Here is a 144,179-nt window from a genome sequence, read left to right on the forward strand (position 1 = left end):
TACTAGATTCATAATTGTGCCATTCTGAAATGTCACATAGTGATGAGCACGTATAATTGTTCACGTCAACTTCTTTTACTTGGTAATACACCAAAGATTCCTCTGTGTGTTTTCATGATTTGTTAGCTCATTTCCTTTTAGCAATAAACTATTTTCTGAATGATACAACACAGTTCACTCATACATTCACCTATATGAGAATATCTTAATTATTTCAAAATTTGGTTGGATTTTTACATTATTGCTCATGAGGAAATTTGATTTTTTTCAATCACTGTGTTTGTTTTTCAGGATAATATTCATTATAGGAGTAGTTCAGATGTATTCCTCCTCATCTTTTGAAAAGCATGCAGAATTACATAATTTCTTTCTAAAATATTGGAAGAATGTATCAGTGTAGATATCTGGGCCAGGTGATGCTTTCTAGGAAGATTTGTAACTCTGTATTTTACTTTAGAGATATTTGTTAATACAGGTGGTGAATTTCTTCTTGACTGAGTTTATCTTTCAAGGAACTTTTCTATTTTATTTATGTTAGCATGGTTCTTCATGAAAATCTGTATTAATATCTCAAGAATTTGTACTAATATCACATTCTTTTCTTCATTCATAATTTGTGCATTTTCACTTTTTCTTGATCAACCTGAGTGGATAGATGTTTATCACCTTCACTATTTCCACACATGGTTTTGTTACAGTGGCTTTTCCCTTTTTTTCCCAGTTTTACTGACATTTTTCTTCTGTCATAATGAAGTTGGTCATGAAAGCAGGCTGGTGTGCAGGCGTTGAGAGGGACAAGCACATTTAGGTTGCTTGGCTCAGGGTCAGTGGTGCGGCTTTTTGACCTTCATGACCTTGAGGCCATGCTCACTGCCATGTCCTGCACTGTGCAGTGCTGTGGGTCATGCTTGGTGCTGAGATTAATTCTAGGCAGCCAAGGGGTGAGCTGAGTTATGTGTGGGGCTGAGGCCTCAAGCCAGCAAGGTTCAGGAGATCACACGTGGGTAATCTTCTGATAGCAACAAGAAGTACACCAGAGGTGCACTCGCTGGCCTTGGTGGACATGGTCCTTCAGGGAGCCACTTGGCCCTCACAGCCACGGGTCCCTGTATCCAGCAGTGACTACAGCCCTAGGCTCCACCTCTTTCCCTGTGGGGCTGGCCTTGTTCCCCTCAGTGGTACTGGTGACCCTGCTCCTGGAACAGAGATTGGGGAGCTGTGCCAGGGTTGAGGTGGCTAAGGCCAGAGGTGCCTTGGGGTCCCTGAGGGAGGCGCTGCAGCTCCTGGGGCTAAATTTTACTGATTGTATCTTGGTTGCTGTAGTTGATTGGGGTGGCTGTAGGAAGTTATCATAGCCTTTGCAGCTTATAAACCAAAGAAATCACCATGGATCTTAAAGTAAGAGTCTCAGGACGCAGCCCTGACAGGGTTGAGGGTCTCTTGAGTGTCTGCTTCCTGGTTCCTAGATGGCTTTTCCCAGAATCCTCAGGTGGATAAAGGGTAAAGATACTCACTGTGTCTGTTTTATAAGCCTCTGATCCCACCTGGGCACCTTACAGCTTTATCAGGCAGTAACACCATCCATGATTATGTTTCAGCATTTAAATGGTACATTCAGATCACAGCAGATACTTATTTTCACTCTCTATGTGGTGCTGTGACTTTAAGTTGCTCCTCTTTTTCTAGTGTCTTTAGTTGTTGGAAATCAAGTTCATTGATTTCAGACTAATATCAGGGGCTTCAAAATTTTTCATTGTGTTTTTTCTTTAAAAAAGCTTCTGAACCCCTTTCTACAGGCATTTATCACTAAAATTTTTCATTAATGTGCCCTGATAGCTACATTAAACAAGTTCTCTTATGTTGTATTCAGTTCAGTTAAATACTTTCTCTCTGCTTGCTCTTGGACTCAGTTTATTGCCATGTGTGCTACTTACTTTCCAAATATTTGAATATTTTCCTGATTCCTGCTTGTGTTATTTCTTTCTGATTTAATTGATTTGTATTCATAGAGCATAACATATCATTTGATTTTATCCTTTTATTAGTGTATGTTTTATACTCTATGACATCTACTTTGGTAAGTGTTCTATGGTTACTTGAGAGTAGTGTTTTGAATTGGATATTCTTACTGAATTTCTTGTTTCTTGTTCTGTCATTTGCTGAATGACAAGTACTGGAATCTCAAATGATGTTTCTAAATTTTTAAACTATCTTATTGTATAGCATGCATTTGACTTTATTAGATGCATAAATCTTTAGAATCATATCTTCTTGGGTAATTGAACTCATAATTTTGAAATGAATTTTTAATTGCTTATGGGAGTATGGCTATGAAATTAACCTTGGTAAGGCTTGTGTTCCTCACTTTTCAGTTTTTAAGTGTTATTGTACTTACATATTATTGTAGTTCACCTTATCTGTCATCAAACTGATTTAATTTCACAGTTTATTATTCGATTCTGCTTTATTTTAGATTAATAAATTATTTTATGATTTAGTTGTATATATATTTCAGGAGGAATTATTAACTGCAACTCTTTGTTTTGCTATGATACAGCTGCTTTACCAATGATAGTATATGATTTTAATTCATTAGAGTCCATCTGGAAGTAACTATACTACATTATATGTGATACAATAAAAATACAATATACTTTAAGTCTAGGAAAAATTGCCATTTTTCCTTCATAACTTTCCTATGTCTCCATTTGGCGGGCTATCTGTTATTCACTTGAAGTGTTATCAAAGATCGACACAGTCACAAACTTATGCATTTTTTGTGATATATAATTTACACTAATGCCTATCCAGTACAATTTCTGACACTGTAATTTATATCTTTATGAGTGTTAAGATAGTTTTAAAAATATCTTCCACACTTCTACTTATCATTTTTGAGATTTACTTTTTGATCAGTTAAGCACCTTAAATACAGCTTGATCTTTTCTAGTCTTGCTTTCATGATTTGTTGTGTGGATCAGAACCATGCTCAGCCTATGTCTAAATTCCTAGTCCTAAGGCAAAAACTTTTCTCATGACTCTAATCATTGTCCCATGACTTGGGAGTTTTTCAATCTGGATGCTGAGAATGGATGTTTAATCTCAGCTCTCTATGGGCACAAGGAAGAATTTCCTCTAATCTTTATAGATGTCACACCCACAGTCTTAATTTTTTTTTGGTGGGCATGCACTGTTTATTACTTCACCAAACATCCAAACAAGGCCCTCCAAATGTCTCCAGTGTTCTTTCTCATTACTCTGTTCCTCTCCAGATTTCCCTATGACAGCTCACTGACATGATGTTCCAGAATACCCAGCTTCATCACATCAATGCAGGGAGTCTGTACACTCTACCTCAGTTCCCTCTCCCTGTGACAGGCCATGGGATCTCTCTGCTAGGAGCTGCAGAATTTGAGAGTTTACTTTATTTTTCTTTTATCTTTCATATATTGTGTTCTTTGCCGCAGGCCTTTTAGTATGAAAATCGGTGATAAATGCTGGTTTTCTCTTTAGTGTCTGATTGTCTCATGTAAGGAGTTAAAGAACAATTTTTACTTCATCTTGGCTACAAGTAAATTTAAGCTGAGCTTCAGCATGTGGTATACACTGGTTGGAATACTCTTCATTCTTTTCTTAACTGCTATGTTTTAATCCTTTATGTCTCAGTGTACTCATGTTATTGTCAAGAAAATGTTCCCTAGACCCAGTGTGGATTGAATTTTATTATGTGATCATTAAATTGTTATCTTACTAAATCCATCTAAATTCAGAGTTTAATTTTATTTTAATTTCCTCTCCACTAGACTCTAATCCAAATAAGAACAGAAAATTTGTTTTATTTGCAGAGCCTAGTACAATAATGTCTTACACAGTGTGGGTTTTCAATATGTATTTGTACACTGCATGAATTAGTGGGAAAAAGAACATGTTTATATAAAATATTCATATATATTTCTCTCACTTTATCTTCATATTATTTCAGAATATTGAAAATCCAGGCTGCATTTTTTCATATGCAATATTATTATAACTTTCTTAAAAATTGCTATAGAGTGCTGACTGAGAAACTTAAATTTATGAAAAATTAGAGAAATACAAAAATCTCTACAATAAGATAAATGAAATTACTTAGGCCATCAATAGTTAGGTGGGATCAAGAATGCTATATTTTGAGGTATTATCTCTTTACATTTCCTAAAATATCCTGGAACAGAGTGACAGAAATGTAGACACACACACACACACACAGAGAGACAGAGAGAAAGAGAGAGAGGGAGAGAGAGAGCACTTATCCACTGATAAACTCCCCTAAATACCTGATGCCTACAAAATGTTGGGGAAAAGCAGTAGGAGATGGCCTAAGGGTATGGACCCCTGCCGCCAATGTGGGAGATCCAGGTGAAACTCCTGGCTTCATCCCAGCCCAGTCCTGGCCACTGCTGCCATTTGCAAAGTAAATCAGCAGATAGAAGATCTCTCTCTCTCTTTTTCTGTATCTCCCTCTCTCTCTCTGTAACTGCCTTTCAAATTCATAAGAAAATCTTTTAAAAAATACAGTGTAACTAGATTTTCCTCCTTCAGTGTAATTCTGAAACAAAATGGACTTATAAATTACATTTAAGCAAAGTGAGAAATATGGCCCTTTTGATGGCACCAAAACAAAGAAGCTCCTGCCCCTCCCTAAGTGGATGTTAAGACAAGTGTTTAGAAGAACAAGAAAACAGCACTGAAAGGTATCCACAGCCACCCGTGATGGAGAGACAAGGACAGAGGGAGAGAAAGGAAGAGAGAGAAGGGGAGAGAGAGGGGGAGAGAGAGAGAGGGAGGGAGGAAGGGAGAAGGAGAAATAGTAGTAGTGGTGGTGGTGGTGGTAGAAGTAGAAGAGGACAAAGAGGAAGTGGAGGAAAAGGGAGAGGAGGAAAAGAAAAAAAGTAGGGAGAGAAGAAGGAAGGAAGGGATGAAGAAAAACAAACAAAACAGTGTAACTCCAGAGGAAGCTCAAAGATCCCTGAAAGTGCACCTCCAGGAGAAACAAGTTTGATCAGCATGCCTACATTCCCCCTGACAACAGAGCCTGCCATGAGGAAGACAGAAGGCCACACACAGTTATGTTTGTCGAGATGTCAAGGCCAGCTATCACCAGATCAGACAAGCTGTGAAGCAACTCTGACTTAGAGGTGGCCAAGGTGAATATCCTGATCAGGCTGATGGAGAGAAGAAAGCCTGTAATCAAACGGCTCTGGATTATGATTCTCGGATGTTGACAGCAAAATTGGGATCATCTAAACTTGGTCCAGAGGACTAATTGGAAATACCCAATTTCATCATTAACCAAAAGCAATAAAAATACAGCAGAGAGTAAGTTTGAGAATGTCTTCTAGATCATGGTAAAGGATTTAAATTTAGTTCTGAGATAATGACAATCAGAAGATTCTTTTTTTTTTTTTTTTTTTTTTTTGGACAGGCAGAGTAGATAGTGAGAGAGAGAGACAGAGAGAAAGGTCTTCCTTTTTTCTGTTGGTTCACGCTCCAATGGCCACTGCAGCTGGTGCATCTCGCTGATCCGAAGCTGGGAGCCAGGTGCTTCTCCTGGTCTCCCATGTGGGTGCAGGGCCCAAGCACTTGGGCCATCCTCCACTGCCTTCCCGGGCCATAGCAGAGAGCTGGCCTGGAAGAGGGGCAACTGGGATAGAATCTGGCACCCCGACCGGGACTAGAACCTGGTGTGCTGGCACTGCAAGGCGGAGGATTAGCCTGTTAAGCCACGGCACCGGCCCAATCAGAAGATTCTGTAAGTAGAATGATGGGTTTTAATTTCATCTGAAAGTAAACTATTCTATTTTCTATAATGATAATAAAACCAGATAGAGATAATTGAAAGACAGAAAACTATGCAATTGAAGTAAAGACAATAACCAATAATAAAAATGGTGATTACACAGACCAGAGTGTTAGGAAAGGAGAGGGTCAAAAATTGTCATATATGGGAAGTATTTCAAAGACAGCAACAAGGAGGCATTATGTATTAATTAGTTTATGTGAAAAGAAGAGAGAGAAGGTGGTTGATGAGTTGATGAGGATTGCTATGATTGTTTTGAAATGAACAATTGAAAATTGAAATTCTCAGCTATTGAGATGAATGTCAGATTAGAGAATGTTCTTATTAAACATTTAAATGTGTTATTGTACAGCAGATTAATAGAGGTGAGTAAAAAGAAGAGGTCCAGATAAATATATAAATTTAGGATTTATTGGTACATAGCTAATTTTTGTTTAATTTTATTATTTTAAGTATTTATTTATATATTTACTTATTTGAAATGTAGAGTGACAGAGAAAGAGACAGAAAATGAGTGAGTGAGAGCTCTTTTTTTTTAAAAGAAAAGATTTATTTATTTATTTGAAAGTCAGAGTTACCCAGAGAGAGAGGAGATAGAGACAGAGAGATAAAGAGGTTTTCCAATGCTGGTTCACTCCCCAATTGGCTGCAATGGCCAGAGCAGTGCTGATCTGAAGCCAGGAGCCAGGAGATTCTTCCGGTCTCCCAAATGGGTGCAGGGGTCCAAGGACTTGGGCCATCTTCTACTGCTTTCCCTGGTCATAGCAGAGAGCTGGATCAGAAGTGGAGCAGCTGGGACTTGAACCAGTGCCCATATGGCAAGCCAGCACTGCAGGCAGCAGCTTTACCTGCTACACCATAGTGCTGGCCCTGAGAAAGGTCTTTAATCTGCTGATTTACTCCCCAAATAGCCATAAGAGTTAGGTCTGGGCTAGGCTGAAGCCAGGAGCCAGGAATTCCATTGTCTCACATGCTTAGTGGGGGCCCAAGCATTTGGGCCATTTTCCATTGTCTACACAGGTGCATTAGAAGGGAGATGTATTCGAAGCAGAGCAGCAGGGATTCAGATCAGCACACCAACATAGGCTGATGGCATTGCCAGTAGCAGCTTACCATATTGTGTCACAACACAACACTGGCCCCTATTTTCATTATTGAAAAAAAAATAAGCTTAAATAAAAACTGTAAGTATGTATCAGATATCACATTTATTTCAACATATGCATATATTATTTACTGTCCAATCAGGGTAAATGTATCTGTCTTTTTAAGCATTGTCATTTACTTATGATAGAAACATTTAAAATAATTTCTTATAGTGTTTTTATAGAAAAACGTACAGTATATAATCATTACCTATGGTGACCTTGCTGTGCAATAGAATACCAGAACTTATTCATCCTATCTCTGTCATTGCATCCATTAAATAACCTTTCCTCACCCATAGATATTATTTTAAAAATGTGTTTATTTGAAAGAGACATAAAGAGAGCACATGAGAGAGTGTGTCTATCTCTTGGTTCACTCACAAATGCCCACAATAGCATTGTTAGGCCAGGAAAAAGTCAGAAATCAAGAGCTTCTGCCTGGGCTGGACGTGCAGTGGGAGGGGGCTCAGGGCACGAGTGCCCGACTTTCCACAGAGGCTGGTCCTGCAGGGAAACAGGATGGAGCCTGGGGCACAGGTGCCAGCACTGAGCCCCTTCCCATAGAGGAGCCCGCCTGTGAGATGGCCGGTCACACACAGCACCCCCACGGGGCCGGCCATGGGCTGCAGCCCTTGGCCTCAGGAGGGGCGTCCTGCCTCACTGCATCCCCTGAGGCCACACTCTCCTATCAAGAGCTCCTGTTCCACCCAGCAGGGGTCAGCCTTGCCACCACCGCCAGCAGGAGGAGGCTGTCCACCATCAGGGCATCTGGGCAGTCTTCAGCTCTCTCGTGCCCCGGGGAGGAACCGCACACATTGGCCCCAGAGCCTCATCAGCAACAAAGAGTGGGCTGGGGACCACTGGACTGCCTGGGATTCCTGACCCAGCCCCAAGGAAGAGACGAGACCCCCAGGCCCGGGCTGCTGCGATGGAGCCAGTGAGGCAGTGGGAGATCCACCTGCTGCTGGACAGTGAGGAGGCCATGCAGCACGAGCTGGCTGTCCAGGAGGAGTGAGTGCCTGGCCCCAGGCCGGGGGTGGGGCCCCACTCGGCTGTGCCCTCCTTGGCCTGGCCCCAGGCCCACGCCCCCTCACCAGTGAGGTGTGGGAGGTGAGGCAGGGCCCTGTGTGTCGTCCTGTGCTCCAGGACGAGGCTGCAGGCCTGGATGGGGCCTGGTGCTCACCTCGGGGATGTCTCTGCCGTCACAGCCCGGGTTTCCTTCCCTGAAGACAGATGCGACCCCTGCAGGAGGGTGGCCAGCTGTCTGGCTCCCGGGGTCCTCTGAGAGGGCGGGGAGCTGGAGCTGTGGGCTGCTCCGGGCTCCGTTCCTTCAAACCCTCAGATCCTCGGGACCAGAGGGGAGGCTGTTGCAGTGAAGAAACACAAACCCCAGGGCACCGGAGCTGACCGGGCCTGGGACAGACGTGGCACCCTGGGCTTTGTGCTGAGGGAGGGGCGTGCAGGGCCCAGCTGCTGTGCCCAGCGTGGACTTGGAGCCGGGGCCTGGCTCCGTGACGGATGTGAGGAAGAGGAGACGGCCCCCTGGAGCCCCAGAGTCGCCTCCCACTTGTTCTTGTGAGGATCCACGACTCCCCTGCTCACTGAAAGGGCTGCCATTTGCTTTCTGCAGATGAGAGAGAGAGGTTCCAGGCCGGGCTGCCTGCTTCCTGCAACCCTGCTCCGTGTGTCTGCACGTGGGCTGGCTCCTCTGGGGCACAGGGTCAAGGCCGACGGCATAGTGGAGTCATAGGGCAACCCCACGGGAAACCTCAGCCTGGACTGAGAAACAGGCACCAAATCCCTCTGCGCAGGTCCCAGCCCAAGAGCCCCTCTCTGGGGAAATTCCCACCCCCTCCACACTGCCAGCTAGGGGCAGTGGCGAGCGAGGCCGCACCCCTAGGGCTGAGTCCCTCTCTGGTTGGCGGCTCCAGAGGCCATGGATGTCCCTCCAGTGCCTGGGCTGTCTGCTGTGTCGTGGGAACCCTCACAGCTCCAAGTTCTCCCTGCACAACTGTTCACTTTCTTCTCTTTTGTAACAGTTATGAATTGTCAAGTTACAAAACTGATGTATTAAAATGGTAAATTTGCTTTTCAAGTGAGATTTAAAGTATAAAGTAGCAGAAAAACTGTAAGTGCATAACAGAGGTGCAGACGTCAAAGTAATTCTTCCCAATCCTTGTTAAAAATAAAACTTCTCATGAGAACTGTTTCCAAAAAAAAAAAAAAAAGTCAGAAATCAAGAATTCCATCAAGGTTCCCACATGTGTAGCAGGAGCCCAAATACTGGGTTGTTACCTGCAACTTCACAGGCACAAAGCCAGAAAGCTGAGTCAAACGTGTGAAATAGCCTGAATTTAAACCAGGCACTTCAATATTGGGTGCAGGCATCCCAAGTGATGGCATAATCCACTTTACCACAATGTCTACCCTTATAGATGACATATAAAACCATGAGAATTGAAGATAGTATTCATGCACTGAATTAAGTACAAAGAAAAAAAATGAAAATAAACGCAGGAATATTTCAAGGGAAACAGAAATTAGAAGATGAGATTGGAGATAACTAAAGATAGAGAAAAATTAAGTAAATATGGATATTCCAGATGTTAGGTTTAGAGTATATTTGGGGGAGGCTATAATTACTAGCTCATTTCACTGCTAGTAACAGGCTGAAAAAGGAGAGCTGATAATTGCCAATTTGACTCTGCAATGGTTATGTAGATCATTGGTGACCTGGAATAGAACAATTTTGGTAGGATGACTGAGAAGCACATGATGTGAGTACATGCAAAGAAAGTGGTGAGAGGGAAAATCAAATCCAGCAAGTTAAAACATTTCCAGCTACTCTGTTGTTAAGGAATTAGAGAAATGAGATTAGTAAAAGAAGGTGTTAATGAATGTTGTGGACAAATTTTTAAAGAGACCCTCATGACACACAGTTCCTGGTATTTATGCCACTATATAAACCTCTCCTAATGCTTGTGAATTGCTTCAAACTTATAGTTATGATAAAAGTGAAGGGTTGTCGCTCACCTTATTACCTAATATTATAAAAGATTCTATTGCTTACAGATTCTTTTTAAAGTTACCTAAATACCCGAGTAGGCTTTTAAACAGGCTGATCCAAGGTGAGCACTTAGATGAGAACCCTGCCATGGCTAGCTTCTTGATTGCTGCTTTGCAAATGGCCAGCTCCCTCATACCCTGATCTGCTGACACAAAGAGTTTGTGAAATAGCAAATTTATAAAACGTAAGCTTCTGAGTTTGTGATAATTTGTGTATTTCATAGAAAAATGAAAAAATAAGGTTGAGAGTTTTTTCATTTTCCCTTTTAGCATGAGATGAATTACTAGAAAATCACATCTATCAAAATAACAATATTATTATGAAAGAAAGGAAATCCAGGAGTATAGTGGAAAGTCAGAACAACTGCAAAAATCTACTGTTAATCTATAGAAACTAGGAGAGGAAATCAGAGTATATATTTTGATATTTTATTAGATGTGATGACAGGAGTCTGAATTTTTCTTTTCTTTTTTCTTTCTTTTTTTTTTTTTTTTTTTTTGGTCAGTGTCTCCATGAAGTCTCATGTTTTCTCAAAGCATCATATAGGTGCAATGGATGCCTCATCTATTCTGTCCCCATATGTTGCGCCTCCAAAATTCACATGGCCCTTTATTCTATGCCCTTTATACTTTCTATCCCAAGTCATCCAACTGCCTGGATCCTCCTGCTAAACAGCATTAAAAAAACAGTAAAAATGCTCTGAAATAGCAGACATGATAGAGAAAAATATTGAACTTCTTCAAGTAGAACACCAGAGGACAGGAAAAGGAGTCTAGGACTTTTCAGGTATGATGAGATGCTATTGAAGAGTTTTGAATATCTTTTTTTGAATATCAGGATATGTTTATATTAAATAATGTCAGGCTGCTTGCTATTATTGAACAGGATAGATGTGCTGGACAACAATTCTACTGTTTATGGTCTTTATGGCCTCTGTATTTGCTTGGAATAACAGAGAAATTATGCACCCATAATGTAGAAAAGAGTAGATAATGTCCAAAAATATAGGAACATGGGAGAACTGAGTGTATTGAGGACAAATAGACAAAAACCTGAAACTTTGAGGCAAGACAAATAATAAAAAAATCTGGGTTTGCATCTGACTTTATTTATTTTGAAGAAGGAAAAGGAGGAGAAAGTTATGAAAATTTCTGATAAAGCAGTAAAAAATATATTAAGTATGAGTGGTTGTAACTGATCATAATATAATGAAGAAAAATTAATGAAATATCTGCACATTCTAAAGTATAAATTATATAGAATAAAGAACAGCATTGACAAGAATAGATAGAATTAGTATCAAAATGGCATGTATTGGCTGTTTTTTATTATATTCTGTAAGACTAAAAGGTGACATTATTGCTGTACATTTCATGACTTTTAAAGGCATTAATTACTGTGCTGGCTAGTTTTTCATAAGGAGATGCACCTTACTAATTAATGTTTTTCAGCAAATATAGTATCGAAATTTAAGCTTTTAAAAAAATGTGACAGCATAGGAAAGAAGATAGAATCCTTGTTTTGGCTATGACATGTATGAGCTTAAAAATTGACATTCCATGGGGCCAGTGCTGTGGTGCAGTGGGTTAATGCCCTGGCCTGAAGCACTAGCACCCCATATGGGTGCAGGTTCTAGTCCCAGCTGCTCCTTTTCCAATCCAGCTTTCTGCTATGGCCTGGTAAAGCAGTAGAAGATGGTCCAGGTCCTTGGCCCCTTCACCCATGTGGGAGACCCAGAGGAAACTCCTGGCTCCTGGCTTCGGATTGGCACAGCTCCAGCCATTGCAGCCAATTGGAGTATGAACCAGTGGATGAAAGACCTCTCTCTTTCTCTCTGTCTCTCTCTCTGCCTCTCCTTGCTCTGTAACTCCTTCAAATAAATAAATTATCTTTTTAAAAAATTGACATTCTTGATTCTCTGAGAAGAGAGATTTGGAATAAATTGAAAACCAACAACTTTTCTCATAACCATCAGAGAACAGAGATCACAGGACAAATGTGCTTCTCGAAATCTAAAGAGACAGAGCATACTGAAAACAACCACTGAGATCAGTTTATCTGAGGAAGAAGATACTGGAGGTTTACACTGATAAGGACACGTTATGACAGTTTTGGTGAATTGATGGAAACTAAGTGCAGATTGGCTTGAGACTGAAAACTCCTTTGAGCCACAGTCTTGGGGTACTCCACATTTTTGTGAATTTCAGTTCCAGGAACCACATCAGTTTCTCACAGTAAAGAGATGGGAAAGGTCTTATTCAAGCAGCAGGAAGGGGGAAACAACCATTTTGAAATATGCTACAAAGTTTCTTCATGACAAGCTCCTCCTTCCCAAGAGAAAATAAGTTTATCAGGACCTCACGAACCTGGAGGATGGCAATGAATTAATTCCAAATCGCTTTAGTCTTATTGTGTCACCCATAAAAATAAACAAAAAAATCCAACAATTGCAAAGATCAAATCCCCAGAATTCAATAACATCATGGAAAACTTTGCTCAGCCATATTTTATGTCACATCAACAGGACTCCTCTGGTAGAGCAATAATGAGTAAAAATGAAAAGAACTATGAAACAGATACAGTATTTAAGAAAAAATTCTTGGGATGAAAAAAAAGGATTAATCAGAAAAAAGGCTAATGAAACCAATGAATAATATAAAGTAGAACAAACAAATTTACACATTAGTTCCACATATTAAAAAAAATACTATAAGTCATATTAAAAGCCAAGAGAAATCTTAGTTTAAAAAGATAAAGTAAGAAATAGGACCAGATCTAGACAGGATATGTTTTTGGATATTATTAGATAAGAAATACGTAATAAATAAAACTACATGTTAAGGACTGAAATGAAAACATGTTTGCAAATGCAAAGACAGTGGGTAACGTAAGCAGAGACATGATGATGTTAACAAAGAATCAGCAGAAAATACTGGACATCTAAATCACTGTACACAAATTTTTTAAAAATGCCTTGTTTTAGGCTTATAAGTAAACTGCATTCAGTCAAGTGGTGAAAAATATCAGTGAGTTTGAGACATGCCAACAGAAATATCCAAAAGACTGAAAATGGGTGAAGTTTTCCCAGATTAAAGACAGATTCTGAACTATGGATCCAGGAAGCTTACAGAACACCAATCAGGATAAAAGGTCTGCAAATTGACACAAGGTGAAATCATATTACACTGTAGAAAACCTTAAATAAAGTGAAAATCTTTAAATAAATTGGAAGAAATGATTACATTAACCTTAAAGGAGGCCGGGGGGAACGGAATGTATTGGATTTCTCTTCAGAAGCCATGTAAGCAAGGAGTGAAATATTTAAACTATTGAAAGAAAAAGACTTAGAAATTTATGGATAATGAAATTATTCTTCAGAAAGTAGAAAAAAAGACATTATATGGCAAGAAAGTAGAGGAGGTTTATCATTAAATAAGTTATCCATAGAAAAGAAAACTAGTATAGGCATAAAACAAAGATTTACATAAATGAACAGTCAAGGAGGAAATGAATGAAAGTAAAAACAAATTTTTATTTCTTCTATCCTTAATTGACCTAAATGATAACACTTCAAATTATAATAGAAGAAACAGGTGATTTTAGTATATACAGAAATGAAATGAATGACATTAATATTCTCAGAGATATGAGAGATGATAATATTGATAATATCTTGATATGTGGCATTTAGACTATCCAGGATATAGCATAGTGTTATTTAAAAGTGCACTTAGACTAGGCATTTTTGCATATCAAAAATTCTAGGGCAATCCCTAACAATAATTTTTAAAGAAGTGTATTTGTTAAAATAGAAGAAAGAAAATATACTCACAAAATAAACAAAACCTGAGAAAGCAGAAATGAGATAAAGACAGAAAAGGGAAACAGCGAACAATAATAATGAATAGAAAAGAATCACAAACAGACAGGAATTAAACAATGCCAATAATCACTATAAATGTGACTATTCTATCAGCTTAAAGACATGGACAACCACAGGATAAGGAGACAGAAAAACAAGGTCCTCCTACATGTTGTCTCTAACAAAAGCCCTTTAAATATAAGGACACAGATGAAAAGAGAAAGAGCACAATAACACTAACCTAAAAACCACAACACTGGAATATCTATGCTAATTTCAAACAAAGGATATTTCAAGGCCAGGTAAATTATCAGACATGTTAAATAATGATAAAGGGGTTATGTCCTATAAGACAAAAGTCTCTTTAGTATGTTGGTAGCTTATGTCAGAGCATTAAAATACATGAGGCCAAAACTGAGAGAACTGCAAGGAAGAATAGACATCATATTATATTTGGAGACTTCCAAACATGTATTTTAGTAATTTATAGATCCCGCAGGTTCAAACTCAGAAAGTATATTTGAAATGAACAGGATAATTCATCAAAAAGATTGAATTGACATTCATATAATATTTCATCCACCGACAGCAGAACATTCATTCTCAACTTCACATGAATAATGGAAAAAGATAAACCAAATTTTGTTGAATAAAATATACCTTAATAAATTAATGAAACAGAAATTATTTAGTTTACAGTTGATGGTGATTTAAACTTGTAATCAACATTTGAAATACAGTCTGAAAAATCTCAGTATATGTGGAGATTAACAACACATTTCTAAATAATACTTCTACATGGGTTAAAAAGTATCAGGGACAGGCCAGCACTGTGGCATAATGGATAAAAACCACCGCCTGCAACACTGGCATCCCATTTATGTGCCAGATTAACTCCTGGCTACTTCACTTCTGATCCAGATTCCTGCTAATGTGCCTTGGAAATGAGCAAAAAATAGCCCAGTCCTTGGGCCCCTCCACCCACATGGGAATCCCAAATGAAGCCCCCAGCTCCTGGCCCAGTTCTGGCCATTGCAGCCATTAACGGATTGAACCAGAGGATGGATGGTCTCTCTCTCTCTCTTTCTCTCCCTGTCTCCCTCTCTCTCTGCCTCTCCCTCTCTATAACTCTTTTTTTATTTTTGACAGGCAGAGTGGACAGTGAGAGAGAGAGAGACAGAGAGAAAGGTCTTCCTTTGCTGTTGGTTCACCCTCCAATGGCCACCGTGGCTGGCGCACTGCACTGATCCAAAGGCAGGAGCCAGGTACTTATCCAAGCACTTGGGCCATCCTCCACTGCACTCCCGGGCCATAGCAGAGAGCTGGCCTGGAAGAGGAACAACCGGGACTCTATAACTTTCAAATAAAAATTAAAAAAAAATAATTAAGGAAACAAAAAAGCAGTCACAAAAGTAACAAATATAATAAAATACTCAGTAATATTATTAACCAAATAGGTGAAACATTTTTATACTGACAATTTCAAAATATTAATGATAAAATTAGATACACAAATAGGAGATAATCCTCTGATCATGATTTGGAAGAATTATTATTATTAAAAGCAAAATGCCATATAAACTGATCTATGCAATCCCTACAAGATTCATATCCTTTATATAAATACAGAAAACAATTCTAAAATTCGTATGGAACCACAATATGATATAATAAGCACACAAACTTGAGTAAACACTGGAGGGAGATATAATTCTTCTTGATTTAAAAATGAATTACAAGGGTGGGCACTGTGATGCAGTGGGGTAAGCCTGTGGTGCCAACACCTGATCTCATCCCTGCTGATCCTCTTCAAATCCAGCTCTGTGCTGTTGCCTCAGAAAGCAGTGGAAGATGGCCCAAGTGCTTGGGGCCCTGCACCCACATGGGAGACTCGAAAAAATGGAATGTCTCCTGGCTGTGGATCAACACATGTATGGCCATTATGGCCACAGTGCCAGCCCCAGGACTAAGGTTTAAACAGCAGTTTTCCACCCACCCCTCCCCTACTCCTGTTCATTCTGCAAGTGCCAGAGGGAACTTCAGATTCAACATTGTGCACACAAGCCAGATCTGGCAGTAGGAGGTCATGTGATCCAGGCAGACTCCAGAGGTAAGCAGAGCAGCTGGGGGCTGAGCAGGGATGCTATCTGCTTCTGTCTGTCCCCTGGGGGGCTGTGACTGCACAGAGCTGGGAGCACAGGGATGGGGGTACCAGCCAGAGGAAGCTATAGGGACAGGATGTGTCTGGGACACTGGCTGAGAGGCTACAGGCAACTTTCACCAAAACAGGGTTGGGTGGGGGCTGGGTGCCATTCTGTATTTCCACATGGATCTGGGTGTGAGCTTCTCCCATCTACACCACAGCCTCTGGCCCAGAGCTGGCTTGGGGACCCAGGCTTTTGGGAGGGGCATTCAGCTTTGTGAGGCAGCGTCCTTCCCTGACCCCTCTGGTGAGACCCTGGCTGCAGTGAGGTCGGAAAATCAAGGCAGGCCTCTCTCAATGATCTGATTTTCCAGCTGTCTGAATGACAGGTCCTGGCCCCGGATAACTGCACAGCCCTCATTGCTCCCACTTCTCAGGAGCTTCCTTGGATGTTCTGACACACCCTGTTAAGGCAGCTCGTGTGGATTCTGGCTAAGCCTGACCTTCCTCTGAACCAGCTTGCCCGAAAAAGCCCCACCCAGCCTCGGTTGGGCCCAAGTGGCTTTCTCTGAAGAGCCCTGCTCTCACAACAGGAATTGCTGGCTGTCCTGGCAGTAAACAGGAAACATCATTCTGTTGGGGAAAAATAACCCTCTCAGCACATAGTAATAAATAAGTGGCTAGCTTATATCCCGTGCTAAACTGACCCGAGGCTGACTCTGCGGTGTCTGAGCAGAGCCTCAGGGGTGGGACTGGCCAGGACCCTCCAGTGAGTGTTCCTGGTGTTTGGGAGGCAGGAGCAGCCCAGTGGGGAAGGGGAAGAGGGCAGAGGACACCTGTGTGGTCACATGGCAGGGGAAGGAGGAGATGCAGTGAAGTTTCTGGTCACAGCCAGAGTGGTGTCAGACACTGGGCCACCTCACTAAATGTGATGAAATGCAGCTTTCCACTCACATCAGGACCTGGGTCTCTGTGTCCAGCAGGTACAGTCCCATGAGTCCCCCTCAGATGGTTGCAGTGGAGGCCTGCAGGATGGGGAAGCCTTGGTGATGCCCTCTAGGAGCTGGAGACCAGGTTCCCTGGCACAGCTGCCCCCTGGCAGAGTGTGTTCAGGGAGACGAAGCCTGTTGCCCTGCAAGGAAAGAGACACAGACAAGGTTGAGAGGACACGATCAGCAGGGTCAGTCATGGTCACTGTCACTGACCCTCGCATAGGTCTTGTTGCACACACGGTTTTTCATAACACATTTCCATGGATGGTTTGAAGTCCTCTAAGCTTGGATTTCAAACATTTTCTGCACCCAGGTAAACCCATCTTTTGATTCCATTTTCTATAGACTTGCTGCCATCTCCTCGGGTGTCGCTGCAGCAAACAGAAATGGCTGTCAGAAAAGATGGCAGGGAAGCCAGGCTGCCAGAACCGCTCCCTCATCCTCTGCTGTTTTTCTCACTACCTCTGCCAGTTCATGTTCTGCCCAAAGCTTCAGATCTATCATGACTGGAGAAGAAAGGGAATTTTAGGAGTAAAAAGTCTTGGGGCTAGTGTTGTAGACAGCGGGTTGAGCCACCACCTGAAACACTGGTATCCCATATGGGAGTGCCAGTTGGAGTCCAGGCTGCTGTACTGCTGAGCCAGTTTCCAGCTTGTGCACATGGGAAGGAAGTAGAAGATGGCCCAAGTATTTAGGCCCCTGGAACTGACATAGGAGACCCAGATGGAGTTCCAGGTTCCTGGCTTCCTTTGGCCTGGCCATTTGGAGAGTGAATCGTGGATGGAAGAGCTCTTTCTCTCTGTTACTCTGCCTTTCAAACAAATAAAACAGAATCTTAAAGAAAAAATAAGAATCCTTTGGCACACTGATGTTGGAAGAAAGGGATCTTTCTTGAAGTTGGCGAACCCTAAAGGCTTCCATAGCCTTGGCAACTCATGACTATGAGCCTAGGGAGATTCCATAATCAAGAGTGTCAAACTGTTAAATCAACAATAAGAGTCACTGTGTACTTATGTCTCATGTGGGATCTGTCCTTAATGTGTTGTCCAATGTGAAGTAATGCTATAACTAGTACTGAAACAGTATTTTTACATTTTGTGTTTCTGTGTGGGTGCAAACTGATGAAATCTTTATTTTGTATATACTGAATCGATCTTCTGTATATAAAGATAATTGAAAATGAAAAAAAAACTTGGTTTTAAATTGGAAATTTTTAAAAAAATATCATGTAGGATCTCTGTCCTTAATGTATAGTACATTGTGATTTAATGCTATAACTTGTACACCTACAGTATTTTTCACTTTGTGTTGCTATGTGGGGGCAAACTGTTGAAATCTTTATTTAATATATACTAAACTGATCTTCTGTTATAAAGAGAATTGAAAATGAATCTTGATGTGAATGGAAGGGGAGAGGGAGCAGGAGAGGGGAGGGTTGTGGGTGGGAGGGAAGTTATGGGGTGGGGGGAAGCCATCGTAATCCATAAGCTGTACTTTGGGAATTTATATTCATTAAATAAAAGTTTAAAAAAAAGAAATGGATCTTTCAATTAAAACTAATTGTAACTGACCCAGAATCTCCTCTCAGGACAGAGGCAGGCATGGAGCAGGGCTCAGGCTGGAGAGGCTGGTCAGTCCCTGCTCAGATGCAGGTGTTGGGCCACCTCCCTCTGACTGAGACAATTAGGACACCTCCCTCTGACCTAGGCCAGGGAGGGGGGAATGTGGAGTAGCTTCCTATCCTGGTCTCCTTACACGAGTGACCTGTGATTTTCCATTGTCAGTTTCCACAATTTCAGAAACATCTATGCATAAAAGGAGACTTAACTTTCACCCACAGTTAAAAAAAAAAGATGTACAATGGTGACAATAATGTTAAAGCTTCTCTTGCTTTATTCCTCTTATTAGAGGAATTGATGTGCTAGGCTTCAAGTAATTAGGGCCCATGAAATTTTTTGAGAAACTGGCAGGCATGGAGTCTCAGCTCTCATCTCCAGGGGGCCCTGCCTTCCTCAAATGTTTTCAGCAGCAGGGACTGAGCACTGGGCAGAGATTCCCCACTGAGTTCTGGTGCTGTTACCAGAGAAATTGCAAGGTTCTTCGCGCAAGAAAGAATTCAGGCGTGAGACAGAGAGTAGTGGGAGGTAAAACAGCAAGGTTTATTAGGAAGGAACATCTGTAAGGACGGATGGGCACCTCTCCAGACAGAGCCTGAGAGAGAGAGTGCCCAGTCGCTCAGACTGGGGGAGAGGGGGGGGGCTGCATGGGTGAGTGGAGAGTACACCTGGCCAGGCCAGGCCAGGCCAGGCGGGAGGCTCAGCAAAGATGCAGAGAGCTGAGCGCGCAGTCCAGTTGAGGCTGGGGGTTTTAAGGAGATGGGTCTTGCTTCCCCACCTCTGCTCCTCTTGGAACAAAGGGCTTTTTGGATGTAAATAGAAAAACTTCTCTTGAAGGTCTGAAACAAAGGACTTTATGGATGCAAATGTTATCAGACCTGAGGAAGGGAGCAGGGTGTTTGAGATGCAGATACTGGGCTGTACCTGGGAGATTGTGGAAGATTTATCAGGCAGGAAGCAGGAGGGGTGAGGGCCGCCACCTGGCAGGTTATCAGGTAGAAGGGGGCAGGGCAGGCAGGATGCAAAATCTGGGCTTCCCCTGAAACATTGTTAGGATGACTTTGAGATGCAGATGCATATAGATGTCTTCTCTTTAGGCCTGTCACACACACATAAGCTCATAACTGACTTCCTACCTAACAGTGCCAGGTCTCAGCCTCCCCCCCCCTCCAGAGCTCCCTGTCATGGTGAGGGGCATGGAGCCCAAGAACACCTTACAGGGAGACCAGACTGGGGCCTCTGTGCTGGAATGACAGTGAGACAGCCTTCGCTTACGGCAAAGGAAAGGGAAGGAAAGCTCATCCAGTCTTCAGCGGATGTGGATTGCGTGATTTTATCGATGATTTTGAGTCAGTAAAGTAAGCTTTGTGTGTGAGAGCACACAGACCACCACACCCATGGAGTGTGAGATCCCCTAACTCAATGCCAGTCACAGGGTGTCCATGTGTTAAAGGCACAATGAGCACAGGTAACCTGTGGACACCTAAATCCCAAGCAGAAAGTGTCTTGCATGCTGCACCAGGGAGTATTTGGTTCTCATCTGTCTTTGATCTGTAAATGCACTGGTGTCCTGAGACCTGCTCCACACTGCCTATGCTGTCCCCAGCTGCCTTGCCCACAGGAGTCATCCCCGTATTCAGTGATGTCCGCTGTCTGCTGCGGTCATCACTCAGCCTCCCCACCACCACACACACACACACACACACACACACAACACAGGGAAGGACACAGTCTCCTCTAATGACATGATCTTGTTCAAGTGTGGCTGCTGGCCTAGACCACACCCAAAGCAGGACAGTGAGCCATGCTGTCCTCTGACTGAGACACCTGCAGAGAACAGGGAGTCTATGGAGTGGTGAGGCTGCCACAATTGGGCATGGTGCAGAGGGAAATGGACGCTCTGAATGGAGGAAATTTGAGCTCCATGGGGTGAGCTGGCCACATGGAGAGCCCTGGAACAGCAGCCCCTCTGGCTGCTTCCATAGGAACTGCTGGAGGCTATGTTTCACTCCTGAAGGAGCTCATGTAGAATGGCAGCATCACCAGCAATGTGCACCTGACACCCTGGGCTCAACAGACTCAATAGGCTTCATTATGTTGTTCTTTGAAATTAACAAACTTCCCCAGCAACTTCCAGAGGCTTAAAAATTGAGTAAAAAGGGGTGTTTGCACCTGCCCAGTTTCCCAGTTGTCTTGATTAAGAGTGTACACTTGCTGCTGCTGCTGCTGCTAAGCCAGCACCCAGACCTGATAATGGCCATCTCCATGGTCCATCTGCACATCCTGCTTGGTGCTGCATGCCCTATCAGCTTTGAAAAGCAAACAGCAACAGGTGTACTCATACAGGACCACAGAGGAGGATGGCATCACTGATCTGGGCACCCCCTGGGCTCTGCCAGTGCAACCCTGGAAACTTCTGGTCTTTTCCAGTCTCCATGACTTCACCTGTTCCACATGTGCTATGGTGGACATTATGTAGAGGGTACCCTTACACACCAGCTTCTCTCACCTTTTAAAAATTAGACTCTAGGGTTTGGCACTAGGCCTGAGGTGCCAGCATCCTGTATGGGTACAAGTTCGAGTCCCAGCTGCTCCAATTCCAATCCAGCTCCCTGCTGATGGCCTGGTAAAGCAGTAGAAGATGGCCCAAGTGCTTGGGCTCCTGCACCCACATAGGAGTCCTGGAAGAAGCTCCTGGTTCCTGGCTTTGAATCAGCTCAACCCAGCCATTGCGGTCATTTGGGGAGTAAACCTGTGGATGGAAGACCTTTATCTCTGTCACTCCCTCTCATGGTCTGCAACTCTACCTCTCAAATAAATAAATAAAATCTTTCAAAAAAAGAAAATTTACAGAATTTTCATCCAGTTGATGAAGACACAATGAAAAAGTTAACCATATTGGGCTTTTGTTCTCTGTACTAAGATTGGCTTACACTACAACATCATTGATGTATATATGACATAGAAATAAAAGATAAACAATGGAGGGCTGGTGCTGTGGCATAGCAGGTAAAGCTGCATTCTGCAATGGCTGTGGTTGGGCCAGGCAAGCTTCTTGCAGGTCTGCTACTTGGGTGGCAGTGGCCCAAGGACTTGGGCCATCAGCTGCCTTCTCAGGCACATTATCAAGGAGCTGGATCAGAAGTGAAGCAGCCAGGTCATGAATCAGCACTCATTAGGGATGCTCACACTTCAAGTGGCAGTGAAACCTTTTATGCCACAGTACTGGTCCTGGTTTTCTTTATTTAGAATTGTTTAATTTTATAATTATTTTATCAATCGTTTCTTTTTTCAATTTTTGATATATATATTGTTCTCATTTTCAATTCATTTTTATCTAGTATGTATTCCCATTTAGTTTCATAAAATTTAACATGAGAATGATTTAGCAGTGTGCATTGTTTCTGTAACTTTTAAATTTTCATGAAACTTTAAGAAATTATAAGAATAGTATCAAGTGTTCTTGGTTACCCATTACCTAGATTTACAACTTAATCCCTGAAATTGCTTGTTCTCTCTACAGGCGCATCACACACAAACACACACTATACTTGTTTTATCTCTATTGTTTGGAAGTGAATTGCAAAGTTTTTGCCACTTTCCCCTTCAACTGTTCACTATATAATATTTTCTAAGAATGAGAGTATTCTCAATTCATAATACAGTAATTAAGAAACTATAACAGTTTGATAATAGTGTTACTTATCCCCAAACTCTATATCTGAGTTTTCCACTCATTCCAGTAATGTCCTTTACAGCAGTTTACTCTCTTCTATGTACCACTCCTGTTCCCATTTAGCATCACACATTGAATTTAGTTACCAAGAATTGTTGTCTTTCTTTTTCTTTCATTAACTGGATAAGCCAGTTAACTTGGATTTGCCTTATGATTCTCCACACCACATTCAGGTTGTGATTTTGTGTCAGAACTACCCCATAAGTGATAGTGTCCTTCTCAGCACATTGGATCAGGAGATACATGATGTTGACTTGCTATTTCTTTGGAGATGTTAATTTCATAATTTCTTAAGGTGATATCTATCATGTTTCTCTACTGTGGAATTGGTAGTTGTCTATTTGTAATAAATAGTGGTGAAATACTTTGAAACTGTAATTAAATTATTAGGAAAATTTCAGCCATCCATTTTAGTATTTATTGATAATTATTGTCTGGCTCTGTTATTACTAGCATGTTTTCTAACTGGCTGTTTTTACAGTTCCCATTATTGTTAGTATTAATTGGTTGTTATTATAATTTATTTTTTTAAAGATTGATTTACCTTATCTAAAAGTAAGTGGAGTCTTCCAACTGCTGCTTCACTCTTCAAATGGCCACAAAAGCCAGGGCTGAGTGAGGCCATAACCAGAAGCCAGGAGCTTCATCTGGGTCTGTCACATGAGTGCAGAGGCCCATGTAGATGGCCATTCCACTGCATTCCCAGGCACACCATTAGGGAGCTTGATTAGAAGTGGAGCAGCCAAGATTTCCATCTGTATTCATATGGGATGCTGCATTGCAGGCAGCAGTTTAACCTGATAACAGTGGTAGTCTTACTTTAATAAAAGTGTTCCCTTCTCCTCCAACTATTTATTCACTTTTATAACAATAGAAGCTAATAGCATTTTATTTTACTCAACAAATTAAAATGTGCTACTATTTAAATACTTGACTCCTGTATTTGACCATTGGTAGCCATTCAAGCTGGTTTCTGTATCCTTTTGAATTCTCTCCATTAATCTAATCATTTCCTTATTTATGGCATGATTAAATGTTCCAATGTCATTTCTAAATACTAGTCTCTTTCTTCAGTCTGGAAGAAATCATTGCACTATAAACCTGTTTCCTTGCAATGAAGAATCCAGAAAATAAGATGTAGGTGAAAGGATCACAGCATTTATTTTAGTCTAAATCATATTTAATCTTAATCCTATAATTCCTTCAATTCTAGAATATATAAGCATGTAGATTTAGGATGCAACATAAAACAGTGACGAGAGGTCACAGTTATATGAAGAGTGACACTGGAGCAAACACATGGGGTTTCCGGCACAGGAAAGAAGATATATGAAGCCTGGTATGGTTGCAGGCTCATGGGGATGGAGACACTGGGGCAGACAGGGTCTAAACTTACAGGGTTTGCAAATATATGAGAAAATTAAGGGGGTATGGATACAGTGCTTAGAGAAAATTCAAATCCTTAAGTGAATATGTTAGGACACTGAAATCTCAGCTACCTTCTCAAGAATTAAAGAGGAAAAATGCTGAAAGAATATTTAAATAAAGGCAGGACACAGATGCAACAGACATCAATGAAATGTTTCTAGTCACAAAAGTACTACAGAAACATGTAAGGAAAACCATATTTTAAAAGTTAAGAAAATTATTAAGCCAATAACCAATTTCAGGAAATTAACACAGGGCCATTCTTTATAGAACATACAGAACTTAGCAAGACACTAAGAGGATATTGTTAAATTCTTAGAAGTAAAAATTTTACTCCAGAGTTCAAAATCTGCTACATTTTGAAAATCAGTCTCCCAAATCACAAATATAGCATGAAACAGAAAAACTTCTACATACTTAAATAAGATGATCAAATTTTTGAAAAGCCAACCAACCAAAAGTCCCACAAGTAAAATTTTGGGCCCAAACATACAGAATATTCTAAACCTTTAAGAAAGAAAAAAAATTAAATTTCCCAAATTCTTTCCAAATAGAAAAAAACAGAGAATATATTTGAATTACTTTTGGGAAGTCAGTGTTTTATATATATATAATGCCAACAACATCAGGTTATGAAATTAATGAGCTTCTGTTTCATAAACAGGTGATATCTTGAGCAAAAAATTATATGAATTCAACCATATAGAACAATATTGTAGGTCAATAACAAGTGAAACACATTAAAAAGTAAAGGGCATTCAACACTGTCAAACAAACCTTGTAAATCATCCAGGTAGGTTGAAAATGTGAGACAATTACATGATCATTTAGATTAAGTGTTAAAGCATTTAACAAAATTCAGTATCCAGATTGGAAAAAAAAAATCAACTTCTGGCAAAACTTCAAAAAAGAGAGACTTCCTGTATGAGATCAAGATAGTTTAAAATGGACCTACAGCAAACTACTTAACACAAGATCAGTGAAAGCTTTTCCCCTGGGAACAGACCTAGCCATGCCTGCCTTCTCCCCCATCTCTCTTAACAGGGAAATCCAACAACAAAAAAGAGCAAGCACCAACCCTAAATAAACCAGGAACTCTGTCAATGTACCCAGATGACACCATTACATACAACAATACAATGTCATCCCAAACTACATACAACTGACAAGTGAGGGTATCGAGATGACTGGGTAAAATGTCATGACCGGGGCATCCCATATGGGCGCCGGCTCCAGTCCCAGCTGCTCCACTCTGACCCAGCTCTCTGCTGTGGCCTGGGAAAGCAGTGGAGGATGGCCCAAGTCCTTGGGCCCCTGCTCCTGCGTGGGAGACCTGGAAGAAGCTCCTGGCTTCTGGCTTCAGATTGATGCAGCACTGACCTTTGCAGCCATCTGGAGTGTGAACCAGCGGACAGAAGACCGTTCTCTTTTTCCCTATCTCTCTCTCTCTGTAACTCTGCCTTTCAAATAATAAGCCTTTTTTAAATATTATTAACAGCAAGAAACACATAGGAAATATTAAAAAGACAAAAGACAGACTAGAAAACACGTTATCTACAAGAGAAATGGACCAAGAGGATTAACCACGCAATATCTTTAAACACTGTTCAAAGAAACATCACAGAAACTTCCCAAAGGAGAAATCGTTCGGGATATGAAGAAACACAGGATCAGAAGTCTATGATCCGCGGTTAGCAGTGACTCACCTTGAGCAGCTTCTGCAGCTCAGGAACTCTGCAAGTCCTGAGAGCCCTGAGGCCACAGTGACCCCGCCTGGAAATCAGGCACCCAAACCAGTCCAGCACTCCGGTTGCTTGGCAACAATCTCCCCACGCCCACTGAGCCAGCGAGCGTGCTGATTGGCTATGGTCTTTGTGATGCCCCTCATGCCCGTTGGCTTTGCAGCTGTCCAATCAGGGGCCCCCCGGTGAGGGCGGTGGAGCACTTCATCATCTCGCGAGATCCCTGTGTCCTAGTGGTGTCCAGACTACAGCGGGAAGAGCGTCCCCGCGGTGGCTCGGCCTTCTCTGCTCTGAGAAGAGGAAGCCGGAGGCTTCGTGAGCGGGAAGTGGTGAGTGTGTGGGGCCAGGTTTCCCAGAAGGGGCGGTGGGCGGATGGATCCTGTCAGAACCAGCTACAGAGGGACCTGGACTTCCCCCACCTGAGCTCTTCCATCCGCGGACCCCACCGCTGAGGGCTGGGCCGGCTCCGGACACGGGCGACAGGCCCGGTCCCTGCACCAGCGACCTCGGCTCCCTCCAGAGCCTCCTCTCCGTCTGTGTGCGCGCAGTCCGCCTCTCCCCAGGTCGTGTGGAGAGGACGGAGGGAGATCGGGGAGCGTGGACTGCGCTGTGGCCTTTTGTTGAAGTGAGGCCGGCTCCGGCCTTCAGGCCCTGTTTGCCTGTCTTACCAGTTAGCTAAATGTGGGCTGGAACACGTGCAATGTACTGCACACTGCTTTCCATTAGGTACTCCAGTTAAAGTAAATTCTCATTCTTCTTAGAAATTATGTAACATTTCACTAAAAAATCACCTACATATTCAAGTAAGGCCAAACATTTGAGTAAATAAATTGTCAGAATGCAAATCCAGGAAAAAAAAAAAAGAAAAAAATGAAAAGAAACACGATCATTATTCCAGTCAAATCTTTCTGATTTAGAAAATATTTTGGGGCTGGTGCTGTGGTGCAGCAGGTCAAAGCCCTGGCCTGAAGCGCTGGCATCCCATATGGGTGCCGGTTCTAGTCCTGGCTTCTCCTCTTCCAATCCAGCTCTCTGCTATGGCCTGAGATAGCAGTAGAAGATGATCCAAGTCCTTGGGCCCCTGCACCTATGTGGGAGACCTGGAGGAAGCTCTTTGCTCCTGGCTTCGGATCAGTGCAGCTCTGGCTGTTGCAGTCATCTGGGGGAGTGAACCAGTGGATGGAAGACCTCGCTCTCTGTCTGTACCTTCTCTGTAACTCTGTCTTTCAAATAAATAAAATAAACCTTAAAAAAAAGATAGTATGTTGTTGATGCTAATTTGGCAACATTTCCCATACACCAGAACTGTAAACTCAATTTGCATGGAATTGAGCAAAAATAACCCAGGCGCTGAGGGCTCTAGGTATAGACTTATAAAACAAAATCTTGAACTCTGGGGCCTCTTTTTTTGACAAAAGAATAGGAAACAAATGCTGTCAGTTGTGTCTGGGGAAGACAAGTACTTTGAGGGGAAGTAAATGATGGCTTCTGTGCTCATAAGGAAGGTGGGGGTGTCAGAAATATGGCATTGATCACATATTTCCCTTTCTAAAACATCTTCCCTATAGGTCCAGAAACTGCTCAGGTGTGGATGTAGGTGGTTGAGCAACAGACAGTCCTTCCTTCTTGATTCTACACAAAGATACAGGTACAGTTCATCTTCCTGTTTGCATTGGTTAAGAGTTTCAGGGTATACAGTGCAAGATCTTGATTTTGAATGTGTTTTCTGTGTTTCTGTATGCATGCAAAAAGTTTTCGAAGTTCTCTTTTTTTCTGGTGTTAACATTTCAGCCATTTGAAATAAGTTTGCTGTTATTTCTACACAAAAGCTTCATTGCCAACTGTAATGAATTCAGAACACTTTCCCCAGGCCTTTCGTTTACTGCTAACATCTTGGGTCTTGTAAAACCTTTTGGGTTCTAGACTCTGGATGTATAAATTCTGTTCTCCCTGAGCTGTTCTTTGTGAAATTCCAATCTTATATTGCTAATGCTTGCATGTTACTGTAAGACTCCATTTACCTGGGCCACAATAACAAATGAGGAACAGAATGTTAGAGCTGTGACAAGGGAATGAGATATGCTCTTTTGATCAGGGGGCCCTTGCATAGGATTGTGTACTTAGACGTCTGAGTAACTTTACAAGCTTGGATTTACTGGACACTTTTTTGTGAGTACTTTGTTGTTATTCCTACTTAGGTTTTGATTAATGCTTAGATAACTTGCTGGCAATGCATGTTGTAGGGAAAATTGCATCTCCCAAAGGAGAGCACCTACTCACCACATTGCTAATTAGTCTTCACCTGATGAGCCATTAATCATGGAAAGGGGCAAGGAGCAACTTCGATAACTTCAGAGCAAACTCTAGGAGACAATCAGATATGTTCTAATTGCACTCAGCTTCCTCTCCCATGGGTTGAATGGAGGACATGGGAGAGGGAAATGCACCTTCCTCTACGACACCAAGACTGGACTCTCACTCCTTCACTGGAGCTGTGATTCCCAAGCTTCCTACAAATACAGACACTATTTCTTTCTCCTTCCCCTCTCTCCCTTCCATTCTCATTCTAACAAAAGCAGACGTGATTTTATGGAAACATTGATCTATCCTTAAACTTTTCATTATAAAAAATGAATTGACTGAACCCATTCAATCATATCTTATTCATACTTAGATTGGATTACCATATAACTATGCATACAATAACAAACCTAAATTATCTGTCTACCATCTTCTCTATTTCATGTTACATGGATTTGGCCTTTTATGAAAAAGTTATTTTTATGTTTCCAAGCCATATGATCATAAAAGTTAGCTGCCTTACCTCTCCAAGGAAGATGAGCACATTTAGATTAAGCTGTTTTGCATATTTTTTAGGCTGTTTGTTATTTTGTCTGAGCATCCCTCTGGTTTATTGGAGCCTCAACTACTTGCTGAGACATGTTCTTTGTATCAGAACACAAAAGAATAAGGTTGAGAAACATTTTCTCAGGTAGTGACAAGAACATCACAGTGCTGTGACCTACAATGCTTGTTACAGAAAAGTCAAGTTTATAAACAAATGTTGAGTTTAGAAAGGAATGCCTGAAGCAACTAGCTAAAAGCAGCTCTCAAACACATAAGCAGGGCTGCTACATAGGTTTAAGGACTTGTCAAGGGTCACACAGCTGATAACTGGTACAGGAGGAATTCAAGCTCCATTCCTCCTGATCCTGATAAACTAGTTCATTTTTTTTTTTTTTAAGATTTATTTCATTTGTTTCAAAGGCAGAGGCAGAGAGAGAGGTATTACATTTAATGGTTCATTCCTCACATGGCCACAATGTCCAGAGCTTCATCTAGGTCTCCCACATTGGTGCAGGGACCCAAGGACTTGGGCTGTCTTCTACTGCTTTCTCAGGCCATAGCAGAGAGCTGGATTGGAAGTGGAGCAGACAGGACTCAAACTGGTGCTCTTATGGGATGCCGGCACTGCAGGCGGTGGTTTTACCCACTATGCCACAGTGCTAGCCTGAAACTAGTTCTTTAACTACAAGGATAGTAATTTCAAAGATTCGCTGAGTGCTTCCTGTGAACCAGGTGCAGCTTCATAGGCAGTGACTTGGCAACCATGGCTTCATAGTGAAAGTACCCAGATTTTGTGTGTCTATACAGTATGTTAGCTCAGTTACGGCATAAATGGATGCTTGATGAGCCTAAAGGACATGATGAGATTTTGACAGAGGACTGGGGACTGAGCGTTGGGCTGAGTGGAGATTTTTAAAGAGAACACCTGCCCTGTATGGATACTACCTCCATTCCACATCACTGGGCTCATCCTCTGCAGGGGCAGCAGAAGCTAGATACTTCCTCCCCATCTCCCATAACAGATTCCTTGATTTTTTTCTGTTGGGCACATCTGCTGCCATGATGTGTGACTCCCAGGAAATGTATTTTAAAAATTTTATTTATTTGAGAGGCAAAGAGAAGGAGACAGGTAGACATGGAGAAAGCTCCCATCTGCTGGTTCACTTTTCAAGTGTCTACAAGGGCTGGGATGGGACTAGTCCTAAATCAGGAGCAAATAACCCAATCCATTTCTCCCATGGGGATGAAAAGGACCCAATTACTTGAATCATCACTGCCAACTCCCTTGGGTGAACATTACCAGGAAGGTGGAATTGGCAGCTGCAGCCAGGAGTCAAAGCTAGCCACTCTGATATGGGAAAGGGGCATCTTATCTGCGAGGTGAAATGCCTGACCCAAGGAAATATTCTATTGTCCTTCTGGATGGGATGGAGAGCAGGTGACTGGAGCTGCAGGAACCATTTGGTCCCATGAGGGAACCTTATGGATGAGGCAACAAGGCAAAGGAGCCCCTCCTGGAATGAATATCTTTGAATCCTTATATGTGAGAGAAGTGTTAAGCTACAGGTGGTTTTATTTTTTAGACATTATTTATTTAAAAGGCAGAGTTACAGAGAAAGAAAAGTCAGAGAGAGGTATCCTCCATCTGCTGGTTCACTCCTCAAATAGCTGCAGCCACTAGGACTTAGGCTGAAACTGTGAGCTAGCAGCTTCATCCAGGCCTCCCACCTGGGTGCAGGGACCTGAGTACTTGGATTCTGCACTGCTTTCCCAGGTGTATTAGCAGGGAGCTCCAGCAGAAGTGGAGCAGCCAAGACTAGAACTGTCACCCTATGGGATGCCTATCATAGGCTGTGATTTAACCCACTATACCACAATGCTGGCCCCTAAGCTACACTTTTAAATATTTACTTTGTGTGCTACTCATAGCTGGAATAAACTCTAAAACACATGAGTCATTTTATTCCTTTGATACCGACAATAACCCTCTAAACAAGCACTGTGATACTCTCCATGGGCAGGTGAGAAAGTGGAGCCCATAGAATCTAAATACCTTTCTCAGGGCCACACAGCTGAGTGGGAAAACTGAGGTTCCTGCACCCCTTTTTAGGCACTGTAATAAATTCCTCAAATGTAAGACGAATCAAACAGAGGAAATCCTGGTGGCTTTGTCCTCAGTTAGGACACCTTGTACTAAGACAAAATTGTGAGTCCAACTCTTTAGTGGCCTATTAGGTGACCGTGGATAGTTTAGTTCAAAATCCTTCTCACAAACATCTTGTAGAGAGTACATGGTGTTTTCACTGGGATGTTTTTGAGTTCAGGTCACTAAAAGCCCATCTCCAGCCAGCTTGAACAATGAGGAGGGAGAGTCAGACACAGTGGTCCTGGGCTCGACAAATTCCATGGCTGGAGATGTCAGTGAGAACATGGGCTCTTTTCACCTCCACTCTGTGACTCACAGCACTATCATTATCTGAAGTTGATTCTCTTTGTGGCAAAAGGAATTAGGCTTGGAGCAAGCAATTGAGATTATCCATACTCTTATTTATGGGTAATAGAAAGAGAATGGAATCCCTTGTCTTTCTTTAAAAACTGAGGTGGGGGGTGAGTGCTTGGCCCAGTGGTTAAGACGGCTCTTGAGAAACTTTCATCCCAAATTAAAGTGCCTGGTACAAGTCTTGCAATTCCAACTTCCTGCTAATGTGCAACCTGGGAGGCAGCAGATGTGGGGAGACCAGATTGAGTTCTCTGATCCCAGCCTCAGTGTGGCCCAGCCCTAAATATTTCAGGCCTTTGGAGAGTGAAATGGCAGATAGAAGGTCTCTTTCTGTGTCTCAAATAAATAAGCATATAAATATGTAAATAAATAAATAATATCAAAGTAGAAGGTGTTATGGTACAGTGGGTTAAGCTGCCACTTGGGATGCCCATGGCCCATATTGGAGGACCTGAAATCAGGTCCCACCTCTGCTTCCAGTTGAGCTTCTTGCTAACGCACCTGGGAAGCAATGGTGATAACCTAAGTATGTGAGCTCCTGACACCCGTGTCAGGGAACAGGATGGAATTCCTAGCTTCAGCCTAGCCCAGCCCTGGCTTTGCAGACATTTGGGGAATGAGCCAGTGATTGGAAGTCCTCTCTAATACATAAATCTTTTAAAACTGTAGGTTGAATTTTCTTGCCAATCACCTCCTGTCCAATAGCAAAGGTTGGAGGTATCATCTGAAGTGGGACATTAATAGACAAATGGCCATCAAGGCCAGGGGAGTGGGTGCAGACAGGACTGTAATGTTTTAAGAGGAATGCTCCCTCTGGACCAACTACTCAGAGATCTTCCCTGCAACCTTCCCTCCCTGCCCCAAAACACTGCTTTCAGAGCTGTCTGTGGCCACAGAGAAGAGGTGTTCTGGAGAGTGGTCACTGAGGAGAGAGGAAGGGCGGGGAACCCCAGGGTCCCCTTTCTCCTGGTCTGGAGCCCCTTCCCTACATCACAGCTCTGCAGCAGAGCATGCCTGTCACCTCCCTCAGCCTGTGACACAATCTATTAGCATTTCCCATGGTTATGTTAGACTTGGGGACCACAGTGTGCTGTCCACTATGTCAACTTGAACTTCTAGGTTGGGGCTGGCACTGTGGGGTCATGGATAAAGCCACTGCCTGCAGTGCCAGCATCACATATGGGTGGCAGTTCTAGTCCTGGCTGTTCCACTTCTGATCCAGCTCTCTGCTGTGGCCTGGGAAAGCAGTAGAAGATGGCCCAAGTCCTTGGGCCCCTGCACCTGTGTGGGAAGACCCAGAGGAAGCTTCTGGCTCCTGGCTTTGGATTGGCACAGCTCCAGCCATTGCAACCAACTGGGGAGTGAAACAGCAGATGGAAGGCCTCTCCCTCTCTCCCTCTCCCTCTCCCTGCCTTTCCTTCTCTCTCTGTGTAACTCTTTAAAAGAAATAAATAAATCTTAAAAAAAATAACTCCTAGGTTTTCCATGAAAGTGACATCTGAGTGTATCTCTCCCAGGCAGCAAGGTTGGGAAGAGCTTGTCAGCTACAAAGACTAGGGAGGTGAGACCAGAGAGCTGCTAGCTGGTGAGAGCCTTATGACCTAACCTGTGTTTGGTGGGGGGGTGTAGCCTGTCCCCATTCCCTCCATCTGAGTGGGAACTGTTCCCCCAGCACAGTTCTAGAGGAAGTTGCTGTGTTTAGCTCCTGGCCCAATCACTGTTGTCTGGAAGGATTCACCAATTAAGCCTCTGCAGTGTATGTGTGTTGGGGGGGATGGTAAGGGTTTTGCTGTCCCCATTAAAATGCAGTAGTGGGGAAACTGTCCCCACGCACTGCCAGGTAAGCTCTGTACCTGCTCTGCCCTCTCTTCCAGAGATTCAGCCTCCCAAGATGCACCACAACCATAGACCCCTCCAACTCTTCCTTTCTGTGGGGAGAGGGTGGGTGGCAGAAGGCTGTAGGCTCTGCCTGTTGCTAAGGGAAAGTAATGGCAGAGGACCAAAAGGACCATTCCCAGGAACACCAGGTTTCTGTGCCTGTTCCTATTACTATGCTACTCAGGCAGTTTTCTTCTGGTTCCATTTGTGAACCATGTGTCTATCATCTAAAGACTGGGAGTCTGTATCAGCTTCATAACACTTTGCCCAGGGCTCACTGGTTCAGGTGTTCTGCATTCCCCCGCAGCCTCCATGCTGCCCCAGGGAGTCCTACACATGTTATTTTGATAAATATATCTCTAAAGCCATTTAAAATAATTTCTGTGTTTAGAAATGAAACAAGGTCATCATTACTGGCTGACTAGATGCCTGTCTAAATGACTAACTGTACCTTGACTTAATTACTGATCTCCCAGTTAGAAGTTAATACATAATTAGTTTAAGTTGTTTTTTTTTTTTTTTTTTTTTTTACGGATTTATTTTATTTGAAAGGCAGAGTTACAGAGAAGCAGAGAGAAAAAGACAGAGGTCTTCTGTCCACTAGCTCATTTCCTAAATGGTCACAATGGTCAGAGCTGGGCTGATCCAAAGCTAGGAGCCAGGAGATTTTTCCAGGTCTCCCATTTGGGTGCAGGTGCCCAAAGACTTGGGCCATCTTCTACTGCCTTCCTAGGCCTCAGTAGAGAGCTGGATTGGAAGCAGAGCAGCCAGGCCTCAAACCAGTGCTTATATGGGATGCTGGCACTGCTGGCCTTACTTACCCTCTAGGCCACAGCACCAGCCCCAATATGTAATTTTTAAACCAAAACTATCTATTAAACTCTAACACACCACTGCCTGCATTCTACATAAAAGCCTCTTAAGTGACCTTTCCAAACCACTACTTCTTTACCAAGGCATCCCTGATACCAGCACTTCTTGCACCTGAATCAGCATTTGCTGAACAAGTAACCATGCACTTGGATTGCAAGAGGTCTTTTAAGTGCACAAGGATGTTTTTTAAAGATTTATTTATTTGAAAGTCACAGTTACAGAGAGATTTCCATTTGCTGATTCAGTCCCCAAATGGCCATGCTGAAGCCAGGAGCTTCTTCTGAGTTTCCCACATGGTATAGGGGCCCAAGCGCTTGGACTGTCTTCCACTGCTTTCCCAGGCACATTAACAGGGAGCTGGATCAGAAGTGGAGCCAGGACTCAAACTGCTACCCATATAGGATGCTGGCACTGCAAAAGGTGGCTTAACCCTCAAGAATTTATTTTGAATGACCATCTTTGTGACACAGCAGGGTAAGCTGCCACATGTGAGGCCAGCATCCCATATTTGAGTGCCAGTTGCAGTCCTGGCTATTTTGCTTCCTACTAATGCTCTTGGCAGAAGAAGAGCCCCTACCACCCCTGTGGGAGACTCAGATGGACTTCTGGTTCCCATCTTCAGCCTGGGCCAGTCCTGGCTCTTGTGGTCATTTTGGGAGAGAACCAGAAAATGAAAGATCTGTATCTCCCCTTTTCACCCCCTGTAACTGTCTTTTGTAAAAATAAACAAATAGTTAATTCTTCACCTGCAGCGTTGGCATCCCATATGGGTGCCAGTTCTAGTCCCAGCTGCCCCTCTTCCAATCCAGCTCTCTTCTATGGCCTGGGAAAGCAGTAGAAAATGGTCCAAGTACTTGGGCGCCAGCACCCACATGGAAAACTAGGAAGAAGCACCTGGCTCCTGGCTTCAATTTGGCACAGCTACAGCCATTGCGGCCATCTGGGAAGTGAAACAGCAGAAGGAAGACCTTTCTCTCTGTCTCTCCCTCTCACTCTGTAACTCTACCTCTCAAATAAATAAAAAATTAAATATATTTTCTTTAAAAATTATTTTGAAATCATGTACCATTTTTTATAATAGACATTTTCCATGAACTTTTTGAAGACCATTCACATGCATAGATTTCAAAATTTGTTGAATAAGCTAATCTTTTAATTTCATTTTCCACAAACTTTTTGAAACTCTCTCATATTTGCTTTTATTTCTATTTTTCTATAAACAGTACATATATTTGATTTGAGGTCTTGCAAAACATGGATTACAATTCCTTCCTCATGCTATCATTCCAGTTTTTGTTTCCTCTTTTCTGTACTTGTAATCTGTCTTGCAGTTTCTCCTAATCTCTGTATATCCTATGTGAGGTGATCAGATCAGACTCCTTGGAGAACAGTTTTCATCTTGGTACTCTCTTGTACAAAAGTGGTTAAAAAAAAAAACACATCCTCACACTTAAGAATGATATATGCCTCCTAATAGTGGTTTAACCTGCTGACCACGATGCTCATCCCTGACATTTTATTTGATGTTTCCCTGGCATTTTGAATTTTTTTACCTAATTTTTTTACCTAATTTCATTTGTTGGAGCCAGTGTTGTGATGCATTAGGATAATCCATTGCCCGTGATGCTACTTCCCATCCAGCTCTCTGCAGTGCATCTGAGAAGCAGCAGACAACCCAAATTCTTGAGTCCCTGCCACCATGAGGGAGACTTGGATGGAGTTCCAGATCCGAGCTTTGATCTGACCCAGTCCCAGCCATTGTGACCATATGGTGAGTGAATCTGCAGATGGGAGATCTCTCCCTCTCCCTCCCTGTCTTTTTTTATAACTCTGTCTTCCAAATAAATAAACAAATCTTTTTAACATATTTGTTTTTCAACCTTTTTTCTCCCTACATTCTAGCATACTCCTTGGTGCTGCTGCTCTCTGTGGACTCGTCCTCCTCAGCCTCTGACTAGAGCACAGCCACCTCTCCAGTGCTGACATCCTCTGACACACGTTTCACTCTTCTGTTCTCTCTAAACTGCAGACTCTGCTTGGGCAACCTAACTAACTCTCATGCATAGACATACACACCTGAGGACTCCAGAGCCTTAGATTTCAGTTCCGAACTAACTTTCATTTTCAGATGACTGGTGAAAAAACAAGTCTGGAAGCCAGGGTGTAGCCTTGTGGTTTAGATACCTGTGTCCCACATTGGAGTTTCTGGGTTTGATTCCCAGTTCCAGCCCCTGACTCCAACTCCCTGGAAATGCAAACCCTGAGAGCTAGCAAGTGATGGCTCAGATGATGGGGTTCCCTGCTCCTGGGCCAGCCCGGGCCACTGGCATTTGAGCAGTGAACTAGAGGGTGAATACCACTTCTCTGTCTACTTGTTTGTCTCTTTGCATCTCCAATTAAAAAAACAAAACAAAAATGTATGTCTATATCTTTCATTAAAATAAATTCCTCAATGGCTAAAAATAGTTTCATTGTTAAAGTTAGCAAAAAATAATGCTTCTTGGTTGTAAATGATATTAGAATAATTTACAACTGTAAATCAGACTTCCATAGTGGATAAGGAAGAGAAAGATGAGAGCAATAATTTTTACTTCTGGCTTTGGTGCTTCTTTGTCATGTAACCTTGGAAAATTCATTTAAACTCAAGGAGCCCAAGTTGAGTGTCTTTAAAATTGCAGGCTCATCTAGTTGAGGCAAGTGGCATAAAGCTGAGACCCTTCCTTGTTTCTGTACCAAAAGAGCTAAGTGACATTAGCAACTTATTTTACCCCTCTGGTTCTTCCTCCGCTGTGAAGTAAGATTGTCTTTATATTTACAGGATTTATTCTACACAGTACTAGGTTGTGGTAAGGTTTGCATGACTGTCAGGTCTTCTACAACTCTACTGTATTATTAGCAGTTGGCACTGAAGACGAAATGCTAAACAACATAGAACTGCTAGGACTGGGGCCCACACTGTGGCACAGTAGTTAACACCCTGGCCTGAAGTGCCAGCATCCATATGAGTGCCGGTTCGAGACCTGGCTGCTCCACTTCCAATCCAGCTCTCAGCTACGGCCTGGGAAAGCAGTAGAAGATGGTCCAAGTCCTTGGGCCCTGCACCTGCATAGGAGACCAGGAGGAAACACCCAGCTCCTGGCTTTGGATTGGTATAGTGCTGGCCATAGCGGCCATTTGGGGGTGAACCAATGGAAGGAAGATCTTTCTCTTTGTCTCTCTCACTGTCTACCTCTCCCTGTCAAAAAAAAAAAAAAGAATCAATATAGTTATTAAAATTTTTAATTATAATCACTGAGTATTGGTAATTACTTTTAAAAAAGATTTTATTTATTTATTTGGCAGGTAGAGTTAGAGAAAGGTCTTCCTTCCATTGGTTCACTCCCCAAATGGCCACAATGGCTGGAGCTGCACTGATCCAAAGCCAGAAGCCAGGTGCTTCTTCCCGGTCTCCCATGCGGATGCAGGGGCCCAAGCACTTGGGCCATCCTCCACTGCCCTCCTAGGCCACAGCAGAGAGCTGGACCAGAAGAGGAGCAACCAGGACTAGAACCTGGCACCCATTAGGGATGCCAGCACTGCAGGTAGAGGATTAACCTGTGCACTGCAGCCCCCACCTCAGTAGTGTAATTACTGATAGTATACTCCTAGTATTGTATATTTTAGTTTACACAATACTTAGATTAGATAAAAATATAGGTAGTGATAGTTATTGCTTCTCTTACTTTTACTGGATTGGATCATAGCACATGTCAATAAACTTTATTTTTTTAAAGGCTTATTTTTGAAGGAGTTACAGAGAGACACACATCAAGAGATATTCCATCTGCTGGTTTACTCCCAAGTGCCTGCAAAAAGCTAGAGCTGGGCTGATCCAAAGCCAGGAGCTTCTTTCAGGTCTCCCACATGGATTCAGGAGCCAAGTATTTGGGCCATCTTCTGCTGCTTTCCAAGGCACATTAGCAGGGAGCTAGATTAGAAGCGGAGCAGCTAGGACATGCACCAGTACCCATATGGGATGCCAGCACTGCAGGTGGTGACTTTACCCAATATGCCATGGCACCAGCTTCAGCCTTTTCAATTTAATAACTAGAGATTATGCACTATTCAACATCCTGGCTTTGGCTGGGCCCAGCCTCCACTGTTGTGGACATTTGGGGAGTGAACCAGAGGTTGAAAGATCTCTCTTCTTCTGCCTCTCCCTCTCTAACTCTGCCTTTCAAATAAATGAGTCTTTGAAATATATACATATATGGGTCCCACACTGTAGCACAGTGGGTAAAGCCACTGCCATATAGGCACTGATTCAAGTCCTGGCTGATCCACTTCAATCCAGCTCCCTGCTAATGTGCCTGGGAAAGCATCAGAGGACTGCCCAAGTGCTTGAGCCCCTGCATTCCTGTGGGAGACCTGAAAGAAGCTCCTGGCTCCTGGCTTTGGATCGGCTCAGCTCAGGCCATTGTGATCATTTGGGGAGTGAACCAGTATATGGAAGGTCTGTCTCTACACCCTCTCTGTTACTCTGCCTTTCAAATAAATGTTATAAATATGAGGGAGAAAAGTGCACTTCTGTTGCCTTCCTCATTACCTAAAGTAACATAATCAAAATCTGTTAGGCAAGTGAAGGCAAATGAATAAGGGAAATTCTGAGATGTATGTTGACCACAAAGAGAACAGTTTCCATGTATGTCTTCTGGAAGCCCATGTGAGTTGGAACCAAAGAAAAGAGGACAAAAAAGGGGGAGGCCCATATTCCCCATTTGTCTTCTTCCTTCATTGGTGCAGTGGAGAGTTGAGTAATGTAACATTGGTGTTTGTCTCCATACAGTTCACTTCTATTTAGTTGTTTCTTAATCCTCAAAAAGGGATTTAGGTCAATGTTCTATTCTCATCAAAGACCCTGATGTTTAATAAAAGATTCTGTTAGTAATTTTTACCCTGGGTAAAATTTTTACCCTGGGTGGGTCTAAGGATGTGCTGTGACTTAGGTTTAGAAAAGAGCATCTTCCTTGCCACCCTCATCTCAACTCTGGGGCTGTCAGTTCTCCCTGCACAGACACAGTAATGCACACTTCTTCTCTACTACAAAGATCTTCCCCTTATGTTGGTCATAATTCTAGTTATCAACATCAAATCAGCTCACACCTGGACTGTAAGTATTCAATGACAGTATTTATCAAAATAAATGTATTCAAATATTCAAAGACCACTTCAAAGCTTAACTGCCTTCAAGAGTTTTTGGCACTTGTAATAGACACTGTGGTCTTCTACACACAAGCACTCACTATTTTATATACCATTTAACAATTCAAACATCATTTCAGGTTCAGCAATACACAAGAATAGCATGCATGAAATGGAGTCACAAGAACTTTAGTACTCTTCTACATAGTCAACATGTTACATTAGTTGGGACTCAAAACCACTATGTGGTAACATGAACTGATTTAGTGAAAGATATACAGCTAGGTAGTTAAGGCCACAGAATCCCAGACCTATTGATTTTAAATGAGTTTAGATCAACAGCATTCCATTGCATTATCTTCTATCTCACAGTCCTGCTTTTCCAACAAGACCCACCCCCTCAGACCACATATTTCCTGCCTGTGTCTGTACAGTGGTGGAAGCTGTTCTGATACAAGCATCTCCTGGACAGTCACCAGCTTCCTGACTCACTACCTAGCTTGGAATCAATAGTTCTGAGAGAACTCAATTGAATGGCAGTCTCTTTGGCAGTCACAGACTTCTGCCTTAGGAAACAGAACATGTCCTCTACTCTGGGGCTCCCTTTTTCTCATCAACCATGGTGTCTGTGGTGATCTGTGGTTTTTCACTCAAGCCCTAGTAGAACTCTGATTCCAAAAAACAGGGATAAGTGTTCTACCTGGGGCTGGTGCTGTGGCATAGCAAGTTACACTGATGCCTGCAGCACTAGCATCCCATATGGATGCCAGTTTGAGTCCCAGCTACTCCAGTTCTTACCCACTCCCTGCTGGGAAAAGCAGCATAAGATGGCCCAAGTGCTTGGTCCTCTGCCCCTACATGGGAGACCTGGAGGAAGCTCCTGGCTTCAGCCTGACCCAGCCCTGACCACTGTGGCCATTTGGGGAGTGAACTAGCAGATGGAAGACCTCTCTCTGCAACTCTACTTTTCAAATAAGTAAAACATCATGTTGTACACCCTTTTCCAGGCAGTTGTACAGCTGGGAGTTGTAGCTTCTTGTATATTTTGGATAATAAGAGTTTTGGTTTGAAAGCAAGCTCATCTGAAACAAAGATCACTCATTATCCTTCGTTAGAGAAGGGAGCTCTGCTCTTTGAAAGTGAAAATCAGAAGCTGTAACGTGTGATGAGCTCCACCTGCCAGGTCTGGGGATACTTAGTTGAAAGCCAGGACACCAGGAAAGGAAGCTTTTCAGATTCCCTGGCCCTTGCTTTAGTCTTATATCTTTACTTCCTTTGTTGCTTCTTGGTGCCAAGGGTGTACATTTTATACTGAAATGAGGAATTTGGTCTTACCTCTTTTGGGGTTTTTTTCTATGAAGACTGTATATATTTACCTTGGTTTTAAGGATAGCTTCTGGGGTGGGTGGATTTTTCAGAAGTTTTCACAAGCCAGCCAAAAGCCTATATTTTCTTCACAGAATTCAGTTTTTAAAAAAGCCTTCAATACAGCCAGAATATCTGTAGGAAGGGAAAAGTAGAAAAAAAAAAGTATGTGAAATATGAAGAACCGAATGATCAAATAATCCCTTGTGCTTTTCTAGTACTAGGATTAGCTATTTTCTAGTTTTTACTCAATCCTGTAGTCCTGAGGATTTAGCTCTTTAAAGACAAAGATGCCAGTAGGCAAAATACTTAAGTTGGTGCCATACTACTAAAACATAAATACTTCAGTTTGTTTTTAATGCCAAAATGTATTTGTAGGAGAGGCACAAATCGTCAGGGAACTAAGTCTCTTGCAAACACTGCCTGCAATGAAAAGCATCCTCAGCCTCTACCAAGAGCAGTGCCATTGCAGAGCTGAAGGGTGATTTATCTCCCCCACCTGGGGTGAATATGCTGAGATAAAGGGAGATAAACAGACCTTCTAGATTAGATCTCATTCCCCTTGGGGAGCTGCTCATGTGTGTTTGAGGACACAGCCTTTCTGCACTCTTGTGATACTTGCAATGGATTAAATTGAAGACTAATTCACATTTGCAGGCCAGCAGCTCCTGGAATGCTTCTGACCACAGCAGTGCTTCCTTCAGGGAAGGTCTGCAAGAGCAGTTCTGTAGTGAGTTGTGCTCAGAGCAGTTCCCCTCCCGGCTCAGCAGTGAGCTGTTCAGATTGCAAACACAGGAATCTCAACTTACTTGATGAAAGTTTGCTACGGGCTTTTCTTGCCAACTGTGGCCTTCCCAGGAGTGGTGGAGTTTTGAGGTAGCTCAATTGTGTCTTCCAATCTTTTACTCGTAAAAAAAAGTACATTTCCCTAAATGACCATCCTTGAGTACACTACTGACCTGAATGCATTTTTACCAAATAAAGTCATCCAATAGCTACAAACAAACCAAAAGCCAATAGCAGGCTTACCAACCTAATATTAAACTCAGCACCGAATTACTGAGCAGTTTCATGTGTCCCTCATAAAGTAAGTGCTGCTGTGAGGACTAAAGATAGGACTGCCCAAATTTTAATTTTCAATATACTGCACAGCTAATAAAGCAGATGCTGTCTCTGGCCCACAAAAGGGGACAGTTTCCCTGCAAGGTTAACACCAATCGGGAGACATTTCACACCTGATGGAACCCGCAGCGGGACTACCTTGAGCCAGCTCTTCTGCTTCCTTTTCCACCTTCGGTCCTGGACGGGCCAGAGACCACGCACAGGAGGTGCCACCGGCTCACCCGTGCCCCCCTGTAACCCGCAACGCTCCTGGGAGGCAGATGCCGCAGAACAGTGATTTGTTCCATGGTTGTCACTGCGTGAGATCAGCCCATCATGAGAAAACGACCATGGACTCGAACGAGACATCCAACCGCAGAGCACTGCCCCAGCGGCAGCGCAGGAGGGTGGATGACGGAAGGCACAGCACAGCCAGGATCTCTAGGGACCCCACAGGACTCTACTGCCCTGGATGCCTACAGCAGGCTGGCGGGAGAGGCTGAGGGTCGCACTCACCGGGTCTGCCTCCCTTCCTGGCTCTCCTAGCTCTCGACGCTGCCGCCTGTGTTCTTGTCCCAACGTCCGAAATTGAGCTCAATGGCCAAGAACGTAACACCACCCACGTCACCTGCACACACCGCAACTACCAGCTGCCCGCCAATGACCTTTATAGCCGGCCAGGCGTGGGGCAAGTCTGGCAGCGCCGGTCCTGTCCCAGGACAGGGAGGATTGGTCCGAGGCCCCTGGCCGGGCGGAGCCTGAGCCGCCCTGCAGCAGATTCTGGAAGCAAGGGAGCTGCTGATAGCTGAGGCCAGGCTCAGAGCGCACTCAGGGAGACGCCACGCCCGGCAGGGGCGCTGGAGCCCTGGACTTTCCCAGGCTGCAGTCCTGGGGCGGAGGCTGGCTTAGCCCTTCTTCCCTAGCCCTGCCCTCAAGTGGAGCAGGGTTCCCATGGGGGCAGCTTCCTTCACGGGAGGGCCTCGACTCAGGGTGCTGGCCTGCAGCCTTCCGGGAGGGAGTAGGAGACAGCGACTTTGTCAGGAGGCGACACCCGAGCTGGGCCTGCTTTTTGGGACAGCTCTGGATGCATGTCCGCGTGTGCCTGGACCTGCGGGGCTGCCTCTTGCCTCCTGGAGGATCTGGGAGCCGGGCGTCCTGGTGGCGGGGATGGGAGGGCGATGAACTGAGCTCACCCTGGGTGCACCAGGCTCTTTGGAGCCTTTCAGAGTCGAGGTCACCTCCTGAGTCACTCCTGGTCTGTTTGGGATTTGCCAGAACCCTGAATTAGGGGTGTGGTGGAGGTGGTAGTGGTTGGCTTCAATGCACTTTATTTGTGAATTCTTCAAACACAGTTTCTCCCTACTCCTGCAGGCTTTAAGGTGATTGACGAGGACAGAGTCCCTGAGCTGCAAAGAGACTGAATTTTGGAAACTCCGTCCAGAACTCCACAGTGAGTATTTAAGTGCTCTTCCCTCAGGCCTGCAGGCGGACAGCAAGAGCAACAGTAAGATATTAATTACTGTAGATACTCTCCTTTCTTTACAGTAGACCCGCCAAAAGAGAATGGGGGATGTGTGCTTGAACAGTAGAACCAGTCAGCATGCTAGGGTGAGCTGCCCAAGCGCTTGTACCCCTGCACCCACATGGGAGACCCAGAGGAAGCTCCTGATTTCCTGGCTTCAGATTGGCCCAATCTCTGGCCATTGCAGCCATTTAGGGAATGAACCAGCAGATGGAAGACCCCTTTTCTCTCTCTGCCTCTCTCTCTGTAACTCTACCTCTCAAATAAATAAATAAAATCTTTTAAAACATGTAATTGAATGTTAACTAATGTGAGGATAGGGCAATAGAGAGATCCCCAAATTTTAGTTTAATACTTTTGACAAATACTCCCCAGTTGCTTAAAGGAAGAGCAACTCCTTGTGTGCCTGCTGCAACCTTGCCACTATTTGAAGGGGAAGAGCTCATTGCCTGCCCTGAGGGGCAGTGCTGCATCCCCCTCAGGTATGTTCACATGACTGTCAGACTGTCACTTCCCTAATGAGAGGACTAGAGCTGGCAGAGGGCCCAAGACAATTCTTTATATTTATTTCCTACAGTCAGATTCTTTATACCTATTTAAGTGCTATAGTAGTTACTATGCATAACCAGAGCAGCCATTCTCCCAGCCTCTTATTTGTGACAAGTTCAATAGTTTGTAGTGATTCCCCCCACCATGGAAATCAGTTTGTATTTATTTCTGTGAAGGATATCAAAACCAGGGTGCACTGTCCTCAAGGGACTTATGGATCTACAAATCTTCAAAATGGGTTTATAAATAATAAAATAGCAAAAAATTTGAGGACAGTTTTTACAGCATCAATCTTCAATTGTTAAACAAAGATATTTTTGTGTAAACAGAATAAAATTATATGGACATTCACAGTTATATTTTTTTTTTGACAGGCAGAGTTAGGGAGAGAGGGAGAGACAGAGAAAGGTCTTCCCTCCATTGGTTCACCCCCAAATGGCTGCTATGGCTGGCACCTGTGCCGATCCGAAGCCAGGAGCCAGGTACTTCCTCCTGGTCTCCCATGCAGGTGCAGGGCCCAAGCACCTGGGCCATCATCCACTGCCTTCCTGGACCACAGCAGAGAGCTGAACTGGAAAAGGAGCAACCGGGATGGAATCGGTGCCCCAACTGGTACTAGAACCCAGTGTGCCAGCACCGCAGGCAGAGGATTAGCCTAGTGAGCCACAGCACTGGCCACATTCACAGTTACATTAACAACAAAGATGTACGGGATTTGCTCACCCTGTCACCATCCGCCTACTTGTTGGCCCCCGAGGACTGCTGAGGCTCTCTTCTGTACTGGGAGATAGCATTCCAGAGTCTGCCGCTATGAAAGCAACAAGAGAGGTGTCAGGAACCTTTTGGCAAAAGTGACTTCAAAAAGTTTGTGGAAAAATAAAAAAATGTAGGGGCATCTGTTCATAGTGGGTCAGGCTTGTGCACCTGGGAGGCAGCAGATGATGGCTTAAAGGCTTGGAGTTCCTGGCTGGGCCAGCCCCAGCTGTTATGGACATCTGGAAAATAAAGCAGTGGATGGAGGATCTCAGTTGCTGTCTTTCAAGTTTTTTTTTTAAGGTGTTAAGTTCAAAAATAACTAAATAAATTGTGAGAGCTACACATAATTCATACTATGTATATTCCATATGTATGGCTTTCAGTTTCTTTTTACCTTTTTTTTTAAGATGGCAGAGAGAGGTAGGGAGATAGATCTTCTATCTGATGGCTCACTCGCCAGGTGCATGCAATAGCTGGGGCAGGGCTGGTCCAGGTAGAAGTCATGAGCCAAGAATGCCCTCTGAGTCTCCCACATGGGTGGCAGGGGCCCAAGCACATAAGTCAACATCTGCTGCATTAGCAGAAAGCTGAAGCAGAGCAACCAGGACTGAACTGGAGCTCCCCTATGGGATGTCCACATTGCAAAAAGTGGCTAAACCTGCTGCTTGACAATTCTGGCCCTTACACCTATCTTTTAATTCCATGTTCCACAAACTCTTTGTATAATAGAAATGTTCTCTGCATGATTGGAGGTGGCTCTTGGGTGCCAGTGGTGGAGGAAGTGGTCTAGAGGAAGGTAGCACAGTGCTGCAGGAGAACAAGGGTGCAGGTACTGCCTGCTGGCATCTCATGCTTTGCCTCCCTTAGAGCAAGGTGTGGATGGCAGGAGGCTGAACCATTTACCTTCCTGCTTCAGACTTTGCCCATCTGTCCTGCAATTCCAGCCACATCTTGGCAAACCTGGCAAAATGCCTGACTGGTGGGGAGGTGGAGGAGCTCATCTTCTGACCAAGCTCCAGCAAAGGGAATTAATTTAGAAAGTTATCAGTGTGCTTTCTACTGCTTTAAGGCATATTCACATGGAAAAAGTAACATTCTATTGTACAAACCATTCTGAGGCTCTTAGCAGAGTAAAGATATCTTAGATCCTCATCAGTGAAATCTTTAGGAATGTCAAAGCCTGTAACCTTCTTCAGTGACCTGAAACAGACGAGATCTGTAAGGGCAGAACTGCTCAGCAGCCACACTGCAGGGATAGGTATCTTTCCGATGATATCTTCATCTGCTCCTTGTGGTTGAAGCCATTGTATGAGCTCTTGATCTGTTTTCTGCCCTGGGAGGGCCTAGGGTGCTCTATATCATCTGTAAAGATTCAAAATTTTTTGTATATTAATGTCTAATCATAAAATTTCCAAAGTGACAAGCTGGATGTAATAAACTATGCCAGACTGCAAAAAAAATACAAACATGGTATATTGTCTATAAAGTACAGAGGTAAATCTGTATTATAGAGATACACATCTCTACACATATCTCTATTTCTTTCACCTCTGAAAGTCTACATTAAGCTCTCGATGGAATGATTAATTAGGAATAGATTTCATATACTTAATTTTGTAATCAGTGAACTAGAAATAATTATTGTAGTATTGAGGATTGTACTGACTAAAACAGTATGTTTATTCCATGTTAAATACCATCATCGTATCTTTGGATTCCTTTTGTCCTACTACTTAGATATTCACAGGAGAGGGGAGGTGGGAGGAAAACCCAAGATCCATCAGGGTGGAGGGGGAATATCAGAGGCTGTGGTTCTATTGTACTGCAGCATTTGTTCTGGAAGAACACATTAATGGACCCAGATTTTTCTAAGGTAACTGAGTGCCTATTTTCTCCTGTACACTTGTCTGTAGTATTACATTTTCATTTATGTAAAAGTTTATTTTCTTCAAATAAAATATTAATTTGGATGAAAATGAAGATATTAAGGAATTTTCAGAATGGGTCTGTCGTAGCCCTCCTTGGCTTTGTTTTTAGGCACTTATATCAGAAAAGAAAAGATAGAAAAGTACATTTTGGGTTCTTTTCCTCTCTACCATGACACTCTTTGGTTAAGATTTGTCATTTTGTCATATTTGATTCTCTAGACTCCCTGAAAAATGCCTTACTTCATTAGATGGAGTCATTGTCTCACCATGGCATTGAAAAGTTTAAAATGTTCCAGCTTTGCATTTAGCTAGGTCATGGACACATGCCATGGCTCTTGCCAGCCAAGTGTATCAGGGACATCATCTCAATCGGACTTACTCGCATTAAAAAAAAGGAGCTGCAGATCCTTCCAGTGAAAGTGGAGAGGAGCTGGAGCTGCAGAACATTGCCAGGAGTGGGTGTGCCATGGGATGTCATGTTGTGGCTGGTGTCTGGGGTACTGGTTCTGCAGAAGACAGGGTTTATGGGGGCCAGTGCTGTGGCATAGCGGGTAAGGCTGCCGCCTGCAGTGCCAGCATCCCATATGGGCACCGGTTCGAGCCCCGGCTGCTCCACTTCCGATTCAGCTGTGCTATGGTCTGAGAAAGCAGTAGAAGATGGCCCAAGTCCTTGGACCCCTGAACCCATGTGGGAGACCTGAAAGAAGCTCCTGGCTCCTGGCTTTGGTTCAGCTCAGCTCCAGCCATTGTGGCCAATTGGGGAGCAAAGCAGCAGATGGAAGATCTTTCTCTCTCTCTCTCTCTCTCTGCCTCTCCTCTCTCCATGCCTCTCCTCTCTCTGTGCAACTCTGACTTTCAAATAAATAAATAAATCTTTTAAAAAAAAGAGTTTATGCTTACTGGTAGTGGTCATGGAAAATATATGGGATATTTTGCAGCAAGATTTGGGATTAATTTTCCAAACCCTGAACCTCCTAGAGATTAGAATACATTTCTAATGCATAACTTCCTCTTATGCTTAATTAGGTTTTTGTTTTGAATTGTTTTTGATGAAACAGCAAGGAATTCTGAGTTATAGACTTCCTATTTCAGAGACAGGAAAACATTAAATGCCTGCATTATAATTAAATAATGCCTATCACCCTTTCTTAAGCAACAAATGATCATAGATTCTCTCTTTGCTAATAATTAATGAGCATGGAGATTCTTTCCACTGTAACCACTCTCCCACCTACACTCCCTCCCCTCTTCCTCCTTCCTCTCCTATTGACATGGAATGCCTTACATAGCTAGGGTGAACATTTAACCCGCTTGGCCCTAGATGTTTATACACTTCAACTCTGTGTCATTATTAATATGCCCTTTTTATGACCAAGCTTATGTCAGAACAACAAATTATATATTCACCTAATACTGACAGTCATCAAATCAATTTTTATTTTCTTCTCTATTAGGCAGTTCTTGAGGGGCAGAAATATTTATTTTGTATATCATTTATTCATTCAACTAAAAGATTGACTGTCAAGATGCTGAGTTTTAGTGTCAAAGCAAGTGTTTCTAGACCCCATGAAGTTTACAGTCTGGCAAGAAAGAGCAATCTACCCAAAGAATATTGTCTTTCATAGTGAATGGTGGTGTGAAGTCAGTGGATAAAGATTTAAGCATTCTTAATCCAGCACCAACTCTAATCCCATGATCTCTAATTGAGAGAAGTAATCAGAGATATAGAACCCCATGTTACCCAGTTATCTCTTTGAATTTCTGCTTAAAAATAAAACATATCAAACAACACACAAATACCTAGCACTGCAAATTTACATACTATCTTGATATTAAAAATAAGAAAAAATTACCATGAAATAATAGAAACTTTGAATCTCCTTTGTTTTCTTTTTTTATTTATTTATTTTTTAATTTTTGACAGGCAGAGTGGACAGTGAGAGAGAGAGAGACAGAGAGAAAGGTCTTCCTTTTTGCTGTTGGTTCACGCTCCAATGGCCGCCGCGGCCGGCGCACTGCACCAATCAGATGGCAGGAGCCAGGTGCCTATCCTGGTCTCCCATGGGGTGCAGGGCCCAAGGACCTGGGCCATCCTCCACTGCACTCCCTGGCCACAGCAGAGAGCTGGCCTGGAAGAGGGGCAACCGGGACAGAATCCGGCGTCCCGACCGGGACTAGAACCTGGTGTGCCAGCGCCGCAATGCGGAGGATTAGCCTGTTGAGCCACGGCGCTGGCCAAATCTCCTTTGTTTTCTAGACAAGTTATAATCCTCTGTGGTTCTTTACAGTGTAAATTATTTTTGTAGGTACTCTTTGTATCTCTCACATTTTTTCCCTATGAGAAATCAGATTTTAAAAACTGAGACCCAAGACAAAAGACAGATTTTTAAAACTAGTATTATATGTTGATTAGCTCTTTAAAAAAGATTTATTTATTTATTTGAAAGTCGGAGTTACACAGAGTAGAAGGGGAGAGAGAGAGAGAGAGACATCTTCCATCTTTTGGTTCACTCACCAATTGGTCACAATGGCTGGAGCTGTACTGATCTGATGCCAGCAGCCAGGAGCTTCTTCTGGGTCTCCCACACAGGTGCAGCTGCCCAAGGATTTGGGCCATCTTCCACCACTTTCCCTGGCCATAGTAGAGAGCTGGATTGAAAGCAGAGTAGCCGGGACTCAACCTCCACCCATATGGAATATCAATGCTGGTGGCAGCTTTACCTGCTATGCCACAGCGCTGGCCCCTTGATTGGCCTTTAACTTAGACTTTTTAATGATATTAAAAAACACCATGTTTTTCCAAGCTCTTTCCATTCAGTTTCTCCTTTGTAAACTCCAGATAATACTGTCCCCAGAATTAATCGAAGGTATATAAATGATATAAGGCATTTAACCCCTTAACCTGTCTTCTTGAATATTCAGCTATGTTAGCTCTGTGTCCATTCCTCTGTTTGTCTCCGTACTAGATGAATAAAAAGACAGTGTAAAATGATTTGAAAAGAACTATAAGGGGTCAGTGCTGTGGCACTGCTGCCAATTGGGGAGTGAACTAGCCGACGGAAAACCTCTCTCTCTCTCGCTGCCTCTCCTCTGTAACTCTGGCTTCCAAATAAATAAATAAATCTTAAAAGAACTGTAAACACAAATAAAAATTGTATTCTCAAAACTGGATGTTAAACCATACCTTCTACACCTCTCTTAAAATTTACATTCTACCATAGTCATTTATGATTTCTAGGGCCAAAGCAGTAAATAAGATTTTTCTGGAAGAGACAGAGGTTATGAGGGAGCCAGGATTTGGGGTCAGTAGCAGCAGTAGGTGTCACTCTTTAAGATTTTGATTCAGGAAAGGAAGAACAGCAACTGATCCTTGAGATTTTGGGGTGGGAAGGAAAGGAAGGAGGGACTTAACAAAAGCAAATGCCCTCTGGTTGTGGGCACCCACCCCAGCCTGCACCCCTTGGGGAGGGCCAGCTGGTGTCTGTAGGGATGCTGTGGCCTGGACTCCATTTCCCAGAGTACCCAGGATCTCCGATGTAATCTGCCTTCCGAATGCCTGTAGGCATGCGCGTGCTAGTGCCCGCCCAAGGGTTGGACCAGAGGGAGTTCATTCCCTGGTCGAGGTCTGCCCTGGGGGCTGTGTTACTCCTCCTGCATTTACTGCATCTCCTGCTCTGCACGTGGGATCCCAGGCAGTTTCCGAGTGCTCACTCCGAGCCTGCCTCCTGCTGCTGCTTCCCTCTTCATCGTCCGCCTGTGGGTCCCACGTGCCAGGGACTCTTTCTGCCCCACTCTCCCCGCTTCGCTCCCTGTGGTTCCAGAAGAAAGGGTACCTACTCCTGGGACTTTCTGCAGCAGGTTTGGGGTACAGGAATGGGCGGGGAGGCGTGTGGGACAAGGGTGGGTGCCAGGGCGGCTGGAGGCCCCCAGTGAGGCTCACTTACTTCTCAGCGATCACGGCAACTTTCCCCGAGGTCAGGGCTGGGGCCCGGGCTGTTCTGTCTCCCACCTAGGCTTCCCAGGCTCCCAGTGCCCGGCCTGTCCCTAATGTGCTTTATTTAGTGGTTACAGGAGAGGGCAGCGTTCTGGGAAACTGCACACGCAGGGCAGCTGAAAGCACAGGGAAGGAAGGCGGGGAGACTCCTGCTCTCCAGTTAAATAAGCCGGGTTCCCACTGTGGGTGGTCTCAGAATGCAGTCTAGCAGGGCCTCCTGCTGTTTGCTGGGCTGGTTCCTGCAGGGTGGGGCTGGATGGTCTTCAGCAGAGAGCCTGGGGCAGCAGAGGAGTGGGAAGGAGGATCTGATTAGGATCTGCCCCACTGCTCTCATCCTGCACCTCACCTTCCTGGTGGGGTCCCCATGGACACACCTGCTGGGTGTGGCCCTGAGTGTTCAGCTTTTTCCCAGAGGGAGCAGTGTGCAGCCTGTGTAGCAGCTTTGTGCATTGATCCCTTTCCCATATTTGATTATCAGATTTTTCCAATCTGGAATTTGAAGCTGTTACAGAAACCTGGGGTGGGAAAACTCCCTTCTTTCAAACAGGCACAGAGAGAGTGGAGGGTCCAAGGAGTTTATATTAATGGCCCTAGGCTCAGCTGGAATGATTTCCTGAGAATTGAGCATTAAACTCAAGTTTCTTAGAATATGTATAGGATCACCAGCATCATACCTCAGCTGTTATAGTACTGGTGGGTTTAAATGCAGCCTACATGACTTAGGATCACATTTCCAACTATCGGTGGGTCCAGTATGTTTGTAAAAGAGATGCCAGGGACAGATTTACGAGGACAGATTTATGACTGGAGTTTTCAGAAGCAGAACTTAGGGCATCTTCACTCCCTAGACAAGATATCAGTGGGCAGCTGCTTCACTCATTAATTGTGAGCATCCACTTTTCAAGGTTTGTGTTGGATGGGGTCCATTTCTCTTTCTTTGTCTCAGGTTGTAGCTGTATTTCTTCTACAAGGCCATGGAATCATAGCTGATGATTTATTTGGCTGCTTTTCAGCTATTTCTTCTCCGGTTAGCAAGGTTGTCAACTGTTTTTACCTGCCGTTGATCCCTTTGCAAAGTGAAAAGTGAACTAAAATTAATGCAAGTCTACTGTGTTGTCAATAACTGGAGTTTTTTTTTTTTTTTTTTTTTTTTTTTTAAGATTTATTTATTGGCCGGCGCCACATCTCAATAGGCTAATCCTCCACCTGTGGTGCCAACACATCTGGTTCTAGTCCCGGTCGGGGTGCCAAATTCTGTCCCGGTTGCCCCTCTCCAGGCCAGCTCTCTGCTATGGCCTGGGCATGCAGTGGAGGATGTCCCAAGTGCTTGGGCCTTGCACCCACTTGGGAAAGCAGGAGAAGCACCTGGCTCCTGGTTTCAGATCAGTGCAGTGTGCTGGCTGCAGCATGCTGGCCACGGCAGCCATTGGAAGGTGAACCAATGGCAAAGGGAGACCTTTCTCTCTGTCTCTCTCTCACTATCCACTCTGCCTGTCAAAAAAAAAAAAAAAAGATTTATTTATTCATTTGAAACTCAGAGATACAAAGAGAGAGGCAGGCAGAGAGAGAGAGAGAGAGAGAGATATCTTCCATCCAATGGTTCACTCCCCAATTGGCAGCAGCAGCTGGAGCTGTGCTGATCTGAAGCCAGTAGCCAGGAGCTTCTTCTGCATTGAAGCTGTTTGTTAAAATAATTATTTGTTTATTTGAAAGGCAGAGTTACAGAGTGGCATAAGCAGAGATAGATGGCCTAAGCTGTTTTGATACAAAACCAGGAGCCAGGAGCTTTGTCCAGGTCTCCTAGGTGGGTGCAGGAGATGAGGGATTTGGGCCATCTTCTACTGTTTTCCCAGGGCACAGCAGAGAGCTGGATGGGAAGTGGAGCAGCCAGGATCCCAACTGGCACCCATATGGGATGCTGACACTGCAGGAAGTAGCTTAACCCACTATGCAACAGTGCTGCCCACTAACTGGAGCTCTTTTAATCTGAGTTTGCATAAAGTGGAGAATTACAGCATCATAAATACAGATAAGTAACAGTTTTTCTCTGCCTAGTACTTTACAGTTACCCAGTGATCCACTGAGAATCTTATATTCCACACTGTGTAATTAAGAAGGGCAGTTATTTGTCTTATTTTGGGTTCTGTGTTTAAACCCGTGACATTTTTGACATGGGAGGAAATTAGTTCTACATTTTCATAGAGACTGGTCTGTGGAAGCATCTATAGAAGTTATAACTGTGAGAGTGGTAAGAAAGAAGAGGGGAAGAAATAAGTGCCCCTTGCCCCCCACAGATATGTCCACATAGTGGAGTAGAAGATGTGCCCTGGAAAACTATGGCTGACTTTCCGTGACAAACTGTGTTTGAGTGCTTCACATGTTCTGATAGAAAGGTGTTGCCACCAGGTTACTACTATATTTATTTAGTTAGTTAGTTTTTAAAGATTATTTATTTGGAAATCAGATTTACACAGACAGAGAAGGAGAGGCAGAGAGAGGAAGAAAGAGAGGTCTTCCATTGGGTTCATTCCCTCAATGGCTTCATCATTGTGAACCTTGCTCAGTTCCTGGCCTATACCTTTCCTTTAACCTAGTACTTTGCCATGTAGTAGCCCATGCAAACTGCAGACTGCATAAATGAATGAATACTTTGATGGTTGTGATTTCTTAGAGGAATATCATAAGGGACAGAAGGAATAAAAACAAAAAAAAGTATCCTCAGTTTATAGAAGGTATACTATTTTTGCAAGCGACAGAGAGAGGAAGAAGAAGGAAAGTGGTGAGACTGGAAAGTTGTGGCAAATATAGTAGGCACTGGTCAAATTTAACAGGCCCATTAGAAAACATTAAGGTTTCCTTACTTCCATGTAGACTCTGCCCTCTAGAGGTGAACAGGGTCCTCTAAAGCCACTTGTTGCACAAATGAAAACCCAAGCATTGTGTTCTCCCACATATGGAGTCTGCTATTGGTTTTGATTTATGTTTCCCTATTGGTGAGTGATATTGGGCATGTTCATATATGTCTTGACCATTTATATTTCTTCTTCTGAGAAACATCTATTCTGATCAATGCCCATTTCTTTTTTTTTTTTTTTTTTTTCTGACAGGCAGCGTGGACAGTGAGAGAGAGAGACAAAGGTCTTCCTTGTGCCGTTGGTTCACCCTCCAATGGCCGCCGCGGCCGGTGCACTGTGGCTGGTGCACCACGCTGTTCCAAAGGCAGGAGCCAGGTGCTTCTCCTGGTCTCCCATGGGGTGCAGGGCCCAAGCACTTGGGCAATCCTCCACTGCACTCCCGGGCCATAGCAGAGAGCTGGCCTGGAAGAGGGGCAGCCGGGGCAGAATCTGGTGCCCCAACTGGGACTAGAACCCAGTGTGCCGGCACCACAAGGCAGAGGATTAGCTTGTTGAGCCACGGCACTGGCCTTGCCCATTTCTTAACTGTACATTTTGCTTCTTGTTTAGAGTTTTTCCAGTTCTATATATGTATGTTCTGGCTATCAATCTTTTGTCATATGTAGAGTTTTCAATGTTTTCTGCCATTCTGTTTGTTAATCTTCACTCTGATGATTACTTTGTTGTGAAGATGTATCTTAATTTGATACACTCAAATTCATATGTTTTATTTTTGTTACTTGTGCTTTTGGAATCTTACCCAAAACTGTTCTCTAGCTAATGTTTCATAGTTTCCTCTATCTTTACTTAGTTTTTGGTTTTGTATCTAGATTTTTAATTCATCTTGAGTTGCTTTTACATAGTGTATGAGGTGTTGGGGTATATTTTCAGGCTTCTACATGTGGATAATCACTTTCCTCTAGACCATTTGCTAAAAGGAATCTTCTTTCTCCTGTTTGTTTTAGTTTCTTTGTTAAATATGAGTTGCCTGTAGAAAAGTCGGTTTATTTCAGCTGCCTATTCTTTTCCATTGAACTATGTGTCTGTTTTTCCAACAGTGCTAACACTGCCTCTATTTTTTTAGTTTTTTTTGAAAGGCCAGACACTTCTTCCAAGTCTTTCATGTGGGTGCTAGCACCCAAGAACATGGGCCATCTTCCACCGATTTCCCAGGTGCATTAATAGGCAGCTGGATTGAAGTAGAGTAGCTGGTCTCATAGCAGCAACATATGGGATGCAAGGTCAAGGCTCTAACCCATTGCACCTCAGCACCAGCCCTTTATTTATTTATTTCTGCAGTGATCTTTCATTATTCACTTTTTCTACTGCCCTGCAACTTGATTCATTCTTGTTTTTCTCTGGGTACTGGAGGATGGTAGTAAGTTGCTTCTGGGATATCTTTTTTGTGTTTGTAGATAGTTGGTCATCTATAGTCATAGTTTTAATTTTTATATTTCTCTGCCAATCATGAGAACCTTCTAGATGACTGCATGAAATGTTGGCAGAAATGAGGATGTATTAATTTGCTAAGAAAATACCACAGAGAATATGATTTAAATCATGGGATTTTACTTCTCAGAGTTGTGGAGCTTGAAAATATAAGATCAAGGTCCTAAAAGGCTCAGTTTTTCCAGAAGCCTTTCTCCCAATGAGACAGACACATATATCATTTGACCTGCTTAAAAGCACTTTCTTGAGGTAGAGTCATGTTGGTGGTTAGCACTTCAGTGTTTGAGCTTTAGGGAGGCACATTTCAGTCCATAACATCAAAAGGGGCCCTGTGGTCTGCTTCAATGACAGTCATTTCTAGGGAGGACAGAAAGTTTGAAATCAGCGTTAGGATTTCTCACAGTATTACTGTCAGTGCTATCTCCATACAATGTGCATTCATGTACACACAAACAAAAATACCTGTACATATAAACGCATTCTACAGTGGAAATGTCTGTTGGTTGTGTACAGGTAACATCAATATAATAATCCATAAGATGGCCTGTAAGCAGACATTAAAAAGAGGATTAGAAAGAATGACAACAAAATCTGCAGTTACCTATATTTAGGTATATATGTATGATATTCAATATTTATAGTTGCTAAAAGATGAATGCTGATGTGTGAGAAATAAAAGCTAAACCTTACCTTACAATATTGCAGCCTATTCTACATGAAAGGTGTCTTCCTAAAACCAATCACTGGGCCCACTCTGTGGCATAGTAGGTTAAGCTTCCACCTGCAGTACCAGCATCCCATATGGGCACTAGTTTGAGTCCCTGCTTCTGCACTTCCAATCCAACTCTTTGCTAATGGCCTAGGAAAGCAGTGGAATATGATATCAATGCTTGGGCCCCTGCACTCATGTGGGAGACCTGGAGGAAGCTGCTGATTCCTGGCTTCTGGCACCTGGCTTCAGATTGGCCCAGCTCCAGCCCTTCTGGCCATTTGGGGGTGAACCAGTGGATAGAAGATCTCTCTTTCACTTCCTCTCTATATCTGTAACTCTGCCTCACAATAAATAAATACATTTTTTAAAACCTTTCACATTTTACATTTCTTAATTTTTAAAGATTTATTTATTTGAAAGTCAGAGTTACAAAGAGGGAGGAGAGCCAGAGAGAGAGGTCTTCCATCTTATGTTTACTCCCTAATTGGTTGCAACTGCTGGAGCTGTGCTGTTCTGAAGCCAGGAGCTAGTTCTGGATCTCCCAGATGGGTGCAGGGGCACAAGGACTTGGGCCATCTTCTACTACTTTCCTAGGCCATAGCAGAGAGCAGGATCAGAAGTGGAGTAGCTGGGTATTGAATTGGCCCCCATATGGGATACTGGCACTTCAGGCCATGGTGTTAACCTGCTCCACCACAGCACCAGTCCATCATTTAAAATTTCTGATACTCTAAAGTAGCACAGGACTACATTACATATAAGAAAGATGCATTCAAATATTATAAATCTAGTTTATTTTAGCAGACATTTTAACAAATACTTCTGCTTTTCTCAGCATTATGTATTAAATTAATGACATAATGAGTCATTGTCAGGTTTTTAGCTCTTTGACAGCCACTTATAATACTTAACAGCTTTTTCAAATTTATTGCTAGTGTATTTTTTTCAACACATGCACTGGATTTTACCAGTTTAGTGAACATGGCATTGCCTATTCTAGGATTTGCATTTTATGCATTTTCATGGCTCACATAATCAACATCTGCAAAGCCTCTAAAAGACATAAATAATAACATGAATCAGGTTTTTTAAAAAAAAGATTTATTTATTTGATTTGAAAGTCAGAGTTGCACAAATAGAGGAGAGGTACAGAGAGACAGAGACAGAGAGGTCTTCCATCTGCTGATTGTGGCCCAGTTGGCCACAATGGCTGGTCTGCATCGATCCAAAGCCAGGACCCAGGAGCTTCTTCTGGGTCTCCCACGTGTGTGCTGGGCCCCAAGGACTTGAGACATCTTCTACTGCTTTTGCAGGCAATTGCAGAGAGCTGGTTCAGAAATGGAGCAGCCGGGACTTGAACTAGCACCCATATGGGTTGCCAGCACTGTAGGCAGCAGCTTTACCTGCTATGCCACAGCACCAGCCCCACATTGCATCTTTTTAAGATGATATGGATTTAACTTCATGAGAAATTAGCATAGTGGGAACTGATAGATATGGATGATTCAGGATGGGCTTGTTAGGGATGGTAATGTTAATTTTCTTATAAAATAAAAATCAAATATGATCAGACATAAATGAAGACTAAATTTTATTAGTGGTGATCCAGAAAACACTGATCTCAGGTCTTTTTCTTCTAGTGTTAAGTTTATGTTTTAAAACTCATGTTAAGTGAACAAATTTCATGTAATTTATATATACAGATTTAAGAGCAAACTGATACATCCTACCCTATCTTCCCTTTGTCTCATACTTCCAACTCCCTCCTTCTTGTTTTATTTTCTTTCAACTTTTACAACTCCATGCTTTGATTTTATTTTAGAATCACAAGCTTTAACCCTCTACAAAATAAAGAATTCAAGTAGTAGCAGAAATATCGATGAGTATATTTTCTATACTCTATCAAAGAGTACAGAAAAGCGCTGTGAACAATAATCAAATCTCAAAATGTCAATTTAACTCATGCTACATTTTGTTGTCTATATATTAATTACCATCAATCAGAGAAAACATATGGTATTTGTCTTGTGGGGACTGGCTTTTTTCACAAAGCATAATTGTTTCCAGTTGCATCCATTTGGTTACAAAAGATAGGATTTCATTCTCAATTATGGCTGAATAGTATTTTAGACTGTATATATAGCTCATATTCTTTTTCCAGTCACCAGTTGATGGACATCTGGGTTGATTCCATGTTAACTATTGTGAATTGAGCTGTTATAAACATGAGGGTACAGATAACTCATGCATATGCATATTCTATTTCATTTCATTTGGATAAATTCTCAGGAGTGGAATGGCAGGATCATATGGTATATCTGTTTTCAGATTTCTGAGGAACTTTTATACTGCCTTCCATAATGGCTGTACTAGCTTCATTCCCACCAACAGTGGGTTAGAGTACCTTTTTCTCTACCTCTCCACCAGCCTTTAATTTTTGTTGACTTTTTCAAAAGAATTCTTTATTTGAAAGGTGGAGTTACAGAGAGGGAGAGGCAGAGGCATAGAGACATAAATATTTTATCTGCTAGTTTATTCTCCATATGACCCAACAGGTGGTGCTGGTCCAATCTGAAGCCAGAGTTAGAAGCATCTCCCTGGTCACCCAAGTGGGTGCAGGGGCCCAGGTACTTGGGCCATCTTCTGCTGCCTTCCCAAGCACATTAGCAGGGAGCTGGATCAGAAGTGCAGCAGTCTGAACTCAAAATCGCAATCATGTGGGGTTCTAGCACTGCAGGCAGCAGCTTAACCTGCTACACAAAACCTCCATCTCCTGACTTTTGGTTTCTGTATGAGAGCCATTCTAACTGGGTGAGGCAAAAGGTCATTGTGGCTTTTATTTGCAGTTCTCTGATGGCTATTGTTCCTGAGCATGTTTTCATGTGTCTGCTTGCTAATTGAAATCCATCCTTGGAAAAATGCCGATTTATATCCTGTGCCCATTTCTTGACTGGATTGTTTGTTTTTTGTTGTTGAGTTTTTTGAGCTCTTTCTAGATTCTGGATATTTTACTTTTTCAGTTGCCTAGTTTGCAAATATTTTCTTCCATTCTGTCAGGTGCTTCATCTTGTTGAATGTTTACTTTGCAGTTCAGAAGGTTCTTAGCTTGATGTAATCCCATTTGAGTATTTATACCTTCATTGATTGTGCTTCTTGGAGCCTTTTCTAAGAAGGCTTTGCCGATGCCAGTATCTTGCAGAGTTTCTCTGATGTTTCCCTCTAGGAATTTGATGGTATCACATCATAGATTTAGATCATCGATCAATTTACACTGTATTTTTGTATAAGTTGTAAGGTAGAGATCTTGTTTCATTTTTCTGCATGAGAAGGTCAAATTTTCCCAGCACCATTTTTGAAGACTGTTCTTTGTCCAGGGATTTATTTTAGATCATTTGTCACAAATTAGTTGGTTGTAGATTTGTGGATTAATTTTTGGGGATTCTACTCTGCTTCATTCATCCACATGACTTTTTGGTGTCAGTACCTGACTGTTTTGATTATAACTGTCTTGTAATAGGTCTTGAATTTTGGTATTGTGAGGCTTCCAACTTTGTTTTTGTTGTTTAAGATTCCTTTAACTATTTGGGGTCTCTTGCATTTCCATGCAAATTTTAATATTATTTTCTCTAGATCTCAAGAAGGATGTTGTTGGTATTTTGATTGGGATCATATTGAATCTGTGATTGCTTTTGGGGAGCTAGTGCTGTGGTATACTAGATTGAGTCTCTGCCACCCACACTGGCATATCACATGGGCATCAATTTGTATCCTGGCTGCTGCTCTAATGATCCAGCTCTCTGTGAATGGGCAGGGAAGTCAGTGGAAAATGGTTCAAGTACTTTGGCCCCTGCGCTCATGTGGGAAACCCTGGAGAAACTACTGGCTCCTTGCTTCAGATCAGCCCAGCTCCAGGCATTGTGGTCATTTTGACTCAATTACGTATTTCTTTTATGAGGATTTTTGCATCTATATTCATCACAGATATGTTTCTTTCTTTTTTAAAATTTTTTAACTCTACTTACAGGTAGAGTTACAGAAAGTGAAAAAGAAACAGGGAGAAAGATCCTCTCTTCACTGCCTCATTCACCAAATGGCCGCAATGACCGGATCTGTTCTGACCTGAAGTCAGGAGCCAGATGCCTCTTCCTGGTCGCTCATGCAGGTGTAGGGGCCCAGGCACTTGGGCCATCCTCCACTGCCCTCTCAGGCCAGAGCAGAGAGCTGGACTGGAAGAGGAGCAACTGGGACCAGAACCAGCACCCACATGGGATGCCAGATCTGCAGGTGGACGATCAACCCAGTGTGCCATGGCACCGGCCCTCATCAGGGATATTTTTCTATAGTTTTCTTTTTCCACTGTGTCTTTTTCTAGTTTAAGAATCAAGGTGATGCAGGCTTAATAGAAGGAGTCTGAGAGGATTGTCTCTCTTTCAATTGTTTTGAATAGTTTGAGAAGAAATGGAATTAGTTCTTCTTTAAAAGTCCGGAAGAATTCAATAATGAGGCTGTCTGATCCTGGACTTTTCTTTGTTGGGAGGGTCTTTATTACTCATCCAATTTCTGTCTTGGTTTTTGATTTATTTAGCTTTTCTATGTGTCTTTATGACTCAATTTTGGTATATTGTGTATGTCCAGGAATCTGTTCATTTTTTTCCTCTAGGTTTTCCAATTTGTTAGCCATCACAATAGATGCCCACATCCTATATTGCAGTGCTAATCTGAGTTTTGGGTATCCCACTTCCAAATCTGTTTCATGTTAATATCCCCAGGAAGCAATGGATGATGGCTCAAATTCTTTGATTCCTGTCATCTAATTTGGAGAACTGTAACCTAAATGGGGACTTGAGAACCTGGTCTTGCATAGTTGTTGTAGCCATGTAGAAAGTGAACCAGCAGATGGGAGATCTCTATGTTTCTCTTTCCCTCTTTCTTTGTCTCTGTGTCTCTGCCTTTTTTATCATATTAAAATATTTAATTATTTATTTGAAAGAGTTACAGAGAGAGGGAGAGACAGAAATTTTCCATCACCTGATTCATTTTTGAGATGACTTCAATAGCCAGAGTGTGGCCAGGTTGAAGCCAGGAGCTTCTCCTCCAATGTGTGTGGCAGCAGCCCGGCACTTAGCCCATCTTCCACTGTTTTTTCAGTCCATTGGCAGGGAGCTGGATCAGAATTGGAATAGCTGATACTTGAACTGGTGCACATACAGGATTGCCAGTGTAACATATAGCAGCTTTGTCCACTGCACTACACCACCAGCTCCTCTTTCTGCCTTTTGAATAAATAAATCTTTTGAAAAAGAACTTCGGGTAGTAAAAGTCATCATGACTGAGCAATGGCAAATTGATTGAAGTGATCTACTTTTTTAAAGATTTATTTATATATTTGAAAGGCAGTGCTAGAAAGAGAGAGTGGGAGAGATTGATCTTCCTCCTCAAATGACTGCAATGACTGTGGCTAGGCCAGACTGATGTCAGGAGCTAGGGGCTTCTTTCAGTCTCTTACACGGGTACAGGAGCTCCAATATTTGAGTCATCCTGTGCTGCTTTTCCAGACACATTAGCAGGGAACTGGATCAATTTGGAGCATTAATGTCTATGATACTCTCCTTGCAGTTAAAGAATTTGGAATCCATTTTGATTATGGGTGGGCCAAGTACAACAGCTTCCAATCGTCCAAGGTTTGGACTAGATGGGTTCTGAGAAATTTTGTTAAAATAGTTATTAATCATAACTCTCAGTTTAAACTTTTCTTACCAAATTTTCATGTTTGCTGATGTTAACATCTATGGGAAAATTGGGTCTCTGGATTGCAACCAATGAAAGCATCCAGACTAACAGTAAATAAGGTCAATAGTCAGCAGAATGGTGTCCAGCTGAACTTAAATAGCTTTTCTTGTTTGGTAGAGGGGTAACCTCCTGCATTATACTGACATACTGACATAGAGAGTAGATATTGGAGCCTGTCCCTTGTGCCAAATGGAGAATGCCATGTTTTGGTTCATTATATATATATATATATATATATATATATATATATATATATACACACACATAGACATATATACATATACATATATATATATACACACACACATACATACACACAGATTTTATTTATTTATTTGACAGCTGTAGTTACAGATAGTGAGAGAAAGAGACAGAGAGAAAGGTCTTCCATATGCTCGTTTACTCCCCTAATGACTGCAATGGCTAGAGTTGGGCCAATCCAAGCTAGGAGCTTCCAGGTCTCCCACATTTTTGCAGGGACTGAAGCACTTGGACCATCTTCTACTGCTTTCCCAGGCTATTGCAGAGAGCTGCATGGGAAGAGGAGAAATGGGGACTAGAACTGGTGCACATATTGGGTGTTGGCACTGCAGGTAAAGGATTACACCACTGCACCACAGTGCTGGCCCCAGTCTATCCTTAATTAAGGACACCTCAGTAACCATACTCAGGTTTTACTGTCCTATATTCATGGCCAAAGTCCTAGCAGACAACACAGTTTGGAGAATCATAAGCACAAGTTGTGTAGGAGACTTCATTTCTCATACAGCACAGTTAATAACAAGGTTCCAAGAGGGGAAATTACTTGCATCATAGTCTTTGACAACTAATGGACATCACAGGTGATCTAGAGAATTTAGGTTTGTGAGCCCCTAGAGGGAAAAAGTCACTGAGAACACAAGGACAGTGCCTAGAGTTTATTTTGATGGATTTTAGCCCCTTTCATTGGAGGGAGGCCCAAAGAAGCTGGACTGATTTGTATACCTCAGAAGTGTCTTTTCTTTTCTTTTTTTTTTTTATTAAACTTTTATTTAATGAATATAAATTTCCAAAGTACAGCTCATGGGTTACAATGGCTTCCCCCACCCCATAACTTCCCTCACACCCGCAACCCTCCCCTTTCCCGCTCCCTCTCCCCTTCCAATCACATCATGATTCATTTTCAATTCTCTTTATATACAAAAGATCAGTTTAGTATAAATTAGGTAACAATTTCAACAGTTTGCCCCCATATAGCAACACAAAGTGAAAAAAAAAATACTGTTGGAGTACTAGTTATAGCATTAAATAAGAGTGCACAGCACATTAAAGACAGAGATCCTACATAATATTTTTTTTTAATTAATTAATTTTCTATGCCATTTCCAATTTAACACCAGGTTTTTTTTTTTTTATTTCCAAATATCTTTATATACAGAAGATCGATTCAGTATATAATTAGTAAAGATCTCATCAGTTTGTACCCACGCATAAACACAAAGTGTAAAAATACTGTTTCAGTACTAGTTACAGCATCACTGCACATTAGACAACACATTAAGGACAGATCCCACATGGGATGTAAGTACACAGTGACTCCTGTTGCTGGCTTAACAATTTGACACTCCTGTTCATGGCGTCAGTAATCTCCCTAGGCTCTAGTCATGAGTTGCCAGGGCTATGGAAGCCTTTAGAGTTCGCTGACTTTGATCTTATTCCGATAGGGTCACAGTCAAAGTGGAAGTTCTCTCCTCCCTTCGGAGAAAGGTACCTCCTTCTTTGATGGCCCTGTTCTTTCCACTGGGATCTCACTCACAGAGATCTTTCATTTAGGTCTTCTTCTTTTTTTTTCTTTTCCATGGTATCTTGGCTTTCCATGCCTACAATACTCTCATGGGCTCTTGAGCCAGGTCCGAATGCCTTAAGGGCTGATTCTGAGGCCAGAGTGTTGTTTAGGACATCTGCCATTCTATGAGTCTGCTGTGTATCCCACTTCCCATGCTGGATCTTTCTCTCCCTTTTTGATTCTATCAGTTAGTATTAGCAGACACTTGTCTTGTTTGTGTGATCCCTTTGTTTCTTAGACCTATCCAAGCCATCGAATGTGAACTGAAATTGATCACTTGGACTAGTGAGATGGCATTGGTACATGCCACCTTGATGGGATTATAATTTAATCCCCTGGCACATTTCTAACTCCATCATTTGGGGCAAGACTGATTGTGCATGTCCCAAACTGTGCATCTCCCCCCTCTCTTTTTCCACTCTGAAATTTAACAGGGGTCACTTTTCAGTTAAAATTTAAACACCTAAGAATAATTGTGTGTTAATTACAGAGTTCAACCACTAGTACTAGAACAACAACAACAACAACAACAAATACTAAAAAGGATAAAGTATTACATTGTACATCTAGAGTCAGGACAAAAGCTGATCAGGTCATTGTTTCTTATAGTGTCCATTTCACTTCAACAGGTTTCCCCTTTGGTGCTCAGTTGTCGCCGATCAGGGAAAACAAATGATATTTGTCTCTTTGGGACTGGCTTAATTCACTCAGCATGATGCTTTCCAGATCCCTCCATCTTGTTGCAAATGGCTGGGTTTCATTGTTCCTTACTGCTGTATAGTATTCTATGGAGTACATGTCCCATAATTTCTTTATCCAGTCTACTGTTGATGGGCATTTGTGTTGGTTCCAGGTCTTAGCTATTGTGAATTGAGCTGCAATAAACATTAATGTGCAGATGGCTTTTTTATTAGCCAAATTAATTTCCTTTGGGTAAATTCCAAGGAGTGGGATGGCTGGGTTGTATGGTAGGGTTATGTTCAGGTTTCTGAGGAATCTCCAGACTGACTTCCATAGTGGCCTAACCAGTTTGCATTCCCACCAACAGTGGGCTAGTGTCCCTTTTTCCCCACATCCTCTCCAGCATCTATTGTTGGTAGATTTCTGAATGTTAGCCATTCTCACCGGGGTGAGGTGAAACCTCATTGTGGTTTTGATTTGCATTTCTCTAATTGCTAGTGATCTTGAACATTTTTTCATGTGTCTGTTGGCCATTTGGATTTCCTCTTTCGAAAAATGTCTATTGAGGTCCTTGGCCCATCTCTTCAGTGGGTTGTTTGTTCTGTTGTTGTGGATTTTCTTGATTTCTTTGTAGATTCTGGTTATCAACCCTTTATCTGTAGTATAGTTTGCAAATATTTTTTCCCATTCTGTGGGTGGCCTCTTCACTTTCCTGACTGTTTCTTTTGAAGTACAGAAACTTCTCAATTTGATGCAACCCCAAATGTTAATTTTGGTTTTGACTGCCTGTGCTCCTGGGGTCTTTTCCAAGAAGTCTTTGCCTGTACCTATATCTTGCAGGGTTTCTCCAATGCTCTCTAATAATTTGATGGTTTCGGGTCATAGATTTAAGTCTTTAATCCATGTTGAGTGAATTTTTGTGTAAGGTGAAAGGTATGGGTCTTGCTTCAAGCTTCTGCACATGGAAATCCAATTTTCCCAGCACCATTTATTGAATAGGCTGTCCTTATTCCAGGGATTAGTTTAGGATCTTTGATCAAATATAAGTTGGCTGTAGATGTTTGGATTGATTTCTGGTGTTTCTATTCTGTTCCATTGGTCTATCCATCTTTTTCTGTACCAGTACCATGCTGTTTTGATAACAACTGCCCTGTAGTATGCCCTGAAATCTGGGATTGTGATGCCTCCGGCTTTGTTTTTGTTGTACAAGATTGCTTTGGCTATTCGAGGTCTTCTGTGTCTCCATATGAATTTCAGCATTATTTTTTCCAGATCTGAGAAGAATGTCTTCGGTATCTTGATTGGTATTGCATTGAATGTATAAATTGCTTTTGGGAGAATAGACATTTTGATGATATTGACTCTTCCAATCCATGAGCATGGAAGATTTCTCCATTTTTTGGTATCCTCTTCTATTTCTTTCTGTAAGGTTTTGTAGTTTTCATCGTAGAGATCTTTAACATCCTTGGTTAAGTTTATTCCAAGGTATTTGATTGTTTTTGTAGCTATTGCGAATGGGATTGATCTTAGGAGTTCTTCCTCAGCCGTGGCATTGCCTGTGTATACAAAGGCTGTTGATTTTTGTGCATTGATTTTATATCCTGCTACTTTGCCAAACTCTTCGATGAGTTCCAGCAGTCTCTTAGTAGAGTTCTTTGGGTCCCCTAAATAAAGAATCATATCATCTGCAAAGAGGGATAGTTTGAGTTCTTCCTTCCCGATTTGTATCCCTTTAATTTCTTTTTCTTGCCTAATAGCTCTGGCTAAAACTTCCAGAACTATATTGAAGAGCAGTGGTGAGAGTGGGCATCCCTGTCTGGTACCAGATCTCATTGGAAATGCTTCCAACTTTTCCCCATTCAATATGATGTTGGTGGTGGGTTTTTCATATATTGCTTTGATTGTGTTGAGGAATGTTCCTTCCATACCCAGTTTGCTTAGAGTTTTCATCATGAAAAGGTGTTGTGTTTTATCAAATGCTTTCTCTGCGTCTATTGAGAGAATCATATGGTTTTTCTTCTGCAGTCTGTTAATGTAGTGTATTACGTTGACTGTTTTGCGGACATTGAACCATCCCTGCATACCAGGGATAAATCCCACTTGGTCTGGGTGGATGATCTTTCTGATGTGCTGTTGCATTCTATTGGCCAGAATTTTATTGAGGATTTTTGCGTCTATGTTCATCAGGGATATTGGTCTGTAATTCTCTTTCAATGCTGCATCTTTTTCCGGCTTAGGAATTAAGGTGATGCTGGCTTCATAGAAAGAATTTGGGAGGATTCCCTCTTTTTCGATTGTTCTGAATAGTTTGAGAAGAATTGGAGTTAGTTCTTCTCTAAATGTCTGGTAGAACTCAGCAGTGAATCCATCTGGTCCTGGGCTTTTCTTTGTTGGGAGGGCCTTTATTACTGTTTCAATTTCTGTGTCAGTTATGGGTCTGTTTAGGTTTTCTATGTCTTCCTGGCTCAATTTAGGTAGGTTGTATGTGTCCAAGAATCTGTCCATTTCTGATAGATTTCCCTGTTTGCTGGCATACAAGTCCTTGTAGTAATTTCTGATGATTCTTTTTATTTCTGTGGTGTCTGTTGTTATGTTTCCTTTTTCATCTCTGATCCTATTGATTTGGGTCTTTTCTCTTCTTTTTTTAGTTAGTTGGGCCAATGGGGTGTCAATTTTGTTTATTTTTTCAAAAAACCAGCTCCTCGTTTGGCTGATTTTTTGTAATGTTTTTTTGAATTCAATCCTGTTGATTTCTTCTTTGATTTTAATTATTTCCCTTCTTCTACTGGGTTTGGGTTTGGGTTTGGTTTGCTGCAGATTTTCTAGATCCTTGAGATGACTTGAAAGCTCATCTATTTGGTGCCTCTCCAATTTCTTGATGTAGGCACCTATTGATATAAACCTTCCTCTTAACACTGTTTTTGTTGTATCCCATAGGTTTTGGTATATTGTGCTGTTATCCTCATTTACTTCCAGAAAATTTTTGATTTCTCTTTTAATTTCTTCTATGACCCATTTTTCGTTCAGGAGCATGTTGTTCAATCTCCATGTGTTTGCACGTGCTCTGGGGATTCCCGAGTTGCTAATTTCCAATTTCATTCCTTTGTGGTCTGAGAAGTTGCATGGTATGATTCTAATTCTCTTGAATTTGCTGAGACTTGCTTTATGGCCTAGTATGTGGTCAATCCTAGAGAAGGTTCCATGTACTGCTGAGAAGAATGTAAAGTCCTTAGATGTAGGATGAAATGTTCTGTAGATATCTGTTAGATCCATTTGGGCTATAGTGTCGTTTAAATCTGCTGTCTCCTTGTTGATCTTCTGTCCTGTTGATCTGTCTATCTCTGAGAGTGGAGTATTGAAGTCCCCCAGTACTATTGTATTGGGGTCTAAGTCTCCCTTTAAGTCCCTTAACAAGTCTTTTAAATAAGCTGGTGCCCTGTAATTAGGTGCATATACATTGATAATTGTTATATCTTCCTGTTGAATGGATCCCTTAATCATTAAATAGTGCTCCTCTTTGTCTCTCCTGACAGTTTTTGTGGTAAAGTTTATGTTGGCCGATATTAAGATGGCTACGCCCGCTCTTTTTTCATTTCTGTTGGCATGGTATATCTTTTTCCAGCCTTTCACTTTCAGTCTGTATGGATCATTGTTGGAAAGATGAGTTTCTTGTAAGCAGCAAAAAGATGGGTTTTGTTCCTTAACCCACTCAGCCAATCGGTGTCTTTTAACTGGACAGTTCAAGCCATTAACATTCAATGTGACTATTGAGAAGGAGTAACTTTGCCCTGCCATTTGCCAAAGATATTTTCTAATATCTGGTTTGAGATTCCTGTGATCTTTTGTTGTGAGGTTTCCTTCCTTTACCTTCTTTCATATTGGTGACCGTGTTTCTGTGTTTCTGTATGTAACACATCTTTAAGCATCTTTTGCAGGGCTGGACGAGTGGCGACAAATTCTTTCAATTTCTGTTTGATGTGAAAGGTCTTAATTTCACCTTCATTCACAAATGAGAGCTTGGCAGGATATAATATTCTGGGCTGGCAGTTTTTCTCTCTTAGCACCTGGACTGTATCTCGCCATTCTCTCCTGGCTTGTAGGGTTTCTGATGAGAAGTCAGCTGTAAGTCTAATTGGAGATCCTCTGAGAGTAATCTGGCGTTTCTCTCTTGCACATTTTAGGATCTTTTCTTTGTGTTTCACTGTGGTGAGTTTGATTACAACGTGTCGTGGTGAGGATCTCTTTTGATCATGTTTATTAGGGGTTCTATAAGCTTCCTGTACTAGGATGTCTCTGTCCTTCTCCAAACCTGGGAAATTTTCTGCTAGTATCTCACTAAAAAGGCCTTCTAATCCTTTCTCCCTTTCCATGCCTTCAGGAACTCCTAGAACCCGAATGTTGGGTTTTTTAATAGTATCCTGTAGATTCCTGACAGTATTTTTTAGATTTCTGATTTCTTCTTCTTTTCTTTGATTTGACTGTTTCCTTTCCTGTTCTCTGTCTTCTAATTCCGATATTCTCTCTTCTGCTTCACCCATTCTGTTTTTAAGGCTCTCTAATGTGTTTGCCATTTGATCTATTGAGTTCTTCATTTCATTGTGGTTTTTGGTCACTATCTCAGTTTCCTGTTCTACTAGTTGTTTCATTTCATTTTGATTCCTCCTTAATATTTCATTTTCACGTGAGAGATTTTCTATCTTGTCCATTAAGGATTTCTGTAGTTCAAGAATTTGTTTTTGAGAACTTCTTAATGTTCTTATCAATTTTTTGAGATCTGCTTCTTGCATTTCCTCTATCTCTTCATCTTCATAATCTTGCATTGGCGTGTCTTGTTCACTTGGGGGCGTCATAGTGCCTTCCTTGCTCTTGTTACCTCGGCTTCTATGTTTGTTGTGTGGCATGTTGGAGATAATTTGTGGTGTGTGTGTGTGTGTGTGTTTGTTTTTTTTTTTTTTTTTTTTTTTTTTTTTTTTTTTTTTTTTGCTGTGGTGTTTTTTTTTCTCGTTATACTATGCCTCTACGTGAGCTGTCTGCTTTGTTGGAGCCTTAGGGGCTGTGATGGGTGTGGCCAGAGAGCTATGCTTGTTTCTTCAGGTTTAAGGCTGTGTAAAGAGCGACTCTCCCAGATTGCTCACTCACTTGCTCCTTGCTGGCTCGCTCTCTCTCTGTCTTTTTTTTTTTTTTTTGACTCAGTTGGGAGTGGAGTTGAGGGTAGTTGAAATCTGGCCTCTGTGAGTATTCGTTTGATCTACCCCTGGGACCATACACAGAGTTTATGCAGCCCTCAATGTGTTCTCCAGTTTCGCTAAAGATACTGAGTTTGGCTGAGCTTTATATATGTAAAATCACGGTGCTCTTTGTTTTGCTTGGTGAGTGAAGAGAGAGGCCTCTGTTCCCCCTCCCCCCAATGTCTTGGGCTTCTGAGGTCTTTGTCTTACCCTCCTGGGTTCCCGCGCTGGCGAGATTCTGTGGCTCTGGCTCCTCTCCCGCCGCTCGGCTCGTCTCGGTTGGTTTTCCACGCGGTGGGCTCCCTGCAAGTCCTCTGTGTCTCATCCACAAGATCCGGAAGCGTTTCCTCTGCAGTTTTTTTCTTGAGTCTTTTCCTGAGGCTACAGTAATTCCACTTTTATGAAAGTTTATTTTCCCAAACTAAGGCGCACGTCCTCACTATCCGCCATCTTGGCTCCGTCCCCCCAGAAGTGTCTTTTCAAGGTGAAGGCAAACTGAGACTGAGGGGCTTTTGGAAAAACTTTGAACAAAACACATTTGCCATACTTGGTTAAGACACAGCATTTATCTATTGAGATGCATCAGATCTGTTAACATTAGCTATAAGGTACAGTGGACATGGTGGATGGCATATAGCAATATGATTTTAGTAATCTATCATGAGGTGCTATTTTTTTACTGGATTTAGCAGGTATAATTGGGCTACCTAATGGGGTATAGCTTGAATAATCACCTTTCTGTTAAATAAATCTGAGGTAGTAAATGTTAGTATAGGAAGACATTGAGTTTTCTTTTATTGGGCCTTCTTGGTTATTTTAATCTGGGATCTGCAAATTCTCATTTTCTCTAGCCAAGTTGTAACTTAAAAACTTTATTTTATTACACATCATGTTGGACTAACTTTGCCACTTCTGGGATTTTTTTTTAGTACATCTGACAACTGGAAATTTAGACAATAGTATAGTACCAAGTAAAGTACTTATTTTTCTTCTGATACATATTTTGAAATTCTTCTAAAATTCCTATTGAGTACTCTTGTTAAATTTATTTGCACCCCTGGTTAAGACTTATTGGAGCCACTCTACTGATTACATCTATGAAACTTTGTTAATAAATGCACATAGAACCTGGGAAAGTTGATTTATATCTTATGCTGTAGAGACATAAGACAGAACATCTTTTTTATCTTTTTCAATTATATAATTTAAAAATGAATTTTAGATTTTCAATAGGATCAAATTGTGTACTTTTCAGAAATGTATACATGCAGACAACTATAATTTATGCATTTTACATTTTCCTTCTTTAGATTTTTAAAAAGCTTTACTGAGATTGCTGCTGTGATATAGCAGGTCAAGCCCAGCTCTGGCCATTGCGGCCAGTTGGGAGTGAACCAGTGGGTGGAAGGCATCTCTGTCAATGCTTCTCCCTATCTATAACTCTTACTCTCAGATAAATAAAGAAATCCTGTAAATATTTAAAAATAAAAAATAAGGAAGACTGACCTCACTCAAGTTGCAGAATAAAGTCACTGAAAGGTAATTACCAGCTCAGAGATGATACAGGAATTTGAACAGCACAATTCAGACATTATATCTAGTAAAAATTGACCAATAGCTGTGGGCCAAAAGTCAGTGCCCAATGACACTACCACTCAAATCATAATTTCATGTCCATTCTCACTTATACAGGAAAAGGAGTAAAAGCAGGAAGTCCATGGCATCCCTTTATCTGTCTCTGGGCCTAATTTGTGGGAGAAACCACAAATTAAGTTCAGATCTCAAAAAAATAAAGTTTTGTTAAATACTTAACTAAATGGAGTGATTCATAGATGAATTTCAGGAACTTTTGGGTAAAGAATTACCAGGTAGTGCAATTTCAATTATTCATGAACATTTTAGAAGGCACTCACCCCAATTTCCAGCCATTTTAATACACTGAATAGATTCAAATAATTTTCCTCACTGCAAAATATGATGCATTGATGGGTGAAAAAATGTTTTAGTAGGTAAGATCAAGCATCATTTTAAAAGATTAAAAATGAGTTGTTGAGGAACATTAGTTTCTTCGAATATTTTAAGTTAAAAAAATTCTTGGAGTCTTTTCCTGAGTATCTGTAAGAAGTATATATTTAGGGGGCTGGTGCTTTGGTGCAGCAGGTAAAAGCCCCGGCCTGCAGTGCTGGCATCCCATATCGGCCCTGATTCCAATCCCAGCTGCTCCACTTCTGAACCAGCTCTCTGGTATGGCCTGGGAAAGCAGTGGAAGATGGCTCATGTCCATGGGCCCCTGCAGCTGCACAGGAGACCAAGTAGAAGTTTCCATTCCTGGCTTTGGATAGCTCAGCTCTGGTTGTTGCAGCCATTTGGGGGGTGAATTAGCAGGTGGAAGACCTCTCTCTCTTGCTCTACCTCTTTCTGCATCTCTGTCTTTCAAATAGATAAAATAAGTCATAAAAAATATGTGAGGTTTTTAGAACCATATTTTAATTATGAGATTTAAAAATAAAAATAAATTTAATGACAATTGCCAAGAATTCTTTCCATATTTGAATTTCTCCACTTATACTATGTTTCTTTCAGATGTAAATATGTCAAACCAAGAATTACTGAGGAATTGGATAATTATGTGGGTATCTCATGTGGTCAGGAAAGTTCTGATATATCCCCTCTGTGTCCCAGGAGGCTGATTTTCCAGCTGATATATGGATCATCTTCATTTCTTCCTAATGCAGGCATGCATTGGTACCTGGGAATCTAGCGTCATCTGCCCATGATGTCAGCAGGTCAGGACCATGGGAAATCTCCTCTGGCCTCCTTCTCAGCATGTGCCATTCCAACCACTCCCACCATCTTCACAGAATTCCTGACCCCTGGGGCTTTCCTCATATGCTCAAGAGCTGTGTGGTTGGTTTCTGTGTCTGTGGGTGTTAGTGTGAGGGTGAAAGGAACCTTGGAGAGCAGGACAGGTGTCTGTCTCTTGGTGGCATAGGTGACAGCCATAGATCTGAGATGTTAAGTCAGGTATTCAGGTGCACCCTGTAGATCTTGGCTGGTCGAGGAAGAGACACCAGTGGCACAGCCTCAGTTCTGGAGCTGGAGAAAGGGTGAATTTTTATTAACGTATTTTAGAAAGTTGAAATTTTAAGGAATTTTTTGTCAGAAAATGCTGCACTGAAAGAAGACTGGAGAAAAGGTGAATAAGGTTGAGATTTTAAGGATTTTTTTGGTCAGAAATTGGTGCACTGAAAGAAGACCAATGTGTCTCCAGGTGTACAGAGTACAGTTCTAAAAATTCTGTAGAAAGTCTGTCTCATCCAAGACGGCAATGGGATGGAGCTGGGGGTTCAGGCCATTTGGGATGAAATGTGTGTGGGTGAATGTCTATTGCACCTCTGTCACTATTTACCTATCTGTAAGATTAGTGCTACTAGTGAAATGTCCCTGCATTCCCTGAGAAATCCTCGTGAGGTGTGTGCAGGCTGACTTACACTATGTGGCAATTGCAATTTTGGGGTTTCATGGTATATCATCTTCTAGTAAAATTTCTGTTTTCCTGCATTGTGTAGCCTGCCTTGCACTACTCTTTCAAGGTTACAGAACTTTATACAAGACCTAGTTTGCAAAAATGTGGAAGTTTGGATACTCTGTGACAATCCCGTTTGCAGAGAGAGAGATGTCTTCCATTTGCTGATTTACTCTCCAACTGGCCACAATGGCCAGAGCTGCACCAATCCAAAGCCAGGATCCAAGAGCTTCTTCCAGGTCTCCCAAGCAGGTGCAGAGGCCAAAGGACTTGGGCCAACTTTTACTGCTTACCCAGGCCATAGCAGAGAACTGGAACTGAAGTAGAACAGCTGGGATTTGAACTTGCACCCATATGGGATACAGGCAGCTGCTTTACCTTTTAAGCCACAGTGCCAGTCCCCAAAATAACTTTCATTAGTGTAAATGTTACTGAACATAGTTTATTTGAACAATAACTAAGTTTTATTGTTTTTTGTTGTTACATTGTCATTTAATAAAATTTTGGCAATGCTTTCATTAAAGCAATGATAACTTCTGGTTAATCTCTGCCACTTAATAGAGGTGGGGGCACTTGCCTATATATTTCCATGTTTAAACGTTTATTCCTCCATGGTGAAGTTGACATTTTCTCTATTTATATATTCAAGATTCTTTATTCATTTTACCATTCCTTTTTCTACAGTGTAATGTAGAAGGAAAGATGAGAAATTTTCTTTTAAATCCTTGCATTCACGTTTTCTTCCAGGTATGGTTCAGGGCACCTCCTGATATTTCAAAAAGCAAAGAAAATTAATACATCACCTGCAAATTGTGTACTTTTTAAAACATATTTATTTTATACATTTGAAAGACAGAGTCACAGAGAGTGATAGAGAAAGAGAGCAAGAGAGAGACAGAGAGAATCTTTCATCTGCTGGTTCATTCCCCAAAAGGCCACAATGGTCAGAGCTGAGACAATCTAAACCCAAGAGGCAGGAGATTCTTCTGTGTTTCCCACATAGTTGCAGGGGTCCATGCACTTGAGTCATCCTCCAGTACTTTCCAAGTCATATTAGCAGGAGCTGTATCTGAGGTAGAGAAGCTGGGACTCAAACTGGCACTCACATGGGATGCTGGCTCTGCGGGCTGGGGCTTTAACCCACTGGGCGATCACACTGGCCCCTGTAAGTGGTTTTTTTATTCCCCAACTTGCTGTCAGTTTTCTTTTTAGATTAATAATAATTTATTAATGGAAATGGATAAAGGAAGATGAATTTTATTCTCAGGGAATATATAAAAACAAGATGAATGGTGAATGTGTCATGGCTATGAAGCATTGCAGTTATCCAAGATAAGGCAGTTTTGTCGCTCACCTTTCTGTTGCCATAGCAAAATATATATTTGTTATATGATTTCAGCTGAAGCTTCAAGGACAATATTCTAAATTTTGGGGTCATGATGTCCAATAGAGTCTTTAGTGTTATACAGATGATGTAGTGGGCAGTGTTTTAGTGCCACCCTGGAAGTAAACACTTAGCATTCTGCAAGGGAAAGAGTTACCTAGGGCTAAAACACAAATCAGTTGCATTTATTTTTAATTGTTAGAGCAATGCAGTCCTTAATAGTTTGAGGAGATGAACTTGATCCTGAGCTAGGACGATGTCGGGAAAATAATCTACTGCAGGTTCTTTTATGTTTTAAGATTTTTTAAAAAGATTTATTTATTTATTTATTTGAAAATCAGAGTTACACAGAGAGAGGAGAGGCAGAGAGAAAGAGGGAGAAGAGAGATCTTTCAACAGTTCACTCTCCAATTGGTTGCAATGGCTGGGCTGCACTGATCTAAAGCCAGGAGCCAGGAGCTTCTTCTGGGTCTCCCACATGGGTTCAAGGGCCCAAGGATTTGGGCCTTCTTCTACTGCTTTCCCAGGTCATAGCAGAGAGCTGGATCAGAAGTAGAGCAGCTGGGTCTCAAAACGGTGCTCATATGGGATGCCGGTTTTTTAAGCCAGGGCATTAACCTACTGTGCCACAGTGCCAGCCCCAAGATTTATTTATTAACTTATTTGAAAGGCAGAGTAATAGAGATAGGGAGATATGGGTAGTGAGAAAGAGATATCTTCCATCTACTGGTTCATTCAACAAATGGACACAATGGTTGGCCAGGCCAAAGCCAGGAGTCTGGAACTCTATCTGGGTCTCCCCTAACCATGGAAGTGGCCCAAATACTCAGGCCATCTTTCACTGCTCTTTCAGGCACTTTAGCAGGGAACTCAATTGGAAGTGGAGCACCAAGGACTCAAATTGTTTGTTCACATGGGATGCCTGAATTGCAGGTGGAGACTTACCTGCTGCACCACAATGCTGGTGCCTACTGCAGGTTCTCAAACAAATCTCTCTGTATTCCCCTCAGTCACAAATGCAGATTATACTGCAGAATTTCTCAGGTTCTGTTCTTGGGTAAATAACTCCACTGCTTTTACTTTAATTTGTTATAATGTTATTTCAGTTCTTTAAATGTTTATGAGTAGAATAATTATAGAAAAAGCCAAAGCTGCTTTCTATTCTTTCTTGAATCTCCTCCCTTATTTTCAAATATTTATGAGCTTGGTAGAGAAAGAAGTTGATGGTGTGAGAGAAAGCTAGAGAGCTCCCATGTACTTCTTCACTGCCTAAATAATCATATCAAGCAGGGATGGGGCACAACTGAAGCCAAGAGTCAGGAATGGAACCTAGGCCTCCTTCTTGGTTGGCATCACCATTGCTTCCCCTGTTCTGCATTAGCCGGGAGCTGGAAACCAGAGCTGGCACTGAAATCCAACTTTGGAAATTTGATGTAGAGAGAATATCTGAGCTGGCATCATAAACACTAAGTTAAAGTCCTACTGTCTCTTTTAAAATATTTTTTTCTCTGCCATAATTGCATTGACTGTGTATAGTGTTTTCCTGGAAATTCTTCACTGTTCAATCCCTTCATAACTTCCCTGATGGTTTCTTGTCTTTTTCCCTGAATACTTCTACATTCTTCTGAACATTGCTCATTCCAGAGTGACTTTTGTCCCCCTTTCAGCCTACTGTGCAAATACCCTTGACATAGTCTGGCCTTTGTGAACAGAAATTCCTGTTTCCCTCCAGCTTGGGCATTTTTCACAGCCTTTATACCATAGGTTTGATCCCCTGCTGAATGCTTCTGTGAGGCTGTCCAAATGCTCAACCAATCTAAAATGAAATGGCATTCTTGCTTCTTCTTCCTCCATACCCATGTAGAAGATATACAACTGCAATTGTTTGTTATGTGACAGAGTTGACATGTTGACCAGGAGTGTTTTATCACAGGTGATGATAGCATTTGAAGACCTGGCTGTGTTCTTTACTTGGGAGGAATGGCAGAACATGAACCAAGCTCAGAAAATCCTGTACAGGGATGTGATGCTAGAGACCTACAGCAGCCTGTTCTCCCTGGGTAAGTGTCACACTTCACATGCCCAGTGGTAACATTTTCTCGCTATTTGACAAATAAGTGAGCACTATTCATAAAGTTTAATGAGGGACAGGTATAGAATTTGAGTCCATGAAGAATCTGAATATCTACCACCTGGGAAGGATTTCAAATTGGAACATTTGTTGCATAGCTTCTGGACCAAGCTGTACTTCTTTAATTAACCCAAGATAGTGATTTCACAAAGTCTACATTGTTTCCATTAATAGGGTACTGCATGACCAAACCTGACTTGATCTTCAAGTTGGAGCAAGGAGCAGAGCCCTGGATGGGGGAAGAATGCCTACATCAGAGCCTTCCAGGTCAGTCTGCACATAATGGGCAGGGAGGCCAAAGTAGAAGCAGTGCAGCAGATATTGACTGGTGTTCTTTCCATGATTTTTTCCCAAGTCTTACTCCTGAAGACAGCTGGTCTTGTGATTCAGACACAGACATTCTACAGTATCTATGGAGATCAGTATCTCTGGTAAAGGCAAGGAAATGAAGTTTTATGTGAAAATCAACAACTGATGAAAAACCTCCAGAAACTCAAATTATCACAGAGGAGTGTTTATAGAAAGAAACAAGAGGAGGTAACCAGGGCTGACGTCTGCACAATGAGTTAGAAATCAATTTTCAATAATTGAGCAGACTCTGGATTGCAGAAACAAATTATTTAAACTGGTGGGAATGTATAGCCAAGGTGGTATATTGGGACTTTCTGTAACTGTTGCAGTTCAAAGAAGCTGAGGATGTCAGGTTTCCTTAGAAATATGGGGAAACTGTAAGAGTGCAGATAAAACAGAGAATTTCATTAGAAAAATTTCACAAATGCTGTTTCCCTGGGAAGACAGAACATGAGACAACCACATATTCAAATCTTGTCCCATGAATGTGATCCTTCTTAGAGTATAGACACATTTCACTCTTTACCTTCAAGGAAATGATCTAGTAAAACGTCCCCATATTTATGGTTGAAATATCACAGAAGTACAAAACCCACAATTTTTCTAAAATTTAAAAAGGGGCTCGCGCTGTGGCTCACTTGGATAATCCTCCCCCTGCAGTGCTGGCATCCCATATGGGCCTTGGGTTCTAGTCCCAGTTGCACCTCTTCCAGTCCAGCTGTGTGCTGTGGCCCAGGAGGGCAGTGGAGGATGGCCCAAATGCTTGGGCCCCTGCACCTACAAAGGAGATAAGGAGGAAGCAACTGGCTCCTGACTTTGGATTGGCATAGTTCCAACCGTATTTGCCATTTGAGGGGTGAGCCAATGGAAGGAAGATCTTTGTCTCTGTCTCTGTCTAACTCTGACAAATAAATAAATAAATAAAAATACATTAAAAAATGGACAGGGAAAAATTGGTTTCTAGATTATAGATGAATATATTTATTAAATATTAGTCCATTCTGTGAAGTCTTACTCATTTTTGTGAAAGTAGAAAGTGAGAGAGAAACAGTGAGAAATATATTTTCTACTAACTCTCTCCCCAAATACTAGCAACAGTTATGACTAATCTGAAGCCAGAAGCCTGGAATTTCACCTACTCATCTCTATCACAGGGTCCCAAGCACATAAACCATTATCTGCTGCTTTCCAGTATCTATTATCCCAGAACTGTATTGGAAGCAGAGTAGCCTCGGCTTAAACTGGCACTGTTTTGAGATACAGGCATCTCAAGCAATGACTTAAGACATCTTACCACAAAAACCATTCAATCATACTTGAAAAAATTCTGGTAGTAAACAGGATCATGGATGAACATTGGAAAATCTATGGATACAATTTAATATATTAATGTATTATGGAGAAAACCTGTATATTCATAAATATGTATCTTCTAATCATTTTGTTAAAATTTTATGATGGAACGAGCATACGAGCCTGAGCCATTCTCCTTCATTGCCCAAAGGATATAAACTTTGGAATGTATTCCTTGCCCTTGAAACTCAATTGGGTCTCACAGCCTATTGTCTTCATACCCCACCCTGCATTATTTTCCAGGTTCCCAAGGCCCCCCCACCCAGTTCCTGGAATTCCCCTCCACTGCTGCCCTCTACCCCCATGCCCAGCCTTAGCCCTCCTTAAAAAGGTCTAGCCCCTGGGAGTTGGGGCCTTCTGCCACCTGCTCCATCCTGTACACACAGCCAGTTAGTCACCCACCTCTGTGGATTAATTTTCTCTGAATAAATTCTGTCTGGCTGTAAATTGATACAGTGTCTCCTCTATTCTACAACTCTTTTCCTAACATTTTGGTGCCCTGTGTGAGGAGGCACCAATGCAGAACTTTTCCTAACATCTTATCCCTCTTAAATACAAGTAACTTCATTCCTTTTACATGAGTATGCTAGGAGAAACAATTATATTTGATTCAGTGACATTTTTTTTTTCTCACTTCAGTTGCCATGAAACTGGATGAACTGATTAAGACCAACCAGAAAAGTCTGGAGGAAAATCTGAATCAGGATGTTATGAAAAATAATAAGACATTAACTTCCAAGGGAGTTGAATTCAGAAAAACACTTAATTTAAGTATAAGCCATATTCCAAAACTGAGTATCAAAAAGAGAAACTATTCAGGAATAAAACCTGAAGAATGCAGTGTATGTCACAATGTGTATCCCCCTTGTGGGCCTGATCAGCTACAAGCTGGAGAGAAATTTGATGCTACTACGGTACCTGGGAACACTCTCCAGTTCTGTGAGCCTCTTAATGAACAGCACAAAATTCAGACCATGGAGCAGGCACTTGAACAAATTAGACAAGGGAAAGTCTTCAAAAGGAAGAACATATTCTATGAATCTGAGAAGCTTTTTATGGTAGAAACCTGTAATAAGCCAACTGCCACTATTGGCAAGACAACTCAAATACTACAAGATTTCCATAAAAAGTCTAACCTCAGTATACATCAACAAAGTCCCAAAAGAGAGAACGTTTATAAGTATATTGGGCCTGTGGAACCTGTCATTTACCAATCACATGTTAGAATGAATCATAGACCAAATATAGAGAAGAAATCGTATGCATGTAAAACTTGTGGGAAGTCATTCACTAATAAATTCTGCCATCCCCTCCATCACAGCACTCATATAGTGGAAAACCCTCATGTGTGTAATGATTGTGGAGAAACCACTCACCAGAAGTCAGGTGTCATTAGACATCAGAGAATTCACACAGAGTTGAAATCTTATAAATGTAATGACTGTGGGAAGTTCTTTGACCAGAAGAAACACCTCATAAATCATCAGAGAATTCACACAGGGAAGAAACCTTATGAATGCAATGACTGTGGAAAAACCTTTGGCCAGAATTCAAACCTCAGAAAGCATCAGAGAATTCACACAGGGGATAAGCCTTATAAATGCAGTGACTGCGGAAAAGCCTTTGGCCAGAAGTCACACCTCATAAATCATCAGAGAATTCACACAGGGGAGAAACCTTATGAATGCAATGACTGTGGAAAAACCTTTGGCCAGAAGCCACACCTCAGAAAGCATCAGAGAAGTCACAGAGGGGATAAGCCTTATGAATGCAATGACTGTGGAAAAGCCTTTAGCCAGAAATCAACACTCACAAATCATCAGAGAAGTCACACAGGGGAGAAACCTTATGAATGCAGTGACTGTGGGAAAACCTTTGGCCAGAAGTCAAACCTCATAAATCATCAGAGAAGTCACAGAGGGGATAAGCCTTATGAATGCAATGACTGTGGAAAAGCCTTTGGCCGGAAGCCACACCTCATAAATCATCAGAGAATTCATACAGGGGATAAGCCTTATGAATGCAATGACTGTGGAAAAGCCTTTGGTCAGGTGTCACACCTCATAAATCATCAGAGAAGTCACACAGGGGAGAAGCCTTATGAATGCAATGACTGTGGAAAAACCTTTGGCCAGAAGTCATACCTCGTAAATCATCAGAGAATTCACACAGGGGAGAAACCTTATGAATGCAATGACTGTGGAAAAGCCTTTAGCCAGAAATCAACACTCACAAATCATCAGAGAAGTCACACAGGGGAGAAACCTTATGAATGCAGTGACTGTGGGAAAACCTTTGGCCAGAAGTCACACCTCATAAATCATCAGAGAAGTCACAGAGGGGATAAGCCTTATGAATGCAATGACTGTGGAAAAGCCTTTGGCCGGAAGCCACACCTCATAAATCATCAGAGAATTCATACAGGGGATAAGCCTTATGAATGCAATGACTGTGGAAAAGCCTTTGGCCGGAAGCCACACCTCATAAATCATCAGAGAAGTCACACAGGGGATAAGCCTTATGAATGCAATGACTGTGGAAAAGCCTTTGGCCACAAGTCAAACCTCAGAAAGCATCAGAGAAGTCACACAGGGGAGAAGCCTTATGAATGCAATGACTGTGGAAAAACCTTTGGCCAGAAGTCATACCTCGTAAGTCATCAGAGAATTCACACAGGGGAGAAACCTTATGAATGCAATGACTGTGGAAAAGCCTTTGGCCAGAAGTCAAGCCTCAGAAAGCATCAGAGAAGTCACACAGGGGAGAAACCTTATGAATGCAGTGACTGTGGAAAAGCCTTTGGCCACAAGTCACACCTCAGAAAGCATCAGAGAATTCACACAGGGGAGAAGCCTTATGAATGCAATGACTGTGGAAAAACCTTTGGCCAGAAGTCACAACTCAAAATGCATCAGAGAATTCACACCATGGAGAAAGCTTATAAATGAAATGACTGTGGAAAAGCCTTTGGTCCCATCCTTGCATACCGAGGATAAATCCCACTTGGTCTGGGTGGATGATCTTTCTGATGCATTGTTAGATTAAATTGGCCAGAATTTTGTTGCGGATCTTTGCATGTATGTTCATCAGGGAAATTGGTCTATAATTACTTTCTCTGTTGTAGTTTTTTCAGGTTTAGGAATGAAGGTGATGCTGGCTTCATAGAAAGAATTTGGGAGAATCACCTCTCTCTCAATTGTTTTGAATAACTTCAGAAGAATTGAAGTTAGTTCTTCTTTAAATGTCTGTCAGAATTCAACAGTGAAGCCATCCAATCCTGGGATTTTCTTTGTGGCAAGGGTCTTTATTACTGATATCATTTCCATCTGGTTGTGGGTGTGTTTAGTTTTCCTATATCTGTGTTGCTCAATTTACGTAGGTTTTATGGATGTCAGGATGGTGGAAAGCCTTTTTGCTGTAATTCATAACTCATAAGATATCAGAGAATTCACACAGGGAATTTTCTATATGACCTTTTTGTACAAGTTATATCTCATGAAATATTAGAGAATTCACCAAGGGGAGAAATGCATGAATGTAATAAATGTGAATAAGCCTTTGTGGTGCAAATCAGACCTCATCAAACATAAAAGAATTCTCATGGGGAGAAATTTTATGAATGTAATGACTCAGAGCCTTTTACCATAATTCAGCCCTCACTGTACATCATCAAATTCATATAGGGAAAAACCCCTTTGAAAGTAAAATCCCTTTAATTAGAAGCCATACCTCATAAGACAACAGGGAATTCACATGGGAGAGAAACATTATGGGTGTAATGAGTGTTGGAAAGCTCCTTATATCAGAATGCACAACATATATATCTAATGAATGAAATACATGTGAGAAAGCCATTTCACATAAGTAATGCCTCATAATCCATCATGGAGTTTGAACAAGGGAGAGACCTTAACAATATAATGAAGGTGGAAGAGCTTTTCCCCAAAATTCATGTAAGTATTGTGATAAAACCTTTTGCTGGAAATCACATCCTATCTAACAGACTCATGTAATGGAGAAAGCTTATAAATATTATTAGTGTGAAAAGATTGTCAGAAGTCAATGGTACATCAGAGAATTGACACAGGTGGTTTCTTAGGAGTATAATGATTGTGTAAAAACATTTTCTTTATTTCAGGCTTGTATAGATATAGAATTCACAAAAGGTAATATTCTTTGCATGCTGTGAATTTGATAAAACTGTTAGCCAGAAATTAGACATCAACAGACTTCAGAGGATTCATAAGGAACAAAATTCCATGCAATGACTTTGGAAAAAGTATTTCTGCTATAAATCAGTCTTCAATTCCCATGAACAGACTCACAAATGAGAAAACACGCATGCATAGAAAAGTTTTGTACCATAAATTATCTCTAGATGGTAAACTAATAATTCACACAAAAGAAAAATCATGAGTGTAATGAATTGGGAAACCCTTTGCTGTAAGGCAGATTTCAGGAAGCTTAGCAAGATTACAGAAAAGTCTCTGAAAATGTAACATGTCTGAAAGAATTGTTGGCATCACAGAGTGGAGGATAGCTCAAGTGCATGTGTTTTTGTGACCTGTCATCCAAATTGGTATCTCTTTTTCTTTGATGAATTCCTTGTTTATTTATTTAACAGATTTAGAGACAAAGTATTCCTGTCCATTGATTTACTATCATATGCCCACAATTGCCATGGTAAGGTCTATGGCAAAATCTGAGTGCTGAGGGCTGTGAATCTGATTCATCACGGATAATGCTGAAGACATTGATTCCTGGTTTTTACACCACTATGCATGGAAATGTTTTTCTAATTTATTTTTCAAAGAGTTCATTGTTAATATAAAGAAATGCTCCTGATTTTTAAAATTTTATTTAAATAATTTGTGATCAGTGTGTACTAGTCAGACATTTTTACAGGGTGTAGTGCAGTATTTGTACACATTTACACAGTAGAAACTGATCAAGCTAAGCAACTACAGTTTTATCAATTTGTTTAAAGATTTATTTATTTGAAAGAGTTACAGAGAGAAGTAGCAGCAGAGAGAGGGAGAGGTCTTCCTCTGCTGGTTCACTCCCCAGATGGCTGCAATGGCTGGAGCTGTGCCAATCTGATGCCAGGAACCAGGAGCTTCTTCCAGATCTCCCACTTGGGTTCAGGGACCCAAGGACTTGGGCCATCTTCTACTGCTTTCCCAGGCCATAGCAGAGAGTTGGATTGGAAGAGGAGCAGCCGGGACTAGAACTGGTGCCCACATGGGATGCTGGTGCTTCAAGCCAGGGTGTTAGCCCACTGTGCCACAATGCTGGCCCCCAAGCAACTACAGTTTAATTCTTCTCCATGATTTGAGACTACCAGCTCCTCTCTTCCAGTTCTTTACACAGAACCTAATATGGTTGAATGTAGTCATCTCATTATATTATGGAACACCAGAAGTTCCTTCTGCCTCTTTGTATTTTGTTACCTATTATCCAATCCCCTTCTATCCCTAGCTGCTTCCCTTCTCAGCCTCTAATAATCACAGTTCTGTGTTCAGATCCATTATTTTCTTTCACTTCCACATGTGACAAGGACTATGTGACATTTATGTTCCTGTTTCTGGCTTATTTCAATTAATTTAATAATATTTTGTTCTTTTTTGTATCTAAATGATGTTCCCCTGTCCATTTTTTTCATTGATGGACAGCTAGATTGGTTTCAAATCATGGCTGCAGTGAACTGTGTTATGGGAAAATTGCTGTATCTTTGATATACTCTTCTCATTTCCTTCTAATAAAATTTCCTTCTTATATATAGCCAAGAGCAAGATAACTGTCAAACAGTACGTCAATTTTTATCTTTATTTTAAATTTTTGTTATTTATTTGAAAGAGTTACAGACAGAGGTAGAGACACAGAGAGGTCCTCCATTAGCTGGTTCACTCTACAGATGACTACAAAGGCTGGAGCTGTGCCATTCTGAAGCCTGGAAACAGGAGCTTCCTCTGGGTCTCCCACGTGGGTGGATGGGCCCAAGGACTTGGGCCATCTTCTTCTGCTATCCCAGGACATAGCAGAGAGCTGGATTGGAAGAAGAGCAGCTGGAACTAGAACTGGCACCCAAATGGGATGCTGGCCCTTCAGGCCAGGGTTTTAACCCACTGCACCACAGTGCTGGCCCAAATTTTTATCTTTTTTAAGGAGTGACCATACTGTTCTCCATAACAACTGTACTAATTTGTATTTTCACCCACCATATATGAAGGTTTTCTTTTCCCATATGCTCTCTAGCATCTGTTATTTTTTATCATTTTGGCATAAAGGTGATATAATATTGTTCATATTTTTGTGTATTTTGAAATCAGTTATTTTGTTTATTAAATATTTGTTTATTTGAAAGGTGGATTTAGAGAGAGAGAGGGATAGACAGAGATAGCTTTCATCTGCTGGCTCACACCCCAGAGAGTTTCAGTAGTTGAGCCTGGGGCATGCTGAAGTCAAGAGCTTCATCCAAGTCTCCCACGTGAGTGGCAGGGACCCAAGTCCTTCGTCCATCTTCTGCTGGTTTCCCAGGTGCTTTAGCAGTGAGCTAAATTGGAAGTGGAGAATCCTGAACTCAAAGTGAAACTCACATGATATGCTGGCCTCACAGATTGCAGCTTACCCCACTTAGCCACAATGTCAGCCTCTCTATCAATTTAATTCCTCAAAAATAGGTCAGTAATGTTGGCATCTATCTCATTTTGTTTTCTCTCTGTTATTATTCAACTTATTGATGTCTTATTTTTGTTCCCATTATTCCTCTCAATTGCTCTACCCATGGTCAGTAGCAGCTGCTGTGTTGCTTAAATGCAGTGTATCCTTTAGATTCCTCATTTACTGAGTGCATGTCATTCTCATAGCACTTCACTGAAGTTCTACTATGTCCCAAATCCTCTTCGAGGCACAGAATTCAGACCACTTTTCTGTTAGGCCTAGATCTTGCCTTTAACATACTACTTGGAATTTAGTAGCTCATGAAATCTGCAGACTGCATAAATGAATGAATATTTTGAGGGCTGTGATTTTGTGGGGAAACTTCATAAGAGACCGAAGGAATAAAATAAATTAAAAGTATCCATAGTATATAAAATGTATACTATTTTACAAGTCACAGAGAAGAGGAAGAAGAAGGAAAGTAGTGAGACTAGAAAGTTTGTGGCAAGACTAACAGGCACTGGTTGAGAACTTAATAAGCCCGTTAGGAAAGCAGTAAGGTTTCTCTATCTCCCTGTAGACTCTGCTCTCCAGAGGTGAACAGGGTCCTCTAAACCCACTTGCTGCACACACAAAAACCTGAGCGTTGTATTCTCCCACAGATGTTGGAGACTGATATTGTGTTCTGATTTATATTTACATAATGGCCAGTGACATTGGGCATAGTCACATGTTTTGACCATTTACATTTCTTCTGAGAAATGTCTATTCAGATCCTTGCCTGTTTCTTCACTGTAGTTTTTGGAGTTTTTCCAATATATATATAAGTTCTGGAAATCTGTAAACATTCAGAATTTAAATTTTTCCTGCCATTCTGTTCACTGTATCTACACTCTGATGTTTACTTTGTTTTGAAGAAGTATCTTAGTTTGATATACTCAAGTGTCTGTTTTTATTTTTGTTACTATTGCTATTGGAATCTTACCCAAAACTATTGTCTGTTGACAATATTTAGAGTTTCCCTATGTTTACTTAGGTTTTGGTCTTATGATTAGGTTTTTAGTTCACTGTGAGTTCACTTTCACATAGTGTGGAGTCACATAGTTGGAGTCTATTTTCAGGCTTCTACATATGGATAATCAGGTTCCTCTGCACCACTTGTGAAAGAGATTCTTCTTTCTCCAGTTCATTTTAGTTCCTTTGTTAAATATGAGTTGCCAGTAGAAATTTGGGTTATTTCTGTGCTACCTATTCTTTTCCATTGAACTATGCGTCTGTTATTATGTCAGTGCTAACACTTCTTTTTGTTTTTTACAGTTTATTTATTTATTTGAAAGGCAGAGTTACAGAGAGGTAGAGGCAGAGAGAGAGAGAGGTCTTCCACCCACTGGTTTACTCCCCAAATGGCCACAATGGCCGGAGCTGTGTTGATCTGAATCCAAGTGTTAGGAGCTTCTTCCAGGTCTCTATGCAGGTTCAGGGGCCCAAAGACTTTGGCCATTTTCTACTTTTTTCTCAGGCTATAACAGAGAGGGGTATAAGAAGTGGAGCAGCTGGAAAACATACTGGCATCCGTATGAGATGGTGGCACTGCAGACGGTGACTTTACCTGCTTTGTCATAGTGCTGACCCCTGTAATATGTCTTAAAATATGGTATGATGTCTCTAGCTTTTTTTGTTTTATAATATTGCTTTAGATGTTAAGCATCTCTCATGTTTCTATATGAATTTTAGCATCATTTTTTCTAGCTCTGAGAAGAATATCGTTGGTATGTTGATTGGGATTGCATTGAATCTGTAAATTGCTTTTGGTAGTATGGACATTTTGATATTATTCTTCCCATTCACAAACATAAGTTTTCTGTGAGACTGTCAAAAAGCCTTGACAAAAATTGGACTTTATTACACAAAAATTGATCACTTTTTGTGATCATTTAAATCCATATTTTTGCACTAATATTTGATAAATAATGAGACTGAGCATTTTAGTAGGAGAAATTAAAAATATTTATTTTACCAATTTCTTCAAATATTGTTTAGATTTGATATTCAAATATTGTTTAGAGCCATTGTCTGTAGTCCCTCTAAATTAGGATCTTTTCAGCGGATGGAACACGGTGGGTAACCATTTAGCCATAATGATAGTAGCCTCTTACTAACTGTAATTGTTACATTTTTGTAGGTTTGTGCAATGTTAACTATTTGGGGCATATTTTCATTTATTTTTTTTTTTAAAGCCAACCACGCATAATCTGCCCAAGCATTCCTATCAATAACAAGGGTAGAGTTAGTACATAATACAAAAATAGAATGGGTAGTCTGGACACTTTGACACGTTTAAATGCGCATATTCCATAGTTATGGCTTAGAGGGGCTCCTGAGAAATTTTTTGTCTTTTAAGTCCTACACGTGCCAATTGCTCCCTCCTTTCTCCTGCAACCGGCATCCCGGCACTTTTTAACAAGGCCTTTATATCCTTGTCACATTTAGATGTGACTGTATATTCCCCATGGGCAATAGGAGAGGCTCCCTGGGCAAGCCCTAGTCTGCCACGCCCTACTCATGCTTATGTGCCTCCCTTGTAATCCCTACAGCCTGCTACCGCCGCAGCCTTCCCTCTTACAGAGGTTTACCTGTGGATGAGATGAATCCGAGTCACGGCACCAGCTGTCGGAGGCCACCCGACAAACCACACGGAGACACGCACACTCAGTCAATTCATCACCACGTTTATTGCCTCGTCGCGTTCCAAGCCAAAGTAGGGGGCCCGGCGATGAGGGACTGGAGGCAGTCTCCCTAGGGAAACCCTTCAGTCTCCAGCCCCGAGCACCAAGAAACACAAGGATATATACCCCAGGCCCCATACAGATAACATTCATTGTGTACAATCATGCATAGTACAGGAATGAAACAAGTATACAAGGTAGCAAAGATCAGGGTACAAGCTCTGCTGATAGAGCAAAGAACATCATACACCTTCATCAGAAGTCACATCCTGCCTGCAGGAGAGTGGGATGAAAAATCTTGTGCCTTCAGCCTTTAGGACAATAAGCACAGGAAACAGGATTAGATAAGGGACAGCCTCAGCCTGCTGCATCTCATGTCGGGCCAGGGCCACTAGCCCCGACAGGGGAAGTTAGGGCTGAAAAATAACCAACATTGCCATTAGGTAAGTGGCATTTGAAGGAGTGATAGTTTTAACATTTTAAAAAAAAACTCAGCACTTTGGGTTTTTGAGATAATTTTTAAATTTATAAAAGTTGAGTAAATTTCATGTATTTCACATATGCAGATTTAGGTGCATTGTGATACTTCCTACTCTACCCTCCCTTACCATTCCTTTCTTACACTTTTTAAAATTTTTTTTAATTCTTTTTTTTTTTTGACAGGCAGAGTGGATAGTGAGAGAGAGAGAGAGGTCTTCCTTTTTGCCGTTGGTTCACCCTCCAATGGCTGCTGCAGCCGGCGCATCTCATTGATCCAAAGCCAGGAGCCAGGTGCTTCTCCTGGTCTCCCGTGCGGGTGCAGGGCCCAAGAACTTGGGCCATCCTCCACTGCCTTCCTGGGCCATAGCAGAGAGCTGGCCTGGAAGAGGGGCAACCGGGATAGAATCCGGCGCCCCAACCAGGACTAGCACCCGGTGTGCCAGCACCGCAAGGCAGAGGATTAGCCTGTTAAGCCACAGCGCTGGCCTTCTTTTAATTTTTACAATGACTTAATTTCAGTTTATTTTATAATCATAAGCTTAACCCCCCACTAACACAAGTAGTAACAAGTCACATGTAATAAGCAGTAAGAAGGAGAAACAAACAAAACACTGTTCTTCAAAGGTAGAGACAAGAGCTGTAAACAATAATCAAACCACAAAATGTCCATTTCACTCATATACAATAAATTTTTATACTCTATTATTTACCACAGATCATGGAAAACATTTTTCTCATTGGGACTGGTTTATTTCACTAGGTATAATTGATTCCAGTTGCATCCATTTTGTTGCAAACAACAAAATTTCATTGTTTTTTATGGCTAAGTAGCATTCCATAGTGTATATGTACCACATTTTCTTTATCTAAACATTGGTTGATGGGCATCTGGGTTGATTCTGTATCTTAGCTACTGCAAATTGGGCTGCAGTAAACATAGGGGTACAGGTAAACTCTCTCATATGCTGATTTCATTTTTTGGGTAAATTCCCAGAAGGGTGATGGCTGGGTCATATGGTAGATTTGTTTTCAGATTTCTTGGGTATCTTAATACTGTCTTCCACAATGGCTGTACCAGTTTACATTCCCAGCTTTCCCTGACATCATCACTGACATTTGTGGTTTATTGATTTTAGCATATTAGCTATTCTAATTGTGATGAGGGAAAACCTCATTGTGGTTTTTGTTCTCATTTCCTTGATGGCTAGTTATCCTGGGTATCTTTCAGGTGTCTGTTGGCCATTTGAATTTCATCCTTTAAAAAATGCCTGATTGAGTTATTTACCCATTTCTTAACAGGATTGTTCATTTTCTTTTGATGAGTTTCTTGAGCTCTTTGTAGGTTCTGGATATTAATCTCTTATCAGTTGCATAGTTTGCAATATTTTCTCCTGTTCTATCAGTTGCTTCTTCACTTTGCTGTGTTTCCTTTGCAGTACAAAAGATTCTTAGCTTGATGTAATCCTATTTGTTTATTTTTGCTTTTATTGCCTGTGCTTCTGGGTCTTCTCGAAGAAGTCTTTGCCTATGCCAAAATGTCCCCAATGTTCCCTAGTAATTTGCTGGTATCAGATCATAGATTTAGATCCCTGATCCATTTGAGTTGATTTTTGTATAACCTATAAAATAGAGGTCTTGTTTCATACTTCTTCATGTGGAGATTCAGTCATCTTGCAACACTTTGTTGAAGAGACCGGCCTGGGGGCTGGCACTGTGGTGTAGCGGGTAAAGCCAATGCCTGTGTAGCAGGTAAAGCTAACACCTGCAGTGCCAACATCCCATATGGGCTCCAGTTCATATCCCAGCTGTTCCACTTCTGATCCAGCTCTCTGCTATGGCCTGGGAGAGCAGTGGAGGATGGCCCAAGCCTTTGGGTCCCTGCACCCTTGTGGGAGACCTGGAGGAAACTCCTGGCTCCTACCTTCAGATCGGCGCAGCTCTGGCCACTGCAGCCAATTGGGGAGTAAACCAGCAGTTGGAAGACCTCTCTCTCTCTCTCTCTCTCTCTCTCTCTCTCTCTCTGCCTCTCCTTCTCTTGTTTGTAATGCTGAATTTCAAATAAATAAATCTATTTTAGAAGAGAGAGAGACTGGCCTTTCTTCAAGGATCAATTTTAGTTCCTTTGTCAAAGATTAGTTGGCTATAGAGGTGTGGATTAATTTCTGGGGCTTCTATTCTGTTCCCTTGGTTATATGTCTATTTTTGTGCCTGTAGCAGGCTTGTTTTGAACATAAGTGCCTTGTAAGATAACTTAAAGTCTGGTATTGTGATACCTCTGGCTTTTTTTTTTCTTGTTTACAATTGCTTTAGCTATCTGGGGTCTCTTGTACTTTCATACAAATTTTAGCATTGTTTCCTGTAGATCTGAGAAGAATGTCATTGGTACTTTGATTTTGACCACTTTGTTTTTTGTTTTTTTTTTTTTTTTGCTTGTTTGTTTTTAAGATGACTTTGAATATGTAAATTGTGATGGATAGTATGGGCATTTTGATTATGTTAATTCTTCCAATCTACAAGTGTGGAAGGTTCTTCCAATTTTTTGTGTCTTCTTTGACTTCTTGTTTTAATATATTGTAATTTTCATTGTAGAGAACTTTGACATCCTTGGTTAAATTTACTCTAAGGTATTGAAATATTTTGTAGCTATTGTGAATGGTACTGGCATTTTTCTGTGTATACAAAGGGTATTGATATTTGTTTGTTGATTTCATATCCTGCAACTTTACCAAACTCTCTTAAGAGTTTCAGCAGTCTTTTTTTAAAGATTTATTTATTTACTTTAAAGTCAGAATACACACAGAGAGAAGGAGAGGCAGACAGAGAGAGAGAGAAAGAGAGGGATAGTGAGAGAGAGAGAGAGAGAGAGAGAGAGAGAGAGAGAGAGAGAGAGGTCTTCTATCTGATAGTTCACTCCCCAGATGGCTGCAATAGCTGGAGCTGTACCAATCTGAAGCCAGGAGCCAGGAGTTTCTTCCAGGTCTCCCACATGTGCGTAGGGGCCCAAGAGCTTGGGTCATCTGCTGCTGCTTTCCCAGGCCATAGCAGAGACCTGGATCAGAAGTGGAGCAGCTGGGACTAGAACCAGCACCATATGGGATGCCAGCACTGCAGGCGGTGGCTTTACTTGCTATGCCACAGCACCAGCCCTGAGTTTCAGCAGTCTCTTAGTGGCATCTTGTGTTTTCCCTACATATATGATCATGTCATCTGCAAACAGGGATAATTTGACTTTCTCCATTCCAATTTGTATCACATTGATTTCTTTTTCTCGCTTAATGGCTCTGACTAAAACATCTAGAATGCTATTGAATAGCAATGGTGAGAGTGGGCATCCTTGTCTGGTTCTGTACCTTAGTAGAAATGCTTCTAGCTTTTCCTCACTTAATATGATACTTGTTGTGAGTTAGTCATGTATTTCCTTGACTGTGTTAAGGAACGTTCAAGAACAAATAATAGGTGAAAACCATGCTGATTATATCATTGACCAGATTTCTTGGATACCAAATAAATACCCACATCACAGCAGGAAATGGTAGTACCTTAAACTTCTAATATTTCACTCCTCAGAAAATACTACATCCTGTCATGTATTTGATAACACAGCTTCAATGAATGACAGCCCATCACATAGAACCCCGGTTATCCTGTAAGATTATATTGACTAGTAATGGCATAGATCTTGGCTTGTGTAGATATATTTTGTGATGTGCAGCAGTGACTAAATTTCCTAATGATGCCTTTCCCGAAATGTATTCTCATTGTGATGTGATACATGACCATTATATGGAAGCCATTTACTTGGGGAATAATTCAGGAAAATTTGAATAATGTATTTACATTTATTTGGTTTGGAAGAGAGAGAGACACATGGAGAGAAAGATATAGAAAGAGAAATAGGGAGATACAGTGACAGAGGGAGCTGTCCCTATGCTGCTTCATTCCCCAAATGTTGGCAACAGACTCAGTAATCAAAAATCACAGCCCTGGACTCGATCCAGGCTCCCATGTGGGTAGTAGTCCCAAAGTGCAGCCAAGACTTGCAAGCAGGCATTTAGATATGAACATGAGTGTCCCAAGCAGCATCTTACCTACTACACCAAATATCCACTGCCAAGCCAAACTTTTTTAAAAGGCCATATGAGGAACTCTAATAATTCAATAATCCTAAAACAATAAGTCCTTTGATAAATAAAACATTTATCCTTTAATGAAATGGTCCCACATACATAAAATGTGTCCCATAATTATGTAAACTGACAAAAATAAGGATGCTTTCTCTCTCTCTGTCATTCTCTCTGTGGCACACTGTCTTTCAAGTAAATAAATAAACTAATACACTTTTAAAAAGACCATGGAAAGGGAATGTAGCAAAATTGCATATCCTGTGTTAATGTGAGATATATTAATAAAATTATAAGAAATTATCCAAAAGAAATTAACATAATTGCATGAAGGAGAGAATCTGTATAGGGACAAAATCAAATAAAAGCATTATTTTGTGTTTTCCATGTCAAAATCCTATGGCCATTTTTCAATGACATTTATATCCTTTACATTTCCAAATATTTCAAATTAGAGAGAGAGAGAATGAATCTTCCATGTGCTGGTCCACTTCTGAAATGGCTACAACACTTGGGGTGAGGTGGACTGAAGCCAGGAATCTAGAATTGAATTTAGGTTTCCCGTGTGGGTGCAGGGACCACATACCTGCTGCCTCCCAGGGTATGTGTAATCGAAAGCAGAATTGGAAATGGAACCTGGGCTCAAACCCAGGTACTCTGGGATGTGGTCAACCCAAGCATTGGTGGGATGTAACATGGGGTCAGGGGTGGCGGGTTCTGCAGTGGGATGTCAGATGTGGCAAGGGCAGGGTAGGGAAGGCTGTAACAGTATTTCAGATGGTGCAGGGACCTCTTAGATTCCAAAGAGAGAGAGATGCACAGAATATAACTCTCATACTAACTCCACACTCTGTATTCAGGGAAGGTCCATGGTCTGGCTTTCTGGTTTGATGTTTTTCTTACTGGCTCCATAATGACCATGTGGCTACGCCTGGCCATGACAGGTCCCCTATCACACTGTCACCAGGTCTTGTGCCTGCTCCAGTCACCACCACTTGCCAAGGCTGGAGGAATGCTTTCAGGAACATATCTGCTTTGTGAACCTGCAAGTTCTATACCATGTGGGCAGCTGCTGCTGCCCACGTCCTGGGCCTCAGCACAAGTCATTGTCATATTTTACGTAAGATCATATCAGGGAAGCCTTCATCACCAACTCCCACCCTGCCCTCCACAACCTGACCTTGCTTGGACATCTGCTGCCACAGGCCTGTTGGGCCTGACAGCTGCACATGGGTGGGGTGGGAGGAAGGGAGTGACTTCTAATGAGCCCAGCTGGCTGGACACTCCATTTCAACTACCAAGCCTGCATCACCATGGGTTTGGCAAGCTGCTTTTTAGTAAATTATTTATTTTTGGAAATGAACCAGTTCAGTTGACCGATCCTCTGAGAAACCCAGCCAGGTGGGCTCAGCCAGCAACACCTTCTTGCCTTAGACTCAGGGGCTTGGTGGTGAGGGGTGGCCCTGATGAGTATTCAGGGAAGGTCAGGGGCAAGCCCTGGGGGACCCCTCTCAACCAACCTTCCCTCACACTTGAGGGTAAACCCTCCCCAACTGTCTGAAGGCCTCCACCCACAGGCCGTGCTTTTGCTGTTATGTTGTCTCTGAGTCCCTGTAGGTCCCTCTCCCACTCCACACCAAGATGTGGCCTGGAGAGTACACCATGGGTCACTTGGGGGTAGACACAAACATCCACGTCTGTCAGAAGATGCCCCATCCTCTTTCCTCACACTAATATTAAGCCCCTGTTTCCCCCCATCAGCATGGCTGCTACAGTCCCTATGGCCATGATGACATTTTGCTCCCTCTCCATCCTTGGAAGGGACCAGGCAGCGACTTCTCCCTCCAAGTATAGGAATAATAGAAAGATAAACATAGAGGAAATGCATATTTCAAACAGTAAGTACAGTATTTAAATGTAGCACCATGTGACATTTGAAAAGGTTACAAAAGCACTTTTATAGAATTATAATCAATATATATCAGTTGGATACAATAACAAAATGGAGACCAGTAATTTTATTATTCTATTGTTGGTTCTGAAACAGACGTGAGGTATAGATTCATTTATTTGACGGGTGAAATGTCTCTGAAAAAGTGGAGATTGAAGTGACATCATGAGCTACATTTAAGCATCAATGCATGCATAACTGAACAGCAAGAAAGATTGTTTTCCACTACATTGATGTCTTACAAAAATAAATAAAAGTGTTTGTAAATCATCAGATTAAAATTAGAACATCTTATCAACCCCATTACACCACACTCTTTGTCAACCTCCCATATTCACCATATCTGTATATAGGAAAATGATTATTACCTAAATGTATGCACACTCTAAGATAATATTTTTTATTTTCAATGTCTATTTTGATCTGATTTATTTCAGTTTGTCTGTTTCCCCTCCTCCTCCCCTCCCCCTCCTCCTCCCCTCCCCCTTCCTCCTCTCCTCTCCTCTCCTCTCCTCTCCTCTCCTCTTCTCTCTCTCTCTCTCTCTCTCTCTCTCTCTCTCCCCTCTCCCCTCTCCCCTCTCCCCTCTCCCCTCTCCCCTCTCCCCTCTCCCCTCTTCTGCCTTTCCAAGAAATCATGGGATTGAGCTTCATTCAGATGTGGTGAAATATGCCAGGGGAAAATGGGAGAGCTTCATCAAACATAGTGATAGCTTTGATAAATATGAGTTGTGTGATCCTGCATTTGTGGTTGGTAATTGCCTCCAGAGAGCATCTGACAGTTATCAGTATGATCAAATTATTGTGTTGCTGGAGTCCAGAAAGACAATGAAAGCTATGTGAAAATTTTCCTGAACATGGGAGGCCTACTAGTCATTCCTGTAGAAGATCAGTTAACACAGATTATGCAAACTGAACAAAACACTTGGAAAAGTAAAAATATCCTTGCTGTTTTATTTGCTCTACTTGTGCAGGCAAGAAAGAATGACTACAGCAAACCTGATTCTGTGGGACTCCTCCCCACCCTGTGCTCTGAGGAACCTGCAGGACTTGTCCTGTATTTACATTCACTGCACTTAGAAATTTCATAAATAATGAGACGCAGGCCAAAGGGATTCCCCAAAAGGCTCCACCCAAAATGAAAAGAGAATGAAACAGAATTAACACGTAGGTCTTTGAGGGTAATCAGCTTATTCCTCAGCCTCTAGACAGTGAGGATCACAAATAAGAGGAGGGGAAAGACCACAGCAAAGCCATGAAGCCAGAAGGGTCTCAGAATTTACTGAGAAAATCATGAAGCTGCCCCTCCCTGAGTCTTTAAAAGTTTACTTGACATATTTTAGAGACAAATAACAGATTAAGAAGAAAGAATGCCAACTTATAATTCCTGTAGTCTTGAATACATAGCATTTTTTAGTTGAAAGAATTATTCCTTTAATCAGAATGGTAGGGGAAAAGTATAACCTGTTTCTGTCAGTAACGGAAATGATGTATTCAGTCATTTAAAAGGATCCTTTTTATAAAATCTATTTTTCTTTAATCTTGGGAAAATGCTGTTTTGTCTCAGAGTGATTTGAAAGTGGAATGCAACCACAGTCAAGACATTGTGTCCTATAAATTGTTTTCTGACTCCTTACAGATTTGTAGTGGTAAATGTTAGACATAATTTTAGATAAGATTAAGACCATTGTTAAGCATATAAATTTGATTTGAATTGCAGTTATTTTATTTCCTCTATGAAAGTCCCTCATAAAGAAATAAAATGCTTTGTAGACCTATTTACCTTTTTTAAAAGATGTATTTATTTATTTATTTGAAAGTCAGAGTTACACAGAGAGAGGAGAGGCAGAGAGGGAGAGAGAGAGAGGTTCACTCCCCAATTGGTCACATTGGCCAGAGCTGCACCGATCCAAAGCCAGGAGCCAGAAGCTTCTTCTGAGTTTCCCACATGGCTGCAGGGGCCCAAGGCCTTGAGCCATCTTCTATTGCTTTCCCAGGCCATAGTAGAGAGCTGGTCAGAAGTGGAGCAGCCATGTTTTGAACTGGTGCCTATGTGGGATGCCGGCACTTCAGCCCATGGCATTAACCCACTGCACTACATCACTGGCCCCAAACTATTTACCTTCCTGTGTTGCAATCACTATTTCTGAGTTGCTGGAGACATATTCCAGGCAATATATGAGTGCAATAATAATGCAAAATAATAAGTAATTTAGCTTTTAAATAAAACACAAATTTCATGAAATTTTACAGTCCTGCAACTTTTGCTTTTGAATCAGTTGACCAAAGACCTGGGCAGGAGTGGGAGGGGATATCTGCTTCTCTGAGAGATTTTTAATAGCACAGCAAGTGAATATTAGAAAGTATACATTTACTACAACTCTTAGTTTGTATGAACCCTTTACATTTTTAGTATTTAAAGTTAATGAGATCATCTTGACTCTCTCAAGATTTCAAGGTCTATTAAGGATTGTTTTTCTATGGTTCACTGTATAAAGTATTTGGTTTAAGAGCTCCAGTGTTGTGTGTGACTCTTAGCATAGACAGTGAGTGAGCGAGTGAAATAAACACGTGTGACTGCCACTTTCCTGGAAAGCTCTGAGTTTCAGGGCTACAGCAGGCGTGGGCAGCAGATGCACTTCAGTAAAAGGGACTTCCAGTTTATCTGAATATTTATCTTTGACAAAAGGGGAGTGCTGAGCTTACAGCTTTTGCTTTGTATCTTTCTAGTATAAGAAATAATCACAGAACTTGTATGTAGACAACTTCTGTTTTGAAAAGCCAGTTCAGAATCACAGTATAAACTTTGGGACCTACAACATGCTCATCTAACCGCTCACTTTTTAATGTGTTTTTTAGCAAAATTATAATGGTTTTACTTTTTTGCTTAATATCATGTACTTAATGTACTCATTATGTGAATTTTGTTATAGCTTATCAGTGATAAAACTGGCAGGAAATGTCATTATGACTTTGTTTCCCTAGGAAGGCATGTAAACAGTCATCCCTTGATAAAAAAGTATACACTGTAACCTGCCACTTAATGTTAATATGGATTACATATTTTCAAAGGGAAAATTATTATAATCATTATTCAGATATGCTTAAGGAAATCCAAGCATTGTATAGTAAACGGATTTTTATTTCTCTACTAAGTTACAAGTATTGATTCAAAAATCTCAGCTCTAACAATTCTACACATCTGAAAACAAGCAGTTTAAATAATGCAAGTATGACATCGCTCCAGATAATTGAGGATGCTTTAGCGACATGAAGGACAGTTTCAGGGAAAGTACTGCTTCCAGTGGCTGGGAGTAGGCTGGAGGGTACCACTACATTTTACTGATTTGATTGTTAAGCTGCTACTAAGAAATGCTTCATCAGGTTTCTGTCTAGAAAACAGCTTCATATCATTGTCATCTGTTGGAAATGGCCATTTGATTTGGAATCAAGTGCTTGTTTTAAAACTGATGAAATCTTTACTTAGTATATACTGAATCGATCTTCTGTATATAAAGATAATTGAAAATGAAAAAAAATTGGTGTTAAATTGGAAATTGCATAGAAAATCAATTTTTAAAAAATATCATGTAGGATCTCTGTCTTTAATGTGCTGTACACTGTTATTTAATGCTATAACTAGTACTCCAACAGTATTTTTCACTTTGTGTTGCTATGTGGGGGCAAACTGTTGAAATATTTACTTAATATATACTAAATTGATCTTCTGTATATAAAGAGAATTGAAAATGAATCTTGATGTGAATGGAAGGGGAGAGGGAGTGGGAAAGGGGAGGGTTGAGGCTGGGAGGGAAGTTATGGGAGGAAGCCATTGTAATGCATAAGCTGTACTTTGGAAATTTATATTCATTAAGTAAAAGTTAAAAATAAATAAATACAATAAAATAAAAGTGTAGCTGTGAACATGTTTTTATCTGGAAATCCTGGGAAGAGTGGAAAGAAGGGACCCTCAAAAAAGAAGGTACCTTTCTTTGAAAGGAGGAGAGAACTTCCACTTTGGTTATGGCCCTGTCTAAATAATGTCAGCCTTGGCAGCCCATGACAAGAGCCTCAGGTGATCACTGACATCATAAATAAGAATGTCAGTTGTTAAACCAAACAGGAGTCACTGTGCATTTGCTCCCCATGTAGGACCTCTGTCTTTAATGAGTTGTACTATGAAAATTAATAGTAAAACTTGTCTTCAGATGGTGCTTTATATGTTGTGTGTGGGTGGCTGGGTGGGTGCAAGCTGTTGAAATATTTACTTAGTATAGAGTTGATCTTCTGCATAAAATAATTAAAAATGTGTCTTACTGAAGAATGGGATGGGAGAGGGAGTAGAAGGTGGGATGAGAGTGGAGGTGGAAGGGCCAATTTGAGGGAAAGAACTGCTATATTCCAAAAGCTGTACCTATGAAATTAAATTTATTAAATAAAAGCTTTATTAAAAAAAAGTCCAGTTTGAAAGGGAACTTTTGGAATGACAGAGGGAGGGCCTCTGTAAATAAACTTTTCCTAAAATAAAAAGAAATCCTGGGGAGACTTAGCCATCTTTTCTCACCCTCCTCTCCCTAATTTTATTGGAGCTGGTGTCCAGATATGTAAAAGTACATGTTCTTAAATAATGGCTTTACTATTTAGGAGAGCGTTTTTGCTAGGCATAGATTTGAAGAATAACTTTTTTATAATGTCTTTCATTCTCTCATCCTTGTTAGAGTGTACAGATTTTTCATGATCATTGAATACTTTTTGTCATGGAAATGTATCTTTCGTGTTTTTAAGTGCATTCATTTTACAGTTGTGATGTTATCATTGACTTTAAGATAGTGGTAGAAATTAAAAAATGAACAAATTTTTTAAATAAAATTTATTTGCCAGGTAGAGTTATAGACAGTGAGAGAGAGAGAGAGAGAGAGAGAGAGAGACAGAGAGAAAGGTGTTCCTTCCATTGGTTCACTCCCCAAATGGCCGCTATGCCTGGCACTGCACCGATCCGAAGCCAGGAGCCAGGTGCTTTCCTCCTGGTCTCCCATGCGTGTGCAGGGGCCCAAGCACCTGGGCCATCCTCCACTGCCCTCCCAGGCCACAGCAGAGAGCTGGACTGGAGGAGGAGCAACCGGGACCAGAACCAGCCCCTAAATGGGATGCCGGCGCCGCAGGCTGAGGAATAACCAAGTAAGCCATGGTGCCAGCCCCAAATGAACAAATAATTTTAAAAAGAACATCCAATATTCCAGAAGGAAAAACTACTGTTTTATAATTTTGTGCAGGAATTAAGGCTGAAAGCAGTTTGAAAAATGATTTGTTTACTTTTGTCTGGAATAAAATTGCTGTAACTTTCCCAGTGCATTTCTGAATTATTTTATAAGCCTGAGTGCTCTATCAATATAATTAAAACAACACAGGAAGTCAGGCATATCCCAGGTGATCCATACCATCATGGAGTCGAGGAAATGTTGATGGTGGCTTAGCTGCTGAGAGTTGGTTGGGGTTTATGAGCGGAATAGACAGTATATGATCAAAAATTTTGCATGTTGATGCTGTTATGCTCAAAGAAAAGAGTTTACCCAAAATTTTGTTATTTGAGAAATTATTCTCTTTTACGTTATGCCCATAACACAGATACAGGTGAGAAAAAAAAGGGGGGGCGCTAAATGTAGAGAACATTGTTGCATCAGTAACTCAAAGAATCAGCTGAGGTCAGTGAATGAACGTAGGCTTTACATTAACCCCAGCAATTCAGCTTCCGGTCATAGCTAGCAATGCTCTGGAGTAGGTGCAGAGAAGCCATCTAAAAGGGTGTGGTGCCGGGGTGGTGACGGCACCGGGGTCATAACCTCTGACCTTGCTCTGACCAATCAACAAGCTTCCCTCCCCGTGACCCCGGCAGCACTCCCAGCCCGCCCTCCTGTCCACGTCAGGATCCTCCCTCAGCCGCCTACTGCGGGAGCCCGGCCTGGCCGCTCGCCGCCGGCCGCAGTCATGGGCCCTGTCTGAAGGCCACGTTGGCGCGGAATCCTGAGGTAAATCTGGAAGCGGGTGATGCGGGCTTAGGCAGAGGCTGGACCCCACCCTTTTATTTTTGTTACGGGGTCGGCAGCTGTGGGGAAATTAGTTACATGAAGGTGCCCAAAGGAAGTAAGGTGGGCGGAATCCAAAGTTGTTTACCACTAAAACTAATTGGCTGCGCAACATCGGGGAGGTAACAAAACTAGTAACAAGTGTATAGACATATGGCTAGTCCTATAGAAATCCCCCCGGAAAATGACCGTTTAAGTGATTGGTTGGTCCTTAGCCCTGCCCCAATGACTCTGCAGTTTTGTGCTATAAAAGGTTCTGTTTCGCACGAAGTAAATGAGTCCTTGCTAGACTTGGCTCCCCGCTGCGTCTGATTGTCTCCAGGATCGGGAGGCTGGGGAACAGGCGAGCGGCGCACTTACCTTTCCTCGGACCCAGTCCATCCTTGTACGGGTGGACTAAGACCCAGCAGGCAGCAGCACCTGGCACTCTGCTTAGAGGGCCAGGCCACTCGCGTCACCACTGGGAGCCCGGTGAAGCGAGGGGGCGCCCTGACCGGCAGTGGCCCGCACTCCCTCACACCTGCCGCCATTCCCCTACCCAGCCTGGTCAGCGCCGCCATTATTTTTCTCCACCGAGGCTGTTGGCTTCTCCACTTTGTCCTCCCAGGCCTCGCCAAAGCCTCTCTGTTGCTCCCCGGCAGAACCACAGTCTGTCTGAACGGGAGCTTGGAGATAAGTATTTGTAACTTCTAGTTAGAAGTCATTAAAAAAATAAATCTAAGTCAAACCAATGACTAGTTCTTTTCCTTGTCAATGTGAGTCACTTTTAGGTTGTTAGCAAATCAATAAAATTACATAATTGATTGCTTTCTACTAGTGTGCATTTTGAATGAAGAGTAGTTGTTTAAAAGCATTTGTTTGACCTCTGTTAGAGGGGATGGTTAAGTATAAATAATTTCTGGCACCTTGAATGATAAGAAGCAGTAGAAATATGAAAGAAACTTTAAAGCTAAAACCAGGAACATTTTTATGGGGATAATGGTGCCAGAAGTGAGTCCACTTCTAAGAAAAAAATGTATAAAAGCTTTATTATTTGATGAGATCCTTCGAGGTAGGCTGGGCAAAGCTTTCTTTAAGGCAGTGCTGCTGTGATAGGATAGTGGACTGCATAAAAAAAGTAGTCCAACTATACGCATTGGATTTCATCATTTAAGTGCAGTTTGCTGGAGTAAACACTGCCCAAGAAGGATAAGGTAGAATATAGCTCTTCCTGAGTTTGAGCTAATAATTGCCCAACACTCTAGGTGTTGCAGAATAAAGTAGTCATTCTATGCTGTCATCATTTCTTTGTATTGTGGCCTGGATCATTTGAGTACAGCAGGTGTACCCAACCCCAAAAATACAGAGTTCACTCCACACATGGCTTATCATAAACACACAATGTCTTCCATTCTACTTTCAGTGTCTGGGTCATATAGAAAGATTAGGTTATCACAGGTAATAAGATTCAAGATAACAAAATACCAAGGATAATTCATACTTAAAGGAGGATGTTGGTATACTGTTTTGCTTGGTAATGTGTTAAGTATAAATAGATTTTTGTTGGCTTTTATCTATTTAGAAATAAGAATTAGAATAATATGATGTATTAGCCCAGTGTGCCACAATGCTGCCCCGACTTGGGTGTTTTCTAAATAAATGACCAAGATGATTACAACAAGCCACTGTACTGATATAAATCTCAAAATGTAATTCAATAGAACTGATACAAAAGGCACAAAGAGTGATACCTTATTCATAAAGTTAGAGTCCACCAATAAGATAAAATTGTTGTTTTTATATACTTCTCAGCATTCTCATGATTCACAAGAACTAATTTGATGAATACAAATTGGTATTATATAAAAACAGTACTATGACAGATAAATTTAGCATGTGCTGACCACAAATGAACAGATCCAAACTGGTAAAAAGGTTTATAAAATAAGATTCAACTAGTTCATCTTCAAGTACTAAGAAAACAATATATAGTTCCCTGAAACAAATTTTGTGTATCACTGATCAGCATGCAATATTGAAATTATAGAAAAAATGTAAAGCACATATATGATTGTACTTCAGATAGTTCATGGACGAATGGAATTAAAGATGTGTTTTGAAATACATAAATAAAATTTTTCACAGCATGAATATATCATGAAAATTTTCAAACATCTGTTGTATACATGGATTTCAAAATTCCATTTGCTGTTAAATTATTTGAAGTATGCTTATACAATATACCTTTATAGTTAACTTTTAAAATATATTTTATATTTTATACATTTGCCAAAGTGCTCCTCGGGGAAATTTATAATATCAAATGCATTATTGTGGCCGGCGCCGTGGCTCACTAGGCTAATCCTCCACCTTGCGGTGCCGGCACACTGGGTTCTAGTCCCGGTCGGGGCACCGATCCTGTCCTGGTTGCCCCTCTTCCAGGCCAGCTCTCTGCTGTGGCCAGGGAATGCAGTGGAGGATGGCCCAAGTGCTTGGGCCCTGCACCCCATGGGAGACCAGGATAAGCACCTGGCTCCTGCCATTGGATCAGTGCGGTGCGCCGGCCGCAGCGCGCCTACCACGGTGGCCATTGGAGGGTGAACCAACGGCAAAAAGGAAGACCTTTCTGTCTCTCTCTCACTGTCCACTCTGCCTGTCAAAAAAAATGCATTATTGCAAGAAATTACAAAATAATGTAAATTGTCATAAAAGATATCAAAACAGTAAATTTTTTAAATGTGAGAAATTATGAATAAGTTCACAAACATAAAAGAAACAAAAATACATAATTAAACATATCTAAAATCAATAAACCACAATTAAAATTTAAAACATGTATCTTTGGTCCTGTGTCCCTCCTTATCCTTATTTATTTATATACTATTTCTCATTCCAATTATATTCACTTTCACAAACTTAGCTTTCACAATACAAATTTGTATTTCTAAAATTACTGTCATTAGAGTTGTTTTCCACCTGTAACTTTCACTGAAGGATTATCCCTGCCTTTTACAGATTCTAGAAGGTGGATACTAATCTTGGCTCATGATCATCATTGAGCTTCAAAGCCAGGAGAGGCATCATTCTGACTTCTGCTTCCTTCATCTTAGCTCCTTCTCTGGCTCGTCTCCCCTCTTCTCCATTATAAAGCTCTATGATTACATTGGAACCACCAAACAACCCAGAATAGACTTCCCTAATTAACATGTTTACCTTACATCCTCAAAGAGCCTTCAAAGCTTGAGGAATTAGAATCCAGTATATCAGGAATAGGGTTGAAGATAATAAAGGCCATATATAGCAAACCTGTGACTAACATATTGAATGGGGAAAAGGTGAAAGCTTCCTAAAATCTAGAGCTAGACAAGGATGTGCACTGTCAGTCTGCGTGGTACTGGAAGTGCTGGGTAGAGCTGTCAGACAAGAGATGGGACTGAGGGACATCCAAGCTGGAAAGAAGAAAGTTGGGACTTACACTGTGGAGCAATATGTTGAGCTGCCATCTGTAGACCTGGAATCCAATATAGGCATTGGCTTGAATCCTGACAGTTCCACCTCTGATGCAGCTGCCTACTAATGGGACTAAGAATGCAGTGGAACATGGACCAAGTGCTTGGGCCCCTGCACCCATGTGGGAAATAAAGATTAAACCCCTGGCTTCAGCCTGGCTCAGCCCTGGCCCATTGCAGCAACTGGGAGAGGGAACCAGAGGATGAAGATCTCTCTGTGTTTCTCCTTCTAACTCTTTGAAATAAATAAATAGGTAAATAAATACATCTATTAAAAAAAAGAGAGTGTTCAAATTGCTACCCTTTGTAGACAATATGATATTACATCAGAAGAATCCACAATAGAGCTATTAGAATTACCAAATTCAGTGAATTTTTAGGACAAAGTCAGGAACTCTTATATTCCAATAGTGAATTGTTAGAAAAACAAACAAAATTGCATTGCATTTATAGAAGTTACACAAATGTAAAATACCTAGGAATCAACAAAGGATATGACATGTATTTACAATGAAAACTATAAATAATTGAAATAGAAGAGGGCACCAAAAGACTTTGTATTCATGGATTAGAATTAACACAGTTAAGCCGGCGCCATGGCTCAACAGGCTAATCTTCTGCCTAGCAGTGCCAGCACACTGGGTTCTAGTCCCGGTCGGGGTGCTGGATTCTGTCCCAGTTGCCCCTCTTCCAGTCCAGCTCTCTGCTATAGCCCAGGAAGGCAGTGGAGGATGGCCCAAGTGCTTGGGCCCTGCACTTCATGGGAGACCAGAAGAAGCACCTGGCTCCTGCCCTCGATCAGTGTGGTGCACCGGCTGTGGTGGCCATGGGAGGGTGAACTGACGGCAAAGGAAGACCTTTCTCTCTGTTTCTCTCTCTCACTGTCCGCTCTGCCTGTGAAAAATTAAAAAAAAGAATTAACATAGTTAAAATGACCATGCTGTGCAAAACAATCTATGGATCCAATGTAATCTCCATTAAAATGCCAATGACATCCTTCTTAGAGATTTTTTTAAAAAATTCTAAAATATGGGGGCTGGCACTGTGGTGCAGTGCATTAAAGCCTTGACTGGCAGCACCAGCATCCCATGTGGGTGCCGGTTCTAGTCCTGGCTGCTCTATTTCCAACCCAGCTCCTTGCTAATGCATCTGGGAAAGCAGTGGAGCATGGCCCAAGTCCTTGGGCCCCTGCACTAATGTGGGAGAACTGGAAGAAGCTCCTGGCTCCTGGCTCTGGATCAGTGCAGCTCTGTCAATTGTGGCCATCTGGGGAATGAACCAGAAGATGGATGACCTCTCTCTCTCTCTCTCTCCCTCCCTCCCTCCCTCCATCCCACTCTCTGTAACTCTTTAAAATAAATAAAATAAATCTTTAAAAAATTCTTAGATATTATGAAAGCACAAAAGACTTCAGGCAGACACATCAATTTGAAAAAAGAATAGCTCTGAAAGCATCACACTACCTAACAAAAATATACTGCAAAGTTTAGTAACACAAACTACATGGAATTAGATAAAAGCAGATGCATGAAAAAGTGGAACAGAATAGAGAAAACAATAGAAAGTAAGTCTATGCATCTACCACAAGTTAACTTTTACATTATGTGCAAAGTACACATAATGTGGAAAATGCAAACTCTTAATAAATGGTGCTGAGAAAATGATATTGACATGCAGGAGAATGAAATCAGCCTCTTCTCAACATATACAAAAATTAAAGTGTTCCAGATAAGTATAAGATGTGAAATTACAAACATACTAGAAGAAAACAAAATGAAGGGCAATGGATTAAGCAACTATTTGAGTTGTCCACAGCCTACGTAAGAGCATCAGTTCAAATCTTAGCTAGGCTTGTGATCCAACTTCCTTCTAATATTGCTGGTAAGTACTGGATGATCACACAAGTACTTGAGTCTGCCACCCATGTTGGAGGTCTGGATGGAGTTCCAGGCTCCTGATTTCAGCCTGCCCCCTGCTTTCAGTTTTCCTTTCAAATACATAAATGTTATAAAGGTAAACCTTAGACTTTAGTCTAAGTACGCATTTTTATAGCACCCCAAAAGGACAGACAACAAAAGCCAATACAGATAAATAAGCCTACATGAAACTAAAAAAGCCTTTACACAGCAAATAAAACAGAGCCAAGAGACCACCTTCAGAATGGGAAGATGTATTTGCAAACCATGCATCTGATAAGGGGTTGTTATCTAAAGCATATAAGTAATTGAAACAAGTGAATTACAACATACAAAGTACAAGATGTAAAAATGATTTAAAAATATATATACAGTTCTTAAGACACAGATGACCAAGAGATACATGAAAAAAATACCTGACATCACTATCATGGAAATACAAATGAAATCTACCATGAGAAATTAAAAGATGTTGATTAGGATGTGGAGAAAAGGGAACCATTGCACCCTGTTGGTTGGAATATTAATTAGTATATCCATCATGGAAAACAGAACAGAGGCTACTGAAAAAATACAAATAAAAATACTGTTTTTAGGGATTTAGGAATACTGTGTATATATCCAAAAGAAGAGAAGTCATTATGTCAAACAGATTTCTGCACTTCAGGATTCACTGCACCCTTATTCAAAATAGCCAAGACATAATTAACCTAAGTATCCATCATTGGATGAATGGATAAAGAAAAATCCATATAAAATAAAACATATGGACTACTTTGAAGCCATGAAACTAATGAAATTCTGTCACTCACAGCAATGTTATTAGAGAATATTATGTTAATCCAGGCACAGAAAGACAGATACTATGGTATCTCACTCTTACATAGAATCTAAAAAAGTTGCTCTCATAGAGAAGTAGAGAGTAGAAGAGCAGTTACCACAAACTGGTAAGGGTAGTGGAAAAGGAGAAGAGTTTGAGACATTGATTAACATTAAAAGTTACAGAGAGGGGGGCCAGTGCAGTGGCATAGCAGGTAAATCTGCCACCTGCAGTGCTGGCATCCCATATGTGCACTGGTTCAAGTCCTGTTGCTCCATTTCCAATCCAGCTTTCTGCTTATGGCCTGGGAAAGCAGTAGAAGATGGCCCAAGTCCTTGGGCCCTTGCACCCATGTGGGAGACCCAGAGGATGCTCTTATCTCCTGGCTTCTGTCTTGTCCAGCCCCAGCCATTGTGGCTATTAGGGGAGTGACCCAGATGGAAGACTCTCTCTGCCTCCCTTTCTCTCTCTGTGTAACTCTGACTTTCAAATAAATAAATAAATAAATCTTTTTTTAAAAAAGTTAAAGGGAGATAGAAAAATAAGTTTTGGTTTTACATTATATCAAAAAACAACTAGAGTTAACTAATAGTTTATTTTGAAATAGCTAATGAGGTTTTTGAATATTATCTAAGGTGATGTATATGCTAATTAACCTGAGTTGATTGCATATATTCCTACATTAAAATAGCATACTGTGCCCCAGAAATATGCATAATTACTGTACAATTTTAAGTGTCAGACAAAAATTAAGTTTTAAAATCAAGTGTAATAATCTTATAATAACTGAAGGAATTCCTTCAGAGAAATTACTAAGACTCAATTGAGAGAACAAAATCTTACTAAGGATATGCTTAATAAATTTTATTCATCATTTAATACTTCTGGTGTGAACCTCATATTGGATTGGAGTTTGAGATATAATTATAACCTCATACCCAAACACATATACAAGCAAATAAATATGAGATATGTATAAGATATATACATATATAAGATAAATATGAGATATGTATATATCTCATATATATAAATATGAGATAAATATGAGAATGTATATATCCATGGTTTGGTCTATATAGTTGCATTTCATAGCACCATCTGATAGGATGGAGTAATACACTTTTCAGAGAGACACTGATTTCTTTTTAAGGTGTATTTACTTATTTTTATTTGAAGTGTATAATCACAGATAGAAATATCTTCAATCATTTAGTTCACTCCCCAAATGCTTGTAATAATGAGGGTTGGGGTAGGTTAAAGCCAGGAGGTAGGTACTCTGTCCAGGTTTCTTAATGGGTGGCAGGGGAGCCAGGCACTTGAGCCATCATTTGATGTCTCCTAGGGTACACATTAGCAGGAGGCTAGATCAGAAGCAGAGGGAAGACTCATTCTCAAATATTTCTCTTTTTTTAAAGATTTATTTATTTATTTGAAAGACTGAATCACAGAGACACAGAGGCAGAGAGGGAGGGAGAGAGAGAGAGAGAGAGGTCTTTCATCTGCTGGTTCACTCCCCAGGTGGCCTCAATGGCCGAAGCTGAGCTGATCCACAGCCAGGAGCCAGGAGCTTCTTCCGGTTCTCCCACATGGGTGCAGGGACCCAAGGACTTAGGCCATCCTCTACTGCTTTCCCAGGCCATAAGCAGAGAATTGGATTGGAAGTGGAGCAGGCGGGACTCAAACCAGTACCCCTATGGGATGCCGGCACTGCAGGCAGTGGCTTTACTTGCTACACCACAGCACTGGCCCCCATGTCACTAATTTTTTTAAATATTTATTTTAACTTATTTGAAGGACAGATTTACAGAGTGAGGGGAGACAGAGAGACCACCCATCTACTGGTTCAATCCCCAAATGGCTGCAACAGCCAGAGCAGTGCCAGACTGAAACCAAGAGCTTCTTCCAGTTCTCCCATGTGAGTTCAGGGGCCCAAGCAGTTCTTTCCTAGGCACATTAGCAGGGAACTGGATTGAAATTGGAGCAGCCATGGGGCTGGCACTGTGGCACAGTGGGTTAACACCTTGACCTGAAGTGCTGGCATCCCATATGGGCACCGGTTCTAGTCCTGGCTGCTCCTCTTCCAATACAGCTTTCTGCTATTGCCTGGGAAAGCAGTAGAAGATGGCCCAAGTCCTTGGGCCCCTGCACCTGTGTGGGAGACCTGGAAGAAGCTCCTGGCTCCTGGCTTCGGATTGGTGCAGCTCCATCCGTTGCGACCATCTGGGAGTGAACCATTGGATGGAAGACCTCTCTCTCTCTCTGCCTCCCCTCTCTCAGAAAAGAAAGTGGAGCAGCCAGGACTCAAACAGTTTTCCTTAAGGGATGTTAGTGTCACAGGTGGAGGCCCCACAACACTAATTCTATGCAAAACAAATAAAAGAATGGAAGAGAGTGTCAGTAGTTTCAGTCAATGTATTGAATAAGTATATTTAACTCAATACTTATATAAATATGAGGAAAGAAATGTGGATATTTGTCTAGATTGCCTACTAATTAAAATAGTAATTATAAATACCTACTACAAAGAAATTGGAAGAAAAACTAATAATTCTCAACTCATTTTGTGTGCATTTGCATTGCCTGAAGTCAAAATCAAATAAGACTGTAAATAGACAAAACTACTCATACTTAACAATGTAAAAATATCTACCAAAATAGTTCCACATAAAAATAATATATCAAGGAAAAAGATAATATGAATAATTTGGTTTAACAATAGATATTTAATATTTGTTTACTTGATTCTAAGAACATAGTGACAAGCCATATGATCTAAAAATATGTGAATCAAAAGTATGAAAATTAAATTACACATACAGTCACAGTAAGAGAAACAAAATGTAGTTATATAAGGAAATATATATCTAAGGAAATAGTCTTAACCTGAGAATGAGTACCAACAGATAGCCTACAATGAATTGCTACTTATATTTGAACTAAGGACTCTTTTTCTCACTAATAACAGTATTTTTTTTTGTTCTCTCCCACTGATCCTTCCTGCTTGATGTTCATATTATCAATCAAGATTTACTGACAAAAATATATTTTTACATATATATACAATGCAATAAGATGCATGGTATGGATAGCTAAGCTGCTGCCTGTGATCCTAGCATCCAATATGGTTGCCAGTTCGAGTCCTGGCTGCTCCACTTCTTTTCCAGCCCCATGCTAATAACATAGGTAAAGCAGCAAAAGATTATCCAAGTTGTTTGGTCCCGTACCACCGTTATAGGAGACCGAGATGAAGCTCCTGGCCATTGGAGAAATCTGGGGAGTGAACCAGTAGATAGAAGATCTGTCTCCCACTTTCTCTCTGGACTCTTTTAAATAATTAAATGTTTTTTAAGACTCAGTTTAAAAAATAAAGTTGCTAATGATTTAAGAAAAAGAGATGCATATTTATTCAATCATGGGTGAAAAATTGGGGTAAGTTGTCAGGGAAGCTGATTTTAGTTTTTTATTTTGTACTCATATATTGTTTGAAATTATATATCAGCACAAAATGCATGGGTACCCCAAACACAGCAGAAATCAACAGTACCACTTCAAATCAGTTAATTTTATTTATTTCCTCTTACTGAGTTTGATTGTCCTTTATCAAATTAAAATAATATGATTTTTTCTCAAACAGCATTTGCATGTTTTCTGTGTGTTTGCGTGTCCTATGCATCCAAACTCTCAGACTTGTCAACAAGTTAAAATAAAGGTTGTCAGCCTATGAATTCAAACAGAACTTAAAGCCCTTGAAAAGCATTATATTTTTTTTAACTTTTATTTAATGAATATAAATTTCCAGTATACACCTTATGGATTACAATGGCTTCCCCCTCCCATAACTTCCCTCCCACCCGCAACCCTCCCCTCTCCCGCTCCCTCTCCCCTTCCATTTGCATCAAGATTCATTTTCAATTCTCTTTATATACAGAAGATCAATTTAGTATAAAGATTTCAACAGTTTGCACCCACATAGAAACACAAAGTGAAACATACTGTTTGAGTACTAGTTATAGCATTAAATCAAAATGTACAGCACATTAAGGACAGAGATCCCACATGAGGAGCAAGTGCACAGTGGCTCCTGTTGTTGACCCAACAAATTGACACTCTAGTTTATGGCGCCAGTAACCACCCTAGGCTGTCGTCATGAGTTGCCAAGGCTATGGAAGCCTTCCAAGTTTGCCGACTCTGATCATATTTAGACAAGGTCATAAAAGACAGAGTGAGGATAGTAACCAATGATCCTAAGAGTGGTATTTACCAGGTTTGAACAATTATACAGTATTAAGTGGGGAAGAGGACCATCAGTACACACAGGTTGGGAGTAGAGCCATTGGAGGTAGAGTAGAGGTTATGATTACAAAGGAATGAGGCCCAAGTACGCTAGACAGGGTCTAGAACAAAGGACAGAATCATTATTAGAGGAGCTAAGAAAGGTGCTGTCTAAGCTACAATTAAGTTTTCTGATTGAGAGGCAAATAGAACCTGACAGAAGGGGCTTGATAATAATCTGGTGGGCTTTAGGCCTTGTAAGTTAAGAGGCCCAGACCTATCTATCTCTTCACATGGGGGTACATCCTAAGGGAGGTGTGAACCTCCTAGGGGAAGGCACTCTGTTGACTTTCATTACTTGGCTGGCCTGGGAGTAGAGCTGGCCAGATAAAGGCAGGGGGCATCTCTAACAAGAAATTTACAGTTCTGCCTGCAATGTTGCTGACCCTACTTGACCATCCCCTCAGCTGCAGTGGTCACTTTGGAAGTTGGGCTGAGTGAAGGGCTTTTCAGCTTAGAGCCAATAAGATCTATGGCTCTGACCTGGGCATCCTTCGACTCCAGGGCAGGTCCATGTCCAGTGATCCAACTCTTGGCAGAGCTGCCAGGGCTCTTCACAAGCTGACTTCTGCTGAAGCCCATGCTTACCACATTGAAAGCCACTGCAGTGGACTGGCCTGTTGGGTCTCCTTGAGGGCAGATCACTGTACAGATCAGCCATTAATAGGCCTGCCACCCATTGCTTCTGATGCCTAGCTTTCTTTTCTTTTCTTGGTTTTTGTTAAAGGAGACCAGAGGATGCTTTCCTACCTGGAAGACAATAGAGAAATGAAAGAACAAGTTGGGCTTATAATAGAGAAATGAGGGAGCAAGTCCTAGATCGCTTGCTGACAATAGCAATATCACATGAATACTTAGCAAACAGTTTCAACCATTAGATAACAACTTAAGAAAACATTTACCAGAAGATCCGATGCCTTGTATAAATTTTAAGAATCATGTATTTGAAAACACCTCTTAAATATCTAACATGGTGTAGTTTGTTTAACCAGTAAACTTAAGCACAACCATATAAAATGTTTTTAGTTTCTTTCTACCAACATGTTTAAAACATATGATACACATATTCAGGTCACACAAATTAAAATGTATCCTTGATTGATTTTGGCAGCTTAAATTTATGGACAATCTTATCTATAAGCCATTTAAAATAAAACTCTTAATAAAATTTCCCCATGTGGACATACAATATGTACACACATATAACATAGCATAATAAACCAATATAGCAATTTTAATAATAGCTTTTAAAATCTTTAACTCTTTTTGTAGATTGCCAATTGATTTGAATTGCTTTTTGTTTTTAGTAACCTCAGTTAACCATACTTTCTCTCAGTTGGTATTGTTAATAAATTATTGGCTTCATCTGTTTACAGAGCCATCCCAAAGTACTGAATACAATAGAAGTGGCTGGAAAAAGTCCATAGGAACCTATAGGAGGATAGCTAAACACAGAACCAACAATGCTTTGGTTTTATGAGCAGCAAATCATATATAACTGTGGATGACAAAAGACTTTAAGTTGCCATGTTTAAAATTATAAACTCATCAACAAACAAGAGGCACTTGCTTACTTCACAGTATTTTTGAAAGCACCTGTAGGATTTTACAAGTATTTAACCCTTTAGGCCTCTGTGGCTTTCTCATTAAGATAACTATCATGTCTAGTAACACAAGATCATTAGACTTTTTATTTCTCAAACATTTGTATTAATAGCATTTTCATTATAGAAACTTAAAGTTTGGTACCACATCACATCTTGACAGTACTTCTAATATAATCCAAATAGCCTGATTAGTCGGTGTCTCTATAAGATGAGAGACATAGGTCCTTTGATTTTTTCAGTTGGGCCCAAACTGGAAAAACCAAAGTCCAGGATTTACTGGAAATTTTAGAGACCAATTGTTTGAAACTTTGATTTTTTGAATGCCTGTCAAGAATGCCAAGAAGGCTCAAAATCCAAAATATCTGGTTGAAATAAGATTCCTTAAAATCATGACATAACATAGACCAAATTTGATCATTGTTACAAGGTGATTATTCAAATTTTTGAAAAAAGCACATATTCAAATAACCCATAGCTCTTACTAAAAATTCAGCTGTTTTTGAACAATAAGAATTTAACAGACATCAAGAGAACATAATAGGTTACTTTAACACATTGCTTTAACAGAGCATCAGAGTTTAATTCTATGTCAAAGAGAAATTGAGCTTCCTGTGATCTTTTGCTGTGAGGTTTCCTTCCTTTACCTTCTTTCATATTCGTGACCATGTTTCTGTGTTTCTGTGCGTAACACATCTTTAAGCATCTTTTACAGGGCAGGACAAGTGGCAACAAATTCTTTCAGTTTCTGTTTGCTATGAAAAGTCTTAATTTCACCTTCATTCACAAATGAGAGCTCTGCAGGATATAATATTCTGGGCTGGCAGTTTTTCTCTCTTAGTGCCTGGGCTATGTCTCGCCATTCCCTTCTAGCTTGTAGGGTTTCTGATGAGAAGTCTGCTGTGAGTCTAATTGGAGATCCTCTAAGAGTAATCTGACGTTTTTCTCTTGTACATTTTAGGATCTTTTCTTTATGTTTCACTGTGGTGAGTTTGATTACGATGTGTCGTGGTGAGGATCTCTTTTGGTCATGTTTATTAGGGGTTCTATAAGCTTCCTGTACTAAGATGCCTCTGTCCTTCTCCAAACCTGGGAAATTTTCTGCTAGTATCTCACTGAAAATGCCTTCTAATCCTATCTCCCTCTCCATGCCTTCAGGAACTCCTAGAACTCGAATGTTGGGTTTTTTAATAGTATCCTGTAGATTCCCAACAATATTTTTTAGATTTCTAATTTCTTCTTCTTTTCTTTGGTTTGCCTGTTTCCTTTCCTGTTCTCTGTCTTCTAAGTCTGATATTCTCTCTTCTGCTTCGCCCATTCTGTTTTTAAGGCTCTCTAATGTGTTTGTCATTTGATCTATTGAATTCTTCATTTCATTATGATTTCTCGTCACTATCACAGTTTCTTGTTCCACTAGTTGTTTCATTTCATTTTGATTCCTCCTTAATATTTCATTTTCACGAGAGAGATTTTCTATCTTGTCCATTAAGGATTTCTGTAGTTCAAGATTTTGTTTTTGAGAACTTCTTAATGTTGTTATCAATTTTTTGAGATCTGCTTCTTTCATTTCTTCTATCTCATCGTCTTTATAATCTTGAACTGGGGTGTCTTTTTCATTTGGGGGCATCATAGTATCTTCCTTGTTCTTGTTACCTCGGTTTTTGTGTTTGTTGTTTGGCATGTTGGAGATATTTGGTTTCTTCACTGTGGTGTTTTTATTGTTACACTATGGCTCTATAGTAAGTGGACTGTCTGCTTTTGGTGGAGCCTTAGAGGCTTGAGATGAGTGTGGACTGAGAGCTGTGTTTGGTTCCTCAGGGTTGAGGGTGTGCCAAAGATGACACTCCCAGGTTAGGTGTGGTAAAATCTCTTTCTTTTTTTGATTCAAAGGGAAGTAATTCCACACAGCTGAATGTAATTAGAGGTAGTTAGCAGGCAAATGATATACCCACAGGAGCCAGAGATTGGAAGCTCTTTCCCCAGGACCACACAGGGAATCTCTGCTGCCCTCAGTGTGGGCTCCAATTCTCCTGCAGTCTCCCACTGGGTTGCCAAGTTAGATGCTAATCTCCTGTTATTCACCCCTCCCCCCAGAGTCAGGTTTTTCTGCTAGGCTCAGGGCCGGTGCAGACCTGAGGTTGCCCTGCTTATGACGTATGTCCAAAATGGTGCCTGCTCTTTGTCTTGCTCACCTCTGAGAGGTGAGCGGAGAGAGAGAAACTTGTGTCCGTATCGGTCACTTTTTTTTTTCCTCTCTCTCTCTTCTAGTTAGCCTGGTGAACTTTTCCCCACGGAGTTTCAAGCCTCGTTCCCTCTAGTCTCCTCTTTCCGCTTTCCTGCTGGTGTCTCGGGCTATTGATGTTCGGCTCACCTCGCATTCCAGCGCTGGTGTGTTGATTCTGCCGCTGGTGTCCCGAACTTGGGCTCCCACGCTCTCCACGCAGGTCCACTGTGAATCACTAGTTCTGGAAGAGTTTCCTCTGCTGTTTCTTTCCCTACTCTTCCTTGACCCTGTAGTATCTCCACTTTTATTAAAGTGTCTCTCCCCCGGACTAATAGTGTGCTACCTTCCTATTCCACCATCTTGCCACGAAGAGCATTATATTTTAATGTTAGAGGTTATTTTTAATAATAGATCAGATTTAATAATAAATGAGATTAGTTTGATTAAAACCGAGAGTTTCAACTTCTCATCAAATAATCATTTTATACCATATTTTGTGATGTTACCCTTGGAATGATTTTAGGGAAGTATTGGAGTATGTTTAAATCCGTAAAGCTTGTCACAAACACCTTTGTGATAAAGAATTCAGCATTTACTTGGCAGCTTTGGACAAATATGGACAGTGAAATCTTCGTGTTGCATGTAAAATCTATTTCCAGGAAGCTTTTACTCAATAGTTTCCATCTAAGCCCTATCAAATCAATGCATTCACATTGGTACCCACACCTGTCTCCATACCATCACGTGCATCTACTTGATCTATATGGAAAGGGTATGCCTGGCGCTGGTAGCTGTTCTGGTGTTTTTTTTTTTTTTCAGACTCTGATCACAGAAATGTATGTATCCCTAGACTATCAAAAATTCCTTTTCCTGTTGATGTATTTGTAAGGTATCTTTCACTTTTTCTTTTTCCTTGATTCTAATAAGATATACCCACCTTTGTGGTGATGGTTAAGATTTGAGCGATATATAACCCCAGTTGTATTGTAAACTCATATTGCTCAAGAGGAAATATTTTTCTTTAAAGATTTTTATTTATTTATTTGACAGGTAGAGCTCCAGACAGTGAGAGGGAGAGACAGAGAGAGAGGTCTTCCATCCACTGGTTCACTCCTTAAATGGCCACAACAGCCAGAGCTGGGCCTATCCAAAATGATGCTGTGACAGTGCAAACAGCATTCATTTTATTGCTCAATTTCGGCATGGGCACATACAATAGTTAATTTTTAAAAACCATTTATACAGATGTTATTGATAAAGCTCATGTAACAACTGAGTGAAAATACAAAGAATATCAAAGCTAAAACAGTCTGTAATAAATACAAATACAATGAAAATGATAAAACTTTGTGTTTAAAGTCAGTTTGAGAAAAGGAAGAATATTACATAAAGTCAACTAACTACATCTAGCAATAAAACAACTCAGCATTTGGTACAATCATCACCCTAACATCAGAATGTTAAATACCACAAGTGGCACCCACCCGCTAACTGTAAGCTGAAGCTTAAAACAGAAGCAGAAGGAGCTGCTTTAACCAAACTGCGATGATGGCTGGAGCAGTCTCCACTCCCACCAATGCACTGGAAGTTTAAAGCGGATTTAGTGTTGTAAAATAAAGTGAATTACACTGTATTTAAAAGAGAAACTTGTGCTCTGGACCACAAATACAAGAAAGATGACTTGGTAAAAAAAAAAAAACCATTCAGGGCAACAAACTATGTGCAAAACAAAATTACAATATACACAGCTGTATTTAAATGACACTAAGATATATGGCCCTCTGAGAGACTCACCTCCACACTCACGCTGCCTGTGAGCTCTACAAAGTAACCACTGTTCATAATTAAGCATTCTTTCATGATGGAAAGGCAATAATATGGAAAGGTGACATCACATATCTGAAATAATAGAACTAGAGGAAGGATAAGAAAAAAGAGGGACATGTGGAAATAAATATTCATATTAAACATGAGGTGCAAGTCCAAAGTCCAATGATAGATTGGGGATTGGTTTGCTTAGCACCTATTTGGAAGCAATCAGGTAATTCTGAAACTGAAATCTGAATAATTTTTCATATATCATGTAGGTGATACTACAGACTGTAATGGAGGGTAATTTCTTTTAAAGCTGTATTAAGTCATTGTTACAAAGTTTAAAAAGCACTCAAAAAGCAATGGTATTTGCCTGCTTTCTACTTTACATTAAAACAACAGTGGTAGTAGCATTTCGTCACTACTGCATCCCTGTCAGTTACAACTTTATAAAGTGTTCATCACGTACTTACATTTTACTGAAAGATTTTAAGAGTAGGCACAATCAACAGCTGTGCTAGTGCTTTAATATAAAAGAGATGGATCTGTGAATAAAAGATGGAGGAGATGTACAATTTGGAACATGCTCAATCGGACTTACCCCAAATGGTGGAGTTATAAACATGCCAGGGGATTCCAATACAATCCCATCAAGGTGGCATGTACCAATGCCATCTCACTAGTCCAAGTGATCAATTTCAGTTCACAATTGATCACACTGATAGATCTAAGAGTCAAAGGGATCACACAAACAAGACTAATGTCTGATAATACTAACTGATAAAACCAAAAAGGGAGAGAGGTATCCAACATGGGAAGGGGGAGACATAGCAGACTCATAGAATGGCAGATGTCCTAAATAGCACTCTGGCCTCAGAATCAGCCCTTAAGGCATTCAGATCTGGCTGAAGAGCCTATGAGAGTATTTTAGACATGGAAAGCCAAGACACTCTGGAAAAAAAAAGAAGAAGAAGAAGACCTAAATGAAGGATCTCAGCGAGTGTGATCCCAGTGGAAAGAACGGGGCCATCAAGGTAGGAGGTACCTTTCTCTGAAGGGAGGAGAAAACTTCCACTTTGACTATGACCCTGTCGGAATAAGATCGAAATCAGGGAACCCTAAAGGCTTCCATAGCCTCGGCAACTCATGACTAGAGCCTAGGGAGATTACTGATGCCATAAACAAGAGTGTTAAATTGTTAAATCAACATCAAGAGTCACTGTGTACTTACATCCCATGTGGGATCTGTCCTTAATGGGTTGTCCAATGTGAAGTAATGATATAGCTAGTACTGAAACAGTATTTTTACACTTTGTATTTATGTGTGGGTGCAAACTGATGAAATCTTTACTTAGTATATACTGAATCGATCTCCTGTATATAAAGATAATAGAACATGAAAAAAAAAACTTGGTGTTAAATTGGAAATTACATAGAAAATTAATCAAATTTTTAAAAAAATATCATGCAGGATCACTGTCATTAATGTGCTGTACACTGTTATTTAATGCTATAACTAGTACTCCAACAGTATTTTTTTTTACTTTGTGTTGCTATGTGGGGCAAACTGTTGAAATCTTTATTTATACTAAACTGATTTTCTGTATGTGGAGAGAATTGAAAATGAATCTTGATGTGAATGGAAGGGGAGAGCGAGTGGGAAAGGGGAGGGTTGCGGGTGGGAGGGAAGTTATGGGGGGGAAGCCATTGCAATCCATCAGCTGTACTTTGGAAATTTATATTCATTAAATATAAGATAAAAAATGAAACAGTATTTTTACACTTTGTGTTTCTGTGTGGGTGCAAACTGATGAAATCTTTACTTAATATATACTGAATTGATCTTCCGTATATAAAGATAATTGAAAATGAATCTTGATGTGAATAGAATGGGAGAGGGAGCAGGAGATGGAAGGGGTGCTAGTGGGAGGGAAATTATGGGGGGGAGCCAATGTAATCCATAAACTGTACCTTGGAAATGTATATTTACTAAATAAAAAAAAAAGAAAACTGTGGTGGACTATGAGATTTTTTCCTTTTTCTTTCTTTTTTTTTTTACTTATTTGACAGGTAGAATTAGACAGTGAGAGAGAGAGATGGAGAGAAATGTCTTCCTTCTGTTTGTTCACCCCCCAAATGGTTGCTACGGCTGGCACACTGTGCCGATCCAAAGCCAAGAACCAGGTGCTTCCTCCTGGTCTCCCACACGGGTGCAGGTGCCCAATCACCAGGGCTATCCTCCCCTGCCTTCCCGGGGCACAGCAGAGAGCTGGACTGGAAGAGGAGCAACTTGGGACTAGAACCCAGTGCCCATATGGGATGCTGGAGCTGCAGGCAGAGGATTAGCCAAGTGAGCCATGGTGCTGGCCCCAACTTTTTCCTTTTTAAGATTTATTTATTTATTTATTTATTTATTTATTTGAAAGGCAGAGGTACACAGAGGCAGAGAGAGAGAGAGAGAGAGAGAGAGAGAGAGAGATCTTCCATCTACTGGTTCATTCCCCAAATAGCCACAATGGCCAGAACTGGACCAATCTGAAGCCAGAAGCCTGGGGATTTGTCCAGGCCTCCCACATGGGTCCAGGGTTCCAAGGACTTGAGCCATCCTTCAAAGCTTTTCCAAGCTATAGCAGAAAGCTGAATCAGAAATGGAGTGGCTGGAACTTGAACTGACACCCATATGGGATCTCAGCACTGCAGCACTATGCCATGGCACCAGCCCCCCAATTTTTTTCTTAGTATTAAATAAATCTAAGGTAAAAAAAAATTAATTAAAACCCACATGCTATGAAGAGCTTAAACTTCTCATTGAACAGGCTAAGATTATTTACAGGGACCGGCGCTGTGGCGTAGTGGGTAAAGCCTCTGCCTGCAGTGCCAGCATCCCGTATGGGCGCCAGTACAAGACCCAGCTGCTCTACTTCTGATCCAGCTTTCTGCTATGGCCTGGGAAGGCAGTGGAAGATGTCCCAAGTCCTTGGGCCCCTGCACCCACGTGGGAGACCTGAAATAGGCTCCCGACTCCTGGCTTTGGATCAGCCCAGCTCTGGTAGTTGCGGCCATCTGGGGAGTGAACCAACAGATGGAAGACCTCTCTCTCTCTCTCTCCCTCTCTCTCCTTCTCTCCCTCTCCCTCTCTCTCTCTCTGCCTCCTTTTCTCTCTATGTAACTCTTTCAATTAAAATAAATAAATCTTTCAAAAAGATTATTTACAAGTTAATCCTGGATATTTAATATTCTAATATTTGATATTTTAGATTATATATATATATATATATACTTGTGATATTCTACAGTAATAACTTCTGGAACTGAAAATATCTATATATATACAAATAAATATATGTATACTCAAATATATACATTTATTCATATATTTACTCAAATATACATACTCAAATGTAAGTTGTATTAATGGTTCAAAGCATATACTATTTTTAAATTTTTATTTGGAAGGCAGAGAGAGCTTCATCTGGTTCTCTTTCCCACAATGCCCAGTGTGGATAAAGACAAAGCTGGGAATTGGTAGCTCAGTTCTCCTACATGTGTCGCATGAATCCAGTTCCTGAAAGCATCACTTCATGCTCCCAAGGTGCATATTAGCAGGAAACTGCAATTCAAACTGGAGCTGAGACCCCAGTCCAGCCACTGTGTATGGGATGCAGGAATCCAAACCCATGTCTTAATTGCTATGCCAAATGCCTACCCTGAAAGCTAATACCATTTGTAAGTTTCATCTTACATATTGCCAAATTTCTTCTTAGAAAGGTGGAGGCAATTAATATTCACAATGGTGATATTTGAGTCATTTGTCACTGGGCGTGTTCTTCTTGATTTGATTTTACCTTTTAATTCTATGATTTCTACATATAATTTTTAATTTTATCGAGAAAGAAATTAGTTACTAACTTAATTATTTTCATGTTAAACATGTTTTATATATCACAAAGGAGATCAAAATATTGACACTCAGGGCTCATGTGGTGCAATGGATTAAGCTGCCATTTACAACATCAGCATCCCGTATCAGAGTTCCAGTTAAGTCCTTGCTGCTCTGCTTCTGTTTCAGGGTTCTGCTAATGTGCCTGGGAAAACAAAAGGAAATAGCTCAAATATTTGAATCTCTGCCCATCATATAAGCAACCAGAATGTCTCTATTTTCCTCCCTCTCTGTTACTGAATTTCAAGTAAGTAAACAAATACATAAAAAATTTAAAATAAGAAGACTGACATTGTTTTGTTTAATTTGGTTTCCTATTAAATAGTATTTAATCAATTCTGTTTTATCTGAGATGAAGACAGACAGAAATAGAAGAAGTGGAAACAGAATTTCCAGCACTGGTTCACTCCTTAAATGTTGCAAACTGCCCAGGTGAGGCTACAGCAGTAGGTGGAAACTCAATCCAAGCTTCACTTGACATATTGTTGCTGATGTTTAGTGAAACAGATTGAGACAATACACACTTCTTACCTTTTAAATGTAAATACAATGTGAGGTATTATCTAGTACAGAATGACAAATATCTTAAACTTTCAGAATGCCACTGAGAAGCAGACAGTGCCATTTCTAATTTCTTAGCTTCATGATTGCAGCAGTGTCAAGGGGACTGAAGCCTCTGCTTCTTGCAATATGTTATCCAGATGTTTGGCTTCCTAACTTTCTTTATAAAAGATTTATTGATTTGAAAGGCAGAGAGAGAGAGAGAGAGAGACAGAAAGAGAGACCGACCTTCCATCCAGTGGTTCACTCCCCAGGTGACTGCAATGGCTAGAGCTAGGCCGATCTGAAGACAGGAGTCAAGAGCCTCTTCCAGGTCTCCCACACAGGTGCAGGGACCCAAGGACTTGGGCCATCCTCTACTGCTTTCCCAGGCCATAGCAGAGAGCTGAATCAGAAGTGAAGTGGCTGGGACTTGAACCAACATCCATATGGGAAGCCGGCACTGCAGGCGGCTTTGCTTGCTACACCACAGCACCGGCCCCTTGTTTCTTGACTTCTAAATTTTCCCTTATGGCCCTTCTTATAACCACTCAATCCGTCTCCAAAATTCAATCATTTCTCATTCCAAGGGTGTTCTCTGAACTCTGGTTACTCAGATGCCCAGTTATCCATGCAAATATCCTTTATCCTAGAGAGGGGCACCTCTCTGTCTTACTTGAAGTCATTGATGCATTTTCCAAGTTTCTTTTTTTTTTTCACCTTTGATTACAGGAGCAATAAAATCAATCTAGAAATTCTAGTTCCTTCATTAGATCCTTGTCCAAAAAACTGTTGAACTGACCCTAGGAACAGACTCAAAAAGGCTCTGTTCCTTATGATTTGGTGGCCTATTAGAGAATTCCCAAGATTATTATGCATTTTAAATAATAAAAATTGGGGCCAGCATGGTGGCATCATAGGCCAAGCTTCCACCTGTGGCACCATAATCCCATTTGGGCACCGGTTTTTGTCCCAGTTGCTCCTCTTCCAATCCGTCTCTCTGCTGTGGCCTGGGAAAGCAGTAACAGATGACCCATGTGTTTGGGCCCCTGATCCCATGTGGGAGACCAGGAAGAAACTCCTGGCTCCTGCCTTTGGATCAGCTTAGCTCTGGCTGTTGGGGCCATTTGAGGAGTGAAGCAGAAGATGGAAGACATTCCTCTGTCTCACCCTCCCTCTAACTCTGCCTCTCAAATAAATAATATAATAAAATCTTTTAAAAATTGAAATAATAATTAAAATGTAAAAGAAATATAAAAATAAAAATATAACTACAGTGGAATATAAATTGGATGAAATGCTAATGCCTTTTGCTGAGGTTTAAAAATAGAAAAGGCAAAGGGCCTATCAACTTATTTGAAGTTAACTGGCTAAAAGAAGTCTGTACTTTTCTGTAACCTAGGGTTCTTCCAAGGGGAAATGTACTGGTATTTGCAACAATTGTTCAAGGCAAAGTATTGAATAGACCTCAGCCACTGCCTCAGCATATAACTGGGAGTGGCATGTAAACATTTTTAAGATTTATTTATTTATTCAAGAGGTAGAGTTAGAGACACAGAGTGGGAGAGACAAAGAGAAAGGTCTTCAATCCACTGGTTCACTCCCCAAATGGCCATAACAGGCAGAGCTGGGCTGATCCAAAGCCAGGAACCAGCAGCTTCTCCCAGGACTCCCACACAGGTGGAGGAGCCCGAGCATTTAGGCCATCTATAACTGCTTTTCCAAGCAAAATCAGAGAGCTGGGTCAGAAGAGGAACACCCAGGACATGAACTGGCACCCATATTGGATGCCAGCATTGCAGGCAGAGGCACTATGCCACAGCACCAGCCCCAGTGGCACATTATTTAGCAGGGGAAATAAGATGTTAGGGAACCACAAGCCTGGGGTTGGTGTTGGGGCATTAGCAGGTAAAGTTTCCACCTGTGATGCTGGCATTCCATATGGGTGCCAATTCATGTCCTGGCTGTTCGACTTCTGCCCCAGCCCTCTGCTGATGGCCTGTGAAAAGCAGTGGATGTTGGTCCAAGTGTTTGGGCCCCAGCCACCAATGTGTGAGACCCAGATGAAGCTCCTGGCTTCTGCCTTTGACCCGAACTAGCACTGGGCACTGTGGCCATCTGAGAAGTGAACCATCAGATGGATGATTTCTCCTCTCCCTCTGTCTTTGTAAGTATCTCGAATACATGCTTTTTTTAAGAAAAATAAAACACAAGCTGTTTCTCCACTGATGTTGAGTCACATTATCAAAGGCAGAACTCATATCATTTCCATCCCTCTCCTAACCAGTTACGTTGTTCTACTCATTGACAGACTATAAAAATGTTTATATATATATATATATATATATGTATACACATATTAAAGGCAGAATTATGGAGAGAGCAGTAGAGAGGAGAGAGAGAGAGGGAGAGAGAGAGGGACACTGGTTCATTGCCCAAATTCCTGCAATGGCTGGGCTTGGGTGAGGCTGAAGCCAGGAGCCTGGAGCTTCTTACAGATCTCCCGGGTGGGTGCAAGAGATCAACCCAAGCCCTTGAGCCACCTTCTGCTGCTTTCCCAGGAGCATTAGGAAATTCTAGTCCCAGTCGGGGCACCAGATTCTGTCCTGGTTGCCCCTCTTCCAGGCTAGCTCTCTGCCGTGGCCCGGGAGAGCAGTGGAGGATGGCCCAAGTGCTTCAGCCCTGCACCCAATGGGAGACCAGGAGAAGCACCTGGCTCCTGCCTTTGGATCAGTGTGGTGCGCTGGCCACAATGTGCTGGCCACAGTGCGCTGGCCGCGGCAGCCATTGGAGGGTGAACCAACGGCAAAGGAAGACCTTTCTCTCTGTCTCTCTCTCTCACTGTCCACTCTGCCTGTCCAAAAAAAAAAAAAAAAGTGGTGCAATCTTGTCATCAGCAACAACGATTGAACTGGAGGTCATTGTGTTAAGTGAAACAACCCAGGCACATAAAAATACTGCATGATCCCACTAATATGTGGAAGCTTGCTGCATGATCTTTAGAATGAGCTTGACCAGTTGAAATGAATGAATATACTTATAGTATACTTATTTATATACCCACGTTTCTGCTATGTTCTTCTTACTAGATTTTTTTAGGCATTTTATTTTTATAAACCCACCAAATGTATTTCACATTACATATATATATATATATATACACACACACACATACATACATATATATATATATATTGCTGTGTGCTATGTTTTTTATGAAAATGCTATCTCTGTGTGTGGCTGTATGTGTACACTAACATTTAACCCAGTAATTTATCAAAGTCTTCTATTGTTTATATTCATTTTTAGGTGACTGGTTATTGTAGATAAAAAATTATAAAATTTCTGTGATTCATTCTTTTTCACATCAAGTTGTTATAAGTGGTAACATAAATGCTAAATAAATGAGAATACCTGGATTCTTTCTTATTGCAACGAGAACACTGCAGTTGATCTTTTGCAGGCACATTGCATGACCTCTTGTCTGTTGGGTCCAATGTATAGAAATAGAAAGTGATAGGGGCTGGCACTGTGGCACAGTGGGTTAAAGCCCTGGACCGAAGCGCCAGCATCCCATATGGGTGCCAGTTCTAGTGCTGGATGCTCCTCTTCTGATCCAGCTCTCTTCTGTGGCCTGGGAAAGCAGTAGAAGATGGCCCAAGTCCTTGGGCCCCTGCACCCATGGGAGACCTGGAAGAAGTTCCTGGCTCCTGATCAGCACAGCTCCAGCCATTGCAGCCAATTGGGGAGTGGATGGAAGACTCTCTCTGTCTTTACTTCTCTCTGTAACTGTCTTTCAAATAAAACCATAAAGAAATCATAGTACTGAGTATAATTTCAACAAACAATCCAAGATTCTTTCTATATCTAGTGCATATTATAAATATCACTCCATGATTGTAGCAGTAATAAGAAATATTGCACTTATGCTACTTGTTTCTTGATTAATTGAAAAATGTTTTTTTAAGAATTTCAGTTAATTTAAATGAGATTAGGAGAGAAGGAAGGGGACAATTAACTATTGAGGAAAAGTGTCTCTTGATTCTGGGTATGATTCTTGTATTCTCATTGTTATCATCATTGTCATTTATTTATTTATTTATTTATTTTTTGGCAGGCAGAGTTAGACAATGAGAGAGAGAGACACAGAGAGAAAGGTCTTCCTTCCGTTGGTTCACCCCCCAAATGGCCACTATGGCCGGTGCGCTGCACCAATCCAAAGCCAGGAGCCAGGTGCTTCTCCTGGTCTCCCATGCAGGTGCAGGGCCCAAGCACTTGGGCCATCCTTCACTGCCTTCCCAGGCCACAGCATAGAGCTGGACTGGAAGAGGAGCAACCAGGACAGACCCGCACTGGAACCAGGACTAGAACTCGGAGTACTGGTGCCGCAGGTGAAGGATTAGCCTAGTGAGCCATGGCGCCAGCCTTCCATTGTTGTCTTTTTTTTTTTTTTTACAAATTTTATATTGTTGAATTTTATGTACAAAATCATTTGATTTCAAATAAACATTTAATGTAAAAACAAACGTTCTTTTAAACTGAATTTTTTATTACATCTACTTATCATTCAAATGCTTTTATCATCTTAATGATTTCTTCAAAATCTGTTATCAAGGGTACATATAGAAAAGCATTTTTTATAAATAGGAACAAAGGGATTTTTTTCAGCTTTTATTATAAGATGACATAAAAAGTTTACTCAACAGAAGTAATTTCATTACTATTTGGGGGAGGGAAAGACAAACTTTTTGTGCAAACAATGCTAGCCTTCTTTTAAACATTAAGAGCATAATTCTACACCTACATCTCCCCTAAAATAACCTTTTTTTTCTTTTTTTTTAAATTTTTTGACAGGCAGAGTGGACAGTCAGAGAGAGAGAGACAGAGAGAAAGGTCTTCCTTTGCCGTTGGTTCACCCTCCAATGGCCACCGTGGTAGGCGCGCTGCGGCCGGCGCACCACGCTGATCCAAAGGCAGGAGTCAGGTGCCTATTCTGGTCTCCCATTGGGTGCAGGGCCCAAGCACTTGGGCCATCCTACACTGCACTCCCTGGCCACAGCACAGAGCTGGCCTGGAAGAGGGGCAACCGGGACAGAATCCAGTGCCCCGACTGGGACTAGAACCCAGTGTGCCGGTGCCGCAAGGTGGAGGATTAGCCTAGTGAGCCACGGTGCTGGCCAAAATAACCTTTTTTTTTTTTACATATGTGCACAGCTTTAGCAAATTAAAGCCTGAGAGAAATGCTCCAGATCCGCTATCCAAAGGCAAAACTCAGTTTGCTGGAACTTGTCACTTGGAGAGCTTACCAATCAAGGAGTCTGTAATGAAAGCTGCAGTTTCCCTCTTTCCTATTTTTTTAAACACAAAAATCAAAGAACTTAATACTGGATGACAAATAACATCCACACTATTTGTTAAATAGTTTCACAGTTAAACACATCTTAAAGACCAATCAAACCAGTATTTACATTTTGTAAATTTCTGAAGACACCATTAGAAAGCTTATATATCCCTTCATTAAACCAAATAGGGAACTGCATCTGATGGTGGTGGAATGAAATTAAAAAATTAAAAAACCTGTATTTACAGCAGCATTAATCCTTTATAAAAAAAGAATATGAAAATGCAATATCTTTAAGGATAATAAAAAATTGAGGTGATGTTACTCAACCACAGTGCTTGGAGTTGGAATAAAAACCTATTGGTACTTATTAATGTGCCAGTAGTGAAACCACTTTCTGTTGGAAAAAATCCAACTGCAAATATGTAAAACACACAACACAGGGCAAAATTTCTCAAAACAATTCAAGTCAGTTTATCTGTATTGGATATTCTAATTATGAAATACATTACAAACATATCCTTGCAAAAAAAAAAAAAGCACAACATTTCCCCCACCCCTAAAAGACGCATCTTAAAAACCTCTAACTTGTTCTACCCATGGTTTAACAATCCTAATGAAAAGATATGAACAGTTGAATTTTCCAAGTGATTACCTAATCAGAAGGGAAAAAAACAGTAAAATGTTCAAGTTTAAGAAATGTACTGGGTGAGCAATGCACTAAAATTATCCACATGAAAACAAATGGTCAGTAACCTTATAAATCAACATGACATTTCACTATCAACAATGTGAACAATGAGCATTGTCTCAAACAGGCATTAGATAAAGTGCTATTTTAAAATTGTAAAATGAATGTGTGTAAAATATCTTACACTGTAATTTTTTGAATCAAATATAAGTGATTTCAAAACCAAGGATCAAGGTCTGATTGTAAATGGTAATGCAAAATAATTTCACAAAAATCTTCAATTTCTAAAAAGGGAATCACATTCCAATTTTCCCTCCCCAAGAAAATTTCTCACAATTACAAAATAGAACACCAGTCACAAATGCAAAAAGCATTATGATTTAAATATGAAATAATTTCTATATTTAACATTTTTATAAGACAACTGTTGCAGTTAAAATACTTTCTCTGAAGTATTGCTTTTCATGCTCAAACTAGAAAATGTTTTAATGACATCAATTAAACTGACATACATGTAATTCCGCATGACCCTTATAAAAATATCCTTGTTGAAATCATTTACTTCACCTAACACTGCCTGTTTGGAACCTATGATTTTTTTTAAACTTTTATTTAATGAATATAAATTTCCAATGTACAGCTTATAGATTACAATGGCTTCCCCCTCCCATAACTTCCCTCCCACCCGCAACCCTCCCCTCTCCTGCTCCCTCTCCCCTTCCATTCACATCAAGATTCATTTTCAATTCTCTTTATATACAGAAGATCAATTTAGTATACATTAAGTAAAGATTTCAACGGTTTGCACCCACATAGAAACACAAAGTGAAACATACTGTTTGAGTACTAGTTCTGGCATTAAATCAAAATGTACAGCACATTAAGGACAGAGATCCCACATGAGGAGCAAGTGCACAGTGGCTCCTGTTGTTGACCCAACAAATTGACACTCTAGTTTATGGCGCCAGTAACCACCCTAGGCTGTCGTCATGAGTTGCCAAGGCTATGGAAGCCTTCCAAGTTTGCCGACTCTGATCATATTTAGACAAGGTCATAAAAGACAGAGTGAGGATAGTAACCAATGATCCTAAGAGTGGTATTTACCAGGTTTGAACAATTATACAGTATTAAGTGGGGAAGAGGACCATCAGTACACACAGGTTGGGAGTAGAGCCATTGGAGGTAGAGTAGAGGTTATGATTACAAAGGAATGAGGCCCAAGTACGCTAGACAGGGTCTAGAACAAAGGACAGAATCATTATTAGAGGAGCTAAGAAAGGTGCTGTCTAAGCTACAATTAAGTTTTCTGATTGAGAGGCAAATAGAACCTGACAGAAGGGGCTTGATAATAATCTGGTGGGCTTTAGGCCTTGTAAGTTAAGAGGCCCAGACCTATCTATCTCTTCACATGGGGGTACATCCTAAGGGAGGTGTGAACCTCCTAGGGGAAGGCACTCTGTTGACTTTCATTACTTGGCTGGCCTGGGAGTAGAGCTGGCCAGATAAAGGCAGGGGGCATCTCTAACAAGAAATTTACAGTTCTGCCTGCAATGTTGCTGACCCTACTTGACCATCCCCTCAGCTGCAGTGGTCACTTTGGAAGTTGGGCTGAGTGAAGGGCTTTTCAGCTTAGAGCCAATAAGATCTATGGCTCTGACCTGGGCATCCTTCGACTCCAGGGCAGGTCCATGTCCAGTGATCCAACTCTTGGCAGAGCTGCCAGGGCTCTTCCCAAGCTGACTTCTGCTGAAGCCCATGCTTACCACATTGAAAGCCACTGCAGTGGACTGGCCTGTTGGGTCTCCTTGAGGGCAGATCACTGTACAGATCAGCCATTAATAGGCCTGCCACCCATTGCTTTTGATGCCTAGCTTTCTTTTCCTCCTGGTTTGTGTTAAAGCAGACCAGAGGATGCAAGTCAAGGGAGTGCCCGTGTCCCATCTCTAATCTTCTGTGGCCTCAACTACAAGTCTATAGTCACAGGCATGTTCTATAGTAGTTTTTCTAAGGTAGACAATGCCAATGAGGAAAATTATGTTCTCACTTTAAAACTTTCTTTCCCTTTGGTCTGAAAGGGAGGTTTTTTCTACTTACTGTATACTTCGCTGATGGCGAAGTAAATCTAGCTATGAGATTATTATTTAAGCTCTTATTTTGGCTATGCTATTACAGAAAAATGTTAGCCATCTCTTTTATAAGGTCTAAAGATTAAATTGTGCGTCCTACAGATTCCTTCATAATAGAATTAGTTTCCTACCTTGAGGAGAGTAGAGAAATGAAAGAACAAGTTGGGCTTAGAATAGAGAAATGAGGGAGCAAGTCCTAGATCGCTTGCTGACAATAGCAATATTACATGAATACTTAGGAAACAGTTTCAACCATTAGATAACCACTTAAGAAAACATTTACCAGAAGGTCCAATGCCTTCTAGAAATTTTAAGACTTATGTATTTGGAAACACCTCTTAAATATCTAACATGGTGTAGTTTGTTTAACCAGTAAACTTAAGCACAACCATATAAAATGTTTTTAGTTTCTTTCTACCAACAAGTATAAAACATATGATGCAGAGATTCAGGTCACACGAATTAAAATGTACCTTTGATTAATTTTAGTAGCTTAAATTTATGGACAATCTTATCTATAAGCCAATTAAAATAAAACTCTTAATAAAATTTCCCCATGTGGACATACAATATGTACACACATATAACATAACATAATAGACCAATATAGCAATTTTAATAATAGCTTTTAAAATGTTTAACTCTTTTTGTAGATTGCCAACTGATTTGAATTGCTTTTTGTTTTTAGTAAGCTCAGTTAACCATACTTTCTCTCAGTTGGTACTGTTAATACATTATTGGCTTCATCTGTCTACAGAGCCATCCCAAAGTACTGAATACAATAGAAGTGGCTGGAAAAAGTCCATAGGAACCTATAGGAGGAAAGCTAAACACAGAACCAACAATGCTTTAGTTTTATGAGCAGCACATCATATATAACTGTGGATGACAAAAGACTTTAAGTTGCCATGTTTAAAATTATAAACTCATCAACAAACAAGAGGCACTTGCTTACTTCACAGTATTTTTGAAAGCACCTGCAGGATTTTACAAGTATTTAACCCTTTAGGCCTCTGTGGCTTTCTCATTAAGATAACTATCATGTCTAGTAACACAAGATCATTAGACTTTTTATTTCTCAAACATTTGTATTAATAGCATTTCCATTATAGAAACTTAAAATTTAGTACCACGTCACATCTTGACAGTACTTCTAATATAATCCAAATAGCCTGATTAGTCGGTGTCTCTATAAGATGAGAGACATAGGTCCTTTGATTTTTTCAGCTGGGCCCAAACTGGAAAAACCAAAGTCCAGGATTTACTGGAAATTTTAGAGTCCAGATCGTTTGAAACTTTGATTTTTTGAATGCTTCAAGAATGCCAAGAAGTCTCAAAATCCAATTTGCTACTACCACCAAGAGCTGCACCTGCGGGTCTCCACCTAGGCCCACGCCCTAGTCTTCAAGGCTCACCGCAGCGGCCCTCCTACTCGGGCCCTCCTACTTGACGCAGAGTAGCATCCACAGTAGGGGGGTGGCCGGGGACCCGCGGGGGTGCCCCGCGGCTCCCTCCACTCTCTTTCTCGCTCTGCCGACTGCCAGCGATGGCCGGGTATGGGTCCGACGCTCCAGCGCCATCCATTTTCAGGGCTAGTTGATTTGGCAGGTGAGTTGTTACACACTCCTTAGCGGATTCCAACTTCCATGGCCACCCTCCTGCTTAAAATTTGCCTTTTTAAAATTCACAAATAAATTGGAACTGACAATTTCATTAAGCAAAGTCCACGTTAAGTGCACCTATACATACCTGTGGAACTTTACTTCAAATTGTCATCAGTACCTAAAACCAGCTGAACAAGGTTTCCCAATTTAACTACAGAAGTATTCCACCTATCCTAAAGATACTCCATTAGCATTCTACAATTATCTGTATAAACAGAAACAACTTTGATCTATGATCAACATGAATATCTAATAAATAGTAAAACTATTAACTATAGAGTAAAATGCAGGATTTCTCATAGACTTAAGTGATGTCATTTTGGTACATTCACCATTATTGTACTTTATTTAATAAAGAAATACATTTGCCCTTGCAAAAACAATTCATTGCAAGTTTACAAATAAAACCACAGACCTCAAAAGTCGTGATGTTAAATCTTCAACTAATAACCAACAAAACTAAATTGACTTGTTTGCAAATGGTCCATGGCAGAATAAAAAAAAATATCAAAAGGTCACAGGATCTTAAAGACTAGGTTTATTGACAATAATTTCATAAATATTCTAAAGAAAATTTCAAGAATTTCTAAACTTAGAATGTTTAAAATTTGTTCCTATTGGCAAAATATCCCTTGATAAAATTAATAGGTCACTACAAAATGGATGTCACATTTAAAATTAGCCTCATCTTAACATTTTGCAAAAAAACTTTTGAAAAATTTAGTTTGTTTTTTCTTCCCTCTTGAGTACAGCAACTCATTATTCAGTTTTTATTTCAACTATAAGATATATAAGACATATTAATAAATATATTATCTAGCTGCTGTGAATTTGACAGTCAAGTTAGTCAGTAGTATATTATCCTACAAACTTTTATGGATCCAAATCATTCTGGTATTTTTAGTCATAGCAATTTTACTTGATAACATGCAAAATTTTGTGGTTTCCCTCCAAACAGCCCAAAAGCATATGGTATAGTGTCAGGAATTATTTGCATCAGTTCTATAAGTTTATCTGTGTGCTTCAGGTATCTGAAACTAAAAAAAGGTGTTCTCATGTTTTGATAAAAAATGTACTCCAATACTTTATAGCATTAATATTTATTACTTTATATGAATACTTTATTGAAAGCCTAAGCCAAGTTTACACACAGAAATTATACAATTATATACCGCTTCACAAAGGCAGTGAACACATTACATTCTACAAAATCTACTTTACAGAAATTTAAAAATTCTAATATCAAAAATTACAGCTGAGGAAACAGGTATAAATTTGGCAAGCAGTAATTTTGACAGGGAAGTTGCAGCTCACATAACTTTAAATATGTGAATTTGAAAATACTAAGTTTAGAGTAATCATTGTGCTTTGTGTTGATTTGAAAACTATAACACTGGTTTTTGAAGAAGCATTTTCAAAAATATTAAATTCACTTCAAAATGTCACAGGAATTACGGTGGTTTCTATGCACCCAATGCCTCAATTAGCTCAGGTACATTTCTAAAGCAGTATATTAATTCTTCCAGTACAGTGGTGTTCCACATCATTGACATTTGCATATTCTAGAACAATTTAGAAGGAATGTGTAATATTCACAATGTTCAGAAAAGCAAGCAAAAAGTCAAGGAACCTTCCTGGTTCTTCTGAGATGGTCCCATGTCAGCTTCACAACCATTCATGCCACAAAATACTAAGCTACTGTTGGAACACAATTTCCAAGATAAGTACATCTTCTCATCAGTAACCATGTCCTTTTTTCAGGCACCTTGGAAGCAAACAGAAGAACTTCAAATCTCTTCGAATGTCTTTAACCTGGTATCTCCACAGACAAGATTTCCAGGGTTTCCCAAGGGCCAGATTTTATTCGAATTACTCAGAAGAGAAAGAAAATGTCTTCTGAAAGAGGTGAGCTCAATCATTACCAAGAGAAAAAGTATCCACTGTGTCCATCTCTTATAGAGACAGAAAAATATGACATTTCCCCCCTGAGAATAATATACATGTATGCTGCAGGCCGCATTCACATCCGCTGACCACCGGGAACGGCCCCGCACGCTCACCATTCCCCGGCTTCCACGGAGTCCCGGGCGCTCCGCAGGGCTTCAGGGGCGCGGACGTTCAGACTGCCGAAGCCTAAGCCACCCGCGGGCGCCCTCAGCGCACAGCAGCGAAGCCCAGTGTGGCGGCCAGAGAAGACCCCGCCTGGTACGCAGTGTTGCCTGGTGCACCTGAATAGACAGTTCGCACAGCCAGTGAGCACGCAAGACGTCATAGAATATGCAGCCAATCAGAATCGCCTCTAGCACGGGGGCGGTCACTTGGGGTTGTGACCCCTGCGGGTTGAGAAGGGAGAGGCCTGGGCTCCTCTGACGCTGCCTCTGCGTCCTCGGGCCCTACTGTCCGGACACCAGGGGGCGCTGTCTCCTCCCTGATGCCCCCGCCTCCTGGGAGCAGGGACCTGCAGCAATCACTGATTTGAAGAATATTTCAGAATACTACATAGATTAATCCTTTGTTTCAGTTCTCTTATAGAGTCATGCTGATTAAAAAATCCTTTCCTAGTCTGGTCATTTAAAATTGTTTTCTATGTGTTTTTTTTTTTTAAGATTTATTTTCTGAAAGGCAGAGTTACACACACACACACACACACAGAGAGAGAGAGAGAGAGAGAGAGAGAGAGAGAGAGAGGTCTTCCATCCGATGGTTCACTCCCCAGAGGGCCGCAATGGCCAGAGCTGCGCCGATCTGAAGCAGGAGCCTGGAGCGTCTTCCACTCGCTTATCAGTTTGGATTTGTTCTTGGAATATGTTGATTATCTCTGTGTATAGTAGTGTCTTCCACATATATGGACAATTTAGTTTCTTAAAAAACGTTCCTCATATCTAATGTTTCCTTTGTGTATTGATTTCCTCACTGCATCTCCAGTATAATTGTTGAGAATGAGCGATGGCCTCCTCCCATGAAAAAGGTTTGAAGGCTCTGTGTTAATTATACTGTTACAGGATAACTGTACACAGCCTTAACTGGAATAAGCAATGTATTATTTTTACTATTATGCTGTCACTTGCTTGATGATTTCTAGATGCTGAATTTTATTGAATACTGTTTAACATTTAATTAAGTAATCATTTAGAGTTTCTTGTATTTTTCACCCACATGGATGATTTATATAATTTATTTTAGTGTTACTGACTTTTTATCTTTACTTTTTAATAGTATCATATAGTATATTCACTTTGTAATTATGTATTATAATTTCATATGTGGTTTAATTGATGTAATATTTTACTTAAATATTTATATTTTTTTAAAATTTTATTTATTTGAGAGAGTTACAGAGAGAGGGAGAGACAGAAAGAGAGTTCTTCCATCCACTGGTTCACTCCCCAAATGGCTACAAAGGCTAGAGCTGAACAGATCCAAATCCAGGAGCCAGGAGTTCTCTCCAGGTCTTCCAGGTGGGTACAGCGTCCCAAGCACTTGGACTATCTTCGACTGCTTTTCCAGGCCATAGCAGAGAGCTGGGTTGGAAGAGGAGCAGCCTGGACATGGACCAGTGCTACCGATGGAGGGGTTAGCCTACTACACCACAGTGCCAGCCCCTGTACATCTGTTTATGGAACAGATGCTCCTTAAATACCTATTATTTTATGTCATGGTCTGGATCATTAATTTTGTTTTCAAAAAGGAATTCAGACTACTGTGTTTAATTGCACTTTGTGTGAATCTCCAGAATTTTGAAATTTTTTCCATCTTTAAAAGTTTAGAATGTTCATTAAATCTAGGCCTAAATTTTTGCTTATAAACTTTTTGGGGGCTGGTGCTGTGGCATAGTGGCTAAAGCCACTGCCTGCAGTGCCGGCATCCCATATGGGCACTGGTTCAAGACCCGGCTGCTCCACTTCTATCCAGCTCTCTGCTATGGCCTAGGAAAGCAGAAGTCCTTGCCCCCACCCTCCATGTGGCAGACTGGAAGAAGTTCCTGGCTCCTGGCTTTGGATTGGCGCAGCTCCAGACATTGCAGCCAATTGGCAAATGAACCAGCAGTTGGAAGACTTCTCTCTCTCTCTGCCTCTGCCTCTCCTTCTCTCTCTGTGTAACTCTTTGAAATAAGTAAATTCTAAAAAAAGTAAAATCTTTATAATAAAATACTTTTTGTTGGTTGCTATGCTCTTTCAAATATAATAAGTTTTCTATTTTTATATTACATTTGTGTTTTGATAAAATGACTTCCAAAATTCAGTGGATTTTTTGTGTCTGTTTTAAAAAGTTACTCTTAAATATTTCAGAAAATTCATATCTTGCTAAGATCTACAAACTCTGTAAATAATGATTTCCTTTTGATTACTGAGGTTGATTTTGTTACTTTTCTCTTTCTTTGTTCACTTTTGGTAGTTTTTATTAGTTTTATTGTTTTAAGAACTGTTTTTTGTTGTTTTTGTTTTATGTATTTCACCTATGCCTACTGTTATCTTTTTTCTATATTTTTAATGTTGCATATATTCTTAAGAATGAACCAAAATGATTGGTTTTCTGTGTTCAATTCTAACATATTCATTAAAGTGTGTAAGTTTTCTCCAAGCACTGGTTTATGTGAAATCTCATGTTTTCCTGCTTGTGCTTCCACACCCTGTGTTAGGAAAAGAGGCACAGAACAGAGAGGAGGCAGAACATGAATTTACAGCCAGACTGAATTTATTCAGAGAAAATAAATCCACAGAGGTGGGTGACCAACTGTAGCCGTGCACATTGGTGGAACGCATGGCAGGAGGCCCCAGACACAAGCTGCCCAGCCTTTTTTAATCTTAGGAGGGCTAGGGGTGGGGGTGGGAGTAGGGGCAGTTGACGAGACTGCCCTTGCTCCAAGGGTTGGTTTTAGCTCCTCTGTCAAAGATAAGTTGGCTATAGATGTGTGCATGGATTGATTTCTGGAGTTTCTATTCTGTTCCATTGGTCTACACATTTTTTTTTTTTTGCCAGTACTAGGATGCTTTGATTTTTAACTGCCCTGTAATATGTCTTGAAAGTGGTATTGTGTTGCCTCCAGCTTTGTTCAACTCTGATGCCCATTAACTGAAGACTGGATAAAAAATATGATGATATATATACACTATGGAATACTATTCAATGGTTAAAAAATAAACTCCTATCTTTTTTAACAAAATGGATGCAACTAGAAACCATTATGCTTAGTGAAATAAGCATAATGTCCCTAAAAGACAGATACCATACGTTTCCCCTGACCTGTGGTTACCAATAGAGTACCTAAAATGTAATGCATAAGGAGTGAAATTGACACTTTAAGATTTGAGGAACATTTACAGCCCTTGTCTCTACTATTGAGGAATAGTGTTTTTTTCTTCATACTATTTGTTGAACTCTTTACCTAGTGTAGAATGAATCTTATGAATATAAAATAAACTGAAAATAGATCTTTGTAAAAAAATGAGTGGGAATGGCAGAGGGAAGAGGAAGAAGGATGGGAATGTGTGGGCAGGATGGAGGCTAGAGTGGGAAAGATCACTATGTTCCTAAATCGCTCTGTATGAAATACATGAAACTTGTATACCTTAAATAGCTTTTTTTTTGACAGGCAGAGTAGATAGTGAGAGAGAGAGAGACAGAGAGAAAGGTCTTACTTTTTGCTGTTGGTTCACCCTCCAATGGCCGCTGCGGCCGGCGCATCTCGCTGATCCGAAGCCAGGAGCCAAGTGCTTCTCCTGGTCTCCCATGCGGGTGCAGGGCCCAAGCACTTGGGCCATCCTCCACTGCCTTCCCAGGCCATAGCAGAGAGCTGGCCTGGAAGAGCTTTTGATACCACTTTTAAGTAAATTTTAGACTTCCAATTTTATCAGATTATGGAGTTTTCAAAAATTAATACATGTATAGTCATTCACTTTTTATTTTTCTTCTATGTCTAGATTTTTATAATTTTTTTATTTATTCTTGGCTTCTTTTCTTTTTTCTCTCTTTTCCTGGTCTAGGCACAATGACATCTGAGGTCACAATTTTAATATCTGTATTTCTGTTACATCATAGCATGGACCTTCTAGCTATCTGCAGGAAAAGTAGGCAGAGATGAGAGTGTACTTATTTGTCATGGTTCCTATAATAAAATACCACTTATAGGGTGGTTTAAATGATAGTAACTTATGACCCATAGCTCTGGAGGTTGGAAGTTCCACATGGAATGATAGCAGGATTTCTTTCTCCTGGGAATTCTTCCCCAGGCTTCCAAGTGGCCACCATCTTGCTGTGTCCTCACATGGCATTTCTTCTATCCACACTGGTGCCTCTCCTTGGAAGGATACATGCCAGCTTGGATTATGGCCTCTCCCTTTTGATAACATTTGACTTTAGTAACCTCGTTAAAGTCCCTGTCTCAAAATAGAGTCACACAGGGGCTCAGGGATTTAAGGTATAAACCTTGGGGAGAAAAAGTTTAGTCCACCACATTAGTAAGGGACCCAGGGCTCTGCTGCACAGGCAACCAGCTCCGTAGGGACTTAGTGTTTAAAATGAGAGCAAGGATAACTAGTACTCAAACAGTATGTTTCACTTTGTGTTTCTATGTGGGTGCAAACTGTTGAAATCTTTATACTAAATTGATCTTCTGTATATAAAGAGAATTGAAAATGAATCTTGATGTGAATGGAAGGGGAGAGGGAGCGGGAGAGGGGAGGGTTGTGGGTGGCAGGGAAGTTATGGGAGGGGGAAGCCATTGTAATCCATAAGCTGTACATTGGAAATTTATATTCATAAAATAAAAGTTAAAAATAAAATAAAATAAAATAAAATGAGAGCAAGGGTTCCTCATAGTAATGATTTCATTATGACTGCATAATCTGGGAACACACAGTCACATATTTGTTTACATTTACACAAACTAGAATGGAAATATCTGGTGATTGTGTGCAGATAAAATTAATACAATCCATATTATGGAATATACATTAAAACTGATGAGGGGAATGGCGCTGTGGTTTAGTGGGCTAAGTCTTTGCCTGTGGCATCAGCATCCCATATAGATGCTGGTTCATGTCCCAGCTGCTCCTCTTCTGATTCAGCTCTCAGTCTATGGCCTGGGAAAGCAATGGAAGATGACCCAAGTGCTTGGAGCCCTGCACACACATGGGAGACCCAGAAGAAATCCCGGCTTTGGATCAGCCTGGCTCCTGTCTTTGTGGCTATCTGGGGAGTGAACCAGCAGATGGCAGACCTTTCTCTCTATTCTCCCTCTCTCTGCCTGAAACTCTACCTCTCAAATAAATAAATAAAACCTTTAAAAAAAAAAAAACCTACATGCTTTCTCTAATAAAAAAAACACACTGATGAAAAGCAGAAAAATGATTAATCACCTAAGAGTATTATGATATTTGGTGTTCACATTTACTAAAGATAAGAAATGAAGAATGAGAACTTAAAGTTAAATAAAAGTTTATACCTCTAGTAATACAGACCAGTCAGCATGAGACATGTCAGACCAGTCAGCATGAGACATGTTTTCCTAAAGGTCTTGCACTTTTTAAACTAATGTTCACTGCGACCAGTAGGTTAATCCTCCACCTGTGGCACTGGCATCCCATATGGGCACCAGGTTCTAATCCTAGCTGCCCTCTTCCAATCTAGCTCTCTGCTATGGCCTGGGAAAGCAGTAGAAGATGGCCCAAGTCCTTGGGCCCCTGCACCACATGGGAGACCAGGAAGAAGTGCTGGATCCTGGCTTCGGATCGGTGCAGCTCCAGATGTTGCAGCCATCTGGGGAGTGAACCAACAGAAGGAACACCTCTCTCTGTGTCTCTCCCTCACACCGTCTGTAATTGTAACTCTCAAATAAATAAAAGAAATCTTTAAAGAACAAAAAAATAAACTGTTAGTCAAAATTAATTCTTAAGATGTGACACACAGGAAAATACTATCCCATAAACCACAAATGTATTCCTGCAGAAAAAAAAAAAAATGATGAAGGCTTTTTTGATCTTTTTATCATTATCTGCTAAATTAATTTCACAGTGATCATTGTGGATTTTTCAGTTCCTTGGCAGCCTTTCATGACACCTTATATTTTTTCAACACTTGCACTAGTTTTAGCTATTAAATTAACAGGTGATGACCACTATTTAAATTTAGTTAATTTAAAATAAAATTTTATTTAATTTTTTTTTTACTTTTTTTTTACTTTTTTTTTTTTTTATTTTTGACAGGCAGAGTGGACAGTGAGAGAGAGAGAGAGAGAGAGAGAGAGAGAGAGACAGGTCTTCCTTTGCCGTTGGTTCACCCTCTAATGGCCGCCGCGGTAGCGCGCTGCGGCCGGCGCACCGCACTGTTCCGATGGCAGGAGCCATGTGCTTCTCCTGGTCTCCCATGGGGTGCAGAGCCCAAGGACTTGGGCCATCCTCCACTGCACTCCCTGGCCACAGCAGAGAGCTGGCCTGGAAGAGGGGCAACCGGGACAGGATCGGTGCCCCGACCGGGACTAGAACCCGGTGTGCCGGCGCCGCAAGGCGGAGGATTAGCCTGTTGAGCCATGGCGCCGGCCTATTTTATTTAATTTTTAGTAATTTATTAAACATTCTAATCCAATAATTTAATTAATTAAAGTTTAAAAGTATGATTATAGACACATCAACTTGCATCTGCAAAGTCTCCAAAGCACATTAGTGAGAAAGTGGATGATTCATGGATTGCTTCTTGGCCTTTTGGCTAAGATCAAATGTGACTGATAATTACAACTGATTCAATTTAATTGGATGTAGTCACTAATGCATCCTTACTATGTTGCTATTTCGTTGTGTGTTTTTTTTTTTTTTTTTTTTTTGGTTTTGGGTTTTTTTTTTTTTTTTAAACTTTCCATCTTCTACTGCTTTCCCAGGCCAGCCATAGCAGAGAGCTGGATCGGGAGAGGAACAGCTGGGAGTAGAACCGGCACCCATATGGGATGCAGGCACTTCAGGCCATGGCTTTAACCTGCTGCACACTATGTTGATATTTCAAATATAATTTGGGGAACTAATTTGCTGGGTGTGGCAAGGTATCCCTATTTTTTTTAAGATTATGTATTTGAACAGAGTTACAAAGGGGCAGAGGTAGAGAGAGAGAGGTAGAGAGAGAGAGAGAGGTCTTCCATATGCTGGTTCACTCCCCATGTGGCTGCAATGGCCTGAGCTGCACTGATCCAAAGCCATAAGCCAGGAGCTTCCTCTGTCTCCCTCATGGGTACAGGTTCAAGTTCAGCCTACTCCACTTGCTTCCAGCTCCCTGCTCATGCATCTGGGAGAGCAGTAGAAGATGGCCCAAATGCCTGGGCCCCTGCCCCTCAGAAGGAAGACCCAGATGAAGGTTCTGGCTCCTGATTTTGGTCTGGACCAAAGGAAACCAGTGGATATAAGGTCTCTTCTCTTTGCATATCCCTCTCTTTAACTGTGACTTTCAATAACTAATACCTAAAAAGGAATTAATAAGCAAATGTATATTCCCTTTTATTTACTCAAACACATATTTACCACTTTCATGATCTCGATTCTTGCCTGTACATCCAAATATCTTGTAGTATTTATTTCAAATGGGAGAACTTCCTGTTATAGTGCAAGTATTCTAATAATTGCTTTAGAAATCTTTTTAGAGAAATGTTTTGTGTTTGCCTCATATTTGAGGATAGTTCCACTGAATAAGGAGTCATATACTGCAGGGTAGCTTCTTTCTACCCTTTGAAGATGCCCTAACATTGTATCTGAGAAGTCAGCAATCATTCACATATGGTTGTACCTGAGTAAGCCATGTAGGGTTGTTTTTCTTGCTGTTTTCAATATCTCTGCCTCATGGTGGGCATTTGGCATGGCCCTTGGGATACCACTTGGGAGACCCACATCCCATGCTGGAGTCTTTGAGTTTGGGTCCTGGCCCTGATTTTGACTTCAGCTTTCTGCTGTTGTGCACAGCCTTGGAGGCAGCATGCCATAGCTTTGGTAGTTGGGTTCTTGCCACAGAAGTGGTAAATCAAGAGGCTCCTTGCTTCCACCTGCTCAGCTCTGGCTGTTGTAGGCATTTGGAGGTTAAGCCAGTAGATGAAAGATAATCTCTCTCTCTCTCTTATCATTGAATAAAAAATAAAAATGTGAAAGAGCCACTCCATATAAATCTATTTTTAATTTACAAAAGGATGCATTTGTTTTTGATATTTTTGAATTTTTGATGCCTCATCTAGTTTTCTTTGTATCATTCCTGATTAGGGGGACTTTGAACATTTAAAATCTATATACTGGGGTCTTTCACAAAATTTGGGAAGCTTTTATGATTTATTCAAACATACATTTTTTTGTTTCTCTTCCTTCTGAAACTCTAGTTTCATGTATTGAGGGTACTTCAAAAATTTGTGAATTAGAAGTAAAACAAGCTTATTTTCATGCATTTTTTCAAATCTATGAATATAGAAGGCTTTAAAATATTAATGAAAATCGATGGATATTATACTCACAGCTGTCAGCATTTTTCACCCTGAAATGTAATTAGGTATTTATTCCACTCTCCACAAACTTTCAAAGTGTCTTTGAATATGAGATTGATTTGTAAATCACTCCATGTGTTTGGACCTCGGCCCATTTTTCTTTTATAAAGACTGGATAACAACTATTGATTTGTTTTCTTAGTATGTTTTGGGTTGCTTAAAAATACCACAGATTAGTAGTTTAAAAAGAAAAGAAATTTGTTTCTTATAATCTGGGGTCCAGGAAATATGAAGTCAAGAAGCTGCATCTAGAGTAGGTCACCTCACCACATCATAGCGTTGCAGACAAAATTGCAAGATGAGGGGCTGGCACAGTGGCACAGTAGGCTAATCCTCTACCTGCACTGTTGGCATCCCTTATGGGCGCTAGAGCAAGCCCCAGCTGCTCTTCTTCTGATCCAGCTCTGTTCTATGGCCTGGTAAAGCAGTGGAAGATGGCAAAAGTGCTTCTGTCCCTGCACCCACATGGGAGACCTGGAAGAAGCTCTGGCTTCTGATCATCCCGGCTCCAGCCCCTGAGGTTATTTGGGGAGTGAACCAACAGATGGGAGACTTCTCTCTCTCTCTCTCTCTCTCTCTCTCTCTGCCTCTCACTGTCTATAACTCTACCTCTCTAATAAATAAAATCTTTTAAAAAGTTGTATGATGAGAGAGAGGGCAAGAAATTAAACTCATTGACTCAGGACCTTTCAACACTGGTATTAATCCATTCCTAAGGACAGAAACTGTTCCACTAAGGACTATTTTTAAAACACATGATTACAGGGGGTATGTTAAAACCATAGCATTTTGGGGGCCAGCACTGTGGTACAGTGGGTTAAAGCTGCAGCCTGCAGCACCAGCATCCCATACAGATGCCGGTTTGAGTCCCGGCTGCTCCACTTCCAATCCAGCTCTCTGCTATGGCCTGGGAAGGCAATAGAAGATGGCCCAAGTCCTTGGCCCCTCCACCCACATGGGAGACTTGGAAGAAGCTCCTGGCTCCTGGCTTCAGATCAGCTCAGCTCTGGCCATTTCGGTCATTTGGGGAGTGAACCAGCAGATGGAAGACCTCTCTCTGGCTCTACCTCGCTCTGTAACTGTCTTTCAAATAAATAAAATAAATCTTTAAAAAAACCCATGGCATTTTTAAAGCTAAAATATGGGTTATTATTTTGTCTTTTGTAACCTGTAGTTTAGTCCACGTGCATTTTTTTATTTTATTACTGTATCATACAGCTCTAGATTTTCCCTTGTTTTTCAAGTTGTTTTTTCTACTGATAATTTTGATATATCATTCTTTGTATTATAAACATATAGCATAAATATAGCATAAACATCTTATATTTTACTTTCAAAATCTGGGTTAACTTACGTTTCTTTCTAGTGATTCTTTTTCTTTTGATTATGAATCACATTTTTCTTTCTTTACATGGGTGTTGATTCTGAATTTCTTCCTGGATATTATAAATTATGTTATAGAAATTGAGTACTGTTATATTTCTCAAGTGATTGTTGTTTTACAATGTAGTCAATAGACTAAATTCAAATTCCAAACTCTGCATTCCTTGCAGTGATAAGTAATTAACTTTTTTAAAAAAGATTTATTCATTTATTTGACAGTCAGAGTTACACAGAGAGAGGAGAGGCAGAAAGAGAGAGAAGCCTTCCATCCGAGGGATCACTCCCCAATTGGCCACAACGGCTGGAGCTGAGCTAATCTGAAGCCAGGAGCCAGGAACTTCTTCCAGGTCTCCCACATGAGTGCAGGGACCCAAGGACTTGGGCCATCTTCTACTGCTTTCCCAGGCAATATCAGAGAGCTGGATCAGAAGTGGAGCAGCTGGGGCATGAACCGGCACCCATATGGGATGCCAGCACTTCAAGCAAGGGAATTAACCAGCTGCGCCACAGCACCCACTACTATTAACTTTATTTCATCCATTTATTTCACTAGCAGAGAGACATCAAGACAGATAACCTAATAGGTTTCACATCCACAGGTTCATTACCCAAATGCCTAAAGACCTGTGGGTGCACCAGTCCAGAGCTAGAAGCTGGGAACCTAATCCAGGTCTCCCATGGAGTGGCAGGGACCAGATTACTTGAGTCACTACCTGCTGCTTCCCACGGTGCCCATTAGCAGGCAGATGGAATTGGAAGCAAAGTTAAACCATGAACCCACACATATGAATATGGGCTACAGGCATCCCAAATGTACCATCACCCCTGCACCAAACACCTACGTCTCACAACTTCAATCCTTTCATGGATGTCCACATGATGATGGTTTGTTATCTTATTTATGTAAAAAGTTCACCATTGCCTTTAGGGAAATCAAAAGAACTATGTGTAAAATATAACTATATGCATACAGGTAGCAGAGCATCTAGTTTGGGATCTGGGCCCAAATCTGAGTATGCAGTGTGTGTTACAGAATAGGGGCAAACTATGCCCATGCTTGCTTATCTGTGCCTTGTCTACTCCACGATAGGAGTTCCACTTTTAGGTGAGTAGAAGAATCTGATCATTTCTTCTCTACTACAGCCCTTCAGGGACTTGAATTTTATTCTTCTGTACCTTCCTTGCTTTTTCCAGTCAGGTATAAGTATAGATGTCCACACAGAAATAGTTAAATTGCCAGACCTCTTTAAGTACGGGGCATCAAGCAAAAGAGAAAAGCAGTGAAACAAAAATTGGTTTGTTGCAGAGGTCAACAAGATGGGATGATTTTTCTTAGACCAAGACCAAAACAGAAGAGACACAGTTCATAAACTAAGAAATGAAGAAGGGTATATTGCCAATAACTTTACAGAAATTTAAAAGATTATAAAGGAATACTGTGAATCAATATGTCAAAAGATCCAACAATTTATATGAAGCACATACATTGCTAGAAAAATACAAATTGTCACACTCTCAAGAAGAAACTAAAAATATTAGTAGCCTAAAGCAGTCAAAAATCAAACAATAATAATAATAATGAATTTAATCAGCAATTTAAAACATTACCACAAAGTCCTGACCCAGATGGTTTCCTTTGTGAATTCTATCTAGCATTTAAAGATACAATAACAATATTTTTCAAACTCTACCAAAACACTTGTCAACTCATTGTCTTTTTTTTTTTTTTTTTTTTTTTTTTGACAGGCAGAGGAACAACCAGGACTAGTACCCGGCTCCCCAACCGGGACTAGAACCTGGAGAGCCAGCGCCGCAGGTGGAGGATTAGCCTAGTGAGCCACGGCATCGGCCAACTCATTGTCTTAAGACTTAAAAAACAATGAGTTCAAATGAATTGTATTGATATCCTAAAAGTCAACAATAGCAGGTAACTGGGTCACAAGCAGAGGAGCCGGCCTCAAACTGGTTGTCCAGTACGGGATGCAGGCTCCCTAGCTGTGGCTTACCCTACTGCACCACAACACTGGCCCCAAAAGATTCATTTTAACACACCATGCTGATTGAGAAGAAAAATTGCATTGTTAGCATAGAGAACGTCAGCAAGAGACCTGGAAACATCACCTCAGCATTGTCCCCCTGCAGGCTGTGCTGCTGGCCTCCCTGGCCTGGAGGTAAAGGGGAAGATGATCAAGCTTACCACTCACTGTGCTTTGCCCAAGGCCATGGCCACAGATTCCAGAGCCGACCGCGGGGAAGTGCAGGGCCCCCTGCAGCCAGTTCCAGCAGGTCCACCAACTCCACCTCCCCTTCTCGGGACACCAAGCTTCTGAGCCGTCTGGCTTCCTTTTCACAGGCGGGCAGAGGCTGGACCACCCTGGGACT

At 41.1% G+C, this 144,179-nt stretch overlaps 1 protein-coding gene across 2 annotated transcripts; it reads left to right on the forward strand.

The window, feature by feature from the left end:
- Nucleotides 1–25,802: 25,802 nt before the first annotated feature.
- LOC133747299 (zinc finger protein 345-like) lies at nt 25,803–82,190 on the forward strand. 2 transcript variants are annotated; one of them, XM_062175653.1, is made up of 6 exons: nt 25,803–25,902; nt 27,142–27,221; nt 35,313–35,442; nt 75,490–75,616; nt 75,862–75,954; nt 78,031–82,190. In XM_062175653.1, exons 3-6 carry the CDS (start codon nt 35,440–35,442, stop codon nt 80,337–80,339), a joined length of 2,532 nt encoding a protein of 843 aa, XP_062031637.1. In that variant the 5' UTR covers nt 25,803–25,902; nt 27,142–27,221; nt 35,313–35,439; the 3' UTR covers nt 80,340–82,190. The 2 variants fall into 2 exon arrangements, 1 of the variants encoding a protein (XP_062031637.1); XR_009864302.1 differs by lacking the exons at nt 75,490–75,616; nt 75,862–75,954; nt 78,031–82,190 and adding an exon at nt 35,574–36,027.
- Nucleotides 82,191–144,179: the final 61,989 nt, after the last annotated feature.

This window comes from Lepus europaeus, chromosome 18 (assembly GCF_033115175.1).
Source record: "Lepus europaeus isolate LE1 chromosome 18, mLepTim1.pri, whole genome shotgun sequence".
NCBI lineage: Eukaryota > Metazoa > Chordata > Mammalia > Lagomorpha > Leporidae > Lepus > Lepus europaeus.

What these genes read in the sequence shown, in the direction of transcription:
- LOC133747299 (XM_062175653.1), top strand. An exon ending in CAGCAGCCTGTTCTCCCTGG is followed by an intron (nt 75,617 to 75,861) that starts GTAAGTGTCACA and finishes TTCCATTAATAG; the next exon opens with GGTACTGCATGACCAAACCT. An exon ending in CCTACATCAGAGCCTTCCAG is followed by an intron (nt 75,955 to 78,030) that starts GTCAGTCTGCAC and finishes TTCTCACTTCAG; the next exon opens with TTGCCATGAAACTGGATGAA.